This window comes from Varanus komodoensis, unplaced genomic scaffold (assembly GCF_004798865.1).
Source record: "Varanus komodoensis strain SLA01 unplaced genomic scaffold, ASM479886v1 scaffold1, whole genome shotgun sequence".
Lineage (NCBI taxonomy): Eukaryota > Metazoa > Chordata > Lepidosauria > Squamata > Varanidae > Varanus > Varanus komodoensis.
The window spans coordinates 121,217,687-121,360,583 of record NW_025335268.1 but is presented as its reverse complement, the minus strand read 5'-3'; the positions used below and the strand labels follow the sequence as shown (position 1 = coordinate 121,360,583).

Below are 142,897 nucleotides of genomic sequence, written 5' to 3'. Positions count from 1 at the left end.
GAAAGATACCTGAGGATGATTTGTACTGATAAATAGTAGGGGAGGAAAGGATTGCATTCACTTTGCCCCTCCAATTTCTTGCTCTAAATTACTTTCTCCCAAGACTACCTTTCATTTAAAAGAAATGGAATTTGGGCTACATTTCATATATAACATGTACTGAGATGTCGCTGTGGGTGAATCTCAGTTTGGGACTACTCACGGCAGCACTGGCCACCATCTTAAAAATTCAAGCTGGGTATTGGGAGAAAGGATGCATCTTGCTACATGTGAACCTGGGAAGGATGGGGTGTTGGGGCAATTTATTAATGATTAGCTGCCTGCTACCCTAAAACAAACCATAGGATTTGTGCTGCTTGTTAACCACGTCAACAGGCCCTGTACCCCTTGCTGGGGTCCAAAGTAATGAGAAACTGTGATGTATCCTCAGCACAGCTTGGAGCTTTGGAATGCAGAAGATCTTTCTTATGAAGTAGCTCTTTGGAATGGATGGTGCTGATGCCTTTTTGAAACATGAATAATACGCTAATTTCAGCCAAGGTGGGAGTAAGGCACTGGAATGGGATTGTGCATCGCCAGCTAAAGAGTAGGTCAAGCAGTTCAGTTGCTAATGAATGAAGATGATTCCACAAAGGCAAAGATGAGGGTAAAAATGGAGCCAAGCATGAATCTGCCGGATAAGAAGAGTAAGGACCTCTATAACTGGCTGGAGAAACGGGATTTGGTGTAAACTTAGAGATGTTTTCAAATTATTATAAATTGATTTGAATTTGACTTTAGAATGTTTAAAAATATGTAGTAGGGGGTTGACCCAGTAAATCCGATGTATGTGATGTTTGATGTTTTTAGTGTTAGTTTAAAATTTTAATTAAAAAATTTAAAAAAAAAAGAAGAAGAGTAAGGACCATGGCCGACTCCCTGCTGGGTGTTTTGGCTGTTGCACTGGAGGCTGGGTACCTGTGCCCAAGAGAATCTTTTGAAAGTAAGAGATCGTAAGAAGGACCCAGAAGGACTTTTGATTCCACCAAATGCAGCCATCCTGTACAGCTCCCTCTCCCATTCTAGGGGATAAAGGGCCAGCTCCCTTTTGAGCCTGTTGTGAGCATCATGATTTCCAGGGCCCCTCTAGTTCATCAAAGCCATGAAGTCATGGCCTCTGTCTTAATTGTGTGAGAACCCTCAACGAGCAGCCAAGGTCCACTAGGCTTTTTTCGTGGGGGTGGGAATCAGGTGTCATGAGTGTCCCCTCGATTTTGGCAGTGTTCCCCAGAATCTCCAGTTTTCAAGTGGGATTTGGAACATGTTGTTTTGCATTGGCAACTGGTACAGATGGATAAGAGTAGATCAAGTAGATGTCACAGCTCAACTCAGGGGTAAGAGTATACTTACCCACGTAAATAAGAATCCTGGTCAGATTTGAAAGATGCTAGCAAAACTGCAGAACTGGGGGACCATCCTGGAGTCAAAGGATCTGCTGCCAAAGTCCAAGGATCATGCTGCAAAAGCGATGGATGAACTCTTGCTGTTTTCTGTAGCTGCTGCCTGTCCTTTCTACCTCTTCTCCCAGAGATCCTCATGCAGATCAGCGTTTGCCAGTCTCTGCTAGCAGCAAGGACAGAAGGATCTGTATCAGGATCCCTGCTGTGTGTGTGTGGGTGGGGCCTCTGGCCTCTGAACCAGCCAGGCTTGGCTAAAATGTGCAGGCTGGCCGCAGGTGTGGATGTTCAACAGCACTGTAAAATGCATACTGCACTTGGCTGCAATCGATGTGTCGGTGCCTGCTCTTGTCAGCACCGATGTTCTGCAAGAGATCCTTGCTCTTGAAACAGGCAATTCCCTCCTGGAACGGTTCAGTCCACGAGAGCCTCAGCACGGTTGCAAAGGCAGACGTTCCCTTAGACTGGAGGTGTCAGGGCCTGGGGTGGCGAAACCGGTGCTGACCCTCCTCAGAGCAGTGCTGCGTGGCAGCATGAGCAATGGAAACTTTTCCTCTGGGGAGCCGTTTCCAGAGGAGGTACCACTTTCCTGCCTCCAGATGGCATCTTTGGTGAAGGAGTTGTGATCTTTTTAATGATGCACTTCAGGGACAAAAATGTCCCGTGTTTTGGCACAAAGACTCTGGGCCAGGTGGGTCAAACCTCTGTCAGCCGAAGGGCTGAATTCTGTGCTGGAGAGGCTCTTGGGGACTAGGTTCAATGGTAGTGTGGCCAAAGTTAATGGGTTTGGGCCAAAATATTAATAATATCAGGATGCATTAGCTTAAAGATCTTACTGCTGGGGCTTCAGCCTTAGGGGCGAAAATCTCCATTTTTTAGAATAGGAAAAATGCCACATAAAAGCAGGGAAACACCCAGTGATCAGCAGTAGGAGAAAAGGGAGGGAAGGGGGTGCTGCCATCTCAGGAACCTCAGAGGGTCACTTTGGGAACCCGGGTGCACAGCATTTGGCCTGCAGGCCTGAGGTTTCGCATCTCTGCATTAGAAAGAATGGACAGCATTTTCCATCAGAACAGAATCCATGACTCAGTGACTGAGTTCAGACAACAAAATAACCCAGACTCAAAGGTTAAGTATGCTTGACTGTGTGTTGTCATTGAACTATGAGCTATTTTTGAAATGTGGGTAATTGTGAAGAATCCACAGTTCACAACCCAACCACAAACCATGGGCTCTTTTCATCAGTTGTTTGGGATTAACAAGCCATGGTTTGTTACCTCAATTGGTTTCAGACAACAAGATGACTTATGTTTCAACATCAGTGTACCGTGCAACAACAACCTACCCCCAAGCCACCATTAACCCTTGAATGAGGTTTATTGATTTGTCTGAACCCATCAATGTCTTGGCTGAATGGACAAAGTGAAAATGGTTCTGATCTTTTAAAAAGCACTCTGCTTCCTCCATGCAAACCTGCATGGGCCTAATTGCCAGGAATGCAGCGAGAGAAGGCAGTAACTACTGACTTGTGCATCCTTGGATCCAGCCGCTGCTGTTAGGCAGTACAGATTTATTGATCTGATTTGTACCCTCCTTTCTCCCAAGAAAAATAGCACTCAATCTGGTTTACAGCAATAAATAAAATGATAAAACAAATGCACTAAAGCACAGTTAATGCACAACAATAACAGAATGAAAGCAGCATCCAACCCAACAGACCCTTTTACATGCCAAAGCCTCCTTGAATAAAAAGGGCTTTGCTTGCCAGGCAAAGGAGAGTGGAGAGAGAATGCACTGGCCCCCCTGGGCAGGGAGTGCCTCCATCTGCAGGTGGCCATTTCATTGAGCCTCCAAGCCCTCCTTTGGCGTCCTGAAAGAAGGGCCTTTCCCAAGCATGTTAAGACCTAGGCAGGCTCATGTGTGAGAAGGTAGTCCTTCAGTCAGCCAGGACCCAAACCATCGGGAAATGTACAAGACACAACGGGCGCTTGGAATTCCATGTAGAAATGGAGCAAGAGCCAGTGAAGTTGTAACAACAGAACTGAGTGTCCCCTGTAATCAGCCCAGCCAACTGCAGTATTCTAGACCAGCTGAAGTTTCAGAATGATTTTTGAAGGCTGCCCCACAGAGAATGCATGGCACTATTCCTTGCGGGATGTCACTAAGGCATGTGTGACTGTGGTCAGACATCTCTAGAAATGTGCTTCGCTCGAGCACCTAAATTGTAAGGCTGTGCTCATGTGCCTTGCCACCAGGAAGCAGGAGCTGTCCTGGGTAGAGTCAGGTCCCTGGCTCCTAGCTCTAGGAATGGAGATGCTTGAGCCAAGCCCTCTGTGTGGAGAGGAACCCGCAAAGAGCTGAATCTGCCCCCTGTTCAAAGCTTCCAGCAGAGGTCAAGAGTCCGGACCAGCAATACTCGCTTCTCAGAGTGCCAGCCAACCGCCACATTTTTGTGACTCTTGGCTTTACAGGTAAATCTGTAACACTCACAGTTTGCAAGAGGCAGTGGGGGCAGGGGGAGGCTCCACTCAGCAAAAAGAAAGCAGAGAGGAGAAAACTTTACAAAAGTATTTTAGTTTCCCGTCTTGAACAGCTTTATGATTTTTGTGGGTTCCACCTGAATGCTTAACAAGAGCCATCCTGAGCATTTGACCAAAGTTTGAACTTCAGTTCCCTAACACTGCTTGTAGCAGATCAGGCTGTGCACATGGAAATCCTGGAACAGTGCACTGAGAACCGGGAGGCTTCTAGGACCCAGAAGCTGACACACTCTCCAAGCTTCTGGCTCCCTCTCACCCTTCACTGCAGTGGATCTGTGCATCAGCTACAGTGGAGGAGAAGCATCAGAGAGGTACCCAATATGTTGGAAAACCTGCATGGGGAAGGTATGAAATGAGCTGATGCTCGGATCAGAGAGAAGGGGAAGGACAGTTGAGGCCAAGCAGAAGCATGCAGCTTTTCAGGGTAGGTTTTTGCTGAGGCTTTCCTGCCATTCAGGTGTTCTGTGTGAGTGTGGGTTGTTGGGAGAAAGGCACATAGCCAGTCCCTTCTTTCCAAGAAGCTGAGATGCATATGGAGATGGGCACTGAGGAATCTAAATGTGGGGACCGGAAAATACGCTCTACAGGAAGAGAGCAAGGCAAGTCCGAGCTGTGTAGGGAGGATCCTTTTTGCCTCTGAAGCTGGGAGTTAATTCACCAGCAGCAGGGCAAAGGAACGAGGAGAACCAGCCTAGAGTCTCCCCTCTGCTTTCAAGATCCTCGCTAATCTTCTGTCCAGCACCAGCCGAGGCCTACTGGGAGGATGCTGGGATGCAAGGCATTATACAGGTGGGTAACACAAGGTGAGGCTCCTGCAGTAGGAACCAGTGCTGATCATAAGAGCAGCATCTTCATCAGGGTGGGAACTACCCGTTTATATTTCCATTGAAAAGTCCGGCACTTGAGAGCTCTTTGTCTTGCTCTGGCTGGAAGGCAGTACAGTGGAAACCCATGTGAGCAGGAATTGGTGAGTAGGGTGTGTGCAGATGTGAGTGAGTGGGTGTTTCTCACGGACAGAGCAGATCCTGTTTACCTGCCTTCACAATTGCTCCTAAATTGGAAGGGTCTGCCAGGTAAGAATTTCGGATGTTAGAGACATTTGGAAGCTTGTTGTAGCTCAGATACAGAGCACATATTGTCTCCTGTGGAAGTGCAAGGAATGGAAATCCATGATGCTCACTGCTGAGATACAAGATGACACTTTAAGAAGTGGGGGCGGGGCAGGCGTTCTTTCAATGAAAGGTCATCCAGCCATGCTGGGCAGAAGGCAGCTTGTCCGTGGCTACATAGAAAGGTGCGGAGAGGTAGAGCCTCTTGCTTTTGCGGACTGATCAGAGGCACAGAGGGCAGCACAGCTCACATCCCTGTTTGCTCTGTGGGTACCTGCAGCTGGGATGTGAGGTGAGGGTCAAGCAAAGGGCATGAAGCAGCTGCCACACTGGGTTTGGCCAAGCCTCCGCCTGATGTATCTCCCATAAGTGGCCACGGTTGCTGTGGAATGATTCAGAGGAGCATTGAACTAGATGAGACGGCAAGCGAGACCTTTCCTGCCTTCAGTGTCATGGCCCTACCTTGCCATTGTGCCTGTATGGATATAACAGAGCCCAGGAGGACACTGATGGCTACATTTGCTAATGAAACTTCTAAACCATTATCACCAAATCAGTGCATTGTTTTTTAACTTTCTTCCAGCTCTGTATTTCAAGAATTGAACTGGCGTGCAGAGGGAGTATCTCCTGGATTGCAACAAGGTCCTTCTTGAAAGAAAGATGGCCCACCAGCAGTCCCCTGCTTCTGTGTAACTCAGGAGGGTAAGTTGTGCAGTCTTTGGGTTCTTAGAAATTCATATGGGGCATAGAGAAAACCTGTGGCAGTGGGTGGAGGAAATGCAAAAAACTGCTGGGGTGAAATGGAAAAAAGTTCACAGAACTGAAGGTGCTTCCAGAGAGAAAGCTCCTAGCACTAAGACTAAGAGGACATTGTATCGCTTTTCAGTCTTTGCTTCCTTCATGGATTTTCTGCAGTAATGAGAGACAAACTGAGGGGAAAACTTAGGAGGGTTCTGAGTGACAGATAACGCTATTCTGGGATCCCTGTAAAACTCCACGAATGAAACACATGATGGTGTGATAAAAGCCTCACCTGGAGGTACCCTGAAGGTAACTAATGCTGTGTTATCGCTTAGACCAGATGTATCTTTTTTCACAATAATTCTCCAGAAGGTAGATCACCAGGTGTTTTGGACTTCAACTCCCAGAAGCGCTTGCCAGCTTAGCCAGAGGCTGGGAATGCTGGGAGTTGAAGGGAACTACTTTCTGTGGATCCTTGTATTCCTTCCCTGCTAACCATGGCTAGTGCCACAAACTTGCTGCCTTGCTAATTTTCCTGAGGAAACTAACCCGGTAGAACTTTGTACTGAGTTTGCATCAGCAGATTTGCACTATCCACGAGATTCTTTCCAATTGCAGGGTTTTTTGTTTGTTTTAAAGTGGAATATCATTTTATCACTATAACCAAAGGCAGTCTGGTCGATTGTACTGACATTTCCCCACTAATTTCAGTGGAATTAAATTGGCTGAAAACAACATACTGATTTCTAAATATTCGTCCTTGCTAATTGTCTGTTTGTCATATCCGTTACAGGTATGCAACAAATTTGTTTCTAATACCAGCACATACTCGCAAAAGGTATCTGCTTGCCTAGGAAGAGTGCTTAGCTTTTGTATGCTCTTCTAATCTAACAGCCTTGCTAGTAGACTATGGTTCATGTTGAAATTCTGAAAACTGCATTACTTTGGGGTAAATTTGATGACAAATTAAGAAGCATGTTACTTAATATAAAAATATATTTTCTATGTGATAGGGCAGTTCTGAAACAAAAACACTTGGTTGAAAAATATGGGAAGGATACATTTGCAGAATAAGAAAAACCGGTAAAGTCTTAAATATTTTTTAAATTATTGGGTTCTATAATTGTACAACCATACCGATATGCTTTACACTAATCATTTTCTCTCTGTGTTACAGTGAAACGCCGATATTACATTTAATATAAGAAATAGTGTAGCTATTTTCATCCAATAGGGGGCAGCATGGAGCAACAGATCAGCAATGTTAGGAAGCTGATTTCCTGCTCCCAGCCTGGACTAGATTCTGTGGCAACAAAGGGGAGGAATATTCCGAAGACAGAGGTTATGAGAGAGTCACGAGCGTTCTAGCCTTATGACTGTTTAGATGAGGAGAAGTCACCAGAGTTGTGACCTTTTCTTTTAAATGATTTCACATATGTCAAGGTTTGCATCCGCCAGCTTCTGGACTTTGTGGAAGCTGTCAAAGTCACTGCCTTCAGGCCACAGGGGACCATTGTTCTGATGCATCTTCTTTCTGATGCAAAAAAGTCTAAACAGTCATGGAAATTTGATAATTCAGAAGAATAGCCAAATTCCCAGGGTGTTTTGGGCCACATGGCCTTTCTTTGGATGAATGTTTCTTACCAAATGCAAAATGGCTTCTTTACTCTCCTGTGTCCCATCTTTCAACAACAGATAGTGCTCCAGGCAGACTAACAACAATGAGATGCAAGATACAATGCAAAATTAGAATATACAACGTAAAATCAAGTCAGCTTACAAACACACAAGGAAATTCTCAATATTCATAAGACTTGTGTGCAGAAGTTCAGTTCTTGGTAGCATCAGTAAAAGGATCTGGTGACAAAGGATGAGACGATGTGAACCTGAGCTAGGTAGAGCTCGGAAAGGCAGCTTTCTATATCCTTCTGGGATTCTCTAGGGGAGGCATTTAACCCATTGTTTCTTCTTCAGTTTTCATCATGGGAGGAAAGGTCCATCCTTTACATAGTCCCCTCCACCCAGCTCCAGCCTGGGGTTTGTATTTCTTTGCTTTTCTATATATTCTATTAACCAACCACAGGTGGCACTGCGGTGCCATTGCAGTATGGCAGATTTGTGGCAATACCCAAGGCTTTTGTTCCAGTTTAAAATTTAATCACAGACTGAAACATGGGGGAAATATGGGAGAGGCTCTGAAGGACAATGATGACATTGTGAAAAATCCCCATGAACTTCTGTGAGTGAGGAATCACAGGCGTATAATACATGCTTTGTGTAGAGAAGCCCTGTGCATAGAAGTCCTGTCAAGTATTAGACAGGCACTGCTAGTGTGTCTGGGGTGCTCATGCCTTTCTCTCAGCCAAAGTGGTTTGACAGCAAACCATTTGCAAGTGTAAATCTCAGTTCCTTGCAGCTGATGCGCAGAATAGCCACGGAATATCAGAAAAGCCCATTTTATTGTTGCTGTTTTCCATATGAACTGGAAAGGTTTCTTTGGGTCTTGGTAGCTCATCTCCCTGCCTTTGCCTCATGCAGTGAAGCTCATACTGAGTCTGCAGCAGTTTTCAATGGTTTGGTCAACTGAAATAATTAACATATCTTTACTGGGAAGCTTTCCATTAAGTCCTGGTTGTAGAACTTCAAGCCCTAGGCTGAGCTCAAGCTCGCCTGAGATCCAAGTCTGCTTTCACACCACCATCCCCTCCTCCTCCCCCACTGATCTGTGGCTTCCCAGCTAAGGGAGCAATTCTATGCAGATTTCAGTAGGAAAAAAGTCTTACAACTCCTGGCATTCTGCTGGCTAAGGGAATGCTGGGAGATGTAGGACTTTGTTCTGTCTAAAATTGCATAGAATTGTGCCCTAAAAGTGTGAAATTTTACTACTGTAGTTTAGGTCCTGGCAGTATTTTGCTCTTGCCCTTTTTGCCTTCCACTCCACACCGTAGTGGAAGTCACTTTCTCTTAAATGAAATGTGGCCTTGGGCTTAAAGAGGTTCAACAACCCTCCTTTAAATAGTTGCTGCATTTCTATAAAAAATGGAAGCATACTAATAAATGAAAGGAGGAGCAACAGGAAATTGCCCCATCTTATCAGGTTGCAGGAATTCTCCTTTTCTTTGAGTGTAATCTTTCACTTTTCTGCAAGGCATCATTCTAGCTTTGAGGCTCTGGAAGCATGAAACATTTGTCAACCCAAGGTACACTTCATGGATTCATCATTTTTATTAACCATGCTTAATTTGGTGCTGCTGCTGGTTATTTCCCACATCAGAAATTCAAAGTATTCAAATTTGAATACTGGGCAAAGTATTCAGCCAATTATTTTTTTCTCCTTACTGTTCCACAGGCACACAAATAGAGCATGACAGAATCAGAGAAGCATTAAGTAGTGTCTTGTGAAAACACTCTTTGGATTCTTTTCTGTAAGAAATTCTGACTCTCAGTTTCAGGATAACAGACAAAACGGAGTCTAGAACATTTGTCCGGCATTTTAAATACAGCTGCCATCAGTCTCAGAGGGAAATGAACACGCGGATCCCTGTGTTCTAGAAGGTCTTGTTGACATCCAACTGAGAGACTGCGGATTGCACCAAGGCGACTTTACACCGGTCCTGGCACATCCTTTGGCAGCTACCTCTACAGTTTTAGTGACCTACATTGTAGTATTCTGAGGATGACTAAGGGCTCTTCTAAAAGATCGACCATTTCAAGCCCCACTAACATTTCCCATGAACATATCTTTACCCAGCTCCTTTATGTTGCACTTTTCAGTGTGCCTGTACAGAGCTTCTCTACACAAGGCTGTTGATCTGCTGTATCTACTTTTGGTTTCATCACACAATTGAGATCTAAGGAAAGCTTCCTTTCCTGCTTTTTCCCCACACAGCCTCTAAGTGGCACTGTGGCATGGCACAAATGCACAAGAGGAAATAACTCCTTCATTGTCCCAATTAAATTTAGGGAGTCCTGAAACACACACACAGAACAAGCAAAAAACAACTCACCAAAAGTGCTGGTTCGACATAGAAGTGAAACTGGAGGGTCACAAAAGCACTGCAAGAACTGCAAACTTTGACTGGAGAGGAAGGTTGCTGTAGCTTAGAGGCACTGGGTGAGTGCCCTGGCAGTAGGACTGGAAAGCAGGCAGGCCATCATTCAGTAAGGAACTTTGAAACACAGATGCAGTCATTGCATCATGGGCACTCTCCAACAGGCCCTCAAAACAGGGGTGCGAAACAGACTGCGGGGCAAATCCAGCCGGCTGGGGTTTCCAGTCTAGTCTTCTGAGGACTTCAGAGGGTCACCCCCTTCTGTTCACCACACCCCTCTGCTCCCGAGCTTTGCACATGTGTTACTACTGCTGCTGCTCATGCTGCTGCAGTATTATTATTATATTGCATTTTTATCCTGCTTTTCCCCTCAGTGCTGCTTACATAGCTTCCTTTTATCCTCAGAACAACAACCCTCTGGGGTAGGTTGGGCTGAGAGTCTTTTTTTTTTTTTTTGAATAAGTTTTATTATTATTTTCTACAAACTAAAAAGAAAAAACTAAAAACATCAATCATCAAAGACATCAGACTACTGGGTCAGCCCCCACCCCATTTTTTTATAGCAATACATAGACGTATTCAAAACTATGCATAGTCGCTTCTCTCTAGCCAATAATAAAAAGAGTTCCAAGCATGATAGAAGTATGTATCCTCTTTCTCCTTCAGAGACAAAGTCAGCCTGGGGCTGAGAGCCTTTTAACTGGTCCAAAGTCACTCAATGAGCTTTGTGGCCAAATGGGACTAGAAGTCAAATCTCCTGAGTCCCCAGCCCAACACTCCCCCCTCCCCTCCCCACCACACCACCTGGCTCCCCTCCAAAGGCTTTGTCACTGGCATCAAGCGCTTCGAGCGACAATATTTAGTTATTTGGGGCATTTTGACCCACACCTTTTGTCCCGCCTGCTGTTGGGATGCAGCCTCCAAGCACTTTTATGACATTGCATTTAGCCTCTGGGCTGAAAGAGCTCTACCTCTGACCGACTCTCATTACCAATAGCATTTCATTCTTCACATTTATTTCCTGCCCTGCTCATCAAAAAGCAGTGCAAATAAGATTCCTGATGCAGTCCCCTAAAACTTGAAAGCAAAATACAACAGTGTTCTTCATTACACATCCAAAATGTGAATTTGTCTACTGCAAATTCAAGGAAGGTCACAAGACTTGGGCTGACAGTGATTAACCAGTAAATATGTTTGCTTCTTTGTAGGTATTAAGATTTGAGGAGAAAAAGCATGTTCAGAGATGCACGAAGGCTGAATGCCATTAGGGACCCTTCCTCAGAACCAGAATGGATTCCAGGGTCTTTCAGCATCACCATGCAAACCTGTACAGTGAAGTACAATCCAAATGAGCTGAAGGCAGTCATGATTAATGAAGTGTGGGCTAAGGATATTACGTTTTACAGGACTGAATGGCGCTGGAAGGTGTAAGAGCCCTGCGAGTGCACAGTGGTCTTGCTGAGATTGAGCACTGGCAACCAAGATGACAAACATGTGATTCCAGGGAACCAGCTGGTTCTTTTTCACTGCCACCACTGATTCTCTCGGACTACTCTCTGGGCACCCATAATAGGATGGGTGATGGACTCATGAAGGGTGGTGCCAGTCTCCATGGAGCCCTCTCTCCCCTCCCAGTGGCTGCGGAATTCTGCCAGGATAAGACGGCTGCTGCAGACCTCCCAGAGCCCAGTGCTGCTCAATTCCAGCCTGGACTCCAAGACCAGGGACTTTGCCTCCGAGTCCGTGGGTCTTTTCTTCATGCTCTTAATTGACTTGACAGCCATCGTCGGCAACGTCGCCATCATGACGGTCATTATCAAGACGCCCGCGCTGAGGAAGTTCGTCTTCGTGTTCCACCTGTGCCTGGTGGATCTCCTGGCCGCCGTCACGCTGATGCCTCTGGCTATGCTGTCCAGCTCAGCCTTCTTCGATGGCACGGTCTTTGGCAATGCCATATGCCGCACCTACCTGTTCCTGAGCGTCTGCTTCATCACCATGTGCATCCTCTCCATCTCGGCCATCAACATAGAGCGCTACTACTACGTGGTGCACCCCATGCGCTACGAGGTGAAAATGACAGTCGGCCTGGTGGTTAGCGTCCTGGTTGGAGTCTGGATCAAGGCCGTCATCATGTCCATCATCCCCATCCTGGGATGGCTTTTCCAAGACCATGGCAGTAGCATCTCAACGTACAGCGGACAGAGCTGCACCTTGCAATGGAGCCGCAGTGCCTACTGCAAATTCTTTGTGGTTTTCTTTGCCCTTTTCTACTTCCTCCTGCCCATCTCCATCATTTTGGTTGTCTACTGCAGTATGTTCAAAGTGGCCAGAGTAGCTGCCATGCATCATGGCCCGCTGCCCACTTGGATGGATACCCCCCGGCAGCGGTCAGAATCCCTTAGCAGCAGGTCCACTATGGTGACCAGCTCAGGAGCCCCTCGGACCACTCCTCAGAGGACGTTTGGGGGTGGGAAAGCTGTCATCATCCTCTTGGCAGTGGGAGGCCAATTCCTCTTCTGCTGGCTGCCATATTTCTCCTTCCATCTCTACTCTGTGCTGAGTTCCCATTTCCCTGGCCGGCAAACAGAGAATGTGGTGACTTGGATTGGCTACTTTTCATTCACATCCAATCCCTTCTTCTATGGGTGCCTCAACCGACAGATCCGAGGAGAACTCAGCAAGCACCTCAGCTGTTTCTTCAAGCAGCCACCAGAGGAGGACCTCAGGCTGCCAAGCAGGGAAGGCTCCATTGAAGAGAACTTCTTGCAATTCCTGCAAGGGACGGGCTGCAATGCCGAAGCAAGAAACACTCTCGCCCACCCAAGCCCCAAAAGGGACCAACCGACCATTGATTTCCGGATCCCCGGGCAAATTGTGGAGGAGACCTCAGAGTTCCTGGACCAGCACATGAACAGTGACATCACTGTCTCTGACAGCTACATCAGGGCAGCATGTTCACCCAAGCCTGAACTGTAGCTGGTTTTGCACTTGATAATCTAGTTTTACTGGTGTGTGAGATAATGCAGAACATAGCAGCTCATGGAGTTGGGAGGGGAAAATATTTAATAAATGCAACCATGGCAATTGGACCCTTATCTTTCCAGCTCCCTATTCAAGCCAAGCAACAGCTGCTACGAGTATCTGAGTCATTTCATTCAATTTCACCAACATGGGATGGTAATTGCTCTCCCCTCCCCACCCCTATCTCAACTCATTCTTAAGGTTTGGTGTGAGGAATGGTTTTAAAGCTTCCTGAAGTTTTCATGTATACTGTACCAATTTCCAAAATGGCGTTGGTATTTGCCATTTAGGTGTGTGGGGGTGGGTGGGTTGATCCTTGACTTTGATCTTCCCTTCCTGAGAAATTAACCTTGTGAAAGAAGGGCAAAGATTTCTCCTTCTCTGTGCCTTCTGGTGGTGTTCCTTGACTTACCGGACTGCAAATGCCCACTGCTGTTTAGGCTGAGCATGGCTGGGCCACTAGAAGGTCCAGGGGCTGGTGGAAGCAGCAGCTGTGGCAGAACAATAGACTTTTAGGAGCAGGTTTTAAGGATCCATGTTTGCTTCCTAGCAAAGTGTCCCTCTGCAGGGCTTCAATTCCTTTCTACCGCAGAAGCAAATGAGCGTGCATCTGGATGGACGGCTCCTAGTGCAACCAATCCAAAGACATCATGCAGCTATTCCATATTCCCCCCCCCCCCCCAAAAAAAGTGTTGCAAGAAGTGGTAGAAAGCACAGAAGGGCTACAAATGGAAGGCACTGTTCCATAAAATTCTGTTTTACAGGTGGGATGATTGCATAGAAAAGGCCTCACCTGAAAGTACCTGGGGACCACAGAGGTCACAGTGAGCTTTTTTCTACAGTAAATCAGACACTAATAATCTCAGGGTCAGAGGCAGCAGCCAGATTTTGCCCTCATCGCAGGGGCTGTATGCCACTCCATAAAAGCCATTGTGATGCACAGGGGAAGGCGAAAAGAACCTGTCCCAGTCCCTTTGCTAGTTTGAAACCAAAAAGGCCCTGCATGGAATGGTTGTGATGGAAAAGCAATGGGCTTTTAGGCAGGCAGCACACGGAGACCCGTGGCCTTCTTTCTCCAGGATCCTATTGCACTCGGCATCCAGCATTTTGGTGCAGGCCAACAGGACACGTGGCGCTGGAGACCAGGAGTGACCAAGGGCTTCCACAGGTGAAGATGTTATTTCTGTCCATTCAGCATGAACAATCAGCTTCATTTCCCGAACTCCCTTACAGCCTTCTTGCTCCCATAAAGCCTATTCAGAGGTTGTCAGAGAAATCCACCATGGATTCAAATGAGTTCAGATTTTTCTGAATCCAACCTATGGATTCCACAATGCACTAGTTTTTTTCTAAGCCATGCTGATTCTGCGGACCTACTTTTTTATTTGGGGTGCTGGTGGTGGTGGTGGTGTGGATTTGCACACTTTTATTAATGTGCTGGGAAACAAAAATCCGATTCTTGAGTGAAAAACAGAACAAAAGACGCCTGACAATCACAGATGGGATGGATTTAACAAAACTGGTACATCCATAGCTTACTCAGCACAATCTTTCTGTTCCCCATTGTTTTCCATCAGTTTATTAAAAACTGAGCCAAGGGTTCCAGCTAGCTCCAGGCTGAACTGGGTTTCCCATCGTAAATGTTCCCCACCTTGTTCTGTGAGTCCAGTGCTGCAGTGTCTCTGCAGCCACTGGAGGAGACCTCCCTATTAAGGTAGGACAGGGTCCCTCAGGGCACATCCCAGTGAGGAGATGTCTGGGCAACTGGTGCGCATAATGATGGTTGGCTATCCATAGAGAGACGATCTCTTGTACATCCACTGCAGTTCCAAAGCATCAATAGTCGTGACACCCCACCCACTCGTTGCTAATTAGTGCCTTTCTTAGCGCTGTCATTGCTGAAAATTCAGCATCATGCCATCTTAAGATTAGACTGAAAGTCACCTTAGAAGGGAAGATACTCTGCCCCCTGCTCGCCATTTCACTCCAATTAAACAATGGCTTAAAACTGACTCTGCCACACTGCCTCTTTCCCTTGTTTATTTATTTCTTGTTAACATTTAGACTCACATTAAAATCTACTGAATGCAGCCCTGCCATATCACAACAATGAGGTAGAATGCCTATCTTAAAGCCACAATGTAAGTGGGAGCAACACACCAATGTATCTGCTCAGGATGCTCTCTTTCTCCCCCACCCCCCACTCCCATTTAGACTCCCATCTTACCTGCTAAAAAGCCCTCAAGGTTTGAAAAACCATTTAAAACCCTAAAAACAAGAACATTAAAAATGTAAAAAACTTTAAAACAACTTATTTTTAAAGGCTGATTTGAAGAGGTGCTGCTTTCCAAAGGCCGATGGGCACAGTCTGTCGTTCGGGGGCACAGGAGAAAGGCCTTTCATGTGGAAGGGGCCATGGTTAAGATATTTGTGCTCTGTCAGCCCCCAGAGCTGCAGAAAATTTTGCTTTCCAAATTCAGTGATGAAAACTTTGAATACATCTCCTTTGATTTCTAACCACCAATCGGCCACAGTTCTGTATAATGTACATAAAAGAGAGCTTATCTCTAAACATAGCAATATAAGGCTGGAAGAGAAGAGCTTTCCCCTCTCAGTCCTCCAACCGCACATGCCAGGAATCTATTTATTTATGTAGCACTACAGATGAGCTGCTAAACAAGTAGAATTGCTGCAGCCTCAAAGAGTGTGGACATGTGGATGAAAACCACAGCAAAAGTCTGCAGTGCCTGCAGGCGCTCTCAGACTCTCCCTTGTCGCAGCCTGCAATGCAACGCAATGTGAGGCCCTGTGATCATTGTCTCCAGATGGAGCTCTTTGGTGGCCTGAAAAATAGCTGCATGGATGTGATTATATTTTAAGATACGGCATTTCACTTTCTAGTAAATCACATAATTGTTTCTTTCCAGAACCTCTGCAATCTCTTTTCTTTGCTTTACAGTCTTTATGGCCGTTGCATAAAAAACATGGATGGTGTTTTCCAGAGGCTCAGGAAACAGAAGGCAGCTGGATCAGAGGGTTGGGATTAGGGTTAAGGTTAGATTCTGCACATGACACAGCTTCCTACTGTTCATTATTTCCTTCTATTTGTGCACCTTTGGTTCCTGTATGACACATATGCATTCTCCTTTCTTGTCTTCTACTACAACATTTTCCTCTCCAAAGTAAATTGGCTGAAGATGGGGGATTGCGGGGAGGGGAACCAAAATACTGCAATTAGAAAACTGTAGTTAGGTGAAGTCATGCCAGTTTGACCAATATTCAGAATATCTTTTGACTGCAAAATTTGGGCAATGGGATGCAACTCACAAAGTTTGGATGCTATCCTTCTCAGCCTCTCAACTAAGGTATACCCCCACCAGTCATTCAACTAGTGATGTACTGGAGCCAGAGTTCACAGGGTCAACACAGGGGGATCTTTTGATTAGTAGAATCAAAATTTGATTGGAAGGAATGCCATCCCTACCTTCCCATGTCCTCAAACAGACTTCCTTGCTCCTTATGAACTTTGCTGCCATTATTAGAGTAGAGGAGAGTGGATGATTTTCCAAGCAACAATATATTGTTCCTTGCTATTTTGAATAATTTGGGGTGGCTTGTCTTGAATGAGCCACTAAGACTCATAGAGTGGGTTCAAACAACCTGGTAACCCATGTGCAAGGATTGAGTGTGGGCTGCTGTTGAACCATGGGTTGCTGTTCAAATGTGGTTAGCATTTTTCTGAACCCAACTGCACTAACAAACTGTGGCAGTGGTTTAAACTGCTGTGCTGCTGGGCTGGTTGATCGAAAGGTCGCCGGTTCAAATCTGCACAACGGGGTGAGTTCCCATTGCTCCGTCCCAGCTCCTGCCAACCTTGTGGTTCGAAAGCATGCAGATGCAAGTAGATAAAAAGGTACCACTTCGGTGGGCAGGTAACAGCGTTCCATGCACTTCGGTGTTTAGTCATGCCTGTCCACATGACCACGGAGACTGTCTGCAGACAAATGCTGGCTCCCTCGGCCAGGAAACGGAGATGAGCACCGTCCCCTAGAGTCAGGCATGACTGGACTTTAATGTCCAGGGGAAACCTTTACCTTTACCTTTAACCACAAATGGCTCATGAAGAGAACCTGTGATTTGTTGTTGGGTAGTGAACCGTGGGTTGTTCTTCCTGGTTTGTTATCTTGACTGGGCAACAGTATAACCTTCATTTCAATAAGAACCCACAGTTCAATGACAACCCACACTCAACTGGTGCTCAATCCATGAATGTGGGTTATTGTGTTGTCTGAAACCACTCATTAACTTCATAAATTGCTGGTGGAAATGAAAACTGCTTAATGTGATTTGTTCATATGGATCAACAGAACAACTGGTAGTTTTGGACTCTCCTTGGGACCATGGCTAGGGGAGCTGCCATGATGTGTGCCTCCATTTTAAAATTCACCACTACACTGCTTCATTCATTCTTTTTCTACTGGCTTGATGGGACCCAGCTTTGGTCATCCCTTTTCTGATCATGCCAGCAGAAAGACTGCACTTAACTGACCCTTCCTCTGACCTACAAAATCAGTGCACAATCACACATTTCATTGGGTTGGTTTTCCTCACAAGAAGATGAGGGTGCTTTGTGTAGAACAGTTGAAACCCTGAGCAACAAATAAAGCTATTGTTTATTATGAAATGTGCTCCCTACCTGTGTGTGAATAATGGGTTTTCAACCTCTCAAACTAGAGCCAGAGGTTCCAAGTAGGGAAGTGATTCTCTCAATAACCTCATGCCAATCTGATGTTGCTTACCCAGCAGCCTGGCTTGGAACTGAGGATGTGTGTTAGTTTCTTTTTAATTGAAAGCCTGCCGTTTTTTATTCCAGAGGACAGTATTTTCTCTGTTGCTTTTTCTCTCTATGATATTTTTTTCAGGATGCTGAATCTTGAAGGAAAATTATTATGTGGACAGCAGGAAGTGAGATCTAGCTGGGCTCCTCTGTTCCTGGCGCAGGCTGAAAATGTATCTTGGGTCAGGACTGGCATCACGGGAAGGCATGGTTGGGCACCTGTCAAAGGCCCATATCCCTGCAGGGGCCCACGGATAAGGGCTGACTGGAGTGGTTTTTCCTCTTTACCATTGAAATTTACTTGTCCGCCTGGCTCTTATTCCGGCCCGCTCAAAGCAGTTGGTGAGAAGAAGCAGTAGATGATCTCATTGCTTATTTGCTCACTCGTTCTCTGCCTGTCGAGCCAGCCAGTGGTAGCAGAGGTGAGAGACAGTATGAGGAGCAAGACTGCTGGTGACGATAGCTGTGGAAGGTGGATCCACTGAGTGTATCTTGCCCAAAGGCAAACCTGGAGGTGAAGCTGTCTTGGGAAAAGCCTCTGTCTTCTCTGCCTTTTGCTTGTTTAGAATGTAAAGTCCCTGGTGTTCCAAGCATTTTTCCAGAAATCAAGTGGCTCTGCAGAGATGTGGACTGGGAATCTTCACCAAAGAGCAAGAAGGTCCACAGGAGAAGTAGAAACCATGGTGGGGAGCAGGGAGGGAATTTCCAGTCCTATAGTAACATGTGCAATTCCAGTGCAATCCTGTCCACAGCTACTGGATAGCTGTAAATTTGGAAGGTGTTATTATAATTTAGACAGCGATACCATACATCCCACTATACCAGGGATGGAACTTTGTGGGCGTGCTCAGACAGCTTTCCAGGAGCTGACTGTGGATGGACCACTTCGGGACTTTGGAACCCAACTGGGAAGCTTTCCAAACGGGATTGCCCTCTATGAAGTAAGACAGGTCACCATCCTAAACATGAAAGGCCTGTCACAGGGCAGACTGACTGACTTCCTAGTCAATACCGAGTTAAGACCAGCCAGGACAAGGCCTCCTTTCCAAGTCTTTCTTTTTCAGCATCAGATAGAAACTGAAACTCTTTCCCCACTCTGATAGGAATACAGGAAAAGAAAGATGCAAAATCTTCCTGAAAGTCCTGTGCTGGGAATGTATTATTTTGGTTAGTCTTCCAGACCCTCAGATGGGTTGGATTACAACTCCCATCATCCCCAACCAGCAGTTGCAAGTGAACTCATCTGCAGAGCATGAGGTTGAGGAACGTTGGGCTGATGAACTGATAAAAGAGTTTCTAGGTGACAGAGACTGAATCAAAATCCAACTCTTTCTTGCACTCTGATGTTAGCCCTAACACTGACCATATGAAGGGAAAAAATGAAGAAATGCAGATGGCATCTTTTCACGCTGGTCCAAGATATTTTGCTGCCTTAAGCCAAGGACAGGATGATGTCTTCTGCACACCCCCTCTGCCCCATGACCCCGTTGATTGTTGAGTTCCAACATTGGAACAAGGCAATGTCCTCCCTCTGAGGACAGCATGCGAGCTTCGATGTTGGATGATAAATGTGGCACCGGCTAAAGTGCTCAGGAGGAACAAGGTGGGAAGCAGCCTCCATCTGCCCACTGGTAGGGCTGGCCCTGTATGCAAACCTTACTGTGCCTACCTGAAGGATGTTTCCTTTTTCCTTTCTCTTAGGCATTCAGTGCAGCTCCAGCTCTGCATTTTTCATTCAGATGCTTTTGGAAGCAGCTTCACCTATAGGAGTTTCAAATAAGAGGAAACCTGAAGGTCTCCTAAGAGCAAAGAAGTGCAAATGCTGTTTTACAGAACATGATTTGTGAATCACCGGAACAGGGAATCCAAGGTCCATTTAGATCGATCTCTTCTATAGTTTCATTCAAGGCCTTTGTAGTCTGCTAGCAGGAAGCCCAACCAAAGAACTTGGCTCCAGCATTTGAGCCAGAAATAGCCTTAAGGTTCAATGTTTTCTCATCTAGGCCCTGTCAGTCTTTCAGATTATACTTATAAAATATGCAAAAAAGAGAAGTTAATGTTTGCGTTTGTAAATCGACCCATACAAAAGTCAGATTCACACCTACTAGATGTTGATTGTACCAGGGTGCTGAATCTCAGGCCCAGGGCCTAGATCAAGGGCCCCTGGGTTCCAGACCAGACCCCTGGGATTCACTGATGGTCACATTCCTGCTCTGGCCAGAGTGTGAGTTGTTTGATAGTTTCTCAGCTTTCACATGACTTTGTTCCTTTCCTAATGCTCAAGTGCCTCTCAAGGTTTATTCAGTGGCAGGAGGAGCTTTTAGCTCAAATATAATGGTATTTTTCAAATTTTGGCTTTATTCCTTTTTGCTTTTGTCCCACCAGTGGAATGGGGACCCTGACAGATTCTTCAAAATTGAATGTGGATCTTAGACCACAGGTGCCCATGTCCCTGGAATCTATAGCATTGCAGGATGAAGTTCATAGCTTGCCTCTCCTGGAGCCTTGTGGCATGAACTCCAAACTTGGGCAGGAAGCCTGCCTGCTTACCTCTTTGCCAGGCAAGCTATGCTGGCTGGGGCAGGCTGAGAGTTGCAGCCCCCCCACCCCACCCCGCATCTTGCATAGGATGACCTCTTTACTGAATTGAATGGAAAACTCAACCTGCCATTTCCAAGTGGAATCTATAGTTTCAATGCACAATTAAAAAGGGCACCTCCCTCCCTCTCTCCCTCCCTCCCAGTGTCAGGAGACTAAGCTATCTAGTGCTGCATTCTGTGTTTGGCCAAACAGTCAGGGAACATTTCAGCAATGACTTTTCTGAACTAGTCTGAGATTGGCTTTGTGATTGGCTTCCCTTGGCCTGGTAATGTATGTACAATGCACAAAATCAGAGAACACCACAAACATCACAGGTGATACGTAGCTTTATGCAAGCAAGCTTTCCCCAACCTGGCATCCTCCTGATGCATTGGACAACTCCCATCACCTTCCAGCCAGCTGTGCTACCAGTAAAATAGCACTACAAGGGCTGAGACCCCTAGCCAGGGATGGGTTTGTGTTCATTTACATCCGTACGATACCGTATCGTATATGGTATTTTAAGCCCCCTTTCAAGCATTTCCTCAGTCTGGGGTTTGGAGGATGGCAACAAAAGAGGGTTTTGTCAGTAGCAGCCTCTTAGATTCTGAATGGTCTATCAAGGGAAGCTTCTCTTATCTTTCTAGTATCCTATTTTCTTTAAAATATAGTTCAAAGTCTTTTAGGGTGTAATTGTGAGAAAGAGTCTAGATGGCCATGGGAAAACTTGGAGCCATGACTTCAGAAATGTGTTGCCTGTAATTCTCTGAGGTCAGAGGGTTACAGACAGCTCCATTGGATGGTTTGCCCAAGTATTTTGAAAAATTTCATAATTTTTGCATTATGTTTTCTTAGACCCTGTATGTTGCTAGTCCCTGCCATGTATATTTCTATTTTATGCTGCATTGGAATATTTATTAGTTTTACATAGTTGGTTTTATTGTGATTTTATTTGTATCTTTATCATTATTGCAAATGCCTAGAGAACTTTAATAAAAGTAACAAAAATAAATGAACACTGGAAATATTTGAGAAAGGGCACTAGAGGGCAACAGAAGGACATATACAGCAACTTCCCTCTTTGAAGACCAGATTGTGAAACAGTAGTGACAAAATTTTCTTTGTGGGGCTTGTTCTCAGAATATATGCAACAGAACATGTGCAATCCTTTTTCAGTCTTGTGTTTTTAAAATGCTAATGCTGCCCACTTGTGTGGAAACGGTGTGCTTTTACCAGAGATACTGTTGAAAGAGTGAGTTGATTGAGATATTTAATATCTGTGTAAAGTACTTTGTAATTTTGGTGTCTCTCTGCCTCTTGATTGATAACTTGTGGGTACTGCATAGTGTGATGCCCATGTATGACATCAGCATGTATGTATGTATGTTATCTGTATGGATTGGCTGACAGTTGTAATCAATTTACAATCAATCCTTTGGTTGTGATTAACACAATAGGGGGATATTTCAGAGTGAGATACTGCACTGCATCATAGCACTCTTATAAATCGCCCGGTTCTTCTTGTCCATCTAAAATATACAGATAAAAAGAATAATGGACTGGATAATAACAGCATAGCACGCCACATTCTCTCAGCTGTTTTCCTTTCCACCAGCAATAATAAATCTGCAGAACAATTGGAAGTACATGTACTTAAATTTTTAATTGAAAAATGCACACATTTTTACATGCACAAAAACTCGAATTTGGAACAGCAAAAATTCCTGTGTTTGTTTTCACTCCTGAAAATAAGAGTATAATAAAAGTCATGCTGGATCAAGACCAAAGGTCTGTCTAGTCCAGCACTTGACAAACCAGCTGCCTGTATGATCCCTCAAGCATGATGGATGCAAGACCTCCTTCTGCCCAAGCTCCCCAACAGCTGGTGTACGCTGGCATGCTACCTCTGGTAAAGGAGACAGCATATAACTGGTAAGGCTAGTAGCCGCTACTCCTTGATGAAACTCTCCCATCCCCTTTTAAAGCCACCCGAGTTGGTGGCCATCACCACTTCCAGTGGCAGTATTACATAGGTTTATTATATGTTGTGTGAAAAAGTACTTTCTTTTGTCTGTCCTAAACCTTCCGCCAGTCCGCTTCATGGGATGACCTCGGGTTCGAGTGTCCATCCATTATTTTAAATACCTCTATCATGTCTCGCCTTACTCGCCTGTTTACTAAGTTGAACTCTCCCAGTTGCGGTAGTTGCTCCTAGTTGATCCGGAGATATGTTCCGGATCCTGATCATTTTTGGTACCCTTCCCTGTATTTTGTCCAACTTTTTGAGAGAAGGGAAAGAAATCATAACGGCAAAACAACAAAAACCTACGAAGTCCGTTGGAACAAAGGTACTGTCCTACTGACGAAGTTCGGAGGGGTACTACAACTCCCAGTATCCAACGCACCTTCAGGACGTCCAAAAAATGGTCCCTCCCCACCCCATCTCGAAATTGAAAAGTAGACCAAGAGCTCGCACTTCGACTACGTTTCCCAGGATGCATTTCGATCCCGTCGGTAGCGAGTTGCGAGACGGAAATGAGTGTGTTTCCGGTAGGGCTCTGCTCCTCCCCGCCCCTCCTTTACAGTTGTCCTCCTCTCGAGCCTGCGGCCGTTGAGGAGAGCGAGGGGTACTCGCCTCTCCTGTCCCGTCCCCGCAATGGGCTGTACGCTGAGCGCCGAGGATAAGGCGGCAGCCGAACGGAGCCGCATGATAGACCGCAACCTGCGTGAGGACGGAGAGAAGGCGGCCAAGGAGGTGAAGCTGCTCTTGCTCGGTAAGGAGAAGGGTGAGGATGAGGGTGGGGCCGGGCCGGGCCGGGGCCTGCTCCGCGACTCTCCTCCGAGGTTCTCCGAGGGAAAGGCACGGCGTCGCGGGGCGGCCAGGCACAAACACACGTCGGCGCAGAAACTGCGCTGCTTCGCCTGTGCCTCCCTTCTCTGTTTAGGGGAGGCCAGAGGCTTTTGTTAGCCAGGCGCTGGGAGTCGCGCCTCCCGTTGCTGATGGGCCGGCCTAGGGTGGCACTTACTCTCGGGAACATCCCAGAACTTGGTTGCTCGCACGTACCCAGGAGAAGACGCGAGTTGGCTCATTCCAAGTGTGTCCTCTTTATCAGTTGCCGTCTTTCACTTCTGCTTGGAAGGACACATTTCGGTAGCATTTAGGCCCGAGGGGTGGGGGGAGTTTCTTCGAGGTCTGACGAAGTCTTCGGCAGGGAGAAGAGGCATGGCTATTCAGAGATTTAAAAAATAAGCATATTATTATTATTATTATTATAACATTTCTATGCCGCCCCTTGCCGAAACCTCGGGGCGGCTTACAACATATGCAGAGATTGGTTTATTTTAAGGAAGTCAAGTTGACATTTGAAAGGTGATAGTTTGGATACTTGTACCCCCCCCCCGCGCGCCACTAGAAGACCTTGAGTGAGGACATAACGAAAAAATTGGAGGAAAATCTGACCATGCATTTAGGCTGTATGATGCCACTGCCATTATTAGGCTGTATAATGATACTGCCTGCTCGAACCTTTCACAACTTTGGAAGCAAGGTGGGGGCAGTGAAAGTGGGGGAGTCTATTTTATCAGCTCCTAGCACCTTGGACAGCAAAGGGGGATGTTTGTTTCTACATAGCATGAGCAGTATAACAGATAATATTAATTTTCTCCAAGGGTTTTCTATACTGCGCTTAAGTGACTGAGGTGAAGAGGAAAAAATAGGGTTGGTTTCAAGTTGTGAGAATGGGAATGGGGTTCTTTTTCACCAGCAGGGAACATAAGGATTGCCTGCCTTCTGGTAGTGACAGCTGGCAAGTGTACTGGGTATTTTTTTCTAGATCTCTGTAAAACATGTAAGAGGGAAACCCCAAGCTAAATTTGTCTTGTAGTGTATCTGAAATTCTGGGCTAGATAAGGGTGACTGAAGCTGTATAACAAATTAACATGAAAAGTCATAGTACAAGCAGTCCCTGAGTTATGAGCTGCCCATACTTACGAGCAGCCGTTAAGCTTCTTAATTAAAAAAAATACTGTGGAAAATCTTCATCACCATAGAGAGAGAGGAAGCAAAGGGGAAGAGAAGGAGGCATCCAAAGCATGCCTTCCTGCCCCACCCATTCAGAGAAGGAAATCTCTCCAGCATTTCCTTGCTGCAAAGAGGAGGCAGTGGTGAATTTGGGGGGGTGGGTAGAGTTAGTCACAGTTTTTCCTCTTCACTGAAGTCCTGTGCGCCTAACCTCCATGAATGTGGAGGGCTAACTATAAGTGATCTGACTTTTGTACAAATTCAAGTTAAAGTTAACTTTCCATTTTCTCAGGAATGGAACTTGTTTGTTTGTTTGTTTGTTTGTTTGTTTTAAACATTTGTATCCCATCCTTTACAGCAGCATCTCAGGATGGCTTACAAGCTTAAAATCAACAATAATACAATAGTCAAAAATAAATAAATAGTAATAACAAATATGATCAATAATAAAAAGCAGAGTTAAAAATAAGTAAAACACATTCAAAGAGAAAGTTAATATAAATAATTACGATTTTTTAAAAAGTGACTGTTAACTTCTATAGTCCCTAATTCTTAAAATAATGTTCAAATAAAAAGGTTTTCACCTGCCGCCGAAGAGTATAGGCTCAGTGCCAGGCCTAGCCCATAACCCAGAGATTGCCTGTATTAATCCCAGTTTTTATTTATTTCCACTTTGTGAGTTTTTAGAACAAGCAAACAAGAAAATACTTTCATAAAAGTAGTTACAATGGCATTCAGCTTCACTTCTAAAAAATCCAAAATAGGAAATAGCTGTTTAGAAAGACCCCCTAAAATTCCCAGAAAATATAATAAGAAAAAAAGCCTTATCTATATATGCCTGTTATTACTAGAAGCAGTTTCAGAATCAGGTTTCCAAAAATGGTTTTGACCATGTTCCTAAAAAGGGTCTTCTAAGACAGGCATCTCCAAAGTGTTGCCTTCCAGATGTTTTGGACACAATTCTGAGCATTCTAAAACATTGGCTATACTGATTGTGGCTGATGGAAACTGAAGTAAATAATAACAGAAGACACTAGTTTGAGGAAGGCTGTTCTTGGGAAACATAGCATTGATTCTGTAACTGGAAGAAAACTAAGCAGAAAGCAGATGAGAAGAATAAATGTTGGTTTTCTTAATGGAAGGAATGTACACAGTTCATGTGGATGACCCTTAAGAGCATGTGCTTAACTTACAAAACTCTAAACTCTAGAATAAATTGTGAAAGAGCCACATTTATACATGGTGGCAAAAGATAAAGTATATTACCTTCCAAAATAGGCCTTGACAAGCTTCAGAAGAAGTTCTCCAAATTGGTTGGGCAACTGTATATTTATGTATTACATAATTTTATTGTGTGCCATGTCCTCTTCTTTTTAAAAAGAAAAATCCTATTGTTTAATACATGTTCATCTGTTTAAGGTCCTGGTCTATATTTGATACAGTTACAGCTGCTTGCTTCAATAGTAAATAATTCAACTGCATTCTGAGGCAAAGAGTGTTAAGTTAGACTAAAGGGGTAGGGAGGTTGTTGTTACAAGCCTCCAGTTAACACAGCTCACTCTGCTGTGGCAATGAAAAAGGAACATTCAGGTTTATTAGGAAATAGTTTTAAACACATAATACATTTACGAAATATTCTGTATTATTCTAATCAACCCAGCCTTCCCAGTCTCAGAAGATTTCAAGAAGTGCTAATCTGTGCTAATCTGTTAAAGCAAAAACAATGAAGATGCTTATCTGTTAAAGCAAAAACAATGAAGATGCTTATGGCTTCTTGAAGATTAACACATTTGTTATGGCACAAGCCTTCCTTTGTACCCCATCTGTAGTGGACTATAGTCCATGAAACCTTATGCTATAATGAATGTTACAGTCTTTAGGGTGCTACAATCTTCTAGTAAATCATAAAATACCTTAGAGTTGGAAAAGACAAGTACAGTACAATTAAAATGATTATGGTATAATATCTCTCGCCTATGTAGGAAGACTTAAGAAGGAATTTAACTAAATGAGAATTCTTACATATTTAATGTCTATATTCCTCCACTGGGGAAGGCAGAAGAGCCAGTGTGGTGTAGTGGCTAGTGTTGGACTGCAACTCCAACCTATATCTGCAACTAGATGTAGGTTCTAATCCCCACACGGCAATGAAATTCAGGGGGTGACTTTGTGGGCAGTTCATTGACTCTTAGTCTAATCTATGTCACAAGGTTGTTGTCAGGATAAAATGGGGAAGACAACTATGTAAACTGCCTTGAGTTCCTTACAAGAGGAAAAATGTGGGACAGAAATGTAATAAATAAAAAAGGAACATGCTGGGGGAGAAGATTGAGAGAAGATTGTGATCTGCAGAATTCAAAATCCCCTCTCTTGCTCCCAAACCAGTGACAAAACTAACTAGCCCACAGAGCTGGTATACTTAATTTTTATTAGTTTAGAGTCAGTGGAATCAAGATGATATGGGAAGAGACACTTTCTCCATAATTTTTGCCCTGCCACTGCAAGCCTGGAGGGTATAGGAAAAAGAGCTTTATCCTTTGCAGAGGAGTTGTTTGCCTAATGGTTTTACACATCCATGAAGGTTTCTTATCAGTGGGTTGGATCCTTCCTAATTCAGACATCCTGTTGTTCCATTGAAATCAATTAGACTTAAGTCAGTCATGATTAGTTTGGTCCAGCATGGCTTAATCTGAAACCAGTCCAGTGACTAGCCATGACAGATAATATAGGATTACCATATTCAAAGGCAGTTTCATTTTGTTTACCTGAAAATGAAAATGGAGGACTATTGATAATGACCCATCTTTACTAAAATCATCTGACTAGACAGTGTTGATAACAAAGTTGCATACCTTTTTTCTGATATGTGAGGTAGTGTTTAGAGAGATCTTATGAAAGGAAATATGTATAATTAAAACATTTAAGTATCAGACGGGATTTAATTAAAAACAAATAGATTTAAATCACAATCAGTAAGACTAGCACTCAATAGCACTAGATTTAAATCATGGTTTTCTACATAATTTTCATGCATACCTTCCTTACTTGTAGGTAGAGGAACATCATTAAAACATTCCCAAACTGGGTGTCTTTTACATCATGCTGCCTTTATAGGTTTTCACCTCCAAGGAAAGAATAATATAATAAAACTCAGGCTATGCACAAAAAGATCCAAAGACTTGTGAAGTGTTCTGCTCAAAGGTTTCACTTCGATTTTTACTGTTTGTCTCTCCTTCCTCAAACTTTGCTTCTTGTGCAGATCTATTCCACTCCCAACAATCTTTTTCTAGTCATTTAATATTTTGAAACTTAGCGCTTAAGAGGTAAGGGGTTGACTCTATGTACATAGATTTGCAAAGGAACAATAGGATTAAGATCTTTTTCTTAACTCTTTATTTTATAACATGTTTGCTGTGAAAAGGGGCATGTGATCTCTGCAGACACCAATTCACAGTTCTGAGAACCGTGAAACCAAGCATCTGTGATAATATCTTCTAGATAGAAAAATTGCCCAATAATCTTACAGAAACCTCTGGAAGAGCATGGCATTGTGAATGGATTTATAGAATTAATTTATCAAAAATTGAAGCATTGCATGAATATACAACCTCATGCTACACCATTAAAATCTAATCCTTACTTCATGATGAATAACCTTTGGACTATAAAATATCTTAAATAGAAAACTAACTTTAGATATTTTCCTGAATAAGCACTTTATTTAAAAATTTGTTTTAAATTTTAAAAAATTAAATAAACATTTAAATTTAAATTCAACTTTTTAAAAATCTTTATCCACTTTGTTAAGTATAATGATTTGAGTTTCCAGTTTGATTAAGGAGAATTGCAGCATTTTTATGACTTAAAAGTCTCATCTGGGGTAAACTCTATATATTGTATGTAAAAATGAAAATTTTGATATAATTTAAGGAAGGGCTCTTCACCCTTTCTTCTTCTATATATAATTTATGTTTTTGGAAGCATAAGTTTGAAAATATCATACCCTCCCAAACTCTGTTGAAAGTGATACTTCAAATTCACTTCTTTGTGCTTTCAGATCTTGCTCAAGAATCTACAGTTCAGAAACAGATTCATAGAACCTCAAAACTTGAATGCTTCAGATGCTGTACAAAGCATCATGAGGCTATTTAATGTGCATGTAAATAGCATTTTTAAAATACTGAAGGAAAACGTGCAAGTTTGTTGCAGTATAGTCAGATGAAAAGGCAATTCCTGGTTTAAAACTAAACTATTTGGTCAAGTAGCAGCTTTGTATAAGTTGAGTAGAAGGCAAGCTACTTGATATGTGACTAGTATTTTAAAGTTATAATTTCATTTGAGGGTGTGGCATGTTCTAACTCTTAGCTTAATTTTATTGAGCTTGGTAGGGTGTGTGTGCACCACTGTGTGTTCCATTACCAAAGCAGCAAAACCATAGCTGTCTAAACTTGTCCTTGAGTACATTTTTTTTAAAGCTTTACTACACAGTCTTCTATTCCAGAGCAGTTCTGCTACTGCTGCTTTATTTACCAATTTATAATTTGCCAAATACCCAACAATATTTCACTGATCAACATCAAAAGACTATTAAAATTAATTTAAATCACAATAATTTTCAACAGTCAGATAAATAAAAATAAATGGCATTAAAATATAAAATATTAAAAGGAGGGCAGTACATAATGCAAAAGTAAAATTTCAAGAGAGGAAAGCTATATTTAAAATAGAGAATATAAATATCAGATTTTAAAAGTCTGTGAGAATAAAAAAAGCATTTCCCTCTTTTTAAAGTTATATTTAGGTGGACACTAGGCTTTTTTTTTCTGGGGTAAGCTTTGTACAAACCATGGGCCACTGTTGAGAAGGCCTTTTCTTTTGTAGCTGAGCTTGTGGAGCTGCTTTTCTGTAGAAAAGGTTACAGTGTTTGGGGCTTTTAGTTTAGAAAAACCATGTAAAGGGGAATGTGGTAGAAGTTCAGAAATCATGCATGATGTAGGGAAAACTGAATAGAGAGAAGCTTTCTCACCCTCTGATGCTAGAGCCTATAGTCATTTCATGAAGTTGAATGGTAGAAGATTCAGGCCAGACAAAAAGAAATTTTTTGCACAGTACAGTTAAACTATGGGTTTCATTAGCACTCCCCCCTTATGTGGTTTTAAAAGGGGAATGGACAAATTAATGGGAGATAAGGGTAGTAGCTGTAGTTATGCTGGCTATATGATACTTTCCTGGGGAACAGGAGCAGAATAGGGCTACTGTCCTAAGGGCTTCCAACAGGCATTTGGAAAACGGGATGCTGGCTTAGATGGACCTTTGGCCTGATCCAGCGGCCCATGCCAGATATTTCTCTGCGTGTTGGGAAAAGAGAGTATTGAATGTGTCTTTTGCATGTGTTCAATAGGACTTTGACTCCTATGTAACTGAGAGGATTGCAGGATTGTGTGTGGTGGGAGAAATAATAAATGAATGACTTCTTTTAACACCTCCCTCCCAGCTAATGTGCACAGGGAAGGCTAATAGTATTGTTGCTATGAAGTAATAGCCAATCTTTTAGAGAAGGAAGGAGATTGCTACTTTTAAGACTTCAATGAACATTAAGTGGCTGTGTTTACATTTGTACAGAAAAAGTATGGGTGTTTATTGTCAACATCAGTAACTTCACTAATTTCATGCATTGTTGGTTATTAGTAACTATCATTTTCACTATAATTGGAATGGCCTGACAAATATACTTGAGTCGTGTGAGTTTATTTGAAAAGTCCCTCTTGCAATATCATAGCTAGAGAAGATTTATCACAGTACAAAACTAGCAAACAGTGAATTATGCCTCAGAGAACACATTTGTATTTGTTCCCTACACCCAAGAAAAAAGTTAGATTTTTCTGAATGATTGCTCATTATGTTGCTGCTAGCAATACTTGTTCCTTGATGTCAGCTATACTTTGTGGTAGTGATCTTCAAGGAAAACTCCTAAAATGTTACGGACGCTTTACTTTTCTGTTTTGTTCTGGAAGCAGTTACGTAAACTGTTGAATGTTCGATAATTTCCCTTTCTCTCTGTTCATGCAAGGTCACTTATTTCTCCATGAACAATACTCTAATTTATTTCAGAGTTAAAAACTGTTAGGCAAGTACAAAATTAAACATAAGTGTGAAGAAGTAATTTGACATTTTGCCAACAGTCAACAAGTAATAAATGTCTTTCAAGTGGATGTAGACAGAAGACAGAGCTTGATCTATTGGGCATTTCTGAGTGATGGATTTCTGATTTCCAGTTGTTCAGTAGCAACAAAACCACCCTCAAATTATGTTGCTAAAATGAAAGAGAGCTTCAGCTCTATGGGGTGGTATAGAGATGAGATGAAATGGAAAAGTAGGAGTGGATATTTTTGTGGAGGGACTATGAGTTCATTCCAGTTCAGTTCAAGTATTAAAAAACATATATCATGGACTTACCACTTTTTAAATTTGAACTGTGGGTCTTTTGCACATTGTCTAATTGTTGTGAGTCTCAGGCTTCTAGATTTTGAAATCTTGCTCCCTCTGCTTTAACATTTGAAAAACCAAATACTGTTGTTAGTTGGGGTAGTGGCATTATATATACATGTTTTTCAGCCTATAACAACAGGTCAGCTATTTAGTAACAGGTTGGTTTTCTGATTGTGAGGGTCAGAGAATCTGTACAATTGAAGGAATGCCACTGTTGCCCCTCCCCTGTGCTTCTTGCTTCACTCATTTTTGCTCCAGACAACACTTCTATTGTCCCATTGTTTCAGTGCCTCCAGGAAAAACAGTTTTGTAAAGGCCCGCTCAGTTTAGCTGACGTAGAGCTTTGTGTAATTTTCCTATTAACAGCAAGTGGCTAAATATACAAAAGTAGTTGCATTGATCTGCCTGCTTAGCTTAACTTCTGATGTTGGTTAAGGGTAGCTAGGAAAAATCCTGCAGTCCACAGACCATTTCAGCCTCAGTGCTTTACGTATTTGTTGTCCCAGCTATTACAGTGGGGGAAAGGATAGCTGAATCCAAGAATTCCACCTGACTCTGCAGGCTGCTTCACAAATTAGAAAATTAGTGGATATATAATGCGTAACCACGTAGCAGGTAATGGATATATGCCTTTTTTAACTGTATGCACTCAAGGAGCCTGGGCATTTGCACCTGTGTTTTTTTTTCAAGCCTGCTTTAATTGTGGCTCCCTGTGCTGTACACAGTGGCCGAAGAGGCGTGTATCCTTGCATGGTAGGGTCATTGTGGGTACATTAGGTTTTGTCCATATTTCTCTGTCCATACCCTTAGGTCATCTTTAGAGGCCTCTCCTGGAGAGGGTTAGTTGCATGGCCATGAGAGAGACATCCAGTTGAGTTGTGGTGCTTCATTTATTGTATCCTTTTTCTTGTTTGGTTGCCAGCATTGTTGTCTTTTTGGCACAAGGTGAAGACTTTTTGTTTTGTTTTGTTCTTTTAACTGTAAGCAACCTAAACTTTCAGTTGGGGGGATGTTCTTCATTATTTTTTATTCCTTGCTTTATCTTTTAGCTGTTTGTAATTCACCCAGAGAAACTCTGTTATAGGCTTCATTAAAAGTACAATAAGTAAAATCAACAGTAAATCTGTTAAGTTTGTGCTGGTTCCCTGAGTAATATATTTCAGTGCACTGCTGCTTTTTCTTAAAAGAATGGGGAATTTTCTACGTAAAGTACATATACCCTTTATATACACCCTTATATAAAGTGGCAAAATGAGCCTTATATAATTGTTTTTCTCTATTAGCTAAAGCTTCTTCCCTTTTAGAACAAACTAAGTGTTAGTCGTTCATATTCCTTCTGTTTTTGTGGAAACTAAGGAACAATGCCAGAACTGCCCATTATGAGGCTAGCTTGTGTAATAAACTGCTGTGTCTTCTCTGCAAAGCGGCATTAGAGAGCTGCGCTTGGATTGAAAAAGCAGCTGGTGTGGGAGAAAGTACTTGACTTCCCCCGCCCCGTGTACCACGCCTGCTGATTTTCTTTGCAAGTGTGCCCTGCCTCTTGTGGTGGTTCTGCAGCTAGATCTCAGATTCATGTTTGCCAAAAACAAACAAAAAGGGTCTGGAAAATTGCAGGAGGAAAGCAGTGAGTGGGGAAGTGTTAAGGACTCCATCTTTTCTACAGTGCATTTCTCTCCTTGCTCTGCTTTGGAAGAAAAGTGGTGATGACTGGGGTCTCTTTCCACATACTGGATGCATTACAAATATTTGTTCTTTCTGAGGATATGTCCCTTAGAACAGAACTGGGGGAAATCTCGTCGCCCTGGAAATTAGTGTGTGGGGTATATAATAGGACCTAAAACTCTGGTGCTGGGTCATTAATGTCTTGAAGCTAATGTCACAGGTTTAAAAAACAAACAAACAAGTCCTATTATATTGGGATTTTAAAATCAACCAATATTGGTCTGCCTTTTCATTAAATGGGCTACAAATTTATCACTGTGTAAATACAATTTTGTTAGAGCTTTTGTTTGTCTCAAGTTTAAACAAAATATTTTGTTCAATTTAGTTTCCATGCAGCTCTGAGATCCAAAACTACCTAGTTAAATCACTAGTACAACAGCTGCTTGCTTGCTTTGACAATGGAAGGAGTATCTTAAGAATGTAATATAAGGGATGTTACTCAAGGTTATCGAAGTTGTTATTTATTTTATTGATGCTGTCCAGTGTTAATGTAGGATTAATGATTTGGATCAAGAATATTTAGTCTGTATGCACTGTATCATTCCTTATTGTTCTCTTCTCACTTAATTGGCAATAAAGTTCCAGTCTAAATAAAGTGCTATTCTGTCTGTGGCTGAAATTGAAGCATCTCAGCATCTGATCTGTCATCTGAAAGTCTGCTAATAATTTAAGTAATATATAATTGCTTACATACTTCTTGTCCATTGGGAAAAAGTTACCTGCTAGGATAATGATCTCCAAGGGGTTCTAAGTGACTAAACAAGGAATAACATTTAATTCTAGAATATAAACATATTTGAATGACAAGCTTCTTAAGCTGATACTTTTGTTTGCTGTTAAATATATAGTTATCTGTAGTTTTATTACATGAGTAAATCCCTCTTTCTCTCACACCTATGTACTAAATGGATTATCCTCTAAACATGTACAGGCTTGAGTTGGGGTGCCCTGTTTGAGAGTCTTGCCTTGGTCTAGTGACATGCAAGTACAAGATGGGAGTTAGAATGTTGAGTATGTTCACGGTGCATCTCAGTATGGATTTTTTGAAGGCTGTGGATACACAGACCTGGTTGGCAAGCATAATCCATGGTTTGTTAATTGGGCCACAGTCTCTATTAGTTTGCTCATGGTGCAATCTTGTACACATTTACCTGAGAATTGAATTCAAGGGGACATACTTTTGAGTAAACATATGTAGGAGCACTGTGTGGTGTGCATTCTGGGCAGGTCTTTTTACTCAGATTAGAAATGCTGCTATAAAATATAATTAATATTCTGGAACCTTGAATATATTGTTTTGTCTGAATACATTGTACATGAAAGAGCTTTTTGTTACAGTATTGTTTGAGTCCAAGTTTTGTGTATTAAATTGTGCATTTAAAAACCCTAGGAAGAAACAGACATTGAAAAAAAATGTATTTTTATATGGATACTTGGGATAAAGTCACCCAGGAAATCTCTTTGACTGGCAATATTACAGAATAATGACTCATTCCTAGGAATGTAGAGATTCTCTTGTTGACCATATTCTAAGCATGGAGTCCAATAATTTCCATTTCATGGTTTAATTTTAATTAATTCATTATCTAGCAGAATCTTGAACATTTGGGTTGTAACCAGTCTATTGATGGAAACATCTTTGATCCAGCAGAGACTTAAGTCAGTAGAATGGGAATGAGGCATTTTTCTGAACATTCTTGCATGCTAAGATCAAATGTCTTCATGTTCTTGACCTGTTGGTAAATGAGTTTGTTGAAGACTGTAGGAACTTGGACTCCAGAGTTTGTGCAATGGTGATTGAGGCAGCCAGTATACTGATTGATTTGATTTATTGCATTTGTATGCCACCCCATAGCCCATAGGGCTTTCTGGGCAGCTCACAGCAAGACAAGATACAAAATACAATGAGAAAATAAAAAATACAATAACCAATACAAAATCAATATAAATACAATACTATACTCATAGCAAATACCAATACCAATACAATATTAACAGCAGAGCAATACAAAATCAAACAAAATTACTTAATACAATAATATTCGTAATGTTAAATAATGAAATACAGCTAATTCCCCCCTCACTCAAATCCCCATACACAACAGCACAGATTGGCTAAGAAAACACAGTCAACACAGCTCCATCTCAACATTTTCCCCTACATCACAACACAGCAGAAAAAGGCCCTGTCTTCAGGGCTCCTCCCAGAGGGCAGGCCTGGCACAGCATGGCTCCCAGCTGGCTCCCATTGAGCTGTATCCTCCCCAGCCTCCTTGGTGGCACCCTTGCATCTTCCACAAATGTGATGCCAACCAAGGAAGAAGTGATTGTGCAGGGAAAGCACAGTTAGCCCATGCACTGGTCTACGGTGAGCAGAATGCAGTGACAGAAGTGAGCAGACAGACAGTGTACGGCCCTTGGCAGTGTCCCCAAGAAAAAGGCCCGGTATTTGGGGGCCTGCCTAGGGGCAGATCTGGCATAGTGTGGCTCTGAACTGGCTCCTGCTGAGCTACCTCTCTCCACCCCGGCCTTGGTCAGGTTTTGTTAGGAGACTTTCACTTGTTGGAGTTGGAGGATATGGATTGCTTGAAGAAATTCATCCAAGTCACCATTATGTTCTATCCTTGCCCATCTTGCCTTGCAACCACTAATAAGATTGACTAACTGTAGTCACAGAGAGTTTTAGATGCCTCTCTGCATGAGGGGATATTCCTAGCCTCACTTAAACAACAGTTATGTGTTTATCCAGTACTGAATTATCAATTATTGACAGTTTGGCAGTATGTTCCTTTTTGGAGAGAAAAGGTTCTTGAGCAGATGGTGGTCAGGCATCTCCAGATACTCCTGGACAGCACTAATTCTCTTAATAGATTTCAATCCATTTTCAAGCTGGAGTTTGGTACAGAGAGAACTTTGGACTTGTGTCAGGAAAAAGACAGTTGGTAGTGCAACCAATTTTTGATTGTTAATTTTTCTGGAACGTCTTGATGGCTTTTGATACCATTAAATGTGGTGTCTTTTTGGACCATGTGTCTCCAATGGAACAGAAAGCATTGAATTGTATTGCTACAGTTTGTTCCTATCTTGATGCTTGGTTTCAGAATGTCATGTTGGATTACTGTTGGTCTGCACCATAACAGTTATGCGATGTTGTTCTGCAGGGTTGCATTTTGTCCCCCAAAACATTTAACAATTACATAAAGTCACTGACTGAGGTTATTGAAATGTTTGGAGTAAGTTCTCATCAATGTGCATTTTAAAACATTTGGAATGTTTCATTTTCAAGATGAGGACTATGTCCGAACATTGGTAAAGTGTGAAAGATAGTAGGTAATATATTTTCTGATACTCTGATCCACATATTAATCCAAATAGTGTGTATCAAGTCAGTTTGTACAGCAATTTTCAAAGACTGGATTAGGATATAATCCTGCGGAGTCTAGACACTGTCCAGATGTCTACAGGAAAACTCAGAGCTACAGCTTTTGAAGCTGGAAAAGTGCTCTGAGATAGAAGATCAACATTCTAAACTACCACACCACATTTAGCCATCTTGTAATGGGAAGTGAATGCTTCACATGTTGTAAATGTTGTAAGCCGCCCTGAGGCCTCGGCAAGGGGCGGCATAGAAATGTTTTAATAAATAAAAATAAATAAATAAAATAAATGCTTAGGTGTTTGTTATTTGGGTACAAGATTAATATTTTTTCTTTGAGAGATAAATAATATTTTCCTATAGGGACTGTCAGGAATTCTGATAGGTGGCTAATCTTTTAACTTTTGTCATTTTTCAATAAAATTCTGCTTTTCCAATTGCCTCATCAAAATAATACTATTTTTGTTGCAGGCGCTGGTGAATCTGGTAAAAGTACCATTGTGAAGCAGATGAAGTAAGTATTTTAGACAGATTCACAATATGGACACAATCCACTAGCATTGCAGTACACATCTAGAGAATATTGTAAAGAGATCCAAAGAGATCTGTTTACTTTACCCAGCCTGTCACACAAGTAGAGTGATAGGACATCATAGTTAATGGAAGATCTGTACATCAAATGTTAATGCAATGATGGGGAAAACAAAAAGCTATGTCAAAATCTTCCATGGGTGCTGTGTCCAGAGTGCTCATTTGCTGAAATCCAAAGACTTCTTGCAGAAATAGGAACATCTTCTGCTGGTGCAAGCATCCTCCTTGACTTTTTTCTGCTTAACCTTATTTGATGAAGTCACTACACCCACATCCTGACCATTCCTGAAGGCTCCTTAAATCTTCATGAGAAACTTTTTGGGAGAGCAAGGGGCCAAAACAAGAAGGAGGCCCTAGATTATGGGCAGGTTTTAGAATTCAAGCCAATATTATCCAAATGTAAGAAATTCAGGTTCATTTATTACAGTTGCATTTTTATCTTCCCCTTTCTCCAGTGCATGAAGGAAGGTACACATGGCTTTTTCCTCTCTTTATGAAGTATAACTCAGTGAAGCAGGTTAGGCTGACAGAGTGACTGGTAACCCAGTAAGCTGCTCAGCTGAGTGGAAATTCTCTGCTCTTGGCCGGCCTCTTATCTCATTAAGATTCATTTCTTTTGCAGAATCATTCATGAGGATGGCTATTCAGAGGATGAATGCAGGCAGTATAAAGTGGTTGTCTACAGCAATACTATTCAATCTATCATTGCAATAATAAGAGCAATGGGAAGACTAAAGATAGACTTTGGTGAAGTTGCCAGAGCAGTAAGTAATGCTGAAATTATGATCATGAAATTTTGAAGCACTTGTTATTCATGAAATTGTTAGTGGAAATATGCATACCTATAAAATAGTAACTGTGTGCATCTGATTAAAAGTCTGCTAATGCTACCATGTTGCCAGGAGATGTGAAGAACTTTCACTTGAACCTACTGACATGTTTTTCTGAGGTCCTTCTCTGGGTTCATACCTTTGGAGCTTGAATGCTGCTTGGAAAATAGTTCTCTGATGTCCCACTTAGAGAATCCTGCCCCTAGAGGAAGCTTGCTTGTGACCCACTAGGTCTTTTCAGTACTAGGCATCCTGTGTACGTTTATTCAGAGACGTTTATTCAGAATTCCAACTCTATTTCCTTAATCTGTGGCTATAGCTTTCTTGAATTCCTGAAAGTCCATTTTGCCTGACTTTATTATTGAACACAGTACTAAACTACTAATTCTGCAGCTTTTATTATCTGTTGTATTTGATTTTTTTCTTTCATAAGCATCAGTTTTATTTTTAGCACTTTCAATTCACTCCCAGTGAACTGCATAGTAGAGTAATATCCAAGCAGTTACTTAATACAATGTTTCCAAGCAGTTTTATGCCAGTATATTACACCACAGTTTGGGTTCTTCCTCGTTGTTCAGATAAACACACTTTTTTGTGAATTCTGGTTTTGGTGTGTATAAAATAATGGTTTCTGCAGTTAGTGTCTGGCTCTTTTGGGAAAAAAGTCCACTGTTTATGGGTGGCAGGTACAAATCCTTTGTAAACTGTAACTGAGAAGAGCTTTTTTCCAGTGCTTGTAGTTAAGCCATGTATTAAGTTATTGTTTGTGATTACAGCAGAATTTAACCTTATCTTATTATGCAGGATGATGCCCGTCAGTTGTTTGTACTAGCAGGAAGTGCAGAGGAGGGAGTCATGACTCCTGAACTAGCAGGAGTTATTAAGCGGTTATGGAAAGATCCTGGGGTTCAAGCATGTTTCAGCAGATCAAGAGAATATCAACTCAATGATTCTGCATCCTAGTAAGAAACTCATTTATTGATTTTAAGCAGTTTGACAGATGATCTCATTCTTTTAATTTGTTTGACTTTTCAGAACTGTTATTTATTTTGCAGAGTTATTGTGGCATGAATGAGTACTTCTAACGAATTTCTCAAAAGGCTGTGGGGAATCTCTCGTTGTGAGGATATAAAAATGAATTCTGGGAAAATTCCTTAAACGTGGTAAACTGGAAAGTGAATGGAGGCTTGCCTTTGAAGATTCCATGGATTATGCTTAGTTGATCAAAGCAAGCTCTGTGGGTCAAACAAAAAGGCTGAGTTGTCATTCCCAGCAACACGTTTATTATCTGCTAAAATGGACACTGGGCCATCAATTTTCAAAGGCATTTTTGAGATCTCCCTCTTGGAACTGGAGTGCACTGCAGAACAAAGTGGTACTGATCCTTCCCTTTTGGTAAAAGTGTCATCCATTTTTTTTTTTCTTGGCTAAGCCTGCGGACTTCTGCAGTTTTACTATTCCATATAGGTAACCTACCAACTTAAGACAACACTTTATGCTTCTGATGAAGTGGAATCAGGTCCACTGAAATGGCATAGCATATATGGCATAGCAAATCAGCTAGTTTTTAAAGTGCTATGAAACTAATTATAGTTTTGTTTAGAGATCAATTTAAAGTCCATAGTGCTACATCAGGGGCAGGGTACTTATGGCCTTCCCAGTGTTGTTGATCTCCAATTCCTTATCAGTCCAAGTTATGGCTGATCGAAACTATCATCTTGAAAGCCACAGGTTCCACACCCTGCATTAAAAGCATAAAAATGATAAAAGAGAACCAGGATATATACTTAATAACATGAATAAACAAACTACCTCAATGGCTGCCCCCAAGCATTTTTTAAGACTTGGTCATTTTCCAATTCCAGGGGAGTAGCATTTGTGGACACTAAATGAGTCTAATTTTTAGTCCCAGAATTTTTCTTAATATTATTAGAACATCTATTAATACTGTTATAGTGTTGGATCCAGAAAACAGCTCACAGTAGAATCTGATGGAAGATGGCTTTTTCACTTCTCTTGCTTGGCAGTTCCCTATTAACCTTTGGGTTGAGAGATTCTGATAAAGGTGATCTGTGGCACAAGGGGATCCCAGTATGTTTTGTGGAGACAACTTTCTAGAGTGAAAGCTACCCTTAAAGGTGCCTCTGCCCATTCTTCAAGGATGTTTTTCTAGTGGCTTGGGTGTGGGAAAGTTAATTTCCACCAGCTTCTTTCATCAGGTTTTTTTCTGAATCCAGCCATGGTTTACATACCACTTCTGTGCTGTCACAGAACGTATTTTTTAATACGTAATGAAGTTACAGCAAAAGACATCCATACCTTTAACAGGAATATAAACTGGCTAAGTTTACAGGAATGTGTATTTCTGGAGCATTGCTTTTTTCCATTATGCAAAGCACTTTTGTGCGGTAGTTTGGCACAACTACTATGGTGGACTACATGATGGATCTAGACTCTCATATTTTTCTACGAAAAGCTGAAAAAGTATTTTATTTCAGGTGTATAAATTTTCCAGGAATTTAACCAAACTCTTAATAGAATTTTTAAGTTCTAGGTTCTCCAATTTAAAGTCTCTGTTACCATTGGAATCCACCCACATATAAAAATATTATGAACAAATGTATTCCTTGGTGACAGATATTGAAACAGCTCTTTGAAGCACCAGATGACAGCAAATCTTGCTGTTGAAGCATGACAACATCATATACAGGTGACTATTTAACGCATAGGGGAAGTATAGCATCTGTTTAAATAATTTACTGGTTCTTGTTTACCGAAACGTAGCTGTTAACTGTTCTCAGGACTTGAAGTACTTTCTGCATTCTTCTACCAGCAGTATACTTTAGAGCCAGTTACCTGGAATTATCATTTAATTGATCTGCATTTTAGTTTCATATCTGGCTTATTGCCTAATCTAAAAGCAGCTTTTTTCCCTAATGTGATCCCATTTTGGTAGAAAGGTAAGATATTAAATAAATGAATAATGTAAGCTACCATAGAATTCACACACTATTTCATATAGTTCTAATATGAAGTTTGGAAGTGTTTTATCACAAATACTTTATCTTGAGGATCTGGGACAGTAAACTCTGCCCTCCCCAAATAAATTTAGTGAACTTCAATCAAGAATATACCTCAGCAAAGAAATGGCATCTCAAATGACATTCTACTCTTGGTTTATAGTGTTTTACTGAGTAGGAATCATCATAGAAACAAGTAGAAGTAGAATGGAGGGGCTGTCAGTTAAAGTTTAGTTTTAGTTAAACTAAAAGTTTTCCAAAAAAATCGTAGTGCTGAATTTTTTTCTGAATTAGGAAAACAGGCTGGAACCAGAGTACTAATTTTATTTGTTAGTTCTGGATGTGGAAAATCTAGATGTAAATCTTGTTCATCTAAGAAATCCTATGGTAGTCTAGGGCAAATCACTATTTCGCATCTTCATCTACTCTGCAAGGATGTTGTAAGGCAAATAAATAAAGTGGTACTTCGGCTCACGAATGCCTTGGTTCATGACCAACTCAGGTCGCGAACAAAAATTTCATGAAAATTTTGACTTGGGTTGCGAACTCTGCATTGGGTGGCGACCAAGATTGTGGCCATCTCCCCCTACCCCTCCGAGTGGGGAGATGGCCACAATCGCAGCTGCATTCATGCAGGGGAGACATACGTGATCACAGGCGTGCTCCTGCAGGAAAGACAGGTGCAATCTTTGTATGCCCCCGGCCATACAAAAAATAAGTGACTATAGATGGATTTTTCATCAAAATTGACCCTGCAGCTAAGAGACAAAGAAGAGAGGAAATCCCTGAAAGAGATCTCCCCAATGTCCTTATGGAGGGGGACTCTCCCTCAAAACAATAACCTTCCCCACACCTACCCCCGCACCTAGGTTAGTGCTCTCCACTGTACTGTACAGTACTTTGTTACTTTGTTGTTCTTTGCCACTTTGTTTCAAATTTTTCTGATTAAAAAATAGTTACAGAAAGGATTAACCTTATTTACATTGAACCTTATGGGGAAATTTGATTTGGCTTGTGACCAAAAATTGGCTCACAACCACATTTGGAGGGGCCAGAATGGATTAACTTTATTTACATTGAATCTTATGGGGAAATTTGACTTAGGTCACAACCAATTTGGGTCACAACCAGAGTCGTGGAATGGATTAAGTTTGTGAGCCAAGGTACCACTGTACCATTCTCTTTTTTACATCTGTATCCCACCTAGCCTCCAAGACTGTAGAGATAAAAAGAACATGCAGAGGATCAAGTTCATTGCTATGAGCTGTTCTACAATAATTTCTTCATAAGACTAGAACTGTTAAACTTTTCTATGCCATGCTACTATTTCATAGATGTCAAGAGATCCTGGCCATGAGAAGCTCATAGGACTACACTCTAGATACTAGGTTGGATCTCAAAAGTCCTTCCACTGGAGGAAGATTCAACCCATAGTTTTCTTCATCATTGTAGCTTAACAATCTGTTGGTTCTTTAGAGTGTCCATAGAACTAGAGAGGGACTTGGTTTTCTTTACATAGTGGTGAATAGGAGGCCCTCCTAATATTTAATATTTAATTAGTGACTTTTCCTCAGTTTGTATAGTGCTTTGCATATATATTCGTTCCATACAGCAGTCCTTTAATGTAGACTTGGGTGGGTTTCGTCTATAGCTGTGGGATACTGACTTGCTTAAGACTACTCAGTCAGTTTGTGACTGAGTAAGGTTTTAACTGGGACTTTGACTCATGTTCTTAACCACTGCATTACACCCAACTCCTTCCTAATGATCTCCAGGAAGTTTCTCTCTCTCTGCAACTCAGGCAGTGGTACATACCTCAGGCTCTGGATGGTGCTTGCAATCCTACCAGTCTCTATCATATGTTCTTCAATTTCTGTGTGTTTTTCTTCCCTTTTGCCCACCAATACAGAGGTAACTGTCCATTCTTTCTGTGTTGCATCTCTTGTATATCATATAGCTATTTATTACTATTATATTAGCATTGATGTGTATATGGTTGCTTATAGAGTAACATGAACAAAAACAGAACTCCATCCTGAGGATTCTACACTCTAAAATTCTAATAAGATTAGGGATCCCTTTGAATCAAGTTATAGTACTTACTGACCACTCTTAAACTAGTGAATTGTGTGTGTGAGTTGTGTGTTGCTAATTGCATTGGAAAGAATTGAGCTCCCATTTTACAAGGTAGCTATGTGTGTATTTAATTTCTGTTTCATTAATAGCTGAAGTGCCCTAAATATAGGAGTCTCATAAAGAATCCAGAATGTGTTCAGTGACTGCAGTTTACATTGGGCTGCAAACTAGCTGATTTGGTGAATAACTGATGGTCAGCTTCTAATACTTAAGCATTGCATCACTGACATGATGCTATGTAAGAAAAGATCGTGGCAGAGGAGAATTTACATGTTTTATCTAGTTGAGAATAAATATACGGAGGATAATGCCTGGAGACCTCTGTGTTCACTGGAATATTTTCTATCTGCTCTCTTGGACTAAGAATGCATTTCTTTGCTTCCTTCCCACATTTTAGTTACCTTAATGACTTGGACAGAATATCCCTGCAGAGCTACATTCCAACCCAGCAAGATGTTCTTCGGACCAGAGTGAAAACAACAGGCATTGTAGAAACACATTTCACCTTCAAGGATTTGTACTTCAAGTGAGTTAACATAGAGTGTAGGCTGCAGATTATGTATAGCATAACATCACAGTTTTTCGTGGATATGGTGAAAAATGTTCTGTTTTCTTTCTTCTGTATATGTGATACATACTTAATTTGACATTGGCATCACATATTTCAATATTTCTTGGTCATTAAATTCTGTTCTTGCTGGAAATTCTTGATATCAGTTCACTTTTTTATTTTCATTGTTTTGTTCTTTTCAGCTGCTTTTATGTTGGGATCACAGACACAGGTACTGAACCTTTGCTTTACAGGAGCATATATACTAAAAGGATACTGGCTATTGTCTTATTCTTCATTGGAAGCTTAAAAGATAAAAGCCCACCATAGAGACTTTCCAATTTGCCAAGCATTTATTTTCTTATGTTGCAATTGGAGCTGAAATTAACGTGGCTCTCTGAACTGTGCATGGCTTTCTCAGCAAATCTGTAGAGTTAGTACTAACCACCCAGTAGTACTGAACATTGGCAGGGAAGCATGCACAGGTGATAAAATGCTTGCCATTAAAATGCTTGGTGTAGGACAGGAGTTGTATGTATTCCCCTAGAATACACACACAGTGACTTAATTCATGGGTGGGTGACATATAACTTATGTTCTTCCATGTAGCTTTCCACTTCGATAGATTTCTGTAAGTGTAGCCCTCTTGGCTCTGCTGTTACGATTAAGTGTGGATGTTCTACAGTTCTGTAAAATGGATGCCAGTCCGATGCATTTTGCAAGGGAAGGACTCACTTCCTGATGCAAGATGTAATAGGAGTGTTGCCACAAAGGTCACAGAGCTCAGAGGTTTTAACGTGCCAAGATATAAAGGAGGAAATTGAAAGAAGTCCTTCCCTGAAAGCATATAGCCACCACAATGTAATTAGCCTGTCTTAGCAGTATCCCTTTAGGTATGAATTCCTCACTATAGCCTTTTATCCTTCATGCAAGCCATAAGGATGCACGGAAGCCTAGAATTCCCTCACCTGCTACCATGCTAAACGGATGCTCATTTCAGATCATATGCTCCACTTTAAACTAGCTAGCAGTGCTTGACCTCAAATCTACTTTGATAAAGTTACAGTTTTTATACTGCTTTCATAATTCTACTTCAGCTTGAATTTCTGCTGACAAGGTCACCTGGCACATGTTTTTAATTGCACTTGTTTTCCAGTTGCTTGGGGTAATGTTGATAAATATTTTGTGAACATATTTTACAAAAATAGAGCAAAATCTGAAGGTAGACCAGTGCAAGGTAGAATTGGAGGGGTGCAGAATTGTGTTTTCTGTTCTAATCAAATCGATCACAGAATAACTTTCAAAAGGCAATTATGGTTGAGCCTCTGTTCTCAATATGTAAAAAGGTTAATAATAGTCCTCAAAGATAAATACTGAGATAGTCTATAAAATCTGAAAGCTAAAAGTTTTATGCGAATGTAGAATAATTTGTGTATTTTAGTGAAATCAGGCATTGGACTTGGAGAATCAAAAATCAAAATTTTCTCCCCCTCATTTCTTTTAAACTAAGAACCCTTTTTTCTGTCAAGTACCACATTACCTTAGGGGTCATTTGTCAGGGGCCAAAGCCCACATGCCTCCTTTATTTGGCAGGTCTGAATCTTGTCAAACTCTTGTATGGACAAATGGCCACCCAGTGTTCTTTGGTGCCAACAGAACCCAGTTTTTTGCTGGTTCTTTTCTCAAGTACTGGAACAAAGGGCTGCTATATTGTCTTTTTATTCAGTATGTTGCTGCCCATGGTGAGGCTGTAGCATGTCATAAAAACTGGAATCAGTCAAGAGGAGATAATATTGGTTGGCAGGGATAATTCATGAGATTAAGAAATAATAAATGAATACTAAAATGTCTGTGTGGGTGGGGCCACTACCAGGTGTAGATAAGCATGCACCTTCTCTCTCTTTCTCTCTGCTTCTACTCCCAGCAGGCTGCCATGGGAAAGATGGTTCATTCTTGAAGGGGTCTGAACTGATTATCGCTTTCAGCAAGCTGTTAAAGTTTAGTCCGGGGCCAAAGGTTGCCCATCCCTGCCTAAAGCACCCACTGACTTTACGGTTATCTCAAGACGTGATTTTTCATGTATAAAAGTAGAATATGCTTTGAGTTGCCAATATAGATTTCCTCTTAATACGAAGAAGCTAAGATTGACTGAGTACTTCTGTTTTTCAAGTGCTATGCAATGGATACCTCAAATAATACATTACTTCGGAGCTTCTTTGCCTCTTGCCTTTTCAATATATGAATTCTTTGCTACAAATTGCCTCAATGTGCAGTATTCATGTTCTGATATAATGATTATTAACTAGTCTATAAAAAGTAGTAAATTGCAGTTCAGCTTGCTATCTTGTTTCAGTTTTTAAACTGCCTGAATGTGTTTGAGTCAGATTTTTAAAGCAATACAGTTATTACTTTCACTTGATTTTTTTGCACTTTCCACCCTAGTGAGCCTAACCAAGCTGTGGGGCAGCCTTCTTTGCCCTATAGATGCAAGTAGACAAACATCTGATTCTTATGAAGGGCACATCCAGTGTTTGAATGAGTCACTTTAAAATTGAATATAAAAATAGAACTTCCTTATACATTTATACATTTGTGTAGCTGATCTGTTATGTGTATTAAATAGCTTCATGTTGGAATCAGTAGGAGGAATGGGAGACAGTTTAATTTTTCTAGCTTCTGTGTGTGTAACCAACTCAGTCTTGCTAGATGTAGAACATCATGTACAGAAGGCAAAAGTACATCTGCCATATCATTTCTGAATGTGTAAGCGGGCATACCTTAAATGTGCCACTGGTACTATAGAACATATCTGTAAATTCAAGAAGGTGCAGTTGTTTGTACATAAGGTGAACAAACAGCTGCTTCTGAACATGGAGTAAGTGGCTATCAGCTAATCTGTACAAAGCAACCTCTGCATAGCACTTTTAGGCTTGTGAAAACCACTGGCTCAAGGCCAAAGCACATGTTTTGCAGTGTTAGGGACTATAAACATGAAGCCAAATAGCTCATCATGGCTTTTCTAATGATTCTTAGAGAGTTGGTGGAGAAATATGGGCAGTATAGCAGTCTTAGTAGAGACACATTTTCATTTAACTGAGCCCCAGATTAGGCAATCCTAATGGAACAGAGTGTCTGTTTGGCCTGTTGTGCCATTTCACTAAGTGTCCCTTGAAAGTACTCTTTCTACTATAAGACTAGGCTGTATACTGTCTCCTGTCTGGTTTTGCGCATAATTCTTTAAATCTGGAATGCACAGTTAAGGGGCCAGGAACTGTTCTAACATAGATATGTGTGCCATAGAGAGAGTGACACCTTCTGTTTACCCTTCGGCATATAAAGATAGCAATATTTAATCATTAATTTTCTGTCTATGGAGATTTAAGCATTGCTGCAAAATGAGAGGTGTAATGACTTTCTCCATTAGAACAAGCAACAGGAAAACAGTGAACTCCTGTCATTCCCTCTTCCTAGTTTGGTTTTCCTGGGTGATGCTTTAAAAAGAGATGCCATTGTGATACTTATTTTGTTTAGATTCCATGGATCATGAGCCTCTTCAGTCTCTGCCAAGAGATGCTGATTAGTATCTTTTAGCATGGTGTGGTAGTGCAGGTAGTCACAATTCAGTGAGTTAATGAAGATGATTAAATTACACCCTGTATTGTTAGTAGTTTATAATGTCTAGAATCCATGCTTCAACTAAATAAGAGTGATTGTCTGTTCCCATCCACCTATCCTGGTCAAAAGAATCATTGCTTATATTCTAGTTTGCCTCCTGCTTTACCCTAGAGAGACATCAGGCTGCAGTGACTATTGTTGGCAGTTTACATGATCATGTGTGAAAGATCAAGTGAACTTACTTTGTCTTAAGTTACTACTAAAGGGAAGAAGCTTTTACATCATGATTGTCATCACTGCCACCATCAATATTAGCCTGCCAGGTACCATAGCACTGAGAGAAGTATGAAGAGGGTGTGTTCTAAGAGCTTAATATTCATGTGAACTCACTAGAGCTAGCAAAATGAGACCTGATAGTGTCATTAACTATTTATTTATTTATTTATTTATTTATTTATTTATTTTTCTGACCCTTGCATACTGATGACTGCTTCAGTTATTAGAGTCCTCCTTGTGATTGATTTTGTAAAGAAAGATGTGCAGCTTAGATTTTTCCCATAAAACTTAATGATGGAAGGGTATCCTGTTTGTGAATTTTTTGCATGATTGATTCTTCTAATGGCAAGGCTTGTTCAGTTAATTAAAGGACCCCCTATTGTGAGCTTTGGGTGGCACCGAACAGGCAGCTTCACTTTCACTGTTTTGTAGCATCATTTTCAAGTCATTTTTCTTTCTGCCAGGATGTTTGATGTTGGTGGTCAGCGTTCAGAACGTAAGAAATGGATCCACTGCTTTGAAGGAGTAACAGCAATTATATTCTGTGTCGCACTCAGTGATTATGACCTTGTCCTTGCTGAGGATGAAGAAATGGTACGTTGCCATAGAGTTAAATATTAGTTACGGTCTGCATAATGTGCATTGTGGTAGAAATTAACTGTAAGCCTTGCTTAGCTTTTTAAAGAAAGCGTCATCCTGTGGCTTGTGCTTTGCTGTTTGACAGCCTTGAAAATGACTAATGGCAATCACGTTTCAAAGTGGCGTGGGAACAAGCATTTCTTGTAGGCATTCTCAAAATTCCTGCAGTAAAAACTGTAAAAACCATTCAGAGCCTTCTTGCCTGATGTTTGCACAAACAGTTGCCAGTACTGTCTTCTGTGAGCATCAGCTTTGACTATTCACATTCTTTGCACTAATAGCGTTTTTGAAGTTAGCAACTATGTAAAGTTGTTTCCTGCTTCCCTAGAATCGTATGCATGAGAGTATGAAACTCTTCGACAGCATTTGTAACAACAAGTGGTTCACAGATACGTCAATCATTCTTTTTCTGAACAAGAAAGATCTATTTGAGGAAAAGATAAGGAGGAGTCCACTAACCATTTGTTACCCAGAATATCCAGGTAAGGTAAACATAATGGGACAGTAGGATGAAAATGGCAGATAAAAGCAGTAGATTATCATGGAGGTAATGGTATTTCAGGGAACTAGGAGTGGGAGGGGGGGTGTATGTGTGTTTTCTCTAATCTCTAAAGATTTCCATAACATAATTTCTGAAAGTGGTACAGACTGTGCTCTAATACTATGTTCTTCATTATGCTCTGTGCTGTGAACTGTGTACCTAGTGTAATTTCCCTAACAAATTCAAAATTTGAATATATACAGTGTAATATCCCCCCCAAACAAAAAAACCTGATAATGTCCTATTTGCTTGAATTCATTCTTATTGTCACAGAATTTATTCACACAGCTAAGTAAGTCCTGGTCATGATAATCATCTGCTAACTACTAGAATATAGGGCCCCACAAATATAGGGCCTTCCATAAAGGGCTCCACAAATCGTGACTTGGCTTCATACCCTAATGCATTTACTGTGCAAACATCCATCAGATGCTGATGGGAACGTAATAGAAATATCTGTGAAACATTGAGTGGAATCTAGTTAAGTTTTCAGATGATGAAACTATCCCTTTATGCCCTCAGAATGTTCTCTGGGGGTGTGGGGCGCCTTTTGAAGCAGATGTGTGGGGCAAAGGCAGAGAGGCAGAAAGTCCTGCTCCATACGTGGATTCCTGTCTTTCGTATCTACTAGGCTTTAAAAATGTGTTTTGGTTGTTTCTGAAGAATTCTCATGTTCAAATTTCATTAGGTACAATATCTAAATTAGAGTGCTTTCACAAAATATTTAATCACTTTTTGAGATTCTTCCTTGTTTCGTTTTTTGAGCTGTCAGATCATTAAAGAAATGGACACTTTTAGTTTCATTTTTGTATAAATATTGTTTGCTAAGAGCAGCCATTGACTACAGCCCTATTTGCAGTAAACAAATAAGGTTAAGAAGATTTGTGCAGCAGGTACCCTCCTCCTGCTAGTAAGCATTTTTGCATATAGAAGATTTGCTGCAGTTATGGTAAAAATGTATAGTAGTGTTCTGCTGAGTGGGCAGCAGAGCCTCTTCTCAATGAAATAACAGTCTGTCTCTTCCCGTAAGAGAAAGGCATGCATAAGACTCCCCCTATTTTACAATAGGTGGATTTCATCCCAATCCCACTTGCCAGATTTTTTTTAAAAAAACTAAGTGTAACATAAGGTACTAGATAACCATGACTAGGTTTACATGACATGACAACCCATAGTGGAGGGGTTTCAGCCATTCTGAAAATCCGTGGGTTTGTATGTCATCCAAATTCACATGACAAGCGTGGCAAAAACTCTTGCTGCTCTTGCCAAGAATGCCTAGGTATTTGTTAGTGCCAGTACCCCACAAATAATCTAGAAGTGCTTATGGGCAGCTGGCAGTAGCTTCCCCTTCCCTGCAATGAATGCTGTGGCTTTCCCCACACCTTTAAGTTTTCTTTTTCTGGAAATTATGAAAGTCAGCTATCAAATTAGCTTTTCTGATCCCCATTCTGACGCAGTTATGGAAAGACTCTTCAGATTGCCTGCATGGCACCTTAGAGTGCCTGCCCATAGTTATTAAACACTGTTTTTAACTTTCTCTCTTTTGCCCACCCTAATTTTTGCCTAGTTGAGAAGAAAAAAATGCTTGTGGAATGAAGGTTGTGCAACTAGCAACCTTCTTCCCCGTCAGGTGCAGCAGCACAAAGGCAGTTGCAAGTGGGACAGAAGAGGGATGCTCCTCAGGCAGCGTGTGGGGTTTGATTCCTGGTGGGACCCTGGAAAGGCCTTTGATTTGATCTGTCAAGGCTGCTATTATGTTTTGGGTCACTTTTTTTCCTAGGTTCAAATACATATGAAGAGGCAGCTGCATACATTCAGTGCCAGTTTGAAGATCTGAATAGAAGAAAAGACACCAAGGAAATCTACACTCATTTCACCTGTGCCACAGACACCAAGAATGTGCAGTTTGTTTTTGATGCTGTTACAGATGTAATAATTAAAAACAACCTGAAGGAATGTGGACTCTACTAAAATGAGAATGCCGGAAAAGGTACATTGTGAACCGTTAGTTGGAGTTTTGGGATTGTATAAACATTTGGCTGACTATACTGTGAACTACAGGTATTTTTTTGTTTCAGATTTCAAGATGTGGTGTTTAAGGAACTGGACTGTTTATCTGCTGCCTGTGTGACAACTGCAAGCATGAACAGGACTGGGGAATGAAAACAGCATGCAAAATCCTTGCATTCTTTAGCACAATCTTCTGTACTAGGGACCTTTTTATTGATATGGGATGCTGAAGTTAGACTTCAAAAATGGAACTACTGTTAAGTGTAATTTTTGATCATCCAGGCATCACTTGGATTGCATAGTTTCAAATGTGTACAGCTGTTAAGAAGTTGAGGTCCCAGAACTTCAATATGTAGCTATCTTTCTTTAATAAGCCACAACTGCTCTGTTTTTAAGGTTTTCCATCAAAACTATATCTTGACTAAATTTTATTTCCTTATTTACAAACAGTCTTGTTTTAAAAACAGACAAACAAAAAAACCACTTAACTATGCACATGATGTGACCAGATCATGCAGAAAGTATTCCTCTTAGCAGGAACCTTTTGTTTTTAAAACTTGGTATGGTCAGAACTTGATATTACTGCAACTACTTAAAAGGGCCTTAGAATTCTTATGGCTAAAGCTATGGCTTCTTATGTATACTTTCTTACCATTCTGCTACATACACTGTAAAGCTTTGTCCTTTCCCCCAAAAAATAGATTTCCTGTAGCAGGGTAACAAGTTTTGTCTTGCTTATGGGCTGAGGAGGGTTAGCCTGGTTTATGCTGATTACCAAATCACTGAATGAGCTACTGATGTAGCAGGTGGAAATCTCTTTCTTATAAGAAATGCCTGATGTAGCTTCCAGTTAGAAAGATGCTTTGTAACGTTCAAACTGGAGGGGAGAATATGTGCTGCTACAAAGCTACTTAATCAGCCTCTTAATTATTTGTGTGTGTGTGTGTTTGGTCTTAAACCAGTGAGGAGTTTTGTAGACAGTGCAATTTGTTCTGCATTTACCAGGGCCTTTTATCTTCAGAGATTTCAAAAATGTATCAACAGCATGCCTTTACTTTGTAAATGTGGTGCCAAGTTCCTGTTTGCCATTGTTTTTACTGTAGTGATGTTATTAAGCAGAGTCAGTACATTTCTTTGCTGAAACCATTACAATGAGACTCTTTCCCAATTTGTCATGTACAGTTTCAATCTGATGTAGTTATTGGCAATATTAAAATAGTGAGTTAAAAATCTTTATGTTCTAATGTTTTTGGAGCCATTTGTAAAAATGTTCTTGAAATCTTAGTCCTCATTACATTTCCTGTGTTTGCAAAATTTTAGTTAGATGGATTAGCTGTTTGGTGTTGCTAAAATGTTATGCCAGTATTTGTAGAGCTTTTGTATCTTTACCTTCTGAAGAATTTTGATGGGGAGTTCTTAGTTGTATTGCATAGATAGCTTACAAAAGTGGCAAGGTATGTGTTGGTTCTTACATAGAAATCATAGCAAGATGTTACACCTGCTGTTTAAAATTCTGCATAGTGACTATTTATTACCAATTATTACAGCCAAAGATAAAATTGTTTATGACATAATAGGTGGTTACAGATAACTGCCTCATTAAGTTTCTCAATTTGCAGATTATAGTATGATTACTAAAGTTTAGTTTACATTGGTCCATGCAAGTGTAAGCAACTTATGATCCTGTCAGCTTACAGATTTAATTATTGCGCACTTTGGTTATGCTGGCTGAGAGCAATGAGTTTCCAGACCCAAATATATGAAGGGATATAAGTATTCCATCCATACTGTTAACATGATTTGTTCATTTTTCAGTGGGGAAGTGAGACTGTAACTAACTGAATACCACTAAGTGACAGCTGATTTCATGCATGTGTATTTAGAACACAACATCTCATTGGTAGATACATTGCAAGCTAAATGTCTAAATGGCTTCAGTCCATTGTTCAAGATCATCTCTTGACATCCGTATGAGGTTTGCTGTGTGAAAATGCCATACAGGAAGGCCATCCCTTAGTATTCTCTGTCAGTGCATGTGTGTGAGCTTCTGGCTCAGCTGAACTTTTAAATCCAGGTTTCTCCAAGCACAGATTAGCCAGAACAGCATATTAGTTCTTAGTAGGTCTGTGTATAAGGGTCCAGGCAGCTTTTGGAGGGAGGAAACTTGAGAAATTTGAGACCGGTTATTTTTCCAAATAACACTGTATCCACATTTTAATGCACATTTATTTTTTGATTTTCTACATTTAATTGAAGCTGTATAAGCAATTTGTTGCAGTAAATATCAATACAAAGAGAACCTTGTCTAGTAACATGAGACTTATTTACAAATGGTCAAGAATAGTACAGCTCTAAATAGCAGAGTGAGAATTCTGACAATCATTTCCACTTGGTATCAGTTCTATTTCCTACATGTGTCAAAGTTCACTAACCCTAATGTCCATGACTTTCTTCTGTATGCTGCTGTGACCTCTACCACAGGAACCAGTGAGGCAGCTGGAGCAATAGTCTCCACAGCAAAGAGGTAAAGCATGAGGTTGGGATCAGTATTGCTATACTTCATGAGATTAGTTGGTGTGATGAAGAAGAATCTGGCAATGTTCACCAGGTCTTCTGCTATGGACAGAGCTGGAAGCTAGAAAGAAAATAAATCTATTTAAGGCTGTGGGGACAAATTGCACCAGTTTCAAAGAACTGCAAGTACATGTGTATGTTTACACTGAAGTTTTGAAAAATAGTACCTAACTTTCTGGGTTTATTTACAAATTTGCCATTTGACCACATATATAAGAATTTTTGGATATTCAACCGATTAGGCTCCCCACACTCTGCACAATCACAGTTCAGACCATTTATAAAGGATGAGAACAGTTCTATAGAAGAATCCACAAAAGCACTGATGTGCTTTTCCTGAAGAAGAGAAATGCTTCTTTTAGGTTGTGGTTATATAGAGACACAAAGGTCCAGTGTTTGCCACACGTTCATTGTTTGTAGACAAGATTGTGTTGCTTCTCTTTCATGTAGTTTCAGGGCTTACAGAATTCAGAGTGTTTATGTAGAAAAACTACTAAAGGGAATGGCTCAGAAATGGGAGTCTCTTTGATTCTTCATGCCTTTCTGATAAACAGTTTGTATCAGGAATGGGTTATAGAAAAGTGTGGACTCTTGAATGACTTTTGTTTACTCCATTGGCTCTGCTCAACAGAACAGTGAAGGTAACCGGAAGTCCTTTTTCCTAATTAATGAAGACAAGAAAAGTATTTTAAGCCATGAAATCAAATCAAACTAGAATATTTTAATTCTAAAACCAAGCACAGTTATTTTTCAAAAGATGTGAAACAGAAACTGACTTAATCTCCAAAATACTTGAGTAAAAGATACATCTGTCTAAACTTCAGTATTGTATAAAAACTCCCAAGTATTAACTTTCAAATTAAGTTGAATAGCACAGTAAATGAAACAAACAACAGAGAGGGTGTTGTTGTTGTTTTGGCAGTCTGTGGCTCCTGTATGAGTTCTGCAGTGCATAGTATTGTGGAATGGAGCTGGATTTTGGCAGGAGCATACAGCAGGATCTCGTCCCCTACCCTCAGCACACATGCTCACAGGTGTGGCTCTTGTTCTTTGTGCTCAGTTCCTTTTCAGCTGCTGCAGCAACATGTGACTAGAGGAATTACTTCACTGCAGACTATTTGTAACTGTGTCCCCATCTTCAAACTGCCTGTGAAGTATTTGCTTAGAGAATGATGCTAACTCAGTTGAAGTAAAGCAAAACGTGTTTTTGTACAAATAAACCCATAAACAAACACTACTGTCAGCTAGTTGGAAGATCTTTAAAGTCAGAACACTTGGGATACAATCTTTCAGCTTCTAGACATTGTCTGACACTCTAGAGTTCTGAAAAGTCCATCTAACTGCTGCTGCTTCATGGAGGACACATTGCCTTTGCCACTTCCTTCTGTTGGATGGCAAAAAGCCTTGGAATTTGTGTCTGCAAGAGCATCTTAGTGAAGATTAGGATTGCTGCTGGCTATCAGGGATGTAGCCCAGTTCTCTCGACTAGTATTTTTGTATATTATAAACATTCAGTTGTAGTTAAAGCACTAGAAAGAATGGGCAATTTGATTCATCTTCATGAGAAATGGGAAAACTTGTCTCAGAATCCAGGATTAGCTTTTACTGTTTGCTAAGTTCTTAAATTTAGCTTCTTGAAATGAATCTAAATTTGCTGCACTCGGAAGGAAACGATTCATGCTGCTAAAATAATAGTTTGGGTTTCTGTAGAAGTAACATTTGAAAGTTTGTGCTGTAAATGTAAATGCAAGTTCAGATGGAAGTGATGCTTTGTTTCAAAATACTAAGCATGTCTTCCATATATACCTTCACCGGTCTTATAAAGTCTGGGAGGATTACTAGAGTGGATATGTTCTTTCTGAGTAGAAATTACCTTAAAAAATGACAGAAGCCTTAGAAGAGGCCACAGTCCTTGAGGTTCTCTTTGATGATGACATCTGTGACTGCATCAAATACGAATTTGACATTCTGTGTGTCTGTGGCACAAGTCATGTGACTGTAGATTTCTTTCACATCTTTTCTCATGTTCAGGTCAAGGAACTGAAGTTTGATGTAGTTGCCTGCATCCTCAAATGTATTGGGGCCTGTTTGTAGAAGTGAAACAAAGTAGTTAGAAATGTTGTTGAAAGAGATACACCTTATTTTTTAAGCGACTGTCTTGAATTCAGTTATTTTTTCACTAGCCTTTGATCTAGTGGTGCCTCCTACTAATGTAAGGGAAGAAGAGGTGGCTTTTGCAGAGTTCTCTTGCCTTGTCAATTCCTACACTCTTCCAGAGTCCCCAGCCCTCTGGGGCAGATTTTGAGGGAGCTACAGAGGATGTTGGCAAAAATCTCCACGGGTAAACTCCTCCTGTGCAAAGTTCCATTCACAGGATACAAAGCCATGCATTTTTCTCCCTGTCCTACAGCTTGATATGTTGTTTGGAAAGCATGTTAATATACCTTTAAGATGGCAACACTGAACACATTATTTCCACTTACGCTTTCATGATCCAGTCTTCAAACACATTGGGAAGAAACAAATTACTAAAAATTCTTGTGCTCTTCCATTTTCCTCCATATCAAGTAATTCAGAATAGGTGGTAGTATTCATATTGACCATGAAGAAACTTGAAATGGCTAGTTACATTTAAATCAGTAACTTTTGGAACATGCCTGTGTGTAGCCTATTAAAATGCCATGTTAAGCTATCCTTCATTGACCTGAATGCAGCAAGGTGGTTTTTGTTTTAGTCAACACATTATCTCTCCAAAATGGGTGCTGATGCATTCAGAATTGAATTTCAAACTACTGCATGAATAGCCCAATTTTGAGAGGAAAATTCATACATAACACAATTTCTACACTGAATGAGGTAATAGCCTGGAAAAACGACTAAAACAGACCCTTTTCTGTATGACAATGTTCACCGATGTATAATTTCTGCTCCTATGCTGTTGTGAATCCATGTAGACAAAATGTGTGTATGGGCTCTTACATCTGATTGTTTTGGCTTTTATACAAAGTTTCCAACTCACCATCATAATCTGGGAAACAAATGCTGAGGTGTACTTTCTTGATCTTTTCCTCAAAGAGGTCCTTCTTGTTTAGAAATAAAATAATGGAGGTGGCAGCAAAGAATTTATGATTGCATATACTGTTGAACAGATGCAAAGATTCATGCATACGGTTCTAGAGAGAAGACCACACAAAAAAATGAGGTACAAAGATTCTGTGCATTTCCTGCTTTTTGTTCAGAACATGCTGCTAGACTCCTTTATAAAAAAAATGCATACCCATTACCCCACAAATCCTTCTCAATTATTTGTGCTCTATTAAAAAAAAGTACAGGCAGGACAGAGTTACTTGGATTACACTTGCTATATCAAGGTTTATATCAAGGTATGGACTTACTGACAGGGTTCAGAAAACATGAACATGGCTTCTTGTTGAACTACTGGTGGTTGGTTTAATGTGGGTAATCATGCTGTCAGAATCCAGCCATACAAGTTCAACTCCAGCCACAAACCATGGGTTCTTTTCATTGTTGTTCATGGTCAACAAGCCATGGCATGGTAGCCCACATTTCAACAACCACCCATGTTGCAACAACAGTTCAGTGAGAATCCACACTCAAACTCTGGACTAAACATTATTCCTTTCAACCTTAAAGCAAAAATCACTGTACAGTAATGTAAGAACAGACAAAGGGGGAGAAGGCAGTGGTGAATTTCAGCGGTTGTGATCCATACAGTTAATTAAGTCTTGATTTTATTTTAAACTGACCTTATGAATTTGCTTCCAATCATGACAAACCCAGTAAAGTCCCTTCTAAGACAGTAGATCTGTACCTTCTGTGAGTTCCTCTGATCTGTACCCTTCCTGAAACAAACATTTCAGCTTGTTTTCAGAACTGCTAAGTTTGCATCCTGCTAGTGGGACATTAGCACAGGGATAGAATTAGATACTGTTTGGTACGTCTTAGTTTTTTCAGACTTCAAAAAAGAAAAGCTGTCCTTTAAAAAAAAAAACCTATGAAAATGCAGTAGAAAGCCCATAAGAGCAAAAATACCACTTTGGATCAGAAGAAAGGGTGAGCTTGAAATTTAGCACTACTCTTAGACAAAATATAGATTCCTTTGTTCATCTTCTCCAGAGAAAACGTATGCAACCCAGCTTTCTCCAGGTATGTTGGACTAAAATTTACAGGATCCCTGACTGTGGGGATGACAGTAGTAACAAGGCATGTAGAGGGTGCCTGGTTGAAGCAGCTTTGGAGACTACAAACAGGCCTAAGGATTTGCCCCTCCTAATTCCAGAGCATGGAGAACACTGTAGGCCCTCCATTCTGAGGAAATCTTATGAAGTCTCACAGAAAGCTCCACAAGCTACAGTTGAGTGGAATTTCCCAAATCCTCAAATCAGTAGACAGTTGCTGCAGACGTGTTTGTTTTTCTTTGAGCTTGGAGACCAGATTTGCTTATGTTGGACTATGAACAAGCAGCTGATCGCTCTCTGCCAAGTCATCCTTAGGTTCCTTCTCTCATTTTATTAGTCTTGGGGGAGAGGCTGCAATCAGCTATAGGGTCAAAGAACTGAAGAATGCACATCTTAAAGAATTTTGCACAGCTTGTTAGATGGGCTGCTGCTACATGTTCCCAGCTCCCACACAATTGCCTGTTTTGGTAAGTTTTTTCAGCAATCCTATTAGTAAAGGTGGCAGTTCCCTATGCTTTAGTAGCATTCAAGAGAATGACCTTCACCAGTGTGAGATGCACAGATCTTGCAAGATACGGAAGTCTTTACAAGCCCCACTTCCCTTTTGGGTAACAAGGTTTTCCTGGTTCTTGTTTTAAAGAAACCGAGCAGATGGCCTTCACACTCTGCAGCACCAGGAAAAGAATTCTGCTTACTATTCCAGTGCTCCTGGCCTACTAGTATATATACATATGTTCTCCCATATACATCTACCTGAACCCTAAGGTCATCTACAGAGGTCCTTCTTGGTGAACCACTGCCCAAAGAAGTAAGGAATGTAGCGGGGATGGGGAAGGGCCTTCTCAGCTGTGGTGCCCCGTCTCCCTGTCTTTGGAGCCCAGCTCTCCGGGGACTGTATATTTTTGGGTGCCACATCACAGCCTTTTCATTGTCCCATTATTTTACTTCTTAAATGAGATGGTTATGGTTTTATTCTTGCATTTATTTAGATACAGTTTGATTGGTTGCTGTGGATCAGTGTCAACTGTGTTATCATTTTTTCCCTGATTTTTGTTATTCTTGACTTGTTACGATCACTGTGGATTTGTTATTGTGATTTTGTTTATGCTGTGAACCATTCTGAAAGTGTTGCTATAGAACAGGATTAAAAATTTGAAATAAATAGTGATGGTACCACCCTTGGCACAGGTTGATGGAATTCTCCCCTGCACATGGGGAATTGGAATTAACTGGTTCTAGGATGTTGCTGTTTTACGCTTATTAGTCCTAGCTTCCAATAATTTACCTGCTTGCAGGAAAAAAATAATAATTTGCAGCCAGGGTAAGCCAGCAAGCAAAGTGTTGCTTTGCTTCCTGGACTTGCATCAGACAGTGGATTGTTGTAAACAAACTACTAGATGGCCTTGAGACTCTGTAATTTCCCTCTTTGTTCTGCTACCTTGAAGTATGACTTTCATTAAGTATTTGTGCAAAGCTTCGATTGCAGCATCACTGAACCTTCTGTGGGACAAGGGGGCTGATGACTGTTTCTATATCTGTGGTTGCTGGATATCGAGAAGAGGCAGAAATGATTGGTACTGGAGCAGTTACTGATCCCCATAGTGTTTGAGTCAGAAACATACCACTTCATCATCTTCTACTAACACCATGTCATAAGCACTGAGAGCTCCACAGAAGATGATGCAGGTCACCCCTTCAAAGCAGTGAATCCATTTCTTCCGTTCTGACCTCTGTCCGCCTACGTCGAACATCCTGCAGAAGAAAGAGCTGTGGTTTTTGGCATTCACTCAGCACCATTTGTAATCCTGCACCAGAGGGGGAGCAGTGTGCAGAAGTGTAGCTTAAATGAGCAGATGCTTGGAACTGAAAATAGGTGCACATTGTATTATGCATCAGACTGGTAAGAGATGTATAATGCAACAGTTTAGAATGAACACATGAAGATCGTACTGTGAAAAGTAAGGCAAGCTGGCAAAACATTTAGGAGATACGTCCATTTTTTTTCCTTTGGTGCTGAGACTGTTTTGTTTCACCATATTCAATAAATTTCTGCAGCAACAGGAAACACAGTAGATCATAAAAACCACAAATTCTGAAGACTTTTTCTTTTAAAGCTTGGCTGCTTTCCTTTTGCATCAGGACTGGGCAAGTCTCTCCAAGAGTTGGAGCCAGTTCTAAGAATCCACTGGTTGTAATAGTGGATGCTTGTCAGTGGTGCACACCGCACCACAGGTGTGTAAATGAGAGGCAAGTATAGGAGAAAGGGGTCTTTAAGACAGCAAAGAAAGTAGAAATAACACGTTCTGATGCTCAAATCTAGCTGGAGCAAATGGATTAGGTAGAGAAAGCGGCTACTCTGAAGGAGTTGTGCTTACCTAAAGTTGAGGTCTTTGACGGAGAACTTTGTCTCTATGATTCCGGTGGTCTTAACTCGAGATCGCAATACATCCTGTTCATTGGGAAGGTAATTGGGGGCTGTAATCCTATCCAGTTGGTTCAAGTAGCTGCAGAAGAAAATGAAGCTGTTTATAGCAAAGTTTGTTCATCCTCCACTCAGTGTTATAAATAATTTGTATTTCCATTTGACAGCTTAAAGCTACCCAGGGCTTGAATGACTGGATAGGAATTTGAACCCGGAACTTACAGGGTCATGCCATCATTTCATTTTGGGTCAATACTGTCACCCTAAAGGCTTAGGCATAGATGTTCAGACCAAGTGGCTTGAAAATGTTGACTGCTGTGAATATTCACCCATAGAGAAAAATGCATGAGAATAGCTGAGAACTGATCTCAAAAGATTTTTTCTGCTAGCACAAACCCAGAAAGTAACGGGTTTAAGAGGCTTTATGAGCAATGGTTCACTCTTTGTGGGTGCAGTCACTTCAAAGTAATGAATTTGCCAGTGTCTTTGCTTTGAGCTTGGAAAAATGTGCAGTTATTTCAGGTTACTGATCTGCAGTTTGTTCTTCTGTTTGGTTTCGATTTATTTACTTCTTGCTTTTTGTAGAAAAAAACAAATAGATACAGTAGGCCTGTGTTTCAAACGTCCCAAGCTGATGCTAGTAAAAAGACAGTTCTTGTACTAGTGGGAAGGTGGAAGAAAGATGATTGATTGATATTTAGTTATCACATTTTATGCTGCCCCATAGCCAAAGGCTCTCTGGGCAGCTCACAATGTAATATAAATATATTTAAAGTGCATATAAAATAAGTATATAAAAATAAATACAATAGACTATTGTTTCTAGGGGATGGAAGCACCTTGTACAGTAGACATCCAAGGTCCTAAACTGCCCCAAGAAGTTGGGATCTATGCAGGAGTACAGAACAAGTGCAAATATAGCTCATACCATGTTTGCTTATCGTGATCAGGTAACAGTGCACAGGTATTAAAAGCAACACTGCCTATTCAGGGTTTAAGATACGTTCAAGGCAATTGTTTGTTTGTATCCCAAAGCTATTTACACAGCAAATACAATGACCTGATATAAACAGGATCTACAGTCTCAAGAAAGAATGTATTGATGATGGACATTTTGTTTAAGCTTTGGATTCCAAAATGCACAATCACTAACAGGATGTTTCTGCGTTGTTCTTTCTCGTCCTAAATCAGCTCTTACAGACCCTCATTCAAAAGTGTTCACTAACGTAAGTGTCCTGTTTCAAGGCTACTAATCTGAAAATTTCCTGTTCCCTCTTGAAAAGTATACTGAAAAATTGACCCTCCTAAATTTCTAAAATGAATTTTTCTTTGTAAACCCCCTAGAGAGTTTTGATTATTGAAAAATGGAAAAGAGGAAATGAAATGAAAGGAGCTAATGAAATGAAGTTATTTCTGTCTATTGTATGTTCAGTTCCTAGCCTGTCCCAGATGAACAGTTTGGGAAAGCAAAAATTCAAAGTTCAAAGCCTATCTGAGGTAGCAGATAAAAGAAAAAAAGCACAGGTGCTAACAAGCAAACATACATATGCACCTTGGGCTGTATTCAGTTTATTTTTATTTATTTTTATTTATTTATTAAAACATTTCTATGCCGCCCCTTGCCAAGGCCTCGGGGCGGCTTACAACATTGAAGTTTAGACTAACTTGGAACAGATTCGTGGAAGTCTAGATTAGTCATGCCTAAATTAGGTCCCATTTATTTCAGTGGGCTTATTCTGAGTATATTTAAACCTGGATCCTTTACAGGCTGTTTAGAAAGATACCCAGATTTTGATGCAATTCCCATGCCTTCCTCTCCTCCAACAAGCACTGCTTTCCATGCCCTGCTGCAACGAAGCCCATGCAACCGAAGCAATTGCATCTTCCTTTCCCGTTTACTCTTCCGTTGTTGTTTCCCCTCCGTCAGATTTTTGAATGATTAGCCCTCTGGCACAGACTCGCCTTCATGTTCTGTAAAGATACTCCATAAATAATGATACAGCGCCTGACGGAAGGAAGATGAGCTCTTTATACAACTTGCATAACTGGCAGAGGCAAGTTGCAGGGGACGGTCTGTATTTCCACAGCTCTCCGAGTCCAGTGCACAGTTGACTTGTGCCATTTGCACTGGGCCTCTGATGCAGCTGCACTGCTCATTCGCGCTGGATGGTACACCAGTGGGTCACTCAGGACCTTGTGATACGGCCCTGAAGGGTCTGTGCCACAGAGTGTAACTGCTCATATTCTGTGGTTCTCATTCTTTTTTTTTTCTTTCCTGTTGTCCCAATGGGAATCTTTTTTCAGATATAGAGCAGTTTATAAATAAATGAATAAACACATAAAGGGAACCATCTGTCATGTTCTTTTTGTTGTTCATTTCAGGCAAATTGAGCATATAACACACTTGCTGCGTAGAGATCCACTTATACATGTCCACCAGTTTTATGAGAGTGTCTTTCCTTGGACAGAGCCAAGAACTTCTACTGTCTAGGTGCAATTAAACTGTGATTGCTCATCTTTATTTTAATTGTTGCTTTAGTTTTCATTTACCATGTGGAATTTAACAGACCGGCTTTTGATTCTTGTTGAAATTGTGTGATGGATGATTTGCTAATATTGCAAACTTCCTCCCTCCCTGGACATAATGCCACACTGCTGGACAGACCAACCCAATAGGTAGGTCTGGACTGCATGGGTCATCCTCACTGACCCTCATTCCTAGTGGGGAAAGAGGATGCCAAGATGGTGGGAACCAAGGTTGTTGGAATACTCATAAACGTTCCCCAGTGCTGTGTGATCCCACCATAAGGACAGCTGTGAGATGGAGACATGGAGGGACACAGGGAACAGAATAGTTTCTTCTCCTCAGAGTGTCTGGAGGGCCCCAACTTGGGGAAGGTAGTTCTGAAGTCTCTCTGTTTTAGCCCCCCTCCCCTCCCCTCCCCTCCCCTCCCCAGTAGGATCCCCAAATTGATGCAAGGGCAGGGACAGACTTACTAGGCAGCGGAGTCATTGAGCTGGTACTCGGCTGCTCGCTCAAAGCAGGCCTGAACACCTCCATCTTTCCAGAGTTTCTTTATACAATCCACAAGCTCTGGAGGCATGGTTCCTTCTTCAATGGAGTCAGCCAAGTTGAACAGCTGTCGCCCCTCATCCTGTAAAGAGACAGGGCTGATAAAAGTAAAGATGCAGAGAGAGAAAGATGCTGGATGAAGGCCAAATGCCTAGAAAATCACCTTTCAGCTCAACTTAGGAAAACTCCTATGACTGATCAGGGTTTGTCTGCTGGAGTTGTGGGATATTTTTTCATGGAGCATTATTGTGAATATTAGCATCTGCTAGTGGTTAGAAGATGCTAACCACTAGGAAATCCTGCCATAATTGAAAGGGTTTCACATTTCTACTTGGATGAGGGCATGTTTTTGTGTTACTGTCTTGCTCCAGTCTCTGCAAATGGTCTGTAAGTCTGACAGCATCTTTCCAGTAACATCAGGAGTTAGGAGGTTGCCAAAGTCACAGTATATCTTTTTCAAAAATGTACTTTGTTTCCCACTATTAGTTGTGCTTGTGCAAGTTAAGTGTAGGCACAACCTAGATGCCACTTGAGGTCTTTTCCTGACCTCATGATCCTTTAGATGAGCTCCTGGGAGCCTCTGGACAGGAGCCAGATAATGGTCTCAAAAGGTTTTCTTTAACCACCAGATGGCACCATCCAATCGTTGCTTCAGCCTGGAGAAGCATGAAACCATCTTGTTTAGCTCTTCCGACAGGTTATAAAACAGGGAAGGTGTGCAGCACTGGAATTACTCCTTCAGTAAAATTTGCTCATCTGGACACTTCTGGGATAGTCTTCTCTTTCTGCATCTATTTTTTTCCTTTAATCTCTCAAGGAAATATAAATAGGGGCTATCTAGGTGCAATGACAGGCCTATTTGATGGATATGCTAGGACATATATTGACCTTGAACGTGAACAAAGAAGCGTGGTATAATAGTCTTTCTCACATCAGATTAACGACAGTTTGCACAGCCTGATCAGCACCCAGTAACATCCTGTATGAGAACAGCAAAGCATTTCTAGCAACCTTCCTCAATCTGGCAGCATCCAGATGTGGATGCCAAGTTTAGGAAGGCTGGTTTCCCAGTGCTCTGCGTCCACCCACCCTCCAGCCCCAAGTATCCTTAATGGTTTAAGGAAGTACAGCGATACCAACCGCTCGGCCCGAGTCAGCATAATCTATCCCCAGTGTGGACATGGCTCTGATAATGGCCAGGATGGACTGTAATATGTTGCCATATATGACCGCTTTGAACTCCAAGCATTCTTCTTCTGTGTAACCATCCTGATGGATAATCCTGTGGTGAAAGGAGAGAACAGTTGCCTTTTATGAGGTATCACTGAGATTTTATGTTAAAGGTGTGCCAGTTTCATAGTGGTTGGCAGGAATGAATGGCAGCTGTTTGCTTAAAGGGAAAAAGTAAACATACACAGCTGATGACATTATGAAAGCGTGTGTGTGTGTGTGTGTGTGTGTGTGTGTGTGTGTGTGTGTGTGTGGAACCATGTCTTGGGTGAGGGCAGATTTTAGCTTCTGCCTGAACTGTGCCTTTGAATGCAACTGTTTTACATTTTCTTACAGAAGTGAATGGTTCCTATTAACTGGATGGGAGAAAGTAAACCTTCCACCTCGTGGATGTGATTTGCTTTGAGCTTCTGAAATTGTGAAAGATATACTATAGCTTGGTACAGCTGGGGACCAGCAAAAACAGGTAAACCATCTTGGGAACTGCTGAGGCAGAAACAAAAACAAGTCTGTCCACTCTCTGCCCCCCTGGCAGCACTGGTGCACCCCCTGTGACCATGATGCCCACTGAAGAAGAGATGGTGGAGCACAGCCAGCGCTGCCCACAGACCAGCAGAAAGTCTCTGGCAGACTGGCGCTGGTCCACAAACCGGTGCCTGAAAACCAGTGCTCTATCTAGTCCGAACCGACATTCCAAATAAGGTGATAGCATGTATTTTGTAATTCAAGGAAGCACCTCTCTCATTAGGATGCTTCCTTCACTCAGATGTGAGTGGGGATAGGAACATATTCACTTAGTTCACATGATCAGACAGCCCACTGTGTGTAAATGGCCCGTTTGAATGCCCCTGACTGTGGTTTGCTCTTGTGTGAACCCGGGACCATGCATTATGTGAAGGTTAAACTACCCTGGCATAATCCATGATCTGCTGCCAAGTTATGTGAGAACTGTTTAAACCTCACATAACCCACATTCTTTGGGTTATCATAACAAAACAAACAGCCAGGTGTAGGATAAACACATTCCAGTGTGTGTGTGCATGCGCCACAACATACCATGACTTCAACTTCCATGGTGGGCTGTTTGTTTTTTCCCCTTAGAGTGTTTCCCTTTTTCTGGGATGAATTTGTAGTGGCAGGTGGCAGGCTTCCTACTAGGACTGCTGCTGGACCATAAAATTAGGACAACTAAAAATATCAGATTTGCAAGTCAATTTTATATTACTAAACCTCACTGGGTATGCAAAGGGTATTAGTAGTAGCATTTCAACACTGTTTGCCATTGCAATGAAGATGTTCCTGTCTTCTCCCCTTCCAGTTGCACTTACCCAGTAGTACTGGAATATTCAGCCCAATTTAGTGTCCACAAAGTTATTATCTATTCCAGGAAAAACAGTGCTAAAGAAAACCACTGAGCTGGGCTTCTCTTTGTTATGTTTTCTCTCGCACACACATTTCCCAGGGCTTAGAAAGCTGCTATCCTTGGACTTATTATGGGAGTTATTTAAACCATGTGCAGGGAAACCGATGTTGATTGGTCAATGCATGTGCTGTAGTATGAAAAAGAATTTCCTCCTCATCCAGCCCAGGGTTAGTTTTTGAAGTAGGCAGTTGCTCCTTGTTGTCCTAGCTTGGTTTACCGAAATGCTATTTTTATTTGTGTTTTAAGCCTTTCATAATCTGTTTAAGTTATTTGCCTCGGCCCAATCCTGTTGCAGCAACACTGCAAAAGTGCCTGTAAATGTTCCGCATTTACAAGCTGATGTGAAATAGCATCCAGAACAAAACTGCTTTCTGGGCTGCTGCTCCCCTCTGCTGAAAGCATACTTACTTCATCTGTTTGACGATTGTACTCTTGCCCGACTCGCCAGCACCTGGAAAAAGAGTAAAAGGAGGATTAATGCTGTGGGATCTAGTGGGGAAAAGATCACTTTGCAAAGGTGGGGCACTCTGAGTTAGTTCTCAGGTACAGGTTTCCTGCTGGAATTACTTCCCATTGTCATGTACATCACCTGCTCATCCATGCCAGTAGGGGCACTTTTGGACAGAGGAAAATTCTGCAACTTCTCCCAGCTTTCCCCAGACAGCATGCTGGGAACTGCAGGACCTTTTTCTTTCTAAGAAGCACATCCTTAATACAAGTACCTTTGTCATAGGGGTGATACAGAAGCATGCACAGGGACTTGTTCCTTTCTGCTCTGTGAACAAAGAGCAGTCCAGGATTGCTGGAAAAGCTCTCCCTTCTGCTCTGATGTCTGTGTGAGTGGATTATTTGCATGGACAGAAGCCTGAGCACCTGGGCCCATGAACACCTGATGCAATGCCAGGTGTTACCTGTTCAAGGCCCCAGTGGCATCACAGGAGCCTTGGAAGCTGCGAATGTCACTAGATCTGCTAAATTCATTGCAATATTACAATTAATGTAATACTGCATTTATGTGAATTTGTAAGCCACCTGGAGATCCCTGTCAGGATAGTTGGTGGCATACAAGTGTAAAAATGAAAAAATTAAAAACAAAATGTTTGCCTGGGGAAATATCTGAAACGCAGAGCATGTGAGATCTTGTGCACTTAGCTCAGACTTTTGAGAGATTTGTAGAATGTTAGGCAAGCTGGGGTAGAAATCTAGCCAATATAACCATCCCAAGGGGTTGAGACATGCTCCTTGAAATGTTATGGGACACTTTGCAATCCATCATCACCCTGAGACTTGGCAAAACCTCCCTGGAAGTTAGATGCAATAAATGGGCAGCTCAAGCCAGCTCTGAAGCCCAGACTCAAATTTCTGTGAAGATAACAGCTTGCGCAGAAGTAAGAGCAGGCCAGTCTGTGCATGGCAAGGAGCATTCTTCATAGTGCTACTTCACATCTCCCAGAGCTGAACCGGACATTAAAAGCAGTTCCAGAGCAGAACACTGGCACAGTGCTGGTTCAAATTTAAGTCCTGCTTGCAACCTTATTTATAACTGTAATAAAACCTGTTGCTGTTGAATATGACTTGTCAATATGCTATGGCCTGGATTTGCAGGATCAGGAAGGAAAATGCCGTGGTGTGTTCTGTTTCACTCCCCACACGTGCCAGATGCGCACTCATTTCCACAATAACCTGTGCAAGGCAAGGTTGCCGTGCCAGCTGAACCTGGCAAATGTGCAAGGAAGTTTGGTTTCAAAACAACCCCAAGATTTTTCAGTCAGTGCACAACTGGGACATACAACTGGTACACCCAAGAAGCCATCATGGTTTTTTCTATACTTGATCATGCAAAGCTGGCCTATTTCTCCATTAAGTAGAAATGTGTTCCACTGCCGTTACATCATTCTTCTTAAGTCTAGCTTTATCTCTTTGGTGTAATCTTCACATGCAGCAGAATGAAGTGGTAAGGATTTTGGGGAGGATGAAAGAGCTGTGCTCTTGAGACTATAAGAGGGAATTCCATTTTTAAAATGCTCTCCAACAAAACAAAAATGACTCACTGTAACTAGAAAAGCTAACACAGTAAGGTGCAGGCAGGTCTTTAATCCTTCTGCCTGAAGTGCTAATTTTTCAAAAACTGTTTGCAGGGGATTTTTTGGCTCTGCTTTTTTAAAGCAAGCTGGCATTTCAAAATGATACCCATCGCCTTGCAGCTGAAAGCAATGCGATCTGTCCTGCCAATTCATTTTGCTGGTGTTGCAAATGGTCTGGGCATTTCAGCAGTCACTTGTTACAGGTGTGTAGTGCATGTGTGAAAATTCTAATATGAGAAACACAGGTCCATATTAAGCAACAGTGTATTTGCAGTGTCAGCATGTATAAAGAGCCAGATCTGCTATTGGGCTGTAATATGCTGCCACTAAAAATGCAATATGTGAAAGAATAAGACAAAGATCACTGCTTCAAGAGGCAGCCTGTGCTCCTTCATGGGCCAGTGAAAAGTTGCCCAGAAGATGCTCTTCTTCCATGGGGCAGAACAAAGACTGGGGATGCTTCCTTGTTACTCAGTGCAAAGAAAGTTCCCATCCTCATCTTTTATTGCAGCCATTACTTTTTTTACCACCAGGATCTGGGCTACATAGAGTACTTATCAGAGAATTGGCTAAAAATTCAAACAGGGTTAATACTTCAGTTTCTGGGAATCATAACACTGCTTTCACTGTGGTTTCCCTCAGAAGATGACATTCCTCCTGGTTTCAAGCAGAAGATTAACACACATGCACTCACACCCCTTCTAGGGCCATACTGACTGGGGATGATGGAGGTGTAGTCCAATCATCTAGAGGGCACCTATTTAGAGAAGGCTGTGAACTTGCTTGGCACCTAGATTCATAGAAAAAAGACTCCCCTTTGTTGGAAGAGCAGGCTGCCCTGGTAAGAGTTAATTATTAAACATGGTTATTGCTGGAACACCGAGTATTTCATGAACACGACTGGGGACCTGCCTGTGAAAGGAATTATACAGATACTTTCCCCCCAATCTGTGTTGTTGCTTTGCTTCTGTTGCTGCTTGCATTTTTATCCTGCTTTTCAGATAGTTCCTGTCTCTCTCCAAGCAGCTCCTTTCAGGCAGACAGACAGACAGACAGAGAGAGACAGAGAGATGGCCATCAGGCTTAGGAACCAAAATGACACTACATGCAAGGGGAGTGGAGAAAAATGGAGGAAGGGGAAGATATACTTTTCAAGGGCAGAGCAAGGTTGTCAGCAGCTATTCGGATGTGCTTGAGGTCAGAATTGTTTGCCCTTGCTGATGTTCTCTTTGATGGATGCCCTGCAAGGAAAGGGCCCGGGGCATCCTTCCCTTTCTGTTGACTGGAGCTGAGTGGTCTCTCTGTCAGGGATGATATTCCTGGGAAGAAGGGGGTGCAGCCTCCAAGCGGCCCCAGTCCCCTGGCCTAAGGCAGAATCAAGAGCATCCTTCCCTTCTGCTCTCCAGTTCCAACACAATGTAACCCTTGAACAGGACGGTGCTGTAATGAAGCATTCTTTATATGCCTTGCAAAAGTGCATGGGTTATGCTCCTCCCAGCATGAAGAACTGTGACTGGTGCCACAAGAAGCGATGAAAAGAGGCAAAGAAATTACCAATGAGCAAGTGAAAATGGACTTCAGTGTGAGGTAGGATGGATCATGGTATGGAGGCTGCCCATGCTGCGTTAAGCGGGCAACCACAGAGCCCCTTCTGCGTAAGACACTTTAATTCTTGGGTTTCCCACTTTCAAAGCTCCTCGGTTTCCTCCTACCATGATCCTTCCTCTGAATATGCTCTGTCAGCCAGTGGTATGGTAGTGATGCCACATGCTGAAGAATGTCCACACTTCAGGCAGCTCTGTTGAGCCATATCTAGAAAAGAGCTCTAGCAGCTTTCGTTTCCAGCAGTGGCAGCAGGTCTTTCATGAAGCTCATTCAAGATCAAAGCTATCCGAAAGACACTGTGTTCAAAAAGAAAACAATTTATCATTGCTGGGAAAACTAACTTCCCCAAAGATTGTGCAAGCATTGCAGCTAAGCTCAGAGGGGATTTTCAAGCAACAGATGAGCAACATCCCAGGCAATTGTGTGTTCAGGGACGGTCTCCTGCTCCCCAGCACCACCGCAATCACCCCTTTAAAGGAACGGTCGGCCCAAGATGCTAGCAAAGGACACACTGATGCCCGCTTCCCAATCCCCATCCAGCTGGCAGCTGAAACGTCACCACACCTGAGGCAACAGATAACAGGTGGTGGGGCATACGTGGCTCCATCCCCCAGTGGGAGGGAGCAATTAATGTTGCTCAGGAGCAAGGGAGCAATGAAGCTGCTCCTCCGGCCTCTGTAACCTGTGGCTGATGCCTCACCTGGCCTAATGTTAGCACTGGCCTGGCTAAGAATCAGAAGGCTGATGTTCCTGGTACTATTGCCGTACATGCTACTTTGCCTATATGAATTGCTGAAGGGGCTGGCAAAGGCCCTCGTGTCCTCCCCCACTTGGCTCTTGTTTGTTCCTCCTTTGCGTGTTCCTCTTTGCTCTCCCTCCACCCACAGGACTGGAAGCTAACACATCTAAACACTGGCTGGGGGGGCGGGGGTGTGCCTTGTGCAATACAGTGGAGTCCATGGCACAGCACCTATTAACCAGCATGTCACCTCAGGGTATCTCTTCAGACTTCACAAACTGAAGAGCAATGGAAGGGAAAGAAGCTCCACAGCAAGGTTCAAAGGGTATTTCAAGTGTATTGGTAATGGCTATTTTTTATACTTTGTGGTAAGCATCAATAGGGGGGAATCACATGTAGTCTGGAATATGCTCCATTGCATTCCTCCATGAGGCATTCATTTTGAAATCTCTGAATTTCTGTTTGCTACTCCAGACGTTCAACAGTCCCCTGCTGTGTGAGGCACAGGAGTGCTCACCTTCTGCTGTCCCCCGCCAGCAAAAAGGAGGGTGGAGATCCCCCTTCAGCAAAGGTATCCACGCTCCCGCTATACGAGGACTGGGGCTGGGTGGTTGCTAGCATGAGTCCAGTAATGGAACAAGAATACTGGGGGGTCAGGGGGGACAGGGTGTGGATGTTTTGCTTTAAACAATGGGAAATACCCCACCAGAATTCTTACCACTTAGGGCCAAATTGGGCAATGTTTTGCAGGGCTTTTGGGAATTGTTTTCATAGCTATTCTTGTTTGTATTAGTTTGCTGGAATGGGTTATTCATGTAGTCTGCACAAAGCCATTCTTATACACTGGTAGATCTAGCCATTCCCACCATAACATGGAAGACTCCATGTAATCACCATGTACGCCAGGAGAAAAATATCCACATGTGCATATCCAGAAAAATAATCCCAGAAAGCCCTCCTAGTAATGAAATACACTATTTTAGAACAGGCCCAGAAGTGAGCCATCATGAGCCATTTTTTTCATTGTGCAGAAGTCTTCAGCTTTTGCAAAGCATGGCAGGACTGTGAACAGAAGCAAACGGAGGGTGCAATCCTATGCCCACTTTCCTGGGAGTCAATCCCATGGAGCTCAATGGGATTTAGTTCTGCTTAGTGGTGCAAAGGTCTGTAAAATGTCTCCACTCCCTGCCCCTTTGTGCTCCGCCATTCCTAAGTCTGCAGTTCCTCTTTTAGTAAGGGCCATCAGCCCTGAACTGACCTGGCTTGGTACCCATGTGAGCCATTAAAACAGTGATCTCATGTTTCTATTTGTATAAGTCCATTAAAATACCATGATATTCTTAACACTGCAACATAGATTCATATCTTAACTTTAGTGGTGTTGGTTCATATCTTACCCAGATCAAAAGATATTTTTATTCTAGATGTGCCAGTCTGGAAGATGGTATTCTTAAGACTCTCTGCTACAACTGTGCTTTCTTCCTTTCTTGCCCTTCAGTCTTCTTCAGCAGCCATGGTAACATTTCCTCATCTCATCACTTTAAGCTGCTTATTCCAAAACAGGAAGCTGCTTAGAATTAGGGCTTAAACACTAAGCACTCCCTGCTGTCACCTGGATGAACCTGCTACTTGCCTGCACAGGTGCCTCTGTTTGATCTATGCTGCTTCAGCTATTTGATCCTCACTGTTCTGGTTCCAAAGGAACTGTTAACTCAAGGAGCCGTTCTGCAGGAGCAAGGGCACAAGAGAGCCTGTCCTTTCTATGCACGAAGAAACCTCCTGCAACTCACAGCTCCTCATAGCAGTGGCTTCTGATCCCTCAAGCTTAGCGCTGGCTGAGCTGAAGAGCAGCCTTGGTGCAAGAAGAAAGGTTTCTGACCTCTGTGTGTACATATTTTCTCTTCCCCAGCCTGATGCTTTCTGTGCAGGGTGGCCACTGATGGTGGGGGATGGGGTGGAGGAGGAAGCGTATCACTCAAGATGAGGACACCGTGTTGCATTACAATTTCTATGGCCATGCATTTATGTAGAATTATTATGTGCAGAATTTAGAAATAATAATTATTTGAATAGAAGCATGCACATCTCACCAATGTGAGTAGTGCTGTCCAGGTGCTGACAGTCACATTCATGTCCCAGTTCTTTATTTGATGGTTCCTTGTTGCCACACTGGACTCCACTGAAGCAGAGGGCAGTCCTCTCTCAGGCCTTCACACAGAGGACTGTCATCTATAAAGTGGTCACATGGCCACTCTGTTTTGGAACGCACCTCCCTTCAGCCTCAGCTAACATATCCATTGGTTTTGCTGACTGGCAGATGATGGAAATTGTATTCAAACAAGTATGAAGGGCACCAGGTTGGTTTTTCTAAATGGAGGGCCTGTATTTTTCAAATCATTTTCAAATGTGCTATTTACAGGATAGTTCCTTTCCTTTGTCCAAGATTTAAATGTTCTTGGCCACTTGTTTCTGCATCCCAGCTTCACCTGATGTCATGGGTAAGGAGGACACCAAAATGCTGCCTGCTGATGTCTGGGAGATGTTCCTAACCCAGGGGCTTCCCCCTGTGTCGCCCTTCTGCGGTGCCTCCCCTTCAGTGGCAACTTTCTTCTTGCTCATTCACTTTCTAGATTAGTTTAAGGAAACTGAGCTCTTAGCTCCGGGTGAGCACCAGCTGGGCATCATCCAGGTGAGTTCATGCATGCTGTAATTAGGCGCTCAGAAGGAGGCTCACTTGTAAGGGTGCTGCCTATCACAGTTGATGCATGGAAGGTCAGTGGCCATAAAAAGGCCTGATCCGCAGGGCCAATTGTGAGGAAGCGGGAAAAAGTGAAACAGGAGAGACCAAAAAGATGGAGTCTTCGACATCATGGGGACTGATAATTTAAAGAACAAAACAACCACTGAGCTGAATTCAACTTAGTCATACTTAGAGTAGAGCCACTGAAATCAATGAGATAATCAACTGAATTCCTAACTAATCTGCTCAGAGAACATGAGTTATTGGTTGGATTAGAAATGTAATAAATAAAATAAATACACTCGCAACTTAAATCCCTTGGATTCCAATGGGTTTACTTTAAGTACGACTGGGTTTCAGTATTGATTTCATGTTCTGTCTGGAGAGTAAACAGACACACACAGAGCGGAACCATGTAGGGTGCAGAATCCCAGCTTTGGGCTGAACATCAGTCCATAAACATACAGAGTACTTGTAACCAATCAATGCATTTTCAGCAAAGGACCATGGACACTTTCTTCCCAAGTGACATAAAAAAAGGAGAAAACACTGTGGCTATTGTCAAGTAATAGTCTATTTTTGCAACATACCAGCTTTTAAAGGCTCCATTCTGTCTTCACAGAATCAGTATTGATATACTTTTCCTTCTATATTACAGACTGAAGGATCTGGAAAGGTTTTACTGTTCCCATATGCAAGCCATAGCTATTTCTCATTATAGCCTCAGTCTCCTGACTTTCTCAACTGCCTGTAAGGACTGGTGGACAGGATGCATTATTCTGGCAGCGCCAACTGTGGATTCCTAAATTCCTAAAGTATGCCTTTATGCTGGGTGTCAGTCTATTTTTCCATATGTGGGTGGGTAGGGAACTATGCCTGGAGAAATCACTCTGCTTTCCTAGGCAGATCAATTGACTGACCATCCTTCATTGTGATGGAAAATTGTTTGTAACAGGCTTTTGCAGATCCTAAAACAAAAATTTAGGCCTATTTTCCCTGTTTTCTCTTCTAGCCATTATCCCTTCTTGGAGATACTAAATCTCTTCTGACAACTGTGGCATCTTGGACTGCTTTGCTGGGGAGGGTGTTTGTGACCTCTTGTTTCATCCAATGGGTTGAGATATCTGTGCTCTTACTAATCAGCTGATTTAGGAAGTCATCAGGCTAATGAGAAACCATCTGGTACGACTTAGGAAAATATATTCTCCAGTTCTTATTTTTAAATGCTGCTTCCTTCTGTGTGCTGAAGTAGGGCTTGGGCCAATCTGCTTCACTTCTGTTCTCTAATGTCCTTTGTCATCTACAGTGGTCCATTGCCTGGTACAATGTCAACCACAGGTTATGTGGGTGGGTATCTTCTGGCCCTGGAGCAAGCTTGCCTTGTAAAAGAGCATAACCCAGTAGAGGTCCATCCATTCTGTCTGCTGCTTGGCAAGACCAGACTGAAAGACATATCGCCATTTATTTTCTGCTATGGTGCTCTATTGAAACAAGTGCTTTCCCATCCCAGCAGCTGACATTGATACAAAATGGCTGGAATCTTAAGTCCAGAATTCTTCCTGGGCTTTATATACATTCAGAAAATGTGCACAGAGGGTAGCTCTCAGTACAGCCCTCTTCTGCCAATCACTTTTCTCATTGGTAGTGGGAGATACCTGCAGCCCACCTCCCCAAGAACAGCCGGAGGTGCCCTTCTATAAGGGTGAGCAGCTCATCACAGCACACTTACCTAGCAGGAGCAGCTTAACCGTCTTGGCCTCTTTGTCTGCATCTTCTTGTAGCTTCTTTTCCAGTTCCTTGGACCTTTTGGCAAGTTCCTTATCCTCAGCACTTGCTCCACTCCCCATCTCACCTTCCTCTTCCTCCTCCTCCTCCTCCCCTGGTTCCTCGAGCTTCTCTACCTCTTCTGTTTGTTCCAGCTCTTCAGCTTGGTTGACTCACCCTTTTTTGGGTGGGAAGAATAAAAGAGATCAAAATGCAATATCTACGCCGAACCCTCCAGGTTGCAGTAAAGAAGGTGCTCCGGGGAGCTGCCTGGCTCCAGAGCTGTATGCACGAAGGCGGCTGGTCCGAGACTGCTAAGAAGGTAACATCAAAGCCCTTCACCTTGCTCTGGGCGCTTTCTCCCCTCCCCCTCCCTTAAGTCTTCATGGATAACCCAATTTTGTTACGATGGATTGAGGACTTTTTATCTCACCATGTGACCTTCGGAATCCAATTATAGAAAGCCCAAGATGGCAAAGATTAATGACTGGCAAAGAAGAACATGGAACCCAAGCTCTGTGGTATGGAGAAGGTGGTTATGTAACATGAGAGTGTGCTAAGAGGCCTCTCCACTTACATTCAAGGCAAGGACCACTTCTCTGATAATGTTCTGAATCCGAAGAGGTGAGGCCCTGTTCCTCCTCCTCCTGCTCCAGATGACTATCAAATGCTTCGAGCTGATGGGGAAGCTAGCTTAACATACGCATTGTGAGCTAAGTGTATCTGTGCCAGTCTCCTCATTTTGGCAGATGCAGCTCAGTAAACTGAAAAGAAGTGATCCCCAACAGGTGCTGCTTAGGCTCTGTGTGGATGGCATCATAGAAATGCAAGAATAATTGGATGCAGCTATTTATGCTCCTTTGCTATTCTCCCCCACTCAGCCAGGAAGCGTATGGGATTCTGGCAGCATGCTCTTTCCCTCTCATCTGGAAAAGGTGGCAGGGCCTCCCCCCCACCTCACAGCTGGATGGATATTCCAAGAGAAACACGCCTGTGCAGCAGCTGCAGCTTCATACAGCCTGGCTTTGAACCCAGTTTTGCCATCCTGAGAACTTGCGAGAAAGTGAGCTTTTTCTAGAGATGCGAGGACCAAAACAAACATTCTGTTTGTCATTTCAGGAAAGATGGAGCCCTCTTATTTTCGGTTTACTTTGCTCTTGCCTGCTGCACATTGCACAGAAGAACAGCAGCTCACTTCTAGCCAGGGGACTGTTTTAGTTGGGCACCTGCTGAAGACCTGCAAGCCAACAGGGGCCCACTGACCAGAACTGCTCCTCTTCTCAAGCAAGCAGGTGGTAGCAATGGGGAGGAAGAGGGTGAGGAGCAATGCAGCTGGTGGCGGTGGCGGGACAAGCGCAGGCTTGCTCAAGGAAGGTGCATTTGTAGTCCCACCCAGGAGACCTGAAAGCATGGAGCCACCCCTGGCCTTAAAAGCAAGCGCTGCACATTGGAACCGTGTGGGCTCTCCCTTGGGGCAATACATTTCTGGATGTGAGCTGGCTGGGAGAAAATAAGCTTTTAAAAAGTAAAAGAATACATGGGGAATGTCTCTCTCTTTTCTTCCTTGCAGCCCTCTTCCTTCTGAGGAACAAAACGATTTTCTGGGGTGAGTAACAAGTGTGTTTAATCTTTAAACGCTGGCAAGAGGAACTGCACATACTAATCATGCTTCCCTCCATCCTGCACTTAAGCTCTTTAAGGGTTAGCCTCTCTCACAAGATCCGTCTCCCTCCTGCAGCACCACCTTACACACTCTTTCATTCCGGGTGGCTTGTGGCTCTGGAGCTCTCCGCGTTCTTCACACTGCAGTGAAGCCTGTTCTGGAGGCGGCCTTCCTAAAGCTCTCCATGGGGTCTGTTAACTGCACTGCCTAAACTTCTCCCCATGGCCTGTCACTGGCCGAGGGCCTTTTCTTCGCCTCTCCAGTAGATTCCCCTGACTGCAACTGAAAATGGCAGGCATTTCTCTTTACCCCCATTTTCTTTGAGAAAGAACTCGAAAGTGGGCTGGTGATAAAAAGCATGATACGTAGGAAGCAAGCTTTGTGCAGATCTGAGTAGATATTGATTGTCGTGATAAGTGAACATGGTTTTGCTGGGGGTGTATAATTAGAACATTTACTGTTTATTCAGACATACTTACAGGAAATACATGCAGTTTGTATGTAGGTAGTCCTCAAACCAACTACAAAGATGGAGTCTATAAAGGATGCTTTCATAACCTACCAGGTATATACACAGTTTGGCCAGGGAGTTTCCTAGAGGCACATGAGAGTAAAACAAAAGATTAAGGCAAATAGCACAAAAGGAAGAGTTTTCAGGGAAAATAAATTTTGGCATATCTAAGATGTATCAAAAGGAGGGTTTCAGCACAGACAAACATTAGCATATCTATGGTATATCTGGGGGACAAGACTTGCAACATGGTTTCCTGATTAGATCAGGATCCCACCTTAAGTCTAAAGCTGTTTTTACAGTGTCAGAGTTTTTGCTTGTTTTGCCCTGATGTTATCTTTTCTTCTCAGGATGGATGGTTGGTTGGTTGGTTGGTTTCCCTTGGGGCATCTGCAGTGGAGAAACCCCTTCCTTCAAACATGGTCCCAGAAACAACTCTGTTAAGCTGGACTTCATTTGGTTCTCCCCCCACCCCCAGTATAGCAACACTTCTATGGTAAAGAATGCAGTTAATCCTTTGGACTCAAACAGCTAAGTTATGGAATTTCCCCATCTGTGTGCAACATATTGCCTAAGACACCATATGCTACATTTCTCAAATTTGTTTCAGTATCCTGCCTTTAGCTTTTGAACTTTATCTCTGAAAGCGGGAAAGATACAGCAGTAGTGTTATTAGGGGACAAACTTGAAGCGTTCTTAAATGCATCCATACATTCAACATGCATGCTTTTAGAAAATGCAAATTGTATTAGCTAGAGGGATCACAGCAGCCTGGATAGGAAATTCAATCCTTTCCTCCCATGATGTGGTCTTGCAGAAAAGCAGTCCTCTGCTGTATCTGCATTGGGAGGCGATTCCCAGCTGGCACCAATGTCTTGACTAGTTTGCCTCTAAGCCTTGCCAGTTGCCCTCCCTGCGGGGGGAGGGGGGGACAGATGTGGCCCTCCAGATATTGTTGGATGACAGCTCCTAATTTCCATGCCCATTAATTGTGCTGGTTGGGACTAATGAAGGTTAGAGTGCAGCAACAAAGGACATTATTGATTTGGAAAAAGTTCAGAGAAGGGCAATTAAAGTGATGAATGGGTTGGAACAACTTCCCCAGGAGGAACATTCGCAACAACTGGGATTGTTTGGTTTAGAAAGGGGAAACATGATCGTTGTGTTTAAATTTATGCATGGTGTGGAGTACCAAAGTTGCCATGTATCCCACTGTCACAATCACAAGAAAAGCTGCAACAGTTGCCCTGCTTCAAGGTTTTAAAAGGAGAGAAGCCCTTTGGCTTTGAACTGTAGTTAACATGAGTAGCGTAGTTTTGAGAAGTTGTAATGGGATCCAGGGAGAAGGCAGTTTCTCAGAGCCTTCTGTACAGACAGTTTTATTTATTTATTGCACCATAGCATTTCATTTGACTCTTATTTGTTACATACAACTCAAGTTGCACTTCTGCTAGAGAGATATTGCACAACTATACAGGGAAGTCTGGAGATCTCTGATGGTGCACCTACCAGTCTTGTCTTTCTAGGAGGGCAAAGGTCCCCAGGCGGACACCCTCCAGATGTGTTGAACTACAACTCCCAGCATACCAAGCAAGCCATGGCCAATGCTGGTTGGGAAGGGCACCAGTTCAGAGAAGGCTCCCGTGTGGAATATAGTTGCGAAAAAGTCATGGGCAGCTACACCATGTTCCCAAGCCGCACGGTATTGTGACTGCTGTCCTGTTATTCAAAATACCCGAACGGCTGCAGGATGGAATAGGCTCCCCAGAGAGGTTATCCTGGCACCAGTTCTTTATTCCTTACAGCATCAGGTGAAAACCTTCTCATTTCCCCACTACTTTAATGTTCAGTTGGTTTTAACTGGGGGTTTTATCTTGACTTGCTGGATGCGGTGTTTGTTTTGTTTATTTTATTTGTTCCTTATTGTAAGCCATCCTGAGATGTCAGTGGTGGATGGGGTAGAAAAGTTTTGAATAAATAGAATAAATACACTCAATTACAGTGGAAATGAACTCAGCGTTACCATTTCTTTGGAGGCTCTGCAACCCAAAACATGAGATTTGGCTTGGTTTTTGAAGGGATGGGGAACTGCAGCACAACCATCTTTGCAACACTTTCTACCCCTTTATTGTACATGGTGACACACACAAACCTGTGTGCTTGTCACAGGTTTGAAACTTGCAGGAACAGGAGAATTGTGCAATAGATATCATGTGGTTAGAGCTCATTTTGATGGAACAATAATACACTTCAGCTGCTGCATAAGATTAATATAGAGGAAATTGCGGTGCTTGTGGCAGCCTAATTGACGAGTTCTGCACTCAGATCAGAATTCTTGATAGCTCAACCAAATTGTTCCTACATTAATATGTATAATTGTTCCTACTAGAGAGCTGCTGTGATGGAAGGATTAATAGTCATAGGCTGCTCTCTTGCTTTTCCAGCTTTCAGATTAGCAAAGGCCCAGGGCAGAGAGCTGGAAAACTGAATTTCAGATTCCACTTCAGCCTTGGATCTCTGAATGTCAGAATCTGCCAGCCTCTGGATTTGTTTGTTTAAAATGGGAACAAAAACTGATCTGTTTCATAAGGCTGCTGAAGAGATGTGCAAGGCAATCTTATTCTGACTCTTCATACATAATAGCAATGAGCAGTTCTACGGAAAGACCACATGACTAGAGAACAGGGATATAACGAAGCTGTGTTTTGCCTTGAACATCTTTCCTCCTTCTCTGGAAAAATGGGGAGTTTTGCAAAACCCTTTCCTATTCACAGGTGCAAAAACCATGCATTAGAGTTGGAGTGGAAAACTTATCGGCCTCCAGATGTTTTGGCCTACAACCTGCATCATCTTTACAATTGGGAGCAATGGCTAGGGATTTTATGTGCTGTAGACTAAAACTGCTGGAGGGCCACGGGTTGCCCACCCCTGGATTAGATGTTGGCTCACTGCTGCCAGGTGAGGGGAATTGCACAGTATGGTTGGAAGTCTGGAAGGCCATCTGCGACCAGAAATAGTGGTCGGCCATTCTCTGGCTTCTTCACACTATGCTTCTGGACAAATGATTATTCTACAATTTAATTATAGCTCCATCCGCTATATTCCAGTCACCACTAAATTACTGTTATTAGCTGCTCTCCTGGTTTTGTTGCAGAAATGTCCTTCTCCCAGAGAAGCACAAGAGTAAATGGAATTCCCTTGCGTAGAGCTAGCTTTCTAAAATTATCTCATTCTCTGTCAAAGGATTAAAGCGATTTCACAAATTGCCCAGAACAGGTTTCTAATCCTCATGCTGAAATCTGTCTCCTTACAGGTTCCACACATCATCACAAAAGAGGATCCTGTCATGAGTGCAGACAGAAATAGGTAAGGATGGGACAACTAGCAACAGGACAAAAGAAATCTGCCACCATCAAATACAGTGGAGTTGCAAATAACTATTTTAAATATTTTAAAGAAAACATATTTTGGAGGGATGGTTTTTAATTACAACCTGACTTGGAAGCTGTAATTGCTGAAAGATGGGTATCAATGTTCTAAACAAATTAAAGTAATAGCTAAAGAAAGATGAGGATCAAAGAAAACCCAGTGTGGCATACTGGTTCAGAGTGCAGGACTAGAGCTCAAGTGATCTGGGTTCTAGTCCCTGCTCAGCCATGGGGTCAACTAGGCGACTTTGGCCCAGTCACAGACTTTCAACCTAACCAGCCTCACAGGGTTGTTGTTGTGGGGATAAGATGGAGGAGGAGAATGATGTAAGCTGCCTTGAGCCCTTTGTAAGAAAAAGGCAGGATATAAATCGCAATATAAATAAATAAATAAAAATTGATAGAAACAATCACATTTTGTACTCAAACCATATAATGTTGGTCTGAAAAGTTATTGCTCACACCAGTGGAAGATATTTCTATCATTGGTTATTAGCTGTTCTACCCGAAAACAGAATCTCTCCTCTTGTTTCTAAATCTCTGACTTTTGGAAAGAACTACCTGATATAGAATAATGTTCAAGTTATTTGGGTACTTCTGCTGAAGGTCTCAGAACTGGTTTATCTGCCCCAACTCGGTGCCTTTCAGTTGTGTTGTACTACGATTCCTGTCATTCCAAGTCAGCATGGCTTTTGCAATCCAACACACATACAGAGAGCACCAGATCGGAGAAGGCTGGGCTAGTCCGTCATATAGGGCTACCATCTTTTAATAATCATGTTCTTGTGCCTTTGTTCACAGCCTGACACACAGAAATTTAGCAAAATTTCCTGGCACAGAAATAATAAAGTTTCAGTGCTAAACTCTGCATCAGGCTGCTTTAAAAGCATAGAATAAGAACCCCATAGAAAAAGTGCTCTTTTTAATTAGAAGGGTCAGTATGCACTTTAATCTGTTTATCTGCAAATGCAATACTTGAGTTAAACATAGTTTACTAGGTGGAAATACTCTCTAGCTGGGCCTGGTGGCTAACCTTATATGAAAGAATCTAGAATCTAGACATTCATGCTGAAAAACTGTGGTGATTAAAGAGATGTTGAAAGGGGAAGGAAGTATTCTAATCAAGAAAACCACAGGGCAGAGTTTATTTAGTTGTACTTAGAATTCATTATTATTACCTATATGTTACTGCATTGGCACTGTTGTATTATCAATTGTTATTCACAATGCTATTTTATCTTGCTGGTCTTATGACTGCAATAAAGCAAAGAAAGTTATTGGCGCTATTTGTCATGGTAATCCATTGCGGATAGCACAATCCAAAACAGATAATTCTTCAAATTAAAAACAATGGCACTTTTAAAACTACAGGTAAACATGATTCCAAGTCAAACAGATCTGGAAGGCACCAGGCTGAGGAAGCACGGTCTAGCACTGTAGCCTCTGTAGCTAGTGAAGGAAAGCCACAACATAATTAAATCATCCCTTAACCCTTTTGGGGAAAAAATAGACAAGTTTAATATGGCTCATTTCTAAGGAATGTGGGTTTCTTGTTTCTGTGATTATAGGTATGGAGCATAGAAGTCAGTTGCAATTCTTTAAAATTAAAAATGGAAAGGCACATTGTGAAGATCTTCCATATCCAAGTGGATAACCCATCCCTAAGAAGTGTGTATCGTGCCTTGCAAGGCAACATGGAGAAGATCTTGAACTGGTATTGGTAATGGAAGCATGTTGTGCCGGTACCGCACAGGCTGCTTTTTTGGTTTCAGGCATATGCTCTGAATAGCTATTTTGTGGGGGTTGGTTGATAATAAACAAGCAGGAACTAAATCTGGATAAACTGGAAGTCCTAAGGGTTAGGAACACTCCTAATCTGGACAGAGGTGTTCAATTAGCTAGACAACACTCCTAGGGCTCTCCTGGACTTGGTTCTATGGACTCACACATTTGGCATCTGTGGCCAGGAATGTTTTGTAGCTACTTCAATTGGTTTCCCAGCTTCAGCCCTATCTACTGAAAGCAGACCTTGCCTCAATGACTATGTTCTGATTCTATACAACCCAGCTTACTGTCATGTGTTGTACATAGATAAAGCTTCCCTTAAAGGCTGTTCAGGGATTTCAGTTAGTACAGATTACAACAGTAAGAATGCGTTAAAGCCAATTCAATACCTGCCTGCTTCTTTCTGGGCCCAGTTCAAAGTGTTTAAAGCCATTAGCAGCTCGAGCCACCAGGTCGTCCGCAGAGGATGCCCACACCTATATGAGGCTGTCTGATCTTTGAGATCAGCTTTGGGGCCCTGTTTTCTGCCCTGTTGATGGCATTTGATCAATGGGCACCAGACAGCTTCACTGATGGCCAATATTTATTGAATTTCCACCCCCAGAAAGTACATAAATGTTTCCCAAGTTTTTAAGAGAACTTGTGACACTTCTTTATTTCAAGCTTTAAAAAATTGAATCGCACTACTTTTTAATAGTACTGATCATTTCAAGGTGGTGTAATGGGATTTTAATTATCTGGCTTCATAGAGTATTGGGTTTCATATGGAATTCTTGTACACCATGTGCTCAGGACAATGAGTCTAGAAAGTTGCTTCTTTTTAATCGTGTAATATTACAGTTCTTGTAAAAGCTTGCAGGTGGTTAACTGAGGAGCTGCTTTCTCTGTACTGAGCTTGCCAAAACCTTCCTATCAGATTGTAATGTAAACTGAATTGTCTTTTGTTCTTTTCTCATGAAATTGGATGTTCTTTTATTACAATTTAATACCAGCCCATATCTGAGACTTCATTACTTGATCTCCATTCCATGGCATCTTTATTGTATTTGAGATCATCATTTAATGACATTTATTCACTGTTGTCCCTTGATAGGTGGAGTTTACAACTGCAACTTGAGACTGCCTTTTGCACACACAATATGCATTTTTCCAGTCTTTCCTTCATTGGAACATTGAGAGTGAGGAGGGTAACCTAGGCTAGATAACTATGCTACATTAGGTGCAAGGTGTTGCATTCCCAGAATGCAGGGAGGCCCTGTGTATTCACATATATGTATGGACTAAAGCAGGGATGTTAACTCTCAGGCTGTTCAGTGTTCTACAGACGGCCAGGCCCCTTTGCCACCCCTCCCCCCAATTGGTGGCTTCCTGGTGGGCGCACTTCCCCCTTCTAAAAGGTTAAACCGCCTCCTTTCTAAGGTTTAGTTACAGGTAATAAGAGCCTCTAGCCAAAACATGCAGGCTCTTTTGGCCCATTAGAAAGCAACTCCTAGAGCTTCTCAGGAACGGCATTTGGCCCTGCTGCTCCTGAAAGGGCTTTGACACCCCAGGCAGAAATGAAAAGGCATGTGAACCCTAAGGCAGCACATGTGCTTGGTCTTTGTTTTGTTGTCAGCAAGCACTGTGGTAAGGAAATACCGCCAACTAAGCTACTTTTCTAAGTTCTGCTGTCGTGGTGCCTCCATCTTTCCTGCCCAGTTCTAGTTGTCAGCAGTGACGGCAGATGGTGCTGCTCTTCGAGGAAGCCAAACTCCTTGGAGGAAGATGCAAGCCTCGTCCACTGCTCCTACCGCCCTCTGCAGGCGGGATTCGGAACATCCTACCTGTGTGCCACGATTTAACTTTGCCGAGTTCAAATGCCCGGCGAATGTGTCATCTTGCTTCTGCCTCGTTCCAGGAACGGGCTTTTCACGTCTGAGCGGCCAGGACCGTGATTGCTCCGAAGCCGCTTTGCCCACATCGCGCCCAAGCTTGGACACACTGCTCGACAGAAACGAAGTTCTTCTAGGGTTGAGACCTAGGAGCAGGAAGTGCTTGCGCGATCCCCCTCCCCGGTTCCCCGGGGGGGCTGCTACCGCCTCCAGCTTCCTTCCAGCAGATGCAGCTTGGCAGGACCATTCGCTCCCTCTCCCTTGTTAGTTGCCTTCAGACGTCTCCGCCAGGACCAGCATGGCTTCAGGTAGGGGAAAGAGGATGAGCTCTTGGAAAGAGACGAAGCCCGGGACTTTTTCCTGGGTCTTTAGTGCCATGCTTTCTTCTCTCGCTCCGCTTTCGCCTGTTTGGCTTGTTTCTCGTGCTTTTACCCTGAGGTGACGATCCAGGGAGCGTGTCCGTGCTCCTCGCTTTGGGCACAGTTCGGCTTCGAGCCAGACTGCACCTCATGCAACTTTCTGTGCCTATCCAGCACCATCACAGGCAGCCAAGAGGGGACTGTGACTAGCAGGCTCTTAGGGCGTTCACCTCACAGCTTGCTAAAGGGAAGGAGACTGACCGTCTGATGTCAACGCCTTTCGTTAAGATCGCGGATCCTGTGACTCTTTACTGGACTCACAAGTGAGGGGGAAAGTGGGGAGTCGTGGGCTAGCAAGAAGGCGCGAGTAAAGAGGCTTCTCCGCTTTATGATCTCTCCTTAATCCACCGGAAAGTTTCTTTTGAAAGGGGAGGGGCCATTAAGGCGGGACAGATTTGTGGTGTGTGATTTCGACTTGAGTGGGTAAACCGGCAACCAGGAACTCCGTAGCAGCGCCGGTGGTGCTTCCCGTTCGCGGCGCCATTTCCCCGATGCAGCTGACTCCCCCTCCCTCCGGCTTCTCGCATCGGGGCGTGACTGGATTCCCTCCACTCCCATTCAGCCTCGTTCCTCGCTCCGCTCCTCTCTAGAAACCTTCGGCTGCTGACGCGGCCTCCAACTACTTGCGCATTACGCAACGAGCCCCTCAAGGGAAAGCGGCTTGGACGGGCTTGCGTCCTGCGCGCCTTCGCCCGGCTCGGATTCGGACCGGTGCGCCGCCGGCGCTCAGCCTCCCCCGCAGGCACCGCCTCCATTGCCGAGCTCGCAGCGGATGACGCGAATGGAGCCCGGCGCCCAGCAGGCCTCCGTGGGAGGAGCGGAGCGTTTCAAAATCCTTTCCGCCGCGTCTCGTCGGCCCCGAGGCGCTCGCTCGGTGCCAGAGGGATCTGCCCAAGCACCGAGCGAGCCCCTTTCGCGCCCTTCCGCTCCACGGCGCCAGCCCGGCCATCGGGTGAAATCCAGGCTCGTACTGAGTCAGGCAGCTTCCGGTTGAAAGGGGCAGGCTGGCGAAGTGGCTCATGGCGTGGCCAGGCAGGGCATTCCAGAGTTCACAGTTTGGAGCGCAGAACAGTAAAAGCGAAGTGCTTGCATTTTAGAGTCCCTTCTTTCCTAATTAATTCGTGATTTATGAACTACAAAGTAGCTTAACCCTTCGCCGATTTCTTCAAAGGCCAGAGAGGGTGTGTTGCTTGAGGACAAAGCAGCCTTCCCCAAGCCGGCGCCCTCCAGGTGTGCTGGACTCTACCTCCCAACAGAGCTTCCTGGGAGATGCTTGGACTCATAGGGTGCCACAATAGGGAATACTGATGTAAATTGTGCTACAGTTGTCTTTGCCTTTGGGATGCTATTATGGGGGGCATGGGGTGCTGTAGGATCCCTTTTTTTGGAATTGGGATGATTTTGGCATTGATTATGGGTTTCTCTGAGGAGAAGAATGCCAATTTCTAAATGAGGGCAAACCAAACAAATCCACCAGTTGCACATAACTGGACGGAAGAGATGCGGTAAAGCATAAAACCACTACAGAAATCATGATTCAAGACCTGTTCCAAGTAATAGTCTACATTCTGGAAAACAGCTCAGAACACCAGCTTCCAAGTGAGCCGATCAGCCAAAGTCCCCCAGTCCATGTGACTGCATGGGAGGAATGCGATAAGCCACAAAATTTCAACAGGAATGAGGTCTTGGTACCTGTTCTGAGCAATAGTCCGTATTCTTAAAAAATGGCCCAATGTGCCAGTGAGCATGCACTGGAAAGCCATCTTTACTTATTATATTGGCTTCCCACCTTTTTCCCACCAAGGGACCCGAGGCAGCTTTGCATGCTTCTCTACATTTTCTCCTCACAACAATAGCGCTTATGAGGGAAGTTAGGCTGAGAGCCAGTGACTGGCCCAAAGTCACCCAGGGTGCCTTGTGGCTGAGTGGGGACTACAATGTTGAGCACTCCAGCCACTATGCCACACTGGCTCTCAACAAAGACTAAGGCTACAGTTCTTTACAACCTTTTGATGTACAACCATATCAAAGAATCAAATCAGGCCACAAAATTACAAGTGTAATTGAACCCTGTCAAATAACATCTTAAATCTGCCTCTTGATCAGAAAAAGGCCAATTTAAGATAAAAATTAAGATATCTCATGTTGGCTTAAGCTTCACAGAGCCAGGAAGGTGGAAACTTAACGCCGATGCCTTAGCTGATGTGCCCTGTAAGCAGCAATGGTGTTGTACAATGTCACAAATTGTGCTTGCTTGCAACTTAACCTCTATGGACCAACACTTTTTCTGGGTCTTTCAGGCCCAAAGCCAGATGGGGAGGGTTGAGTGCCTGGACCTGAAGATGTCCTGGTCCTGTATCACCCTCAGAAACGTCTGAGTCTTAGCAATGACCTCCGTTGAGTTGACCCATGCCAATTTTTCACTTACATCATCAGATGGGTGAAATAGTTAGAGGGAGCGTTCTAGCAATAAGTCTAGATGCTTCATAAAGCAGTATAAGACCAGTTGATTGGACTCAATAGGGAAGTAGAGTTCTGGGCCTGCTACCTAAATATGGATTACTGTTTTCAACAGATACTGGGACACAGTTTGTATGGAAGTGTTTGCGTTCCCCCCCCCCCCACAAATCCAGTCACTTATTACTGGTGAATTTGGTTGGCTTGGTACAAAAGGAAGCTGACTTTCTCATTAATTATCTGAACTGTAAACTATTGCCTGGAACAGGTAGTAGAAGGTAGGTTTTGAAGCACATTGCATCCCTCCCATGCAGTCATAGAAACTAAGATTAATTTATGAAATTGAGCATTCCAGAACATTTTCTGGAATATGAATTGTCTTCTCCAGCTCCCATGGTACCTGGGGATGTCTTGTGGCTTGCAGCATCCGTCCCACCTGGTTATATGTGAACAGAAAATTTTGTTGCTTTCGGCTTACTTGAAAGTTGCCATTTCAGGCCATTTCTGTTCCATGTGGGTTATGAACACAATGGGTTTAATAATAATATAAGACAGCAAAGTTCTCAGCCCTAACATATTGTACAAGTGTTTTAACACATGCCAATGTTATTCACGTAACAGGGGAGGCTGTTCCAGGGTAGCTTACATACTCCCCATTTTTCAATTTAACGAAACGCTTCCCCTCTGTGGAGCTTAAGCCAACATGACATATCTCAATTTTTATCTTAAACTGGCCTTTTTCTGATCAATGAACTCACAATCGCTAATCGATGGTGATGCCCCACTCCGACTTTTTCCATGCATGAACGTGTGAGGGGGTTAAAATGCGTGGTAATCATTCCAGATTAATTACAGCACGTGGGTAGGATGATCTTACGCGTGTGCTTTGCAGTGCGTGGGAATCCATGCTCTGTGCTCATCCGCCCCGTCAGGCAGCAGCGGGTACGCGGGCGGCTCCCAGGAAGTCTGGGGCTGAAGTCAGCCGCTTGCAGTCTGGTTCGCCCACGGGGAACGACCCTTTTCCCTTTAAGCAAATCTCAGTTTCTGTGCGAGCAGCTCGCGTCTCAGTGCAGCACATTTTCATCCAGCAAACCGCGGTGCAGCGGCGGAAGACGCCTGCAAGGAATTCTAGCTCAGGATCCGGCCTCGCTCCATCCCAGGTCTGGGAGGACTCCTTCCTCCGTCAATCAGCAACAAGGGGCGCGGTCTCACGCAGGCCCGCCTCTTTCCTAAGCGCTGAGCCAGCGGCAGTGCCGGTTGTGAGGCTCCTGCGGATCAGGGAGGGAGCAAAATGTCGGCTGGCATCGTGCCCCCCAAGAACGGATCCCCACTGAGGAAACGGGCCAGCCTTCAGGCTCCCATCACAGGAGGTGAGCGCAGGTGCTTAATCTCTCCCCCTCCCCTCTTTATTGTTTCCAACGGGGAGAAGCAGAGGGTAGCACTGCCGTCCTGGAGGCGAACCTTCACCCCAAGGAATCCCCACCTTTCCCCCTCGTCCGCTGCTTCCGAAGCGGGTGGGTGGTTTCCTTGTTAAGATGCTCGCAGTAAGGACAAGGGCGTCCTGTGCCCCTTTACTCGGAAGTAAGCCCTACTGTGTTCAGTGGAACTTACTCCTAGGGAAGCATGCATGGGATTGCAGCGGTGGCGAAGGCAGGAGAGGAATGAGATGCCTTTGCTTTGCGGCATAAACAGCATATCGACATCAGAGGTGCAGCGTGAATTTCTCACCCCGTGCGAGAGAGATCCTTTCCTAATCGATAGAGCAGCCTAGATACTCGGATGTGGCACCTTACTCGGGGGGACCTTACTTGCACTTTGCTTATGGTTAAATGGACCTGGGGCTTTCAAATGGTACTAGTTTGAGCCCTCCGAAAAGAGTGTGGGGATGAATGGTCAGTGCACTTTGGGCGTGTTTGTGTGTGCTGCACACAAGACACTGGGAGCGCAGTGTAACATCTGGCTGCTTGTGCAATTAAGATTTTTTCTACATAGGCTGTGGTAGTTGGAGAAAGATACCTAGACCCACTACTTCCCCACCTGGTGTACTAGTTGAAGAAAGGATATTTAGAATTGTTATTTTTTTAAAAAATAAGGACAACTGTGTACTATAGCCACCATCTGAACCCCGAAGCCCCCCATCACCTTTCCCAGATGGTTGTTTTGTTTTTAAATCTGGGGTTTAATTTAAACCAGGGTTTGCTAGAAATCAGTGTGGGAACATGTTTGGAATGCAGTTTCGGCACTGAAACACCCAACACGAAGGTGCCCCTGAGCATATTTCTTTCCTAGTGAGCAGTCACAGAAAGGTTGTACATATTAGGGTATACCTAGGTATGCTTGAACTCTGGCACCCCCTTCTGAGAAATTAAGCCCTTATGTATTGATTACATTGCTGTACCACCTGATAGACAATGCCTAGCTTTTCCTTTATTCACCTTTTGCTTTGTTGCTTAACTTGGGGTGTATGGGCCAGTATCTGCAGTGCTTTGCAGGTGGCTTTTGAGAATGAAGCAGCAGGGGTAGAGATGATATTTCCAAGATTGTTAGTCTTGGTTTGAGTATTTTGTCTATTACAACACACCGGCATTTTGTAGCAGACATGGAAATCTTTGCATTTACAAACACACAATTTCGTGGTTGATTACATCTGCAGTGCGTGGGTATGTAGAGACAGCAATTTCATGATTTGCTCCTACCCGTTGCTGCTCCATCTGGCATTTTTCAAGTATGCTTGCAAGCTTCTGGTTCCTCTTAATTTGGAGCTATGAGTGTCCAAGCAGCAGCTGGTATTTAAAATACTTACGTAGCCTGTGAACCTAGATACCATATTCTTTGACTGGATGATCATATATGTGGAGGTCCGTGTTTCTATATGAATGGACCTAAGTCTCATAGGCATGCAACACACTGATACACAATTGGGTTTCTTCTTGGTCTTCTCACCTTGCAGTCTCCCTTCCAGACCTGCTCTGGTGGGTCCCCCACTCTCTGAAGCAGAGGCAGGTGTGCTAGAGAAGGGTGGGGTTGTCCTCTGCCCTAAGTTTCTTTTCTACAGGCCTCATTTTAGGGCTGGATAACACCCAGGATATTAGTGGTCAATGCTCAATAGGATGTCTGAAATGAAGGGCTTTACAAAGCACACAGATGAAAGTTCTTTATATACCTTGTTTTATGAGTTTGCATTTTGAATTTTTGAATTGGCTGTGACAACTTTAACGAAACTGCCTGGGTTCAATGCATTGTGCAGAGCAAATTATCCGAGTTACCTGTAGCATTTCTTTTAATCAGCTGGAAGATGGGATTTTGGCATCTGAATGCTTTACAATGTTTATCTATCTGGCTTGCCAAATAGTGCATTCCTCGTGCTCTTTAATTCCTTCCAAGTAGCAGCTTTATGTTTTGAGGATTCTACCTACTGGCTTTTCACCGGCCTTTCAGGGTAGTTGTTCTTAACATCATAGTTGATAAGCTGTTCTTATTTGCACCTTTTATGTAGTTCTTGTGCCCCTATCTGGAGTACGACTGCCTCGCAAGAGTGACTCATGCACTGGTGACTTCCCGTCTTAATATTATTGAATTTTATTTGGCCAGGGCGGCTTATTTTATTCTAATGTATATATTTTAATTGTTATTGTTTTAATTTATTGTGTATTTTATTCTATGTTGTGAGCCGCCCCGAGGCTTCGGCAAGGGGTGGCATAGAAATGTTTTAATAAAATAAATAAATAAAATAGTGTGTGGTCTGAGCTGCCCAAATAGGGTTAGGGTGGAAGTAGGAAAATTACTTATGATGGAGAGAGTGGTTAAGGAGTTGCCCTTTAAATATGTCCAGAAGCCAATTCTGGTTCCTTGACTCTAAAAGCTCCCTACATGTAGGAAACAAGCACGTTAGCTTTAATGATTGAGCTTTAGTGTATGCCTTTCGCTGATGTGCTGATTTATCACATAGCAGACAGCTTATGAATCTCCCTCACCTGCATTCTGAACTATGTTTATCTCATTCTGTGTCATTCTGCCATTGGCTATGGTGGCTGTGGATGTTGGGAATTGTAGTCTAGCACTTCAGGGGAGGTGCAACTTTGATCTAAGCCATTTCCAGTACAAGCTTGTCAGATTTTGGCAGTGCTTTTGAGTGTGAGATTCTAAGGCTGTAATCCCGTATGTGTTTAGTGTACAGTCCTAAACGAACCCTCCAACTTCCAGCCTTTCCTAGCCAGTAAGTCCCACTGAATTCAGTGGGAGTTAATCCCAAGAAGATCCTATTTCTGCTCTACCTTTGTTTCAAGGTGGGGTGTAGGAAAAAGCTAGTAAGGTTAAACCTAGTCTCTGAGGATCTAAGGTCCAAAAGAAACATGAAACCTGTATCTTAGTACCCTTGTATTTGTACAGACAACAGTCTGTGACAAAATAGGAGTATTATTAAAATGTAACCACAGGTTAAATATGCTGGTTTTGCATGTTTAGATGTATGTGATAGCAGCGCCTTCTTGGATGCTTAGAATGTGAGATTTTAAAGCAGCTTGCAAAATGCCAGACATTCTTTGCATTCTTTTTTTCATTTTTAACTTTTATTTAAGGCTGCAATCATGTATTCTAGGTGTGTTGAGCCATTTTCAGCCTGAGGGCTGGATGCAGCTCTGGAAAAGCTCTTGGGACCTGGATTCTGGTGACAGGCATTGTGATTGGCACAAAGGGTGGGTGCATACCAAAAATACAAGCATGTTTTAGTTTAAAATACTTGCAGCTGGTAAATGAGCCTTTGGGGAGGCATTTAACTTTGTACAGTGTGATCCCAAGCATGTTTAGATAGAAAAATGTACTAGAACCTCTGACGTTCCTCAAGGAATTGTTTGAGTGGAATGGGAAGAAAATCCATGTTAGAGCTGCAATACTGGCGGAGGATCGGTGATCAAAGGAAAGGGGGTGAAATCATGGGAAGGGCCATGAACTTTTAGAGAACGCAGATAGAGTGGATTTGGTCTGTGGGCCTGAGGCTCGACAATTCACGTTTACCTGGGAGTAAGACCTATTGAACTCAGTAAGGGTTACTTCTGAGTAGACATGTTTAGGATTTCATTGTCTTATACATTTAGGCTACCTTTTTAGGACCAAACCTGCACAAGCTTCAAAATCACTGTTAAAAACAGTAATGGCATCCAACAACTGTAAGATAACAATAACAGAACAATCAGTTGATCCTGCTTGGCATAAGAATATTACAATGACATTGTATAGCTTAAAACTCTTTCAAGTACTGTAACATCTCTAACATGAAAAAGTGGTTCAGAACCAATGGGTTTTTAATGCCTCCTGAAGGCTGGTAAGAAAGGAGTTGTGCTAATCTTCACTGGAATAAAATCCCACAATACTTAAAATATATATAATAGCATCTTTACAACTACCGGTTATCATCTTGTGAGACAGGAGGAATGGCAGGATTGTGTATCTTTGCATATTTTTTGCTTTGCAGCCACAAGATTTGACAGACGCCACAAAAACTGATTTGTTTGATTTTCTAACAAGAAGCAGATTTTTTTTAAAAAATGGCCCATACAACATTTCAGACTTTCAGAAATAAAGAGCAGGGGCTTCAGCATCCTAAACCACTTTCTCTGCTATGAATACAATTTCATGACTTTAGTTTGCTTATCCTCAGTTTCTGTATCTTATAGTTCTCTCAGCAGTTGCCAGAAACTCCATGATCTTTGAAAACAAACATTCTTGGACTTAGAGCATTGTATGCAAACTGACTCCCTGCTCCACAAGGTTTATTAGCTGAATTTGGTGTAGAATTTGATGCAGGGTGCTTTCAGAGGAGATATTTATTGTGCAGTCACCCTGCTAGAAAATAGGGAATTCTGCGTGGAAACTGTACAGCTTTGTATTCCATTGGTAATTGTCCCATTTTTCCCCACAGCTGCTCCTACCTTTTTTAAGGAGGGGAAAGATGGAGTAGTGGCACAATGTATTTTGATTTGTAACAGTAAGAAGTCCACCATCCAGAAACACCCTTGGACAGTTAGACGAATCTGTCCAGCAGAACTGCTGTGACTGTCTAAATCCTTAACTTTCTTTATTTGTCAGGTGCAACTAGCTTGCATTCACTTTGGGAATAGTCCTGTCCAGGCTCACACAGAAGCGGGGCATGGCAAAGGACTGCAATCAAATCTGCTGAGTCTTCACACTTAACTGCTGAATCAGCTCTCTTCTCCTTTGTTCTGTGGCTCACCTTTGTCCCCTGGGGCTGCCTGTGCAGGACTGAGAGACTCATTACTTTAAGCAAGAGGTGAAGGAACAATTCTTTGTGTGTTTATTCAGAGATTAAGCCAACTGTGTTCAGTCCACAGGATTGTGACCTCAAATGGGATAAGACCAGCACTCACTGCTCATCTGAGGAAGAGCATGCCACTTCCGGAAAGGCAGTTTGCTTCTGCTTTTAAAAATACACATTCTTTGAAAACTATAGGGAGTATTTAAGAAGGATGGAAGGGTCATAGAAGATGACCTATCCTGAAAGGTGGTTCTAAAAACCAATTAATCATTTTCACCCCACCACCATCCTCATATAGCTAGTAATTAAAATAAAAGCATTCCTTACTGGACAGCAGCCCTCTCTAAACCAGTATCCTACAGATTTGTTGGACTACAGCTCCCATCATCTCAGCTGAAATAGCCCTGATGATTGAGGTTGATGGACATTGTGGTCCAGTGCACCTGGAAGGTGCCAGGCTGGGGAAAATGGGAGGTGAAGCTAGATAACCCTTTTAGAGGGCTGCAAGTTGAGGAAGGCTAAATAATACTGACTGGATCTCATGGGAGAAAATCCAGAGAATGTAATCATATTTGCTCTGTTTCCTCATGGGAGAAATTATTTATAGAGAACAGTATGATCATACTGTGTGACCTAACAAGCATTTTTCAAGTGCAGATATTACAACAAAATAAAAAGCATGGTCTTCTCCTCTACTGAATGCTAAATCTTCATCATAGCTGCAGCTAAACAGTTCAGATGTCTGAAATGCAGGAGGTGAAAATCTTTTGCTTTTCAGGCAACAAGTGGGAGAGGTGGGGAGATAAGTGTGGGCCAGGGATGTAGAGTAATGCGAGACGTGTCTCAAACAGGGCATGGTTGGGCACCTTAAGAGCAGGGAAATAACTGAAGAAGGCTTGGATCAGGCACAGGTAACCTGGTGCTTGAGGTATTTTGGATGACAGCTCCCAAGTGTTATTGGCCACTGGCCCAGCTGGCTGAGGTTTATGAGAGCCGTAGTCTAAAATATTTTGGGTTGGGTACCAGGTTGTCTATCCAGGGGGAATGCAATCCAGGTTTGGAGTTATTCCTGGGGCTGGGGATGATAGTGTCTCAGTCAGAGGCAGGGAATATTGGCCAATGGACATATATATATGTGCTTTAAAATAATGCTTCATGACATGCAGAAGAATCTGGAGAGTGTGGACTTCTCCATTTTATTTTATTTTATATTATATTTTATTTTGAGAGAGAGATTACATGAGTGAGCGGTGAAAACTGCAGTAAGAGAATGAATGGCTGAGCTTTTTGTGCTGTCATGAGAATTCTTGGGGTATTATGGCAGAAATAAGTCTTACAGCACCCAGCTGGCCGTGCAGGGGGTTCTAGGGCTTATTTCTGCCCAAACATTCATAACCCATTCTAACTTTTTGACATTTCCCCCTCCAACTTTCCATTTGTTTATTTATTTAAAATGTGTTTTAGTCACTTTTACATAGCTTGCAATAAATATTAAAGCAGATGCAATACAATAAATCAGGTGAGGGAGACAGGCAGAAAACAGCAAAGTAGTTAACCAAATTAAATGAAAAGCAATACTGAGGTTTCCTTTTCATTCTTAAGAGCATGTAAGAAGGGTGTTGCTGTAATTGCATTGCATCTGACTGCCACAATACTTCCCTTCCCTTTGCAGTATAAGTTCACAAAGCAAGCCCTTATTGGAGGATCTTGCCACCCATTTTATCATCATCTGCGGCAGCCCAGGTTAAACTATCAAGTCGGAAAGGGTGAGACCGAGTGAACTTCGATCTCCCCAGCCTTCATCTCATGCTGTTGCTGTTCTTGCTGAGCTGCTACGTATGTGTCCGGTGCTCTTCTGTTTTCCTATTTAAGCAAATAACTCTGTTTTTAAAAAGTCAATGTCTTTGCCCTGGAGTAATTCAAAGTCAAGAAAAAAACTGTCCTATGTACCCAAGAGGCCATGATACAAGCCAGTGGTTTTCAACTGCTGGTCCACGGACCGGTGCCAGTCCATGGGAGAGTTCCTGCTGGTCTGTGGTGGTGGTGGTGGGGGGTTCATCCCACCTGTGTGGGGGCTGACTCTGCTCCACCACCTCTTCCTTGGTTAGCATCATGTTCATGGGGAGTACACCAGTGCCACTGGGGGGGGGGCGGGGGGAGAGACGGCTCGGTGGGAGCCAGCTGGGAGCCACGCTGTGCCGATGTCTTTATTTTGTTCTTTTTTTGGCATTTTTTTGTTGCTCAGTTTCTGGTTGTTTTGGATAATTTTCTTTTTTTTTGGGATTGTGTTTTGAAATGAATACACAGAATACTGTAGTATGTGTATGGTGCTTTTTGTTTCTGCCTCAGCAGTCCCAGGGGTGGTTTTCCTGTTTTTGCCAGTCCCCAGCTGTGGAAACGTTGAAAACCACTGAACTGTTATAACTCAAGTATTGAAAGCTATTTTGGAAGAAGAATTTTCTTTACAGCTACAGGCTTCATGCTCTTGGCAAAATATTGAAATGCATCAACTTTCTCTTCCTGAAAAGTTTAGCAGAATACCTGCTCCCAGTTATATTCATTTAGGTGATGCAACTTCTGCATAATTTAGTCCAGTGGTCAATGGATATAGATTTTTATCTGTCATAGGATTTCACCAGATCCAGCAATGTCTCTGAGTATCTTATTCCCCATTGCTGAATTCAGTTTCTTTTCCCTGGGTGGCTCATAGCATTCTTTGAAAGAAACATTTCATGTAAAATGAGATAGCAGCGGCTTAAAGCGCAGAAGTATGCAGCTTCGGTCAGAGTTAACCTTGAGGAGGGGCTGAAGATGGAGGTAGATTGGATTGAATGTCCTTCCATCCTCTTCAAGAGTCACAGGAATACGGGCAGGCAGGGCAAGGCAGAAATTTTCTAGCAGGGTAGGGGAGCTTTTTTCTGTTGAGGGACACATTCCTCTGGGGTTTTTCTGTTGGGGGCACAAGCTGCTGAAACTTAGGGTCAAAGGCCAAGTAATTGAGGTCAACTCATGTCTCTTTTTCTTTTGCTCTCTTTTCTCTCTCCTTGCTTTTTCTTCCCTGCATGGGGAGAGACAGCTCGCTCTTTCTATAGATCTGAACTGATTACTTGCAGGCATTTTTAGCATTAGGTGAACAGCTTCATATAGACCAAAAACTACAGGCTGCCCAGCAGTTTTTTGGATCAGAGTTATAATGCTGTTGCTTTGCCACCCATACCAAACCAAGCGGTACTGTACACCCACCCAGTCATATGCAACATAGTTTAGCTACTTTAGATCCTTGTCCTTTACAGCACATGCATTTAACCACAAATTGGTGGTGCTTGGTGGGGAACCTTTTTCTGGCAGGGTTGTGCATAAATGTAGGTAAAATGAGAGACAGGATGGTGTAGTGGTTAAAAGCACTCAACTGGGATTCAGATGTGGGTTCTAATTCCCACTTGGTCATGGAACCAGCTGGGTGACTTTGAGCCAAGTCACAGACTCTCAGTCCAACCTACCTCACAGGGTTGTTGTTGTGGAGCTAAGATTGAGAGTAGGAGAAGGAGAAAGATGTAAGCCATTTTGAGTTCATTATAAAAGTGGTATATAAATCTAATAAATAAAATACAAAAAGGTAAAGCTTTCCCCATACCTAGAAAGACACTGCCATGCGGCAATCCTGTTGAGCAGTTATTTAAAGACAAAATAAACCCTTGCACCTATTGTACACTCTGCCTTTGCTAGGTGACATGTTCAGGAGGTAGATGATGTGCTCATAGGGTGTGCATTGCCCTACACAGTTCTCAAAAGGAGACAGGGGCTTGATTTGCAAAGCAGTATTAGGTGTTCTGGCAGAACACACGTGCCTCTCATTTTTGTCATTCAATAAAATTGTCCTGAGCATGAGCTCAAGAGGAAAGCCCAAGCTGATTTAAAAACAAGGTTATTTTTTGAAGGCTTGACCTGTTAGCCGTTTTATTTTTTTGTATACATGTCTGCAAGCCACAATCCCAAACATGATTGCAAGGGAGTCAGCGCCATTGAAAACTGTGGGACTCATGTCTGAGTGTGCATGAAGAGGATGACATTGTGTGTCTTTCATATGGGCCCCAGTGTCTTTCTCTGCATGGTAGTATGGAATTGCTTTCTTTACAATAGGCTTGCAATCAGATCAGGGTTTAGGCTGTGATTCCTTGTCTACTGTTGCGGCTGCAGGCCACTCTTTCATCCAACAGGTTCCTAGTTTGCTTATCCTTTACCTTGTTCATACCTGGGTAATGATAGTTCTGCACATTTCTGAGGGCCTAACTGGACTCATGCAGCCTTTATGTGAAAAAGTGTTTTCTTTGAATCTTAGTCTAATCTCAGTATACTTTGATAGTATAGGATTTGAATTAACTGGTCAGTTCTGAAGGAGATCAACCCTGACTGCTCTTTAGAAGGCCAGATCCTGAAGATGAAACTCAAATACTTTGCCCACCTAATGAGAAGGAAGGACTCCCTGGAGAAGAGCCTAATGCTGGGAACAATAGATGGCAAAAGGAGGAGGGGACGGCAGAGGATGAGGTGGCTAGATGGAGTCACTGAAGCAGTTGGTGTGAGCTTAAGTGGACTCCGGGAGATGGTGGAGGACAGGAAGGCCTGGAGGAATGTTGTCCATGGGGTCGTGATGGGTCGGACAGGACTTTGCAACCAACAATTGCCTGGCTGTGCCCACATTGGGGGACAAATATTCTCTCCCCTCCCCTTGCCTCCACTTCCAAACTTGCAAAAATAGGTAAGTATGCTTCAAAACAACCCTTTTAGCAGAAGAATCTCAACATCCTTTTCTTGGGTGCACAAAGGTGGCATGTTATGTTCATGCCTACTGTTGAATTATTTGAATTAGTTTGATGTGTGTTGGAGAGTGTCCGAGCTCAGCCAAGTTAGGCTTCCATTTAAGGTGTTTCTGAATCTGAGGTTTTAAATTTGCTTTCCCTCCTTGTATCTGAAGTGTGAATGTATTTAAATGTGTGCACTTCCATAGTATCTCCTGCATTAACAACATTTACACATTGTGCAAATACAGCAAGAGAGGCTCAAATTGCTCTTCAGTCTTGGGAAATTAGCTTGGTCTTTGTCTGGTAAATATGTGTTAGGAAAGGTTCAGAATAGCTGCAAGGCATGTAGTGTCCTTTGATCTTACTCTCTGGTGGTTATGAAGCAAAAATTTATCTTTGTACAGAAATGGGAGAGAAAGAACAGTTGCTTTGGTGGACTTAAGGACTTTGGGGTCTCTCTTATCTGATGTATAAATATTTTAGAAAGTCATTTAAGGCCTTGTGCTTCTGGCATATATCTCTGTGGAACAGTTGTAAGAGGCTTCTAACTTACAAGGCTTCTAACTTTTTCTGGTAAGGCTGTAAAAACACAAGGCAAAACCAGCATCTTCTGAGATGGTGACTGGGTTCAAACAGCACAATAACCCATCGTTAAAGGCTTTGTGTGGGTTGCCATTGCTATGGGTTGTTGTTGAAACACAGGTTGTTATGTTGTCTGAAACTAGCTGTATTAAGAAGCCATGAAAAGAACCCATAGCTATTTGCTGGGTTGTGAACTGTCAGTTTTTCACCATGGTTTGTTATCTCTGATAATTTCAGACATACAATAACTCATGTTTGAACAATAACCCACAGTTCAACATCAACCCACCCTCAGTCCTTGAGTCTGGGTTATCATGTTGTCTGAACTCAGCCAATTGCTGAACAGCTCTCACTGTTAGGAAGTTGCCCCTAAAGTTTAGTTGAAACCTGATTCCCTGGAATTTCTACTCACTGATTCTAGTTCTGCCCTCTGGAACAACATAGAATAGGCCTGCTCCATCTTCATCGTAGCCTTTCAGATATTTGAAGACTGGCATCATGTCTCCCCTGTCAGTCTTCCCTGAGGGTATAAGGAAGGCTTATGTGAATATAGTCTCATGTTTCATTCATCACTTTCATGCCCCATTTGCATGCAAAGCCCAGAACAGATCAGTATTATTTAAAATTCTGGGGAAATGTGTAATAAATATTAGGTATGTTTCTAGTCCATGTATTTCATTAACAAAATGTTTTGGCTAGGATGCTTTTGTCAAGACATTTGTGCAGGTGACAATAGGTAGTACGCAGGGTTAGTTCCATAGTAAATATACCCACCAAGTTGAATATGACTTAAATTAGCTGGGACCATCTCAGATCTCATTCATCTCAATGGGTGTACTCTACATAGGACTAATATTGGATACAATCGCTTCAAAGGCCTTGGCCGTAGGTCACAGCCAGTTCCTCAGTGTATGCTTACAGGGTGTAAATTATCCTCAAAACATAATGAATTTGACTTCACTGGGTTAAAGAAGAGGCGTAAAGGAGCTTGCCTGTGGAGATTTGAGGTGTCTTTTGTTTCATTATATCATCCCTGTCTCTCCATCCAAGTGCACCATTTCTGGTCTTGGTGCTAGCTTCTGAAGCATTGCTTCCCATAGAGCTACATGTGTCCCTGCCTCTTTGCTTTCAGGCAGCTCTTGAAAATGGGGTCCAACTCTGGTTTCCTCCAGGCTCAGGAGCTGCACCTGCAGTGCTGTGGCCAGGCTGCTCAGGCCTGGGCAAGTGCCTGTGCTTGTGCCTGCACGCGAGCGTCATGGGATGCTTCTGCAGATGTCAAGGAAGAGAGAGATGGCTGGGCAAGGTTTCAAACCCTGCCAGCAGGCTTTCCTTGGAGACTGAACTGGGGAATGAGATGCCCGTAGTTGTCACACCTGAGGCCCTTCATCTCTGTTGACAGCAGAATCAGAGCAAGCACTTCCATTACGTTGGCGGGGGGGGGGGGCGCAGAAACAGACAGCTGCTGCTCATAGGCCATTATTCTGAATTAACCAGTGGCTGAAGCCCTTGGAGACAAAGCTCCCTGGTAGCCTCGGCTAATACCTATCACCACCTTCATCCTCACACTGAGAACAGGCCCTACACAGCACAGCCTCAGTTTCTTCCAGGCCTACCTTGGAACTGATGCAGTTCCAACCTGGAATCAACATAACACGCACCATGCTTAAAAATTGTAAGAGTCTGGTTAGGCTGTGCAGGGTGGAGGCAATGATGCCATATGGTTATTGCTGGGTGCCCACAGAGTCAGATGGATTTGGTACAAATAGGAGCAGGATAATATTTTAGTGGTTGCTCCAGGAGGATTCCAGCCAGGATGGGTTTTTAATTTGGGCAGGACTGAGAAATGACATTTGCGAAACTGACTATTGATGAAGCGTAGGGGAGGCCAGGTGGCCTCCACAGCAAAAAACAAACCTCCTGCGCCTTTGGTGCGTGTATTCCTACATGCGTGCGTGCACACACTGAACAGTCAGGAATGCTTTTGTCTGAGGCTCACCTTGGGAGTTGCAAGCAACCAGTATGTGGTGCTGTGTGCTTTTGGAAACCCTGATGTATGCACAGCTTCGTCCTTGCCTTTCAGAAAGGGAGAGATGGAAGGGAGAGAGTCAGCCGGCAGCGGTGGCTGGCACTTCAGAGGTTAACTCCCCCTTACTCTGAGTTCGCAGTGCTGCCTGGCCACCGGAGATGGCTCCCCGCCTGTCTGACTCTGCCTCTCTCTTGAAAAGGCTGCATTTTTTGTCTCCTCCCACTCCCCCCACGTCGCTGTGCTTGGTACAGCCCAAGCCGGCTCTGGAGCTGGAATCCTGTGGGACTGCAGTGCAAAGAGAGGAGGCTGTGAAACACCAGCGGCAGCAGTGACAGCGAGCACCTCTGCCGGAGCAGTCCTCAGTAGCCTGCTGGTAGGCTCACTGCTGCTCCGAGAGTCTCCCGGAGACTCCTTGCTCTGTGCTCAAAGGGAAGGCAATGGGATGCTCCTTGAATAGCCTGCTAGCTTCTTGGTTTCCAGGTGGAAAAGAGAGAGGCTTAGTGAGGCCCTAACCCTGCCAGCTCTGTAAGTGTTTGGAAATTCTCCTTCCTTCCTTCCTTCTCTTCCCTCCCTTTTTCTCTCTGGGGCTGGTGGATTTGAGTTGCAGCTGCTTGTATTAGACCGGAATTAAAAGCTGTTTGAAGGCTTTGTAAAGTCCTCTGTTCTTTAGTGGGTTGGAGAGACAATATTGTGGCAAAGAGGCAGGCAGTTTGGAGGCTTCAACATGAGGTGGGCTTGTGAGACTCCTTGAGGAAGGCTCAGATGGCTGCTGAAGGTGGGACCCCAAAAGTTGCTGTGAAGGACTGGCAACTTCTGCCTCCAGAGTTTGTGTGGGGGGGTTTCCAGACCCTCTCCTGCTGGGGCAGGTCTTAGTTTTATATCAGGGAAGGGGCAGCTACTCTAAGTGGTTGCTCATCACTTAAGGGGACCTGGGTCTGCCATCCTTGCACCGATGCTGGAGGAAGTGTTTCAAGGCAACACTGTAGCTTCTTCTGTAGCTAGTTTGGACTTTATCCTAATGTCAGATATATTGCAAGAATAGCAGTTCCAATTCATGTGCTGATACTTACAAGAACCTTCTGCTTTTACCTTTTATATTCTCTAATATTGTGGTAGCCTGAGGCTTCCAGTGAGAAAGGAGAGACTATGCAAATAACAAAACCATTGTTAGCTGATTGTATTCATAGACAGTCACAGACACACGTAATTTCTCATTTACAATATACTTTTACTCTGCACAATAGTATATGAAAGAAATAAAACAGAAAAGATGGCTATCTGTTAGTATACCTTTTAAATATTTCTGTATTTAATGCTTTAGGGCATCTGTTTGTGGGAGTGTCCAATATCATACTGGAAGATATTTTGTCCGTTTTTCCCTTTCCCAAAGAAAGATTCCCACATATATAGAATGCTCCTTTTTCCTTGATGCCAAAGTAGACATTTTTGTGATACATAATGGAATACTAGAAGAATGTCCACCATTCCAGTTTCTCAAAATAATCCTTTTAGCCACTAAGAAACTAGCCGTAATTACTTGTCCCCTGTCCTCACATTGGAAAACCCCAAGGATAGCTTCCCTCAAAGAGAAACACTGTCCTTTAAGGCAGACTGGAGTAGCCAACCACCTCTTGCCAAGCAGCCATCACAAAAAGGCATATGTGTCCATGAGTCTTGGGCATCAGTATGCATCTGAAATAACCTTATTTCTGCATCTGTGTGCAGGGTTTGCTCAGGACTTCCCAAAGGGTGAGATCGACATGTGCCTGATCCCGTGGCATCCATAGTTAGAGGAGCTTCTAAGAAGTGGCAAAAGCTTGGCTAAGTGAAGCCCAGAGTGTGCCATGCAGCTGTAGGACAAGTGCAGTTTCACAATAGATGCAGCTAGCGTGGGGAGCTATGTAAGAACACTGACTTCACTTCCAACAGTTATCTGAGTGTGGGAACAGCAGGTCAGGGTGCTGAAGCCATCAAATGGCCCTGCAATGTTGCAAGGGGCTTTGTTCCATGGCGGTGGGTTTGCCTTAGAATGGATGTGCCCTGGTAGCTTTTGAAGGTGCTGAGAAGGGGGAAAGACACAGAAGGTCCCAGATGCCATCCCTGGTATCTCCATGGAGAAAGAAAAAAAGCTTTCCTGAAATGAAGCCCTCGGGAACCATCCCTGCCAGGGTGTGTCAGCAATACTGGGCTACATGGGCCCAGCTTCTGACTCAACGTAAGGCAAGCTTCTCGTGTTCCTGAAGCCAGAGCTTAGGTTGGCCTGTTGTGAAGCCCATGATGGCAAGAGGAGAAATCTATGCTACCATCAGTGCTGTTCCCCAGCCAGGCTTTTGGAGCCACAGGAGCAGCTGTGCTTGGCTGGCACCCTCCTGAGCAAAAGCTGACTTTGATGGGGCTGCCAAGCCTCACCCCTGCGATTGGCCTGGCTGTTCCCCAGCCCTGTTGGTTTTTCCTAATGAATTGATTGTTTGCACGGAGCACAGGCAGCCCATTAGGGAGGCATGTGAGGGTCATTAACGAGGCACAACGAAGCTTGTTTGTGTTTTTAGCCAGTGCCTGCCTCAGTGGGGATGGGAGAGGAGCAGCAGGGCCCCCAGAAAACACTTCTGTCTGCATGTGGGATGCGGCAGAAAGCAGGCCTTCAGGAGCATCAAGGACAGATATGCCTAAATCAGATGTGACAGCAGAGGATCCTGGGCTGCCTGTACCAGAAGATGGGTTGACACTTCTTTGATCATTGTAACTTTGGGTCACAACAAGGCCTGGCTATGCCCACAAAGAACTGACATGTCTCCAGTGAGCTCAGGTTATGAATAGGCTATGATTAAATGAGTTGCTCCTGTATCACCCCACTTTACAGGATAATTGTAGCATTTGCAAAACTTTACTCAGTATTTAGTAGGAGAAGCGGCTCCACCTCTATGGACAGGAATGGGTTGCTCAGAAGGAGGCTGACAATGACAGTAGGGGCTGGCTTCCTTTTGTATGACACATTTCATTTGGAAGGAATGGGCACCAAAAATCTGCATACACAAAATATATCTTAACAGCTGCTGCAATGCAGCTGCTTCTGGGGAAGAATCAGAAATTACTAAATTCTGTGAATTAAATGGCAGCTGGCTGAGACCCGAAATTAAGAATTTTGATGCAATTTATAAGGACACTAGGCTGGGAGAAAGTAATCATGGGAACATATCAGATTCTGATGGATATGAAAGAAAAGCACGTGTCTCATGGACAGCAGACACATATGTTGCTGGATGGCAACCAGGAAATTCTACTTGCCCTTTTAGAAACTCCAAGGCAGGAGCAGCAGCACTGGATGCAGCCAGAGCATTCCAAAGAGTGTGACACTGTCAAGATTCAGCCACTGAGCTTCCTGGCCTCTTCCTGCACTCATCCTTTCATCCATCCTTGCCCTTTTCTTGTTCTGCTGTACGGCTGGCATCCTGCTTGCTACCTTAGGTGAGATGCAGCACAGTCTGGCAGAGGTGTGGTCTGGGAATTGCAGCAGCTGTTTGCTTTCCTGTTGCCTTGGGATGTTTAAAGGGACCAGCAGGCACTATTGTGAGCTGGAAGGGTTGTAACTCAGTGGGGGAAGCATGTATGCTTTGCATGCAAAAGATCCCAGGTTCTGTTCCCAGCAGTTACTACTATTTGAAGCCCTGGAGAGCTGCAGCTAGTCAATGTGGACCAGGAGTGGGGAACCGTGGCCCACTGGTGGTGCCCTCTGCCCCAGTCTTGACAGGGCCAGCGGTATCCTTAGGCAGGTGCCTCGACCAGCAGATGCTGTGGAACAGCAGTAACAAATTGTAGGAAGACGATGTTACATGTGCCATACGATGTGCCTGCTCCTCCTCCTGTGCTCCTCAGCCAGTCCGTCGTCATTTGTGTGGAGATGGACGGTGCCATCTTGTCCTTCCCTCAAGCAGCAAAACCTCTTTGTCTGACCCTGAATCTTGACTTCTAACCCCTGCACCCCGGAGGAATTTTTGCAGCTATCTCTAATTACAGATCAAACACAACAGTGGCGGTGTAGCTGCCACTGGCAGGGAACTGGGCTGGCCCTGGGAAACATTGTCCAGATCCTTTTGGGCGCTGTGCCATGGATACAGCATCATGGTGGGTGAAGCCGGGGACACTGGCACCAGTTGTTGGAGCTGGTGCTACTCTTCCCTTCAGCTTTGGCAAGTCACTTCCCCTTGTGCTGAAAGATGTGTGAAAATCTTTCCCTCTCTCACTAGAGGGAGAACCACATCCGCTGATACCAGCCCCCATCCAAATCATGCACCCCACCCTGGTGTAGATAATATTTAGCTAGGAGGACCATTGGTTTGACGCAGCAGCTTCACATCCTCCTTGTACCGCAATCTTCTCTTCCAAGTAAAATCACCTGGAATGTTCCTCTTTTGTAACCAACCCGCATCTTGTCTTGCTTCTGAGATATTTGTAGGGTAACACTAGGTTTTTAGTTGGCCACCTTCCATGTACTTCCAGTGCTATTCAAGTTCTTCCCCCACCCCGCATCTTCACTTGTCACCCCTTGGGAAGTAACTGAGCATGCCGTCCTAGGCGTGTTGAGGGAAAAAACCCTACAGTGCTCCGAATGGCATTTCTGACTAAGAAATGCTGGTAGTTATAGGCCCTTTTTTCTGTGTACACATGCACAGGATTGCACCCTAACTTGTATGTTCTGTTCACCTTGTTGGTACTACATAGATTTTTGCCATAGTTTTTTCTGAATCACAGCCAGAAAGTATGAGATGAGACACCAGTGTTTGCAGTCAGATTGGGCTGGGCTGGGCTGGGCCCTGGCCAGCTGCTAGAGAAAATAACTGGTTTGGATGCAAAGATAGATGTAGCCACTTGAAAGTGAATGTCAGTAATGATAGAGAGGCCTTGTAGAATTCAACCAAGGAAGTGCCAGATTTGGTCATTATAATGGGCTATGCAAACTGGCCATGGATTTGCATGAATGGATGTACCAGTTGACATCATCTTTGTAATTACATAAGAGGAATCATTCCAAAGTCCCATTTGGCTCCTCATTCCCTTCATACAGTAGACAACCAGATGTCCATGGTTCACCCACGACAGCACATGAGCACAATATCAACCTTCCTCCTTCCCACTCAGGGACTGGTATTAAAAAGCATACTGTCTTTCATCTTGGAGGCTGGCCAAGTGTGGTTAAAGTGTTGGACTGGGACCTGGGAGATCCAGCTTCTAGTCTGCACTCCACTAGGAAGCTCCCCAGCTGACTTTGGGCCAGTTGCTGACTCTGAGCTGAACCAATCTCATAGGGTTATTGTGAAGATTAAACGGAGAGGTGAAGGGCCATGCCATCTGCCTTGGGTTTTGTGCGGCATGGAAAAGGTGGGATATGAGTGCAATAATAAGCGATAATCACAGCTAGCAGCATTGAGAGTGTTATCCCCTATGAATTAGGCTAATCCTTTTATAAAGCCATCAAAGAAGAAAATGTATCATATGACAGAGAGGAAGGAAGGGAGAACAGCATGAGGCAGTGGGGGCGAAAAATGCTTATGGGGCAGTGGGCCTATACAGGGACTGTGGCTTAATTCTTCATGCTATTTTTAGCCCGTCATTCCTCCAAGGGCTCTGTGTGGCATACATGGATCTCCCCCTCCTCAGCATTTTAACCTCATGGCAACCCTGTGGGACGGGTTGGGGAGTGAGTGCCTGGCCCATGATTGCCCTGAGTTCATGCCTCATGGTGACGCAGACATGGAACTCATCTATCTGTGTAGCACAGCTGGATCCCACAGCGATGCACATCAACTTACTGGTGTGGTGTGTGGGTGGTTTAGTCTTGGGAGTCCAGATTCAGAAGCCCCCCTTGTTTCTGAGCATTTAGAACCAGTGCTCTTGTGTGCTTACAGATAACTGAATGAAGGAATGTTCTGCCCAACAACATAAGGTGTTGCCTTATGGCATGACTGACTAGAAACAGAGTGAGTCAGAAGGGGTCTCCCGGGCCATCTAGTCTGACCTCCAGCACCAGCCGGTTCCGCTGACGACATGCCCACCATGTGCATGTCCAGCCTGTCTTTGAACACCCTCACCGATGGGGCCTCAAGCTTCTGCCTACTGACAGAGTATGTAGCTGCAAGTTGCATGTTACTAGAGTTCAGCTGACATCTTTCTGTACTGTGTTATGCAGGCTTTAGAGTTAGAAACTTAAACATTTATATGAGCCACCTTATAACATGCTGGACCCAAATCAGTTAATTGCTGTTTTATTTGATGTTTCCAGCACTACATATAGTTCAGATGTTAGAAAGAGGAGAACTTGCAGATGAAATCTGGTGTAGTATTTGAACAAGCTGGCAGGTAGTTCTAGCACCTTGGCTACTTTTCAGAGTGTTTCTAATTGTCAGCATAGCAGATTCAACAAGGCTGTGGGTAGAATTGCTGCCCTTCTTTCTAATGGGCTTCTTAGGCCTTTTAGCAGCTGCAGGGTAGGCAGTAGGTGCAGTTTCTGCTCATGTATGTTTGCAGTGATGATGAGCACTTCACCCTCTCAATTCTGCATGTGAGGAGCTGTTAAAGGAGGCCTGCTGGGCAGTAATGAGCAGGGAAAGTGTCAACCTTAGTGTTGGCTTTCCTTTAGCCTGAGGATAACAGAGATGAAGTTCTGGCTAAATCGACAGGGCTGCTTTGGAGAAAGGGGGGCCACAGCAGCGCTTGTGGTGTGTGTGTATGCCTACAGTCAGATATGTAGTGCAGAGGACTTTCTACCGTCCACACCGTGACCACAGAGCGTTCAGATCTCTGACCTGCTTTCACAACATCTCCAGTAAATCCACATTCCTTCACTCCCCTTCCCTTGGTGTCCATATTGTTTACCTTGCTTTATTTTAGGAATGTTGAGGTCAGTCATGTCAGTTCTGGTGGCCTGAGCTTTAGCTGCAGGGTGCCTAGTCATCTCCTTTGACTCTGTGTTTTCGCAACACGCTTTGCCCTGTGCTGTGTGGAGGTAGGTAGCTAAGCCATCCTTACATTCCTGTGTGGCTCCAGAGAGGCCTCTCCATGGTAGATTTTGGCCAGCAGGAAACAAAGTACTGGGTTGCTGTTGTTGTTGCTTTATTGATTTCTCCAGCAACCCCTGCTCCCCGTGCCCGTGCCCTGCATGGGAACTAGGAGTGACTGTACTGTTGCAGCAGCAGTGGGGAGGAAAGGTCTGATCGGTGAGCAGTTGCTCTCATTAACGCATTAGGCCTGAGAGCAGAAATCGGTCACGGTCTGAAATGGACTTTGAGCAGTTCCTCTCTGGTGAGTGCAAGCCTGAAGTTCAGCGTAGGTTCTGACTGATCCATGTGCGGTGCTTGCTGTCACTAACCGGAGAGAGGGCGTATTTGCCAGGTTCCTTTTAATAGAACAAAGGATGTGCTATTCCCCTTACAGTTTCTCCGGAAGCCAGCTAAGGTACTGATCTCTTAGCCGGAGGCCAGTTATTATTTCCACATTAGACAGCAGCAGGGCAGGCCTTCTGGTCCCTGTAGATGAAAGCTTTGAGAGGAAGGGCTACCTTTCTGAGTGCCTCTAATTTGAAAGAGATGATTATTAAAGCCAGTGAAAAATAAGGAAGAGCTGCCATATAGGGAGGGACTCAGGTCCCTCTAGCCTTTTACCAGCAGTGTATCTCTATGATTTTAGCTGCAGAGGTCTTTCTCCCCAGTTCTTCTGCCTGAGGACTGGGTATAGCAGGGAATAAAATAGGGCTCTCCACTACCTGTTCCAAAAGAAGGCCCCTTCCCCAGATGATCAGTTCCTGTCCTGCCAGAAGTCTCTGTTAAACTTGAAATATTTTTGTAGTAGTAAAAACAGTAAATCTTTGTGTCTCTGCACTGGGGTTTTCCATCTGTAACATAGGGAAGTGCTATCAACAATGTGTCAGGCTTATGAATGTCATGAATACTTGAATAAATGTTGATGCCAGATGATAATGGATTGTCACTCATCTAATGTATGGTCTCATCCTCAAATCAGTAACATCCTCTTTTGGCTCTGAGAGCTGGATTCACTTCTGAGACACTGAGGAGGGCATCTGATTTCAGCAAAAATGTCAGGCAGAAAGATTCAATGGGGCAGCAGGAAGTGAAGCACAAGTGGTCACAAAGCCAGGTGATTCAGGAGGCATAAGATGCAACGGAGATAATCAGGGCACCTGTATTTTTATTCCATCAGGTGCCCATGGATAGTCGGATGGTGGGGCAGCTGGCTTCCCAGAGATTCAGGCACTGTCTAATAACACCTCTGCTAAGCAGCAGGAGAAAGCACATGAACTTTTAGTAGAGCTGGTAGTATGGCTTTGCTTTCTGTCTCACCTCTTATGGGAATGGTGGATACTGATGACAAAGTACACAATCATATATTAACCAGGTGAAAGACTTAACATGAAAAACGCTTTCTGGAAGCAATTCTGCAGTGGCATGGTGGCTGAATAAAACCCACAGGACTTGGTCTTTGACTCTGATGTCGAAGTAGCTATACCAGCAAATATCTGAAATATCCAAGGATGTTCTTGGACATTTGCAAGAGACTAGATCCGGAGGATCTGTGACATAGACCAACAGCTGCTAATTTCAAGGTGGGGCTCACTTGGCCTTTTGAGGTGGACCTTGTGGGTGGCTGAATAGGTTGTTCAGGATGAGTGTAGGTTGTGCTTGGAAGCAGTTTCCCTCTATTTTTAATGTGGCCTCTGACTGTAACTGGTGTATTTAGCTCAGGTATTGATGAAGTCCCCAAATAGAAACCCCAGCATGCTTCATGTGGGGTTTCCCATATGTTGCATGAAAGGGTGTGGGTAGGGAACAAACAGTGATCCAGGAAGTGTACCACTTCCCCTTCTATGCACCTCAGCTTGAGCCAGTTTGGACCCCGATCTCTGCAGAAATCAGGATCCAGTTGGCATCCTTTATTTCAAGTCCTAAGCCTGAAATTTTATGCAGTACCAGTTTGCTAAGCAGAAGGCTCTGAATTTAGTACTGAGGTGTACTTGGAAGAAACAGTTCTAGAAGGTAGAGGTGAAATTTATTTACTTAAGGGAATGGGATAAAAGGGTATACAAGGGTTAGAGCCTTTGGAACAATGCTTCAGGCAAAAATAACAGAACAATATGTAAACTTACCCTTTATGTTACTGAAGCACAGGTCTTCCAATAGGACAGGGCCCAGATTAGGATCTAGAAACTCAGAAGCCTGAAAGCTAATTAGAACATGAATACAAAGGCAAGGGGGCAGTTCTAAGCCTCTTCCTTTTATGCACAGACCCCTGACAACTCAAAGAAGATCGCAGGTAACCACTAACAGTGTTCCCAAACTCTTTAAGGAGGGTTGAAATTCTCACGGGAATGCAGCTGAGATCTTTCAGCCCAATTAACAGAGTCTTACTGTTAGACTGACCTAAATTGTGGCATGAGTAGGAAACAGCCAGCTTCCATCAAATGCATGAGGAAGACCAAGAAGGCAGCAAGTGTTGATAAAGCCAGCTCTTTAGCAATTGTTGAATGAAGTGACAGGTACCTGCTAAATTGCAAAGATTTCTGCAGAGGGGTCTAGGAAATCAAGACTTTGTTCCAGTCCATCTCATTTTGGATCCTGACAGATTTATTGTGTAGGCTGCACCTTTAGCACTTTTATTCTCCTGTCATACGATCCTGGTAAAGCCTGCTAGCTTGCACGTCAAGCCTTTCATGTGTCCCTCTTACAGTTCTTCTCTGTATTTCCAGAGATCCACGGAGGTCCACGGTCCCGCCAGCTGCAGCCTGCACGTTCCCTTCCAGGGCCTTCTCACTGCCTGAAACATTTCCCGGTTGACCTGCGCACCTCCATGGATGGCAAGTACAAAGAGATTGCCGAGGTAGCTTTTCTGCTTCCTTCTTGTGTCTTTTGCACGCAATAACCTTGGAACAAGGCCTATGAGAGGCGCCACATCAGATCGGATGCCTGATGACCCTGGGTTTCTATTTTCCTTTGGTTGCTCTTATAACAAACAAGGCCAGTGTGTAGCCCTGTTTCTCAGAAGTGCTTCATGAAAGCAGAGCACTGCATGTAATGCTCTAGCCAGAGGGAAATAAAATATGCACCCTTTATTATTGGAGAGAATGGACAAGATTGGGAGATGTGTGAAGGATAGTTCTGCTTATGCAATGGATTGTTCTTAGGTCCCACAAAATCCTGCTCTGGATGGTTGTGGCCAACCCTCTTCCACAGTGTGGCACTTTGTGCAAGGGGAAGGGGAAATTGATAATAATTATCTTTTCTCGTTTCAGTTGTGGGCACCTCTGTTGGATTGAAGTTCTTCTGCATAACTGGAAGGGGAGCTTTAGATTCAACGCAGTGTTTGGGAGGTGCTACTGGAGATGCTTTTAATGGCATCGCTTTGGGGCATTTTACAGAGGCTCAGGTTGCTTTATTGCTTTAGTGCCTCCATGCAGCTGAGGCCTCAAAAAGTGCTGCTATGCAGATTCCACAGTCTCACATGTTATCCATGGTGTAAAGTCCGGGTATGCTAAGAAGTGCTTGCAGCTTCAACTGAGATGATTGGCCCACCATGGTGGGTGTGCCAGGTTCCACAGTGAGCAAAGTTCCCTATTCAGTTCTAGGATTCTGTTGAGGTTATTGTGGCTATTCCAAGCTTAGGCTATGTCTAAGCTGAACACTTCTGTTAGTTTAGGTCTGTCCTGAAAGCCAGGCAGAGTTGGACCCCTTTGTGCAGATATCTAGTAAGGGCTCTCAGGAATAGTTTCGGGAGCTATTAGAATGTTTTCTGTGTATTTGGAAAAGCATCCTCAGGATGATATTTGAATGTGTGAATGATGGACTCATCAGTGATAGACAGCATTGTCAGAGACCTGAAAATAAGAGCAGTGGAGATGGGGAGAATCTCTCAAGTTTTCACCTTGTTATGCTCCAAACTCAAAAGTTCCAAGCTGCCTAATTCAAGCAGCTGTCGCAGCAACATGCAGACCATCTTCTGCTAAAGTTTGAGCTGAGTCCTGCTCAAAGAAAGCAATTATGAGAATGCTTTGGTCAGATTTCATTTCTGGAAGAGCCCTTGAAGAGCTAGGGGGTGTTCCTCAGTAGGAAAGATGTAAATGATTTTGACTCAGTAGTTTGTGGGTCAGTGCTGAGTTGTCCCACTGTGCCCCACCAACCCTAATGTTGTTGCCTTCGAAGCATATATAGGAGAGGTGCTTCCATTATGATAACCATGTGCATAAATATTTGGCTTTCTTCCAGTAGTTACTTTTCAAGATGCATTGTTACCATAGGCAGGGTTTCAGGAATCAGGTCCAAAGTATATTAATTGAAAATGTTTCCCTCCACCTGCAACTGGCAGGTTAAGTAATTGGTTTGCTTCTTTGATTTATTGGAGGAAATCAGTTTCCAGGTCAAATTTGTGTGTGGATGTTGCCAGTTCCTGAAGATGCTGTTAGCCACAGCAGGGAAACATACACAGCAAAAGGTTTTTCCTGCACTCATTCAATTAGTGCCTTTCACGCATGCTGGCACTACTAGGGTTTGATCGGAGATAGTAAACTGCTCCATCTTGATGCCTCAATGGCCCTCTACTTTGGATCTGGGAATGAAAGCAAAGTGAATGAATGATTTGTGAATGAAGGCAGACATAATCACTATTAAGAATAGTATAGCAGGCCCTTTGCTGTTGGATGTGAACCCAGCTTTGTAACTTTCCTTACATATCTATGCAACTCAACTTGATCTTGTCTTGTCAGGACTATATTTTTGGTGGTGTTTGCTTGGATTTTTTTTTTCTGGCAGTATGTGTATGCTTATATGTCATAAATTTCATCTTTTACCTCATCCACATCTTCAAAAAATCCTCAGAACAATTGCAAGACTGCTCAGAGAACTTGATGGGAGAGAGCATTTTCGGTGATGCTATGGGTGCTAGACTATTGGTGCCAGCAGCAGCCAGTTTATCTCCAATTCAGATTGAATTTTCAAACCTGTCTCTTTGTAGAGCTTGTTGCTACAATATTAAAATGAGTGTGTAAAATTTTTACTAAGGCAGTAAAATTCCTGTCAGTGCATCTCTGCCATTCTGAAAATGTTACATCTGCCTTCCTTTCTGTTAGCAAGTTGGTAGTTTATTTATTTATTTTTCGATTTATATCCTGCCTTTTTCTTACCAAGGGCTCAAGGCAGCTTACATCATTCTCCTCCTCCATCTTATCCCCACAGCAACAACCCTGTGAGGTAGGTTGGGCTGAGAGTCTGTGACTGGCCCAAAGTCACCCAGTTGGCTCCATGGCTGAGCGGGGACTCGAACCCAGGTCGTCTGAGCCCCAGTCCCATGCTCTTCACCACAACACCACACTGGCTCTATTGAGTTTCCCTCACTGAGTTATTTATTAATTGATAGAAGTATCAAATCTGCCCCCAGACAGCCAGTAAATGGAGCTCGCTTCACACATTGTTGTGATTTTAATGGATACATTTTACAGGGCTCAGGTATTACCATAACATCTGCAGGGCATAAATGGGCACTTGCATTCATCACAGGAACACTGTGGGGAGACATAAGGTTAAGCTCTGCCTTACAGACACTTTATATAGTATGCTGAAACAAATGTGTAAAGCAACCCTAAGCAGAGAATCAAAGTGTTGGGAATGAAGATGGTGGTGATTTTGAAGCCTAAGAAACTCAGAAGCTCTAGCTTCTCGCTGGATGTCACAGGAGGCATATGGGGCCTGTTTAATGGCACAGCAGCTGCCGTTGCATGATGTTGAAACATCGGTGTGTCAGAACCCTGCTGCAGGGTGCCCTGTTAATCATTAATGTGCCTTTGGGTAACCTGGGCAATGTGAAACCCATGGAAGTGGCATTGACTGACAAAGCTGCTGGAACCATTCTGAGTCGCTGAACTGGCAGTTGTTGTGATGCGATTGCTTTTCTATCACACCCCTTTTCTCTTGCAAGAAACCCCAAGTGCTTATGTAGACCTCTTCCACCTCAAGTTATCCTCACTACAGCAACCCTGTAACGTAGGTTAGTCTGGGTGTGAATGAGTCCCACAATCATCCAGTGAGATATCCCTGGGTCCGCAGTCCAACCACCACATCCTGCCATCCTGAAAAAAAGAAGCATGGTATAGATCAGGGGTGTGCAACTTGTAGCCCTCCAGATGTTTTAGTCTGCAACTCAGGCTATCCACTCTTGCCACCTATCCACCAATGCCAGCATAGCCCCTGGTGAGGCTTCCTAGGAGCTGTAGGCCAAAACATCTGGAAGTTGCAAGTTGCCTTCCTCTGCAACAGATCCTGTCTCCTTAACCTGCCCAGTTGCAGTATTTTCATTGACGCGACTGCGAGATTCCAACCTCAGCAGGTCTCTGTGGCAGGTTCCGCTGACTCCTCAGCTGGCCACGATATAGTTAAAGGATTGAACTGGGATTAGGGGGATGTGGGCTCTAGTCCTCACTTAACCATGAAGCCACCTGGGTGCCTTTGGGTCAGTGATTGACTCTCAGCCTCACCTACCTCCCAGGGTTGTTGTGAGGATAAAATGGGAAGGAAGAGGATCACATATTTCGGCTTGTTGAAGGAAGGGCAAAACTAAATGCAACAAGTAAATCAACCTGGCTTGTGCTGATGATCAAGAATCTGATGTGTGGGAAGCTTCGCTTTTTTCTCCGTATCACACATGCAAGTGCACACCTGTCCTCCTATGCCCCACAGGAGCTGTTCTCCCGTTCATTGGCGGAGAGCGAAATGCGCAGTGCCCCCTATGAATTCCCTGAAGACAGTCCCATTGAACAACTGGAGGAGCGGCGCCAGCGTCTGGAGCGACAGATCAGTCAGGATGTGAAGTAAGTTGCAGGCGTTCCTTGGCCTTCTCCTGACCTGACTCTTATCGATGCTTCCAAGAGTGGGAGGGAGCCTTTGAGAACAAAGACAATGGGTGAATAAGAGCACTAGGACAGAGGGCAAAAAAAACAAAAAAACAAATAGGAATCCATGAGAACCTGGGAATCCGATGTTACTTTAACTTAACTCCCATTCATTTCAGTGGGTCTCCTCTAAGTAGGATTAACATTGGATGCAACCCTTTCATAGTGACAACCTGGAATGGACCAATGGATCCTGGGAACAAGGTAGAGGAAGGAGACATCCAGGGCATTTTGGTTGCTGCTGCTGCTTTACAAGAATGGTAGCAATTAGTGCAAGCGAAACCACAATATTGTTTACAGCTGAGCTAAAAATTACCCTATGCCACTGGCTTGCCTGTGTGTGTGCGCGCACGTGTGTGTGTGTGTGTGTGAGAGAGAGAGAGAGAGAGAAAGGTGCCTATGTACTTCCTACACAGAGTGTGTCTTGGATACCCTCAGGTTTTCACAGTTGGGATTTGTTTTTGATTAGCTACCTTACCACGAGGCATAGAAGACATCTGGATTTTCTCCAGTCATAATTGTCTGTACTACTTTAGAGACCAGAACTGGAAGAGGGAAACAATGTGGAAAAATAATGGCCCTGTTCAGATACCACACGCTTCAGTCATTTGCTCCCTTCTCCTCTTGTATGCCCTGGATCCTCAGCTTCCTTATCCTCTGCTTCCTGATTCATGACAAGCTATGGTTCCTATGGAATAGCTTGCCATGAATCAAGCAAATTATGCTATCTCGCGCTGTTTGCTTCCATAGCCAGAACCTTACTTCAAATTGTATCATTTGGTTCCAGTTTGGGGAGCAAACTATGGCGGTCAAGTATTTACTTTAAAGCACATGAAAAAGGAAATTGGTTTGTGCAAGGGGAGAAGGGAAACCAGAAGCACTTTCCTGGTGGCCAAGCCAGGATTTGGCCATGATGTCTGATCCAGGCCTCTTGCATTCATTCTCTTTTGGATTCCATTGTGGGTGAATATTGCTGTATAGTGTCTGCCATTTCTGGTGTTGGTTTCTACATTAATGCTAGTGTTTTCTTTTTCTCCTCATCCTCTTCCTCTACCATTTCCTCATCCCTCTCTCTCTCTCTCTCTCTCTCTCTCTCTCAATCTCACTGTGTCTGTCTGTCTGTCCCTATCTTGGTCTTGGCCTCCACTTCCCATTTGTCCTCAGACTAGAACCCGACATTTTACTCAGAGCCAAACAGGACTTCCTGAAAATTGACAGTGCTGCTGACTTACAGTGAGTGCCTAGCATTAATTCACTCTGCCCTTGACTCAGGGGTGGTTGCGGGAGCACCCCACTGGCCGAATCCTCACCCTGTCCCAGCTTGGCAGGCCAAAGGGAGTGATGCTGTCTTTGCACAGTTTGGTCCATGTGCAGGTGGAGCAACCCGCTTGCAAAGGTACGACCACTGGCCTCGTGGTCAGTGAATTAAATGCAAACACTGCTAAGACAAATCGGTTCTGCAGTGATTAAAGGACGAGGTGCAAGCACATAGAATACAGGCCTGGAATTGGACATCAGAGTGGAAGTGTGGTAACCAACCAAAATGAACTTGCTCTCCGAAGGAAAGACTGGCATGTCAGAATGGAGATGTCTCCGGAAAGAAAAGGCCAAAGTTAGCTGCCATTTTGGTGTGCATGCATGGGTGTGTACATCAGTTTGGCAAACCCTTCTGATAACAAGACAGTGGTTATATTCACACATAAAGTTAAGCCATGAGCTGTGGTTTGTTGTTCTGGCTTTAACTGAATTTAAGACAAGCCAGCCATGGATTCTTTTCTTCGTTCTAGTTTAGTGCTCCTCTGCCCATTTTGCCAGCCTTCAGAGTGCCTTCGTTTTCACGCTGCTCTTGTTAGGTGTCTCTGTTTCAGGATGGACAGCGGCAGAAACAAAGAAAGCAGGGCTAAGCCGTAGTTTTGGTTTTGGATATCACAACAGGCCGTGTACTGTTTTGGGGGATGGATTCAGGTATAACAGCAAATGAGATTTCGGTGACCTGCACCATGACTTAGTGTAATGGGCTGCTTGCATTTAGGAGACGAGAAGCCCTGATTTCTTAGCTTGTGGCAACCAGTTCAGATGAAAGTATGCTTGATTTGTGTCCTCCTGGGTCCACAGTGTTTGGACAGTGTTGAATCAAGAATTCCTCACTTTTCACGGCTGGTCACCTTCCCTTGATCTTTTGCTCTGAGCTCCATTTCCCTTCTGTCTTTTTTGTTCTTTTCATGGCAGACACGGTGAAGGAGCCAGTCTCTTGCCTCTGCGTTTATATTTCTTCCCGCACTCCCCTACTTGTTTTCTGTGTGTCAGCTGGCTGAGAACCTTGGAACATAATTAACCAGCCACTCAGCCAGACAGGATCCTTGACATTGTTTTCAGGATCATTTGGAAACCACTTCCTTTGTATAGCCAGCACAAATGGTTGCTCTGGGCATTTTGGCTCTATACATCTTGGCCAAGTAATTGTTTACTCAGGATAGGATGGGCCAGTGAAGCCATCGAGTAAAGCTGTAAAGTATCAAAATACTCTCCCCTCCTGAGGCTGAGGAGTCATTTTCCTGCTAGGAATGCTCCCCACTACCCATAGTCCAGGGCTGTTCCCTTTTGGGGAGAGGGAGGCCTGGAAGTCCCTGTGTTGCCCATGTTTGTGTGCAGTGTGTCTTGCTTTGATGTTTTCACATGCCTGTTTTGAAAAGGGGACTCCAGTAGCAGAGCACGAAGCGGGCAGAACCCAGTCTGTCATTTCCTGTTTCTCCCTCACCTCTCTCCATTTTTTCTCTCCCCCGATCCTCCTCCCAGGTTGTTTAAGGAGCAGGGTGAGGACCTGGTTGACCACCTCCCCAAAGAGCGAGATATCTTTTTAGAGAGGGAGTTTCAACGGGTCACCATCTCTGGAGAAGAGACATGTGGGGTAAGGCTGACTAATTCAGGAACCCTCTCCCTCCCTCCCTGCTTCCTCTGTGTTCACACAGAAACACACATTCCCCCCTGCATAATTTCTAGAACAAGACCCTCTAGCCTGCAGGACTCCATAATGTGTCCTGCATAATCTCAAGGGGGGTTCCTTTAGAAGAATCCCCTTGAGGGCATCCCCCTGCTGCTACTTCAGATTGGAGTTAACAGCAGGAATTCTCCTGCTGCAGTTATCTTCAGTCTCAGATTGGAGAAAGAAGTGGAGGCAGAGGTGGCCTGGGAATGATGCGTGTTGCAGTCCAGCACATCTGCAGGGTACCAGATGTGGCAGTTTGCTCCTTCTGTTTTCTAACCTGTGAAGCCTGTCCGTAATGATGCTGTGGCAAGGGCCATCCACAGTTCAACTAACTGATTTCCCTTTGCCCTTTCAGGTGCCTTTCACAGACTTGCTGGATGCTGCCAAGAGCGTGGTGAAAGCACTGTTCATTCGGGAGAAGTACATGGCGCTTTCTCTGCAAAGCTTCTGCAAGACCACAGCCCGCTTCCTGCAGGAACTTTCTGAAAAGCCCTTGGCCCCCCGGATGTATGAGGAGATCCCTGAGACCCCTGTGGCTGCAGGTGTGGCTGGATTCTGGGCGTGTGTGTGGGAAAGAGAATGCCTTTCCTTCTTCCATACTGCAGAAAAGATAGCTAGGAAAGACTGGAGACGGCAGAAAAGATAGATAGGAAAAGTAACATTGAGAGGGTTAAGATGAGCCCCTGTAGACTTAGAAAAGAGCCAAGGCTTTGCTGATGTACTTCCAAGTCCAGCAGGTGGGTTGGATGGAGAGAACACTGACTCACAGTTTCTCCACTCCCCCACAGCCAATGGTGGCACAGGAGCAAGTCATGCATTGAGCTGGTCTGCGCAAGCAGCTCGCCATTGCTTATTTAAGCGGTGCACGCGTGCGGCCTTTTTGAATGTCTCAGCCCAGCCCAGGCCAGGGATTGTGATATTTTCTGAGTCCAAGGATCATGGATTATGTGTCTATTCCAACAAGAGACCACATGTGCCCCTCATACCATTCACCATCTCTAGGGTCTTCATGCCATGACAAGTCATGGCTGGGGCTTGACTGTCCAAATCCTGCCTGGGACATGCCACCGTCCGCCGTGGCTCGTTCTGCTTGTGTGAACCAGGTCATTGTGTGCAGCTGGGAGAATGCAGAATTGGTTACCTACAGGGACTAATGGGTCAGCTCTGCTTTCCTGTGCAGTCTGCAAGAGCACAGCTAAAAAGAATGGGTGAAGTGAGCCCATGGAGAGAGGTAGGGGACACAGGGTGAGTGTAGGACTGTTTGTACTTCGCCCCCCTACACTGAGGCAATTCAGACTCTGCACCGAAAACTGCAAAATTCTGCATCCTGTGCACATTATTCCAATTTGTACAGTTTGTACCATTTTGCACCATTTAGTCTTTCTGCATACGCTACTGTTAGTCTGGTTTTGCTACTTGTGGGAGGAGAGTAAGGTGCAAAGATCTGTATAGATCTCAGTGATCTATACAGATCACTGAGAGCCATCCTGAAAGTTCAAAAAATTCCATGCATTTTAAGGTGTATCTTTTGTCATGAGAACTAGAAACTTTCTCTCAAAATAGTAAAGAGAAGGTGAAATTCTCTGGTCAATAGAACTTTGCATCTGATACTTCATTCAGCAAGCTGCTGTCAACCTATAAAATCATGGCAAATACAACACCCTGACAAATGGGAGATGAAGGGAAATGGTATAACAGGGACCTGGAGGTACTGTGCTGCATCTTATATCTGTTGTGTTCCTGACATGTCTAACCATTTCAGGACTGACAGACTTGCCTTGTGCCCCATGTGTTGTCTTGCCTTCCTTACCAACCCTGCCAAAACACCCTGGTGGACAAGAGTACTTTGCTTGTGCTCCAGCTTCCTATTGCAATAACCACCTCAGTGGGTAAATTGATTAAGCAGAGGTATGTCTTCCTCATATGCTTCTTCCTATGTTACAGATGCTCCGGTACACCCACCATTCACAAGCCAACATCCTTATGAGAAGTATGATCCTGAATCTATGCCTGGAGACCTTGGTTTTGGGCTCAAGATGGTCAATGGAGTAGTTCACGTATATACCAAGCAGGACATCATGGACAAGTAAGAGGAAATGCCAGAATACCTTTCTTGTTACCAAGGAGGCCCTGGCAGTGCTTCTGAGAAAGAATTTCCTTGGTGGTGAAAATTTGGATAGGAAACTTTGGAGGAGGACAGATAACATTCCAGCCAATGTGTGTATTTATTTATTTAAAGCATTTATATACCACTTGAGTAGCATAATGCTCTCAAAATGGCTTACATAATATGATTAAAATATGCAAAATCCAACAATTTAAACAATTTAAAACAGATTCACCTGCAATAAAAACACCTGTGTACAATAATTTTTTCAGGCCTACACAACGACAACAACATGATACAATAAATAACCATTCCACATGTACCAGACAGTTTAAAAGCCTTTATAAAACTAGGAAGTCAACAGTTAAAATGGCAGGAAAATAAAAAGAAGTTTTAACCTGGTGCCGGAATGTACATAGCGTTGGTGCCAGGCATCTTCCCCAGGGAAGTTCATTCCAGAAATGGGGTGCCACAGCCGAAAAGGTCCTTTCCCTCGTAGTCACCCTTTCACTTCTTTCAGGGGTGGCTGACAGAGAAAGGCTTCCATAGATGTTCCAAGGGCCCAGGTAGGTAAGTCTCCAGCCCACATCTAACTGGGCAAGATCCTGGCTCAGTTTTCTCTGTAAGTGGGAACTGTAGGCCCATAGCACACATGCCGTCCTTCTTCCCTTGAGAGCAGAAATGCTGCACCTCCTTCAGCCCAAGCATGAAACTTGGAGAAGCTCTTGAGGGGGCGAAAGGCAAAAGGGGCAAAGCCAGAAGACCCACATATTTTAGCTTAACTCATACATACCAAGACCACCCATGTTCACTTAAATGTAAGCAGGAAAGAGTAACTCAGTAGCCCTTTCAAATAACAATACAAATACCAAGCTTCTGCCTGCCTGCTCTGAGGTTGCCATGAGTATCATGACTTCTCAGAAGCAAGCAGGACAAGGCCCTGAAAGAAGCAGCTTCCTCTCCTGATCAGTCCTGCATGAACCATCACACTGGCTCTTCATCTATACAGGAGCAATTGAGGACTTTAAAGGCAAAGGTAACAAGCGCCTTCATCTGAACCCTGAACTCAGTTGGTAGCTAACGGCAATAGCTGTAAACAGGTGGACGATGCTGTCTGGAGCCATCCCTCGCCAGAAGGCAGCCTTCCCAATGCTACCCTGGTTGCAGCCTCTTCCGAGCAGAGTACATTGCCATAATCCAGACAGGTGGTTATCAAAGAACAGCTGGCAATATTTCATGTGAGCTGGAGAACAAAGCCAGTGTATTGGACAAAACTGATTGATAGAACACAGTTCCAGCCATTGCTCCTGCACGAGCATGGAGCAGCAAAGCAAGGTCCAGGAGGCAGTCCAAACTATGAATCTGACTTTTCAGGTAGAGTTTGACCCCTATCTAAAAAGCAAACCCATCAGTCTTGCACCACAGAATCTCCCATCCATCATCTCTTCTTCCCTTCTGGATTCAGCGGCAGTTCATTCATTGCCTAGTGGTTTGTTCTTGGATCTGATGCAAAAGAGAAATAGAGCAGGTTGTCATCAACATATTGATGACACGGCACAGTGAACTGCATTGGCAGTATCTTGCAGGGGCTGCAGATAAAGGTTAAAAAAATTGTAGGAAAGGTTGGCCCTTTCAGTAATCCATAGGATAGCTCCCTCAAGAAATGAGATTCTTCCATTTGCACATATTGGTTAGAATGCAGTGTTTGGGATTTCCAAAAATTTGGACAAAGTACTTCAGTAGCAGGAAAAGAAACATGGATAAATGAAAACGGAACAGGAGGTTTTCCATCTCAAACATTTAAAAGAAAAGATGTATCTCTATAATAGTGACAGCTGTTACCTCTTTCTTCATTTTAAAATTAAAGTTAATATTTTCAGGAATCTTGATTCCTACTGTGTCAACTGAAGAAAATTATTTTTCCTGTTTATTAGAGCTGGGCTAATATGGGAACCCAGCATTGTGATATTCTACATTTGAAACAAAGGTAACTAGCCAACTTAATATTCTATTTAACACATTTTAAATGCCCAATAACTCATGTTTTCTAGGCAAGGTTCATATTAAAAACATAAGATATTGAAATATGAATAGAACAAGTCAGAGAGAAATAAAATAAAGCAAGTCAAATAAAAAAACACAAAGTAAGATAAAAAGCCAAGTTAAAACCAGTAGCAACATATAGTAAAACCAACACCTGGGATAAACCAGCACAAAGATCTTACAAGCACAAGAAATGTCTGGGAAAAAAGTTTCACCTTGTGCTGAAGAACCCCAGTATATGTAATAATAGGTCAATATAATATCAGAGTACCTTGTTTTTAATTTTCTCTGAGCTGAAATCTTCTCTTGTAAATGTTTCTCATCCAGTCTAAGCAAAGATGAGAGGTAATTCTCATTTCTCCCTTGTTATTGGTGGTGCTTATCTTTGCTCCTGATCTCATGCTACACTGATCACCGACCCAAAACATACAACTGGGCAGCACAGCTGCTGCCTCATTATTTCTTACAATCTTCATGATGCCCTGCCCTGGTGCCAGTGCCCTCTTTTTCAGTCGTTTCATTTGATCTCTTCTCTTTTTCAAAGGACCACAGAACTGGACTTACCCTATCCTGACCTGCAGGAGTTTGTGGCTGACATGAATGTCCTTATGGCTCTGATCATCAATGGCCCCATGTAAGTGATGCAGTGTTGGTACTTTTTGAACTGTATGCGCAAGATCAAGGCCAGTCAGTCTTTCTCTTTGGTTCCTCTTCACAATTCTGCTAAAGCAGGGTCGATTACGATCCTACTATTGATCATGTAGATTTGTCATCATAAGACTTTGTGGTGGGGATGGTTCTGGTCTGAAAAATGGATTGAGTAACCACATGGAGGCATTTGTTTGCCCCTGTAGGGGACTCAAAGGTTCTGGGGGTGCCACAGAGCCTCTGCAGTTAGGCAGAATAAAAATGAAATAAATAGATATATAAAAACCATAGCTGTGGTGATTGCTACTTGCCATGATAATCGGAAGTGCAGTCCATGTTCAAAAAGAGATATGGCATGCCTTCAACTACTGGATGCTCAGAACTAACAAGAAGGATTGATTGCCTTGCTTTTGAATTTCTCTGCAGCGTATGACTAATCCCCCATTATTTGTTATTACAGAAAGTTGATCTGGGTGGGCTGCTGAACTAGCACAGCCATTTGTTCTGTACTTCTCTTATTGTTCCCATGTTCTGTCCCTAGGAAGTGGCACTTCACTGTTCTCTTTCATCCAAGCCTCCTTAGAAACATAGTTTGCTACCCAATCAAAGCACTGAACTGAGCCAGCTCCAGGGTAGAGAATGGAACTTGGCTTTCATGATTTGCAGCACTGGCCTTCTATACTGAGAGGGTCTGTTCAGAGGTGCTTGAAGCTTAACGGGTTCCTTTTCTTGTGTGGCCAGAAAATCCTTCTGCTACAGACGGCTGCAGTACCTAAGCTCAAAGTTCCAGATGCATGTCCTGCTGAATGAGATGAAAGAACTGGCAGCCCAGAAAAGGGTGCCACATCGTGACTTCTACAATATCCGGAAGGTACCAGCACTGTGTGCTTCAGAAATATGAGCCTGAAGTTACTGTTATAAGTGGGATCTGGGGAAGCCTTACCATTAGTATAGAATTCTTCAGCCTTAACGCTATTTGGCCTCTGCATTCCAAGTGAAGGAATGGCAGGTCTGATGGAGATGTAGGTCTCTCTCTCTTGGTTTGGATCACAATGGTAATCTGTTCCAAAGACTTCTTTTTATATATATTACATTTTGTACCTTAGTTTTCTAGATGGGCTAAGAATTAGCTTCCTACCCATTTGAGCATCTCCATATCAACCAAGCTGGCAATAAATGTTTGGAGTTTGATTAATAAGCTTTTGTACAGCAGTGGGCATGTGTTAATGTCCAAGCACAATATCGCAGTCCTTAGAATAACCTTGTAAAGCAGGCCTGCATTATCCCCATGTTAAAGATCTGGGTGGTAGGGACTGAGGCTAAATGATGGTGGCTTAACATAAGTGCAGCTAGTGAATTCATGGCTAAGATAAGCTTTGAACTCTGGACTTGCTGGCTTGTCCTCTTAGCTGCTGATATTTTGAACAGGTGGACACGCACATCCATGCATCCTCCTGCATGAATCAGAAGCATCTGTTGCGCTTCATCAAGCGAGCTATGAAGAAGCACCTGGAAGAGATTGTCCATGTAGAGAAGGGCAAAGAGCAAACCCTTAAAGAGGTCTTTGAGACCATGAATCTTACAGCCTATGATCTCAGCGTTGACACGCTCGATGTCCATGCGGTATGTCAAATGCCCTCATCAAAGAGAGTATGGACTTGCTTTGAAAAAATAATTGGAAGCTCTGGATTTGTTAAGTAGTATTTCTTTACCTAGGAATGAGGTGGGCAGAATGGCAAATTTACTTTCATCCAAAACATCTCGAGTTGCTGTTCTAGTTGATCTCCATTATCACACTTGTCTTTGCATGATGAATATTTGTTCCTGACTCTCTTTCTGACCGGCTGTGGTCACATCTCTAATTCTTACTAGGTGGTGCGCATTAGAAAGATTGGTCTCTGTTTGCCAGATCGGTTTGATCTGGGGGTGACATTGGGATATCTCAAGGAAGAAAGTGCTGACCAGCAGTGTCTGGAGCTGCCTTCAGGGCAGGCTCTTGAACAAAGGGGACTTGTGGAAACTACCTTTCCTTACAGTGTTTATAGTCATTGGAGGTACAAAATGGGGACCAGGAAAAATCATTGTTATGACATCTAATTATGGTGGTCATTGTTGGTTCTTTCTACGTTAATAGGATCGTAACACCTTCCATCGCTTTGACAAGTTCAATGCCAAATACAACCCCATAGGTGAATCTGTACTGCGAGAGATTTTCATCAAAACAGACAACAGAGTCTCAGGAAAATACTTCGCACATATCATCAAGGTGAGAACTGCCTAGTTTCTATCGTACCTTACCCAGGAACCTTTGCTTAAAGCCAGAGTGCTGAATAATCTAGGAAAACTTGTGTGTACCTATATTTTGTGGAGAATTCTTAACATTTGGGAGAGACATGCAAATTGGGTCCAGGCAATCAAGAGAGCCAGAGGAAGGGAGGTATGTAGGCAATGGGAACTATATTTCTGCATTACTAAAAGCCCGGTACAGGCTTCTTCTGGTCTCTGATCTCTTGCCAAATAATCTTTGCTTGCCTGCAAACCTTCACCCTTAATCACGAGGGCTTGTAACTTACTGTGTGTGCTTTTAAAAGAGCTCCCATTCTTAGTGTGTCCAAATCTCTGTTTGGCACCCACTTCCATGTCTGAGCAGGGAGGGCAAGATTTGCAGCATATTCAGACTAGCTTCTAATTTTTCCATTTACCACAGACTAGGTGTGTGCCAGAAGCATTGGAGGACTCATCAGATTCCAGGCTGCAGGATCTTCTTTGTCCCTTTTCAATTCACATATTATGTCTGGGGCAGAGAGGGAAGAGAGCAGTTTTTTGGGAAAGGGCAGAGGCTGTCAAAGGGCAGGTTGGAAGCCAGAGGTTGCAGGTTGGGTGAGTCATGATTCTTCTGTATGTGAGGCCTCATTTGGAGTAGTGTCTACTGCTGAGCACCACAGTATAAGAAAGATGCAGACAGGCTGAAAAGGGTGCAGAGGAGGGCAACAAGGATGCTCCGGGAAGTAGAAGCAACGCCTTGTGCAGAGAAATGGGAAGAACTGGGTATGTTTAGCCTCAAGAAGTGAAGAGTAAGGGGTGATATGATTGCATTCTATAGGCTGAAAGGCTGTCACAAAGAGGAAGGCCAAGATCTCTTCTTGATCACTCCAGAGTGCAGCACATGGAATAATGGGCTCAAGTTACAGGAAGCCAGATTCTGGCTAGATATCAGGAAAAATTTCTGGGATCTCTGAGGGCAGTAAGACAGTGGATCCAATTACCTAGGGAGGTTGTGGGCTGTCCCATCTAGAGGCTTTCAAGATGCAACTGGGCAGCCATCTGAGAGGAATGGTTTAATTGGGATTTCTGCACTGAGCAGGGGGTTGGATTTGATGGCTTTCTGGTCTCTTCTGACTCTACTATTCTATGATTGTATACAAGGCTCTGCAGTGGCTTCCTTTTTCAAGCTGTGTGTTTCCATCTGTATGCATTTAATGAGGATTCTGCTTACTGCCTTCCTTTGTGAAAATACTAAGAAGTCCTTTCTCTTCTCACAGGAGGTGATGTCTGACCTAGAAGAGAGCAAGTATCAGAATGCAGAATTGCGACTCTCCATCTACGGCCGTGCACGGGATGAGTGGGACAAGCTGGCCAAGTGGGCTGTGACCCACAAGGTGCATTCCAACAACGTGCGCTGGCTGGTGCAGGTGCCTCGTCTGTTGTGAGTACCATATTTCCCTGTTTTGTGAATAAATCCCAAGAAATCCCAAGAGAGCCAGTGTGGTGTAGTGGTTAAGAGCATGGGACTGGGACTCAGGCGATCTGGGTCCTAGTCCCCGCTTGGCCATGGAGCCAACTGGGTGACTTTGGGCCAGTCACAGACTCTCAGCCCAACCTACCTCACAGGGTTGTTGTTGTGGGGATAAGATGGAGGAGGAGAATGATGTAAGCTGCCTTGAGCCCTTTGTAGGAAAAAGGCAGGATATAAATCGGGTGGAGCCGGGGGGTGGAACTCCCTGGGACTTATTTCTGAGTAGACGTGCTTAAGATTAGTCTGTAAACATGCCATACTTAAAGCCGCTTTTACTGCTGTTTTATCAATGCAGTTCTGCACATGCCTGCTTACAAGCAATTCAGTGGGGCTTTCTGCGGGGAAAGTGTAGCCTAAACAGGATTGCAGCCTAAATTGCCTTTTCTGATGATAGGGTGATATTGTTTAAAAGAAAGTAAACAAAATTTGGAAGCCACTTTGCTTACCTGTTACTACGGAGAACAAGCTCTTTATTATACAGATTCATCCATTGCTTTCTCAGGTTGTACACACTTAAAGGGCAAGTTGATTTGCCTTTGTGTGTTTGACAACCAAACTGATGCACAATCTAGAGGCTTTCTGTTCATGTGCTTGCCTTTAACTGAGCTTGTAATCCTAGCTTAGCAGCAGGGCAGCCCTGAAGCTTAACTGTTCAGCTACACTATCAGCGCAGCTTGCAAGCAATGCTGATAGGGTTGCATGTCCTAATCTGAACACCTGTTTCACTGGCTGGGAGAAGCATGCACAAAACATTTCTGCCCAAATGGACCAAGAGAGAGGGCGCAGCAGCTTTCTTTCAATTTGACAATGTGAAGGGCAGTAAAACAGTTAAGGGCTTAAGGAAGGAGTGTGACATACAGAGGCCCCAGTAGACTAGAATGAGCTTCCAGAATTGTTCCAGTGTTTTTAACTTTTAGCCGTTTTTTAAAAATCGGTTTTCTCACCAATATGTGGGTTTTTTGTGTGGGCTCTATTATCGTTCATGTCACAAATGAGTGGAAGGCGTGGGGCTTGCCTAAGGCAATCTAGCGGCTGTATAGCAGAGGTGAGATTTGAACCAGCGGCTGCTGGGCTGATCATCTGCTCCCCTAGCCACTGTGGCACCCTTGCTTTTCTTCTGGCCCTCTGGAGATCAGGCATTTGGAGTGCCTCACTAACTCACGGCTAACAATAACCCTTAGTGTAATGCAGGAAAGGGGAGCAAGGAATGCTGTCACTAATGAACCATGGGAACTGGGAGATTTCCCAGTTGGTAGTCTGTGCTTTAGCTGAATGACAACTGTGTGCTCGTGTCTCTTGCCTTTCTCCAGTGATGTGTACAAGACAAAGAGGCAGCTTGCCAACTTCCAGGAGATGCTAGAGAACATTTTCTTACCCCTCTTTGAAGCTACAATCCATCCCACCAGCCACCCAGAACTGCATCTCTTCCTGGAGCACGTAAGTGCTGCTAGCACAAAATCAGCCCATCTTGCTGCCCTTGAGCCTGGCAGCATCTTTGCATTTGGGGCAGGAGGAGGGATGGCTATTCCCACATTTCGTACATAAGGCTTAGGTGCTCCCCCTTGTGGGGACTGACTTTGTTTCAGTTGAATGCAGCTAATCACCAGGACATCAGGTGTTTGATCTTCTGCCCTGGTGTAAACATTTCAGTCTTGATTAAGTCATCGATGTGGCTACTCTTCCTAGCTTTGGGAGCAGGGTTTCATTGTGATGATTCTGCGCTAAACCCCAGAGCCTGTTTTTCCCATGCGGGGATGTGAAAAGTCACAAGAGTTCTAGAAACTGAGTGGAACCTTCTTTCATCCTCTCTCCCCCCTGACCCACCTTGGCCTCTGGACGGGCAGGTCGATGGCTTTGACAGTGTGGATGATGAATCCAAACCAGAACACCACATCTTCAACTTGGACAGTCCCTTGCCTGGGAACTGGGTGGAAGAAGACAACCCACCCTATTCCTACTACCTTTACTACACCTATGCCAATATGGTGGTGCTGAATCACCTGCGCAGGTAGGTGGCCCTCATGTTAAAACATTCCTCACTCAGATTTTCTGTGTTGGACACCAGTTTTTTATCCTTGTTCCTGCTAGCTTTTAAGACTTCTGGGTGTGATTTCCTGAGACCAGGTTCCTTAAAAGCCTGGTGATAGTACTACATGGTAGCACATTGGACCACATGATGCCCAGATAGTCTCCATTTTAGGTCTGATAGTGCGGGGTGCTTGGTATGTCCATTGCTGTGATGGACTTTGGCTTCTATTCCTCTTCTCATCTTTCCAGCTCGTTTTCTAGTCCTCCTACAAATTGGCCTGATGTGCTTAGCTGAGTTGTATGCTTTGCTGCTCCCTTTTTCTAGGAAGAGAGGCTTCCATACTTTCGTGCTACGTCCCCACTGTGGGGAAGCGGGGCCCATCCATCACCTTGTCTCAGCTTTCATGCTGTCAGAGAACATATCTCATGGCCTCCTGCTCCGCAAGGTAAGGGAATGAGACATTTGCAGTGCCATGCATAAAATCAGGGGCGTGTGACGCCCCTGCAGAAACATACCTGGGAGGAGGGCACAACTCAGTGGCCGAGCACCTGCACAAGGTCTCAGTTTCAGTCCCAGCTCTCCCAGTTCAAAGGAGCTCTGGTGGCAGAGCTGGGCAAGAGCTGTGCCTGAGACTCTGGAAAGCTGTCGCCTGCTAGAGCAGACAATCCTGGGGCAGAAGTACAACTAGTATCACTTGACGTAAGGCACCTCCCATCTTCGCCATGTACTTGAACTCCAAGTGGACTTGCAGGAGGAGGGCTGGGACAATTCTGTGACCAGAAAGCCCTGGATGGTTGCAACCCTTGGTATGCCGTGGGAGCCCAGGCAGAGGGCAAGGGGAACATGAGAGCAGGCACCTGTAGTGGGTTTTCCCAAATAATTTGCCTGCAGGCTGGAAATAATGCTATACTATGAAGGGGTTTCTGCTCCTGAGCTTTCTGGGTGAGTTGGGAAAGGGGAGGGCCCTGCATTCCTGGTGGCTCACCCATGGTAGGAGATGTTGCTCACCTCCTCATCTGGACCTTCTCCCCAGGCACCTGTGTTGCAGTACCTCTACTACCTGGCCCAGATTGGCATTGCCATGTCCCCACTGAGTAATAACAGCCTGTTCTTAAGCTACCACCGTAACCCACTGCCGGAGTACCTCTCCCGGGGCCTCATGGTCTCCCTGTCCACAGATGATCCACTACAGTTCCACTTCACTAAGGTGAGTGTGATGTGGCGAAAGCCAAGCAAAGCTGTGACCCATGGAAGATGGCATGAGGAGAGAAGCTGTCCTCCGTTCCTCTCCATCCTCTGGCTGCTGCAGATGGGAAGCCCACAAGTAGTGCAACAGCTCCTTCCCCCCACTCTTGCTTCCCGGCGACTGGAGTACACGGGCACATAACCTCCAATACTGGGGGTATCCAGCTCTACTATTCTATGATTCTAGAGCCATGGATGGCCACCTTTTCCATGCGTTTGTCTAATCCCCTTTTAAAGCTGCCCAAACTATTGGCTGTTGTTACACCCTGTGGTAAAGAATTCCATTCTTCAGCTATGCACTACATGAAGAAGCACTTTCTTTTATCTGTCTTGAATCTCCTACCAACCAGCTTCATGGAACGCTTGGTACTCGTAGCTCTCTAACCTGCAGGGGAAAAAAGCATGCTCACAGCCAAAATCTGCATTAGTTACTTGGTTACTTGGAGTTAATTCTGTATACAACCCAAAATAGCTGTTGCAATACAAATAAGCTATTGTATGGTTAAATGTATTTTCTAAACTTTTTCAAAGTATTCAGTAGTGTATGGTTGTGTGGTCTGATATGGCGCTTGACCCTCTCCAAATGGCTCTGGCATTCATGTTTTCCTTGTGGTTTCTTTGCCTGGCTATTTTTTGACCATGTGGCCATTGTGGAGTTCTATCTGATCCCCATTTGAATCATGAGAAGTATTTTCATCCTCACTTCCAAGGGATGATTTATCCTGTTCCTTGATACTCCTTAGCTGTTTTTTGCCCCCCACCCCTCAATTTAAAAGCTGCATTGCAAACTTTTTTGGCATCAGCAAGCTTGCTGCCATTTCAGTTCCTTTTGCATGGGCTAAGCTGGATCTCAAATGTTCCCTAGTACCTAGCAAATCCAATCTGCTCCACCTGACACCACCCTCTCACTGAGACCCCTCTCATGCAGCCTGTCTAGCTGGCCTTGCACACAGAATAGGTACCATTTCCGGGTAGCTACTCTGGAGGTCCTGGATTTCTACATCCTATGGAGTAACCTCCCTTCCTTTGCCAGACACACGTAGTTCCCCACACCATATCAGTCTTTAATGCCATATTCCTATGTGATAAAAACTGGAGATGATGACGGAGCAGGGCCTTGATTGAGACTTCCTTGGCCTTGTGGAAGGAAGATTTCAGAAATATCTCTAGTAATTATGGTTACCCTGGAGAACATGCAACCTTTTTCTCTTCTCATATTTGTAGACCTTATTTATGCACTCCCCTTTGTAGACAGAGAGTGCATCTGTTTGTTGCTGTTCCTTGTAACAGGCATACAGAGTGCTTTATACTTGGGCATGGACCTGCCACCTGTTCCTCTGAATGCTTCAGTTGTGGGTGTTGGCGACACAAATGCTGCCATCTAGTGACTCTCTTTTCAGTCACTGCTGCCCCCAAAGCAAAAGCAAAGCAGAGGATAGGAAGCATTGAACATCCGGAGAATCCAGGGGACTGCTTTTGGCACCCGGTCTTGATGTTCTGCACATCTGTTTCATGCTCTCAAATGCTCTGCCAGCATGCATTTGCAAAAGTCTGCAAACTGTAATGCCCAAACATATCTTTCACAGGAGCCTCTGATGGAAGAATACAGCATCGCCACACAAGTTTGGAAACTCAGCTCCTGCGACATGTGTGAACTTGCACGCAACAGTGTGCTCATGAGCGGCTTCAGCCACAAGGTAACACTGGGGCTTTTCTAAATGCATCGCATTGGCTTCCCTCAGATTACATTTGCACCATCCCTCCATATCTTAAGAAAAGAGTGGAGTATCTGTGTAGGATTCATGCACCTGGGCCCAATCTATCGAGCTGTAGAAATGGAAGAATCGTGTAAGGCCACCCACCCATCCAAATCTAGCTGTGACCTTCTGACCATGCGTATTCTTGTAATAATGACACAACTTTCCAACGGGGGGTTTGGCTTGAGAGCGGTGTGTTTTCTGAGCCCAATTCCCATCCTGTGACCCTTTCTGCAGGAGGGAGCAGTTGCGCTCACTGTTGAAAGGATCCTTGAAGTGTGGAGAAGTGTGACTCAGTGTGCCACTGGGAATGCCTTCTCGAATTTCCCTGTGGGTGTGATCCTTCCATCCACCAGGGCATGCCTTGTTGGCTGCTCACAAAACCCTGGCTGGGAGGGAACTGGCTCTGGCAGACACTTCCTTTGTGGCAGGCATATACTATCTAAACCTAGCTTCTTCACCACCATTATAATCCTTTGCATGTGAAACAGCAGGGCTCTTCCTGACCAAAGAAGGCTTCTTCCAGCCCTGGCCAGCAAAGAGTAGCACATGAGTCTAACTCTTCGGGGTGGAACAAGCAAAGGATGGTTCCAGCCTCCCTCTGATTCTGCCCTTCTAGGCCTTCTGGATATCTACACACAGGCACCCTCCTTCAGCAATATAGGGAACTAGTGGGGTCTGCAACAAAACGTTGCAGTATGAAGTGCTCCTGTTAGTGGCACCCTTTCCCCGGATATTCTGTTCCATCTCCCTCCCCCCACCCCCTTACCCACACACACACACACACACACCCCAGTAAACCACAACATTGTACCCATCACAGAGTATGTTTTTCTGTTCTCACTGAGCTGCTTCTTCAAAGTTGTTTTTATCCCCCACTCACACACCCGATCCCCCATCATCTGTGAACCTTTCATCTCTCTCCCCCTCTCCCAACTTTTATTTCATTATTGTGGGAGCCAGTCTGGGCCTGTGCACTTCTCTCTAGCAATGAAAAGTCCATTTGCTCCTTTAAGAAAAATGCCATCTGAATTATCATCCGCCCTGGCAGCCAGGCCGTTCCCCCATTCATCTGTGGGGTATGACACCTCACTGCAAGCTTTGTAACCAAGATGAGCACTGATGCAGTAGAAAGAATAAACTGGCAGATTGTGCATGGCTGTCTTTTGGCCATCTGGAAATACCCTTAGGAAACCAGAGAAAACTGGCACTGTCTGAATCTTATTTCTACTCTCTACATTGCTGGTTTAACTCACCGCAACGCCCTCATTTTCATTCAGAGCTAGAGGCCCTCCCCTTTACAAAGGAAGGGACGGACCAATTTGGTTTTTGTTCCTTGCATACTAATACTGAAGTCATTCTCCAAGTGTGGCTCTGTATGTAGCCAGTGCAGCGGCATCCACATGCAAGAGGAGCAGCATCCGTAGGGCTGGGGAAGCCCAAGGTGCACAGAAGTAGAGGGACGTGGTGTGCCAGTGCTGGCTTGTGTTTATGAAGGAAAGGCGTGCAAATTCTTGTGGCTGAAGGGTAGCATAGAGAACATAAGTTACCACTTGTCCTCACCAGGGCTTGGGTTCTGCCTTTGTTACCCAGGTCAAGAGCTACTGGCTTGGACCGCACTACCTGAAGGAGGGGCCCGAGGGCAATGACATCCGGCGTACTAATGTGCCAGACATCCGAGTGGCCTACCGTTACGAGACTCTTTCCCAGGAGCTGACCCTCATCACGCAGGCTGTGCAGACAGAGGAACTGGAGACCATCCAGGAGGAAGACCCGCTGACCATGAGCTCCAGCCTGGATGCTCGCTGAAAAAGGCCGTTCACACGCTCCCATTTTGCCCTGGTTCCATGAGCATGAAGAGATCTTGGCCACCCCCCTGCATCCTGGACCTTTTTAATCTCCGGTCGTGTGTGTGTTTTTGTTCCGCAGCACAGTTACCTTTTGTATTTTCTGGAAAGGCATTAATGTTTTGTTTGCACTTGGTAAGCTGCTGAGGCATTTTGGGGTGGCAAAACCCCTGCTGGGGTCCAAAATGACGTCTAGGAAGGGGAGGAAGCCTCCTGCAAATCAGACTGGGAAGCTGCCAGTATTGTTTGTGGAGCAGAACTCACTGCAGAAGCTGAAGAGCTGGGCACAGGCCTGTGGCAGGGCATTGCTGAGGACTTTGGAAAATTCAGCATGGGAATCCATCTGCAGAGGCAAGCAAATCCGGGGCTTGTGGGGATGGGTCCTTTTGATATCCAGAATGAGCCGCTGTGTATTTGGCCCAGCCGTTCTCCAAACCAGGGGCTAAAGTGTGGCAGTGATGCCTCCCGCCACCCCCAGTTTGTTTTCATGTTACATGCTCAACTTAGCTGTTGTTAGCCATAGTTTTTTCACTGGCCAGCAAAGACCCCTTTCAGCTCCTCCGTTTTTCATCAACGTAGCATGTTTTCACAGTCCCTGCTGTGCAAGACCTCCAGCTTTCAGTGTTCGGTCTGGTGTGAAGCATGGCCCTGGGTTTGCTCTTCTCTTCAAAGCCTTCAGCTATTAGTTTGCTTGACTCATGGAAAACCTCAGCCTTTAGGAGAGGGGTGGATAGCCTGTGGCCCTCCAGCTGTTTTGGCCTACAAGCCCCAGGGGCTGTGCTGGCTAGGACTGATGGATGCCAAGCTGTAAGCCAAACCATCTAGAGGGCCACCAGCCAGTCCTGCCTGCAGCAACTGGTGGATTACTGTGAATGAACAGGGAGGAGCGGAGCCTTCAGTCCAGGTCAGACTTAACAGGGAGAGCCCAGTGTGCCAGATGCTGGCACTTTTAACTTTTGTATATCTTTCGTGAACTCTTCTGTCCTTCTCTATAATCGTGTAACAGGAGAGAGAGAGTTGCATGTCTTTATTGAAGTACCAAGAGGAGGCTAAAGAAGATGGTTTTGGCACAGGCACAATAAGGCTGTTAGCGTGAAGGGAGTTCAGAGGAAATGGACTTGGCCTTAGGGTCAAAAGGGATATGATGCAGATCTGTGATCCGTTCTGATCTAAAACAAAAACACAAGTTTTTTTTTTTTACGGTTGCTTCCATTTCGATTAGATCAGCGGCACTGAGAAGAGAGATGTACTTGATGTCACATGTTCTCCCAAAGCTGCTGTAAGCTCAGGGGTTGGGAAAGCAGGTGCCTGCATCAGAGTGGTATCTGTTTCCCTCCTGCAAGGCATATGGCGTTGTGTGCGTGCGTGTGGACGGTGTGGCTCAGGCAAATGGTGCAGAGGGAAGGGTACAGAAACACCAGCACAGCATCTCCAATCAAAATCTGATGCCTTTTCCCTGGAGCTGCTGCTGTTTGTTTGTTTGTTTGTTTGTTTTCAGTTGGATCACTCCCATATCTGTTTCAGCCACTGTTGTAATTCCTGAGATGTGTGCCTGTGGGAAGATGCGGCCCGCTTTGATCCAAGGTAGAGCTGTTTTACTCTGGGATGAATGTTCAGCTCCCAGCACGGCTTGCCATGCCTGGGCAGTAACCTCCTTATCCTCTGTGTTGGATTGGAAAGGCTGCCTCTTGCCACGCCTGCCCCCTGCATAATTCATATGTACACAGATCTTCTTTCTGCATTTGGCAAGAGGGAAAAGTCACTGAAAGGGCGCTGCTTTCTTACCAGCAGCTCTGGGAACAGGCGGAGGCCTCTTGGGAAGGTGGATGATGCATCTGGAGGAGCCAACCGGCCATCACGTCTGCCTCCTCCTGAAGCCATGTGACACAAACTGGAAATGGCATGCCAAGAGACAGGACAAGACGGGCCATGCCTTGCCTTTCCTAGCCAGGGCCCAGGCCCAGGCCCAGGGACACACATGCCAGGAGGAGCCCCCCAAACAGCCCCATGACCAGCAGCAGTGCATGCCCAGGCCTTTGGCTTTAGTCCTGCACAATGAAAGGCTCACAGCAGTTAGAAGGCTAGCCCTGTGGAGCGCACTCTCTATAGGATTCTGGCTAGGGGAATCACTAACTCCTGGCTTTTGAACCTTGCCTGTAGGCAGGCCACTGTATAAAAGGTGGGGGGCCTCTTTGGTCCCATTAGCAGTTTTTGTCCAACTCGTCACATTTCTTGTCAGCAGGCCATCCTGGGGAAAGCAGGCAGCCTCCGCTTCGCTCCCTTCAGGCTCTTAGGCAAATGCTGTACGCTCACCAGAAGCACTGTTGGTGGCTGCCACCTCCTCGGCACTGCACCTGTTTGCTGCTAGGCACACGTGATCTTGCACTGGAAAGCAGTTTTCTAGGTGTACCACAGCGGCAGATTCTGAGGCATGCTTGGGAGGTGGGCAGGGACCTGCCGTGCCCTCCCTCTAGGCCGCTGTGGACCAAAATCTGAAGTCCCCTTTTGTAGCCAGTGCCTTGCTTTTAGAGTTGTGCATGGAATGTGCCAACACTAGGTAGATTCCCCCTCGTGATTCTACCTCTGAGACAGGTGTTTGCTGTACTTCACTATTTGTGAGTGTATTTGTGAGAGTGCGTACATGTTGGGGGTGCACACACCCTCTTTGTATGTCTGGTATCCCACCTCTGTGACCTGGAAGGGGGATATCTTTTTATCTCATAACCTCCATGCTTTTGTTTGGGATCCTGCCAAGTACCATGAAAGCCTATGGCGGAGGTATCTTGCCTGGTTTTTAAGCAGCAGAGGTGCCTTGCAGATTAAAACCACAGTGTTTTGGCCCAGATTGGGGTCATATGTGAAGAAATCTAATATCCGGCTGGCTCAGCAAACAGAATAGGACTGTGGTCTGTCTTGAGAGAGTTCCCTAATCCCCTTCCGCAGCAATCTCTGACTTCCCTCCTCCTCGCCAGAACTCGCCTTGCTTCTCTTTGGTACCTAGCAGTTTTGTTGTTGGTCTGAGGTGAACCTCGTATCCCCCTGGCAATCACTGCATCCTCTTTATTCTGATATTTCTGTGTAGTTTGGGTGATCTCTATGCTTGTCTGTGCTGAAATGTGTGTTAGAAATCCTATCAAACATGAGCATGATCCAATATTAAAAATTATTTAAGTAAACCACCTCCTTTGTGTGTCTGATTGAAAGGGGTTGTCTGTTCATTTCAGTGGTTTCAGAGGTACCTGTTGTGCACGAAGTTTTGACGTTACTGTTTAAATGCTACTGCTGCAGCTCCCATCTCCCAGTCTGTCTAGATCAGTGGTCCCCAAACTTTTTTGAGCTGCTGCCCCCTTTCGTCTTGGGCAATAACCCTAGTGCCCCATGCCTCTTTCTTTCTATTACATCTATTGCTCTACTGCAAATTTAAAGCAACCAATCACCCCCCCCCCCCCGCTCCGACCTTTCTGCTTTGGGAATCACTAATCTAGACTCATGCTTAAAGAATATGGGCCAGGGAATAGTCTGAAGTCACCTAAGGCATCCACCGTGTGGAAGCTAAGCAGGTCTGGGGCTGGCCTGAGCTTGTGGGGGAGGCCACCTGGGAACTGCGTGTAGCCACCTGGAGTCGCACAGGGTGGGGTGCCTGTTTTGGTCAAAGGGTTGCTTTCCCTAATGGCATTGGCAGCAGCTGGTGCTTAGTGGGGCTGCTGGGGTGGAGGGCAGGCCCGATACTCAGTATTCTGCCAAGATGGTCTGAAGGGGGCAGGGAGATCGTGCGTGGCGAACAGCAGCTGTGTGCCAGCCAGTGGGGCAAATGTATCTGCTTGTGGAGGAATGCCTCACAAATGGCTGGGGAGAAGCAGAGTGTCATGCCCCACTTGGCACAAGTCAAGCCATTCCTGCCCATCCTGGGGGCTGCTTGCCAGTCGTGTGCGAGTGGGGCAAGAACTAAGGGGACTTGCCTCAAAAGTGAGCTGAGCCAAAGCCAGCACACAGACCACCCATTCAGTGGTCTCCCATCTCCCCATCCTGCTTGGTACCCTTCCTTCTCTATTTCCCCCTCCTCACTCTGCCCTCCCCAGCACTTTAAGCTTAAAATGAAATTTCCACAGTTGGTGATTTTTAAAAGTGTAGCAGCTAGGGAGGATGGGGGCCATGGCACACCCTGAGGGGAGCAATGATCTCAGACTTTAAAACATAAAATTACTCAGAATGTTCAAATCCTAATTGCTGGATGCAGAAGACATGGGTGGGTGCCTAGAGTGCATGAGGAGTGTTTTCTCTATCCAAATCAACCTCTGCCTTGCAATTAGGCTTAAAAACCTTGCCAGTCTAGGTAGGAGAAGAGAACTTTAGAATGTTCTGTTTCTCCACTGAGCACTTAATCTGTGTGTGCAGGGAAAATAGCAGAAATATATTTGCTATGTGAAAAAGTGCCAGAATGGTACAGGAGGAAAACTGCCTCTTATGCTGGGAACACAGCCACATCATTCACACAGAAAGCTGGCAAAAATCAGGAGTCCCAATTACTGGTGCCATTTGCACCATGTGCTACTAAGGAGGGCTTTTTAGAGGGCTTGGAACAGCAATAAACAAATTTAACTAGGATGACCATGAACAAGTGGATTTTGACCCCGGAGAACTAACAGATACGGAATGGGACAGGTTCATAAAGGAGTAGCTAACAAGTCATTCCATGGCCGTTCTTGAACTGAAGGGAAATTGAGCTCTGTACAAACAATAAGCTTTTCAAGAGCTGGAGATCTTATACTGTGGTCACTAATCCCAAGACACACACACAAATTGGGCTGTGATCTCTAGTTAGCCCAGTTTCTCAGGTACTTGTATCACTGCAGGGGACTTTTGAGAGAAAGTCTAGTATAGGTAAGAATAGAGGACTACCATCTTATCTGCATGTTTCCCCTTTTTAAATCCCTTGCCCCTTTTAGTATCAGCACTCTTCTCCTTTTGCTGAGATGAAACATGAATTGGAGCCCTTTGAAAAATTACAGTTCTGCTTAGCCAAAGGGCTTGGTGGAAAAGCTGATGAAAATAAATTACAGATAGCAAGTCAGGAAAGGTAAACTGGAGATGGTAGGAAGAGGTTTAAAGTGGTTTGCTGCTGGCACCACTTCCCACAGTATTTTTCCTGTGCAAGTGGAATTCAGCATTCTTGCCCCCACATGCAAACAGGTTTGGGAGAGCCCAGGCAAATGACCAAGCTACCCCAGAGTAAGCACAACTGGCTGTTCGCATCATTTTGCCAGCTGCTAAAGAGGATTTGAACACCCATGAAGCACAGGCTGGTGGCCAAATAAACATCTGTGTGGGCTTGGTGTTTCATTTGTCTGCCTACAGGCAGTCAGTGGTTGAGACCAAAAGGAGATGTTTTGGTTCAGAGTATCAGGTACTGTGCTCTCTTCCTCTGTTTGGGCACTGGCATTGATGCTCATTCTGGAAAATGCATGTGATGTGGTGGGTATCCCTGTTTAGTTTTGGGGATCAAGCAGTGCTTAGGAAAACGGATTTTGCTTTCCGTTTCCTAAAGGATGACATGAAGCATTCCTTTGGACTGCATCTATATCAGCATCCTGGCTTCCATTTCTTTCTGGGGCAACCAAACCATTCATTTCCCTCCCTCAATACATGATCCCTTCCTGTTCCAGCGGATCCCTAAGCTGCACTTTCCATGTTTCATTTGCAGTCCATACGTGCAAAGACTAGCACAGGAACTGCATGTGAGTAAGCGGCCCAGTCTGCCATAGCAAGTGATCAGTGCGGTATTTTAGAAGGAAAGATACTAGTGCAAGCAGTTCGGCGTGTGGGTGTGAGAGGAGATTGTCCAAACACAGCAGGCCGGAATAGTCACTTGATGCAAAATTGCAGCAGATAGTAACTGCTTCCGTTGAGGTCAGACAACCTGTCCGTCTAGCCCAATACTGAGTACACTGACTGGAAGTGACTCTTTAGGGCAGGGGTGAGGTGGGGAACATGTTTCAGCCCAAGGGCTGCATTCCATTCAGGAGAAGTTCTCAGCAGGCCACATGTCAGAGGTCCATAGGGTGGGTCAAAATAGCAAAATATCAGCCTATTGTAGCTTGAAAGCTCCTACTGTAAGTAGCCGAGCCCTATGAGAAAGGCATTTCCATTTTTTAGAATGAGGGGAAAAGGCACAAAACTCAAGAAACCACCAAAGAATCAGCAGATGGGATTTGGGGAGGGAGGCATGTCTTTCCTGCAAACTCCAGAGGGCCTGATTTGGCCCCACAACTGAGGTTTCCCACCCTTGCTTTAGGGTCTCCGATAGAGGCTGTCCACAGGTCATTAAAGAGTTCTTTCTGAGACTGTTTTAGCAATCTCATGATGTTTACTATTTTCTATGAACTTTTAAAAAATACAAAATAGTTTGGTTTTAATTTATAGCCTTGGGGTTAAAAAGCTGGATGTCAAAAACCTCCTTTGCCATGGGCTTACTGGGCCTGTTTGCAAGTCATGCCGGGCCACTATGGGTTAATTAACCCACGGAGCTTCACAACATGCACTGGCTGTCTGTTTGAATATGCCAGCCTGCCACCCTCCAGCTTATATATTCAAAATGGCAGCTGGCATGCACCTCAACTCACCATGGCTTGGTTGGTCTGCGGCAGTCGTGCAAACCAAGTCACTGTGTAGTCTTGGCCAACTCACAGGCTGTTTCAGATGATTTCTTAACCTGGGTGGTTTGGGAGAGCACAGGAACGTGTTGTCTTCTGATCACATGCCTGTTTCTGTTTTGCTAAACAACCCAGGAAACCTTATACCTGAGCTGTTCTCCAGTTAACTCAGGGATCAAACATGGGTTGATATTTTTCTCCTTTCACAACCCAAGTTTGCATGCTGTGGAGAATAATCCAGGAATGCTGAATCCCTGCCAGCAAGCTCATTTGCTCCTATGTGCTCCCAAACAAATCAGCCAAACCAGGCCTCTATCTCCTATTCTTTGCTGAAATCGAAATAGAGACTTTCTACTTCTTAGAAACAGGGACGTGCCATCTGGAGCTTTGTGTGGAAGGGGAACCAAATATAGCAAAGATTGTGAACTGCTTCACAAATTTAAGAGGTTGCCATGATCGTAAGAGAAAGATTCAAATCTTTGAAGAACAATAAAATGATTACAAATGCTGTGTTGATAATTGCCAGAAGATGGTGCTCCAGGTGTTGGGAAACAGACATCCTATGGATCATTTTGTTAGATCGTGATAGCAGTGAGTTGTGTGTTGCAGTCGTTTTAGGAACCCAGGGCAATGAGAGATTAATGGAGGCCACCCACCAAAGTCTATTCATATTTTGTAGTTACTTTTCTTCTATTTCTTGCTATTCTTACAGATGAGAAACCTGGGCTGGAGACTGGTCTCAGCAGATAGGGGGTCTTAGTGCCTTGTGGCTGACAATCTTGGAGGGTTTATTGTGTATGTTTTCAGAGACCCTAATAGTTTTTATTGGGATTTTAACCATATGTCTGTCTACTCCTCTGCTGACTACCCCCATGAATATAGAAGTTACCATCTTCTGGAAATTCTTAATACATCTACTTGCATATCAACACTGAAAATGGTTGTTCTAAGCTCTGAAGATATGATCTGAACAGCTGCCTTTCCTTTTTTTATGGCACAATCTTATGCAAGTTTGGACACAAAAAGTGGTGTGCAAGCTCCAATATGCCCCAGCCAGCAAGAAGCAAAGAGTTCATTTCAAAGAAGCAAGTGAAAATTCCTGTAATAACTAGTGCTGACCCGAAACAATGCATGTACTGGCCACAGGGGTTTTTTAGAACTAATTTTCACAGGTTTTATTGAAAGAATGCAATATTTCTAGAAAGAACTGATCTAGAGGAATCCATTCCCATTAGGATGAGTGCTTTGCCCTGCAGCATTGTTGGGCAATGGACTCACACGCACAGCCTGGAAAGATGGAGAGTGACAGTCTGGTTGCCTAGGCAAGGATGCATTTCCTCTTTCTCATGCTCGGGTGAATGCTCATGCACACAGACTTGGCAAAACCATTAGGGGAGCCAACCAAAACATCTGACAGCAGCATGGACTGGCTGTGGGGACAGGGAAGAAACAAAACAGGGCACATGTTGTACCATGAAGCCTGAGTTTTATAGCCAGACTGAAGCCTGAACAGATTACTCTCCGCTGATCTGGGACAAAGTAGCAATGACTAACTCCAGGGCCAGCCCTCCCATTAAGCAAACAGTAGCCATTAGCGGTAGCGGCAGCAGCAGCAGCAAAGTTTTCTGCTTCTGGGTGCAGTGGAGAATGCTGTCTTGTCCTGTCCCCCTGCTATGGGTGGGGTGTCACCTTTTTATTTGCAGCAAAATATTTTGGGGCAGCCCCGACTGACCACTATTTCTCAAAACAGAAAGTGCAACTGTTACCTAGGTCTGTCTCTTCCATAGCTGAACCACAGGATTCTTGAGTAGGCAAAATAAGAAACGGGACAGTGTTTATATTAACAAAACCGGAGCTTAATTTTGGGTGGTGTAGACACAACGGGCCAGTGAAGTCTAACTGTGGAGTATTAGTAAGTGGCAGAGGGAATGGAACCCACAGAATGGAGGCAAAGGATGAGCTTCAGTTGCCCAAAGTGATGTTCTCACATAACCAAACCTGATTGGCTATGTGATGTCATGAATTCATCGTGTTTACCATATGATCCCTCATTAGCTGGAAGAACTCAGTGATGACGTCCTTTCAAACTAAAACAACAATTTGGCATGGGAGTTGGGGAGAAAAATGGGCAAGATTCGGTTTAAATAGCATGCAAAACAGTGGAAGTTGAGGGGCAGAAGTTCATTCATTCATTCACTTATGATATGATATGATATGATATGATATGATATGATATGATATGATTTGATTTGATTTCTATAGTGCCCAATAGCCAAAGCTTTCTGGGCAATTTACAGCTTATAAAAATACAAATACCAGGTTGAGCCTAGTAAAACAGCAACTTCCTCATGGATATTGAATCTCACAAAAAGTTGGTGCAGCACCAAAAGTACACAAGTACTTACTGGCAAAATATTTTCTTCCTTTCCTGTTGAGATAATTACTGTTTAGACAGGTCCTTCATTTATTGGCCACCGAGTCTTAATTGATAAGTGGCAATGTGCCTGTGGTCTAGGTTTCCCACCCTTTAGCAAATGCCATATTTAATTTTTTTATAACCACCAGATACTAGAAGTGATTAAGAAAACACCAATATCTCACACTCCATATTGCAAGACTAAGGCAAAATTGCTCTGGGAATAGCAGGTTACTACAGAGATAGAAGATAAGCTACTCAACATTACAACCTTACATAGCTTTACATTAAGGCAAATAACTTATTACTTTAACTTCCTAGGGAGACAGAAAGCAGTGATAGAGATTTCAGTGTAGTGATGAAGAACTTTTTGTTAACTGAGTGGTGCATAACATAGAAAGTGCTGGCCTCAAACCAGCTACATTGGATTTATATTCAGAAATAAATCCCACTGAATTCAATGGACTTACTACCTGCAAGTGTACATATTCTGGCACCTTAGGCAGACTTACTTGGGAGTAAACCCAACTGAGCTTCATGAGAAGTATTTCTGAATAAACCCACCTATTAAAACAGAACCAGTTGAAACCAGTTAATGACTACCTTAGGTCTCACTGTAGCACTTTCTGCACAAGCCTAAGCTTGGTAACTCAGAAGTAAATCCACTGCCTTTGACAAGATTTATTCCATAGCTGATACTGTTGTTTTAGTTATGATTGACATTAGTTAGAATGTGGTCAGTATGATTTGGAATTGTATATAAACGTGGAGAAAGAGCTGTAACACAACCACCAGTGTAACATCAAAATCTTGACATAAACCTAGAAATATAAAGGTTTGGAAAACCTTCCATGGAAAATTGGAAAAAGAAGTCCCCACATTCCTGCTGCCACAACCCTTTTTTTAAAAAACACCTTCATAATGGAGATACTGGAAATTTGGAAAACACTGAAAAGATCAATGGAAACATTTTCTCTTGAGTGAAGTTCTTTTTAAGACAAAGCATTGCTTACTCAAAGTATGTGAAGATGTTTTAAGTAAGACAGTCTAGCATTCAAATGATAATTGTGACATACTCCTATCAGCATATATTTTTGCACCTAGAATGTCCTGCTTTCTTCATGAAAGGAGGGCCTCCTTTGCTTGCTTGCTTGCAATTTTCAGCTTGCCTTTATTTGGTCTAATGAGACCATGAAAATGATGTGCATCTTCATTCTTTTGACCTGGCCATTTCCTTGCGGGCCAGTTTTCCACTCTGTCCTCCAATGACTGTACCACATAGGCTCCCTAATACAAATCATACTGTATTTAACGGTTGGTATTTTCAATGCTATTATACAATTTAGTTTGATATTGAAACATGTTGCTAACAATACTTTGCTAATGTGACCAGTCCCATGCAAGAAATGCTCTTCCTTTTGTCTCCTACAAAATGTGTGGTTTCTATTTTCAGCTTTTATTTTTGCCTTTTGCTCAGATGTCCAGAACAAAAATATGTAGTTCTAATTGGGTGCAGCAGTATGTGCTTTTCTCTGGTGCTTCTAGATCAAGCTTTTATGCCTCATTTATGGCACTCCATAGCAGAAACCTTCCCATATTTTCCCTTTTGTCATTTTTCTTTCCACAAACAT

At 43.7% G+C, this 142,897-nt stretch overlaps 4 protein-coding genes and 1 long non-coding RNA gene across 8 annotated transcripts; 4 read left to right on the top strand and 1 right to left on the bottom strand.

The window, feature by feature from the left end:
- The first annotated feature begins 11,489 nt into the window (after positions 1 to 11,489).
- Positions 11,490 to 12,854, top strand: GPR61 (G protein-coupled receptor 61). The gene has a single exon (XM_044450967.1). The coding sequence runs from the start codon at positions 11,490 to 11,492 to the stop codon at positions 12,852 to 12,854; it is 1,365 nt and encodes a 454-aa protein (XP_044306902.1).
- Positions 12,855 to 22,880: 10,026 nt separating this feature from the next.
- Positions 22,881 to 51,364, top strand: GNAI3 (G protein subunit alpha i3). The gene is made up of 9 exons (XM_044443373.1): positions 22,881 to 23,090; positions 36,396 to 36,438; positions 37,138 to 37,279; positions 38,150 to 38,307; positions 42,899 to 43,027; positions 47,407 to 47,536; positions 47,910 to 48,063; positions 49,903 to 50,112; positions 50,201 to 51,364. Exons 1-8 carry the CDS (start codon positions 22,973 to 22,975, stop codon positions 50,091 to 50,093), a joined length of 1,065 nt encoding a protein of 354 aa, XP_044299308.1. The 5' UTR covers positions 22,881 to 22,972; the 3' UTR covers positions 50,094 to 50,112; positions 50,201 to 51,364.
- Positions 51,365 to 54,512: 3,148 nt separating this feature from the next.
- Positions 54,513 to 74,068, bottom strand: GNAT2 (G protein subunit alpha transducin 2). The gene is made up of 8 exons (XM_044443387.1): positions 73,951 to 74,068; positions 65,462 to 65,504; positions 63,541 to 63,682; positions 62,325 to 62,482; positions 59,281 to 59,409; positions 58,528 to 58,657; positions 55,726 to 55,879; positions 54,513 to 54,790 (listed from the first exon to the last, which is right to left on the bottom strand). Exons 1-8 carry the CDS (start codon positions 74,066 to 74,068, stop codon positions 54,600 to 54,602), a joined length of 1,065 nt encoding a protein of 354 aa, XP_044299322.1. The 3' UTR covers positions 54,513 to 54,599.
- Positions 74,069 to 74,766: 698 nt separating this feature from the next.
- Positions 74,767 to 82,313, top strand: LOC123029942. Its single transcript, XR_006415997.1, has 3 exons — positions 74,767 to 75,591; positions 79,473 to 79,525; positions 81,156 to 82,313. It is a non-coding gene; the product is annotated as an uncharacterized LOC123029942 (long non-coding RNA).
- A 943-nt stretch (positions 82,314 to 83,256) lies between these two features.
- AMPD2 (adenosine monophosphate deaminase 2) lies at positions 83,257 to 135,379 on the top strand. 4 transcript variants are annotated; one of them, XM_044443334.1, is made up of 18 exons: positions 83,257 to 83,551; positions 109,555 to 109,685; positions 113,531 to 113,661; positions 114,907 to 114,975; positions 116,539 to 116,650; positions 117,084 to 117,270; positions 118,673 to 118,814; positions 121,423 to 121,512; positions 122,268 to 122,397; positions 122,955 to 123,149; positions 123,661 to 123,792; positions 125,069 to 125,232; positions 126,633 to 126,759; positions 127,167 to 127,330; positions 127,676 to 127,796; positions 128,385 to 128,558; positions 130,183 to 130,293; positions 131,947 to 135,379. In XM_044443334.1, the coding sequence occupies exons 1-18, from the start codon at positions 83,542 to 83,544 to the stop codon at positions 132,160 to 132,162; spliced, it is 2,406 nt and encodes an 801-aa protein (XP_044299269.1). In that variant the 5' UTR covers positions 83,257 to 83,541; the 3' UTR covers positions 132,163 to 135,379. The 4 variants fall into 4 exon arrangements, with proteins under 4 accessions (XP_044299269.1, XP_044299279.1, XP_044299298.1 ...); XM_044443363.1 differs by lacking the exon at positions 83,257 to 83,551 and adding an exon at positions 87,424 to 87,489; XM_044443344.1 differs by lacking the exon at positions 114,907 to 114,975.
- The last annotated feature ends 7,518 nt before the right edge of the window (positions 135,380 to 142,897 follow it).

What these genes read in the sequence shown, in the direction of transcription:
- GPR61 (XM_044450967.1), top strand. Translation starts at nt 11,490, where the DNA reads ATGGAGCCCTCTCTCCCCTCCCAGTGGCTGCGGAATTCTGCCAGGATA.
- GNAI3 (XM_044443373.1), top strand. Translation starts at nt 22,973, where the DNA reads ATGGGCTGTACGCTGAGCGCCGAGGATAAGGCGGCAGCCGAACGGAGC. An exon ending in GGTGAAGCTGCTCTTGCTCG is followed by an intron (nt 23,091 to 36,395) that starts GTAAGGAGAAGG and finishes TTTTTGTTGCAG; the next exon opens with GCGCTGGTGAATCTGGTAAA. An exon ending in CTCAATGATTCTGCATCCTA is followed by an intron (nt 38,308 to 42,898) that starts GTAAGAAACTCA and finishes CCCACATTTTAG; the next exon opens with TTACCTTAATGACTTGGACA.
- GNAT2 (XM_044443387.1), bottom strand. Translation starts at nt 74,068, where the DNA reads ATGGGGAGTGGAGCAAGTGCTGAGGATAAGGAACTTGCCAAAAGGTCC. An exon ending in ACAATCGTCAAACAGATGAA is followed by an intron (nt 63,683 to 65,461) that starts GTAAGTATGCTT and finishes CTTTCACCACAG; the next exon opens with GATTATCCATCAGGATGGTT. An exon ending in TAGTAGAAGATGATGAAGTG is followed by an intron (nt 55,880 to 58,527) that starts GTATGTTTCTGA and finishes TCTTCTCTCTAG; the next exon opens with AACCGTATGCATGAATCTTT.
- AMPD2 (XM_044443334.1), top strand. An exon ending in GACAGTGCTGCTGACTTACA is followed by an intron (nt 114,976 to 116,538) that starts GTGAGTGCCTAG and finishes TCCTCCTCCCAG; the next exon opens with GTTGTTTAAGGAGCAGGGTG. An exon ending in GTGCAGGTGCCTCGTCTGTT is followed by an intron (nt 125,233 to 126,632) that starts GTGAGTACCATA and finishes GCCTTTCTCCAG; the next exon opens with TGATGTGTACAAGACAAAGA.